This window comes from Corythoichthys intestinalis, chromosome 7, assembly GCF_030265065.1.
Source record: "Corythoichthys intestinalis isolate RoL2023-P3 chromosome 7, ASM3026506v1, whole genome shotgun sequence".
Taxonomy (NCBI): Eukaryota; Metazoa; Chordata; class Actinopteri; order Syngnathiformes; family Syngnathidae; genus Corythoichthys; species Corythoichthys intestinalis.
In genome coordinates, this window is record NC_080401.1 from 39,167,094 (window position 1) to 39,293,281 (window position 126,188).

The following is a 126,188-nucleotide window of genomic DNA, read 5'->3' on the forward strand; positions in this document are numbered from 1 at the left end:
TGGAAACAAAGGTTTGAATCGAACGGTATATCACCTGACCAATACACGTGAAAGATAGAATAAGTCAATACAGATTTATTTAGCATTGATCATTTAGCCTATCAATCAATTAGGTTCATTTTCTTGAGAAATGTAGTCCTGATCCCCGTTCACCCAATCTGTTGTTCGTCCCCAGCAAAAGGTTTACATGCTGTCATACCATCCCTACCAATGTTGAGACCAAACCTACGCCCTTGATTTTGGTTACTTACAATTTATTACTTTAAAATGCATTGTGTTTAATTAAAAAAAACATTTTTTCCAGATTTTTGCTTTCCAATCTTGTAAATTTTATCTCCCCAAAAGGAGGTCACTTGACACCCGTAGAGCTTCTCCCATTATCATCGCCACAACTAATCCCGTCAGCGTGTTAGCCATCTGTGGCTAATGAGTGGCCAGCCGCAAAGTAACGAGGGAGAAACAGACACAAATAAAATGCAAATTTTTGTCGTCTACTAAGTGGCTCCCCTCCCGCCGGCTTGAGGGGCCTCCCGGTTCCCACACCGCTTCCCTGCGTCTCTCCCAGAGTGCCGCTGGGTTTCTGGGGCAAGGGGGGATGCGGCCCCGTCATTGGCTCGCCTTTGTCTGGCCTTATTCCTGGCCTTTCAACGCCTGATTTGAATATATGCAAATGTTGCCATGGTGCCCCCAAACCCCATCCCTTCATTTTGCAGCATCTTTTTTTACACCTTGTGGAACTGCTGCTAGAGGAGCCGTGGGAACCGCTCATGAAGAGCTTTCACTGTCACACTAAGTTTATTTAAATGACTTTGAATTAACACACATATACGTGATTAGATGAAAGCCTGTGAAAATATCATAGAGCATAAAAGGGAGGGAGATCACGAGCAAATGTGTCAAAGATGGAAGCAATGTTTTTTTTCTTTCTAAATTTATAACCAATTTTTTCTCTTCACGTAAATGGGTTAAAATTTCTTAGTCTCAGAGTCATTTACATGTGATTATTGGTAAATACGGTTTAGCACACAGTTACTGTAATTAGGAGTTTCCTACTGCCTTAGTGTACGTTACTGAGTAAATACACTATTGATGTACTATTCAAAAAGCAGCTCACCAGTTTAATGCATCAATTTGTTGAAATTCTAAAAGAATAGCACCATTTACTCATTCACTTGTTCTATTTTTTTGTTGTTGCTACCTTTTTAAATCAAACTTTCATTGAAAGAAATTTGGATATGGCAATATTTGCACAAAAAAACAAAATATGAACTAGTGCAGTTTAAAGGTCACTGTTGTGGCACATCACTAAACCCTACAGTTTGTGGTGCCCCTTGACCCCTGAATGATTCCCAGGGGGAAAATGTTTTTGAAACCTACAACAGTGGACACTCCAGTCTCGATGGAGTTTCTTTGAAATTCCTGCAAAAAAGCAGAACATGTGAACAAGATTTGCTTTTAAAGCATAATAAAATTTTAAATTCATGATTTTTGTACGACTTTGTATGGCTTGTCGAGACTGCTCAGTCTCTCCCATTAAGCCAAATACCGAATTGGCCCGAATATAAAACGGTGTTTTTTGCATTGAAATAAGATTGAAAAACAGGGGGTTGTCTTATATTTGCGGTCTAGACGTTATACCCATTCACAACGCTAGATGGCGCCAGATATCATTGAAGCGATGTTCTGTCATGACAGATCTCAGCTACTCTCCCCATTCACGACGCTAGATGGCGCCAGAAATCATTGAAGCAATGTTCTGTCATGACTCATGACAGATCTCAGCTACTCTAAAGTTTAACCAGTTGCATTATTTTATAGCCATATTTTTCCATATCCAGATTTGTTTCAAGACTACAGTTACAGTTAGACTTCAATTTGATGGTTAATACAGTTATTGCAATTTTGTTGTTTTATCACAGTAGATTGATTTATTTACATTTCAAAAACCAGAAGCCATTCATTTACGAATGTGATTGCACTTTAGTTTACATATTTAAATGTTCAGATATTAAGATTTGAATGAGGCAAAATAACATGCTTTTTCTCTCAAATATATTGTTATAATCATTTGTTTCGGATGGACTGTAATTATTTTCTGTATAAACATTAATTTGGTGTTCAAAAAGTCTCTTTTCAAACTTGAGTCTTGAAAAAGAGGGGTCGTCTTACAATCAGGGCCGTCTTATATTCGGGCCAATACGGTAACACCTAAATTCTATGTAGGATTAATCCCTTTAACAGTTGTTGTTGTGTCAATACTTAAATCTCATGAGTTTTTACAGGCCTGTCAAGTTGCCACTCAGGTTGTTGTTCTTGTGTTCTTGGACACCAACTTTAAAGTCCTACTTATCCGTCATTCATGAACCGATTGTCTTGAAACTTTGTAGCAATGTAGCATGGGCGATTATCTAGCACTCCTATGAGCATGATTTTTGTTTTGTGTTTTGTGTCAGGGTTGATTGATTAATTGCGGTAATATAATTATGAGTTAGCCATTAAAGGGAAGCAGGGTCATTACCGGGGGGGAATTGCCCACCCACGGACACGCTCTGCCCACCCAAAGAAAACTGGATGTAGTACGAACGGCAGTCTGGGCACCACGTATGGTATCCCATCCATATAGTACTGATCTGTTCTAAGTTTTAACCTTTGTGTTGTTACCCCCTCTTTCAATTAAAAAAAAAAAAAGAAATGTTGGTTTTGTTTATTGGGGGCGCTACATACATTTACGCATATTTTGATTTTTTTTATTTTGATTTTTTTTTTTATCAAAGTTTTCACCACTGTTCACCTAGCTGTTGAGTTTGGTGAGTTTTGAAGCATTCTGAATGGGTCAAAGTAGGGCCCAAAGTGTCGGCGGGACAAAGAATGACTGCTAGGGGGCACTATGTAGTGTATTTGGAATTTGTCTTTACACGGTATCAAAGATTGCACCTGTCCTGACCTGCCTGCCGATTTTGGTAAATGGTGTTATACTTGTATAGCGGTTTTCCCCCTTTCACGGCCCTCAAAGCGCTTTACACTATCTCGTCATCCATCTACTGGTGACGCAGCACCAGGAGCAATGTGGGGTTCAGTATCTTGCTCAAGAACACTTACATGAGTTCATCAGGGCGCCCAATTGAACCCACAACGTCTGGGTTGGGGGACAACGACTCTACCACTGAGCCACGCCACCCCATGCATTTTGGTGAATTTTGAAGCATTCTAATGGGGTCAAATTGAGCTCAAAGGGGCTGCGGAACAAATAATAACTATAATAATAATAATAAAACCGAGGAACCTTAATAGGTTACCTAAAAAAACATTGTCGCCTGCATGTCCATACTGTTCAGTTATGGATGTGTTCTAAGGCAAATAAAATCAAATCAACTTTTATTTGTTTTGACCAAATCACAACAACAGTCATCTCAAGGAGAAAACAAAACATGTTTTAAGGTGCAGTAGCCCTACGCTGGATTTTGACCTACTTGAGCATTGTAGCTTAAGACTAATGCCCACCCATACCCGGCATCCTGATATCACCACTGGAGGGAAGCCTTCTCAAGGTTAGGAATTTGCCAAAAGAGGGCACAGCACATGGACTTATTGGTGCCTTTGTTGCTTGTAGGTTATGGTTTAGCCAGTAGAGGGCAGTCTTCAGCATGTAGTAGCAGATAAATGTTTGTTTTTGTTATTGCTCTTGAATGTCATAAGGATGGTATAAACCAAATGAGTTCATCTTTGATGTTTTCAAACTCGTTGAAGTCATGCAAGTGTTGAGTCGTAATTTTGAACTCCAAACATTTTGCTGCCCTCCAACTCTTTTTTTTCTTTGACCTTCAGTATAGGACTGCTCCTTCTATTATTCCAAGAAAAAAGGTAAAAGAAATCATACGTTGATGTGAGTTGAACCAAGCTATATTGTGATTAGTCAAATAATGTGATTTTTGCTAAAGTCTAATGGCAGGCATAGAAGCTAATTTTGTGTGTGTTTTTTTTAGTTTTATGCAGCAATTTGGAGGGACTTTCATGTTTTATAGAACCACATTTTCCTTTTTAATTCTTAATTTCATGAAGATTAGGCATTACCATTGACAACGATGATCGTCCAGTCCATTTGAAATGGAAGGGACTGGCAGCGGAAAATGAGCCATGAACATTGACATCCAGCTCATATAAAGATAATGTTGGCAATCCAGAAGTAAAGAAGCTATAAAAGACCAAATATGAAATCATTTCACAAAACAATGTGCCCACTTGTGTACCACAACAACCCATCTACCATCACCAATGCAAGGTAAGGTAGCAATGTTAGCTATTATAAACCCGACCACCGCTGGTTAGAATGTATTTTAATGCCTCATCAGCGTTCACATATTAACACAGCCACCGGTTCACTTCAATAACTGTATAGTTGTTTTAAAATGTAAATCAGTTAATCAGTGATTCTAAAACTTTTCCCACCATGATGTGGCAGGGGAAGATTTAAGAGGCCTCAATTCTTGTAAGAAAAACCTAAGGAGAAAATGGAATCATTGGGCTATAATTGTCAAGTTTGCATGCGCAGACACCCGCTATCCCTCTCCTCCTCTGCGTAGACAACCCACCTTCCCCCAATCAATCTGCCGTGTGCATTCAAGGCTGTCTCAATGCGCTTGAACTTGACCGAGGGAACTGCCTGGGAAAAGAGGCAAGACTTTGGCCCTTTTGCTCCCCTCCTTTTCACCCAGCCCAAGGCCATCCAGACTGATGCCGGTGCTCATTTGCATAAAATTCAGCCCCCTCGTCGCCAATTAAACCAGGAAAGTGTTGAGGAAAGAGTAGTCTGGTTTGCACGTGGCCAGGGATGAGCAGACATCGCCTCTCGTCCATCATAAAGTGTAAGTTGGCTGATTATCGCTACTAAACGCTAACCTCGCTGGTGTTCGAATGTGTTTTTGTGTGGTTCTTGTGTAAACAGTTGTGTAAGTGAACCAGTTTTTATGATAGTAGTAGGAGAATTTGAGGTTGCTTGTTTTTGTGTAGTCTTCGTGTCCATTTATCTGAGGTTGAATTTGTTTTTGCAATTCCAGGGCTGGCTGGATAAAAACAGTAAGAGTGGTAATCATGGTTATTTATTTATTTTCATTTTGTGGAAAAGCAACATATATTGGAAAGGGGGAAAAAAAGAGGGTTTCTGTGAAAACCTTTTTCTACTTATAGATGCAATTCATGTATTTTGCATTTCCTGTCATGTTTTTATTTCATTTATTCCTGTATGTATCATTTAGATTATTTCATTTATTCTACATTAAGCGCCATCCTGAAACAGGACAATGGGCAACAAATCCAACTCGATATATCAGATGACCACCAAAAACCATACATCACGAGATCTCTATAAAGTGGGGACGGTAACACTTGTAGAAAAGCTATTCTATTCTATTCTATTCTATTCTATTCTATTCTATTCTATTCTATTCTATTCTATTCTATTCTATTCTATTCTGAAATACAGTATAGAAACTCAGATATCAAGCTAATAAATCTAATTGTCGTTTCAGGAGCAAGTCAAGTGGTAAAAACACAAACATTAATGGCAGACATTTGAAAAATGTATTATTGTAATGTTTCATAATACTGCAGCGGTCTTAAAAAACATGTTTTTATTGGATATGTAATGTCATCAGTGCATATGTAGAATACAGTGATTCACATAATTTAATATTTGGTTCAGATTTGTCTGAAAGTATTTGTACATTAAAAAGCTATGATAAAGTCATCGTGCTTAAATATCTACAATAAATTGTTTTCTTTTACATAACACTGTTTACATAATAGGTCATAATTAGCTTTATACTTTCAACTAAATGTTTTTGTATTTAATGAGGTGGTTATTTGGCACAGTTTGCACTTTTTTTTTTCCAGCTGCGACCTCCAATGTGTCTCATATCAGTGGAGGTTTCTCTTGAACTTTCTTTTGTCTAAATGTTTTAATCACTCAAATGAAATTAATCTTAACTTTTTCTTTTTTTTTTTTTTTTTTTTTTTTTTTTAGCTTAATACCAATATAGGGGACTCGGGATTTGTAAAATACACTAAAATATATAAACTACTCAGATTTTTTTTTCCAGCAACCCAAACTTTTAAAAATATGTCAGACTTTACGATGAAATCAGCATGTAAAAAACGGTCAATTTACCTTTTGGACCCTTAATAATCTTTTCAATATTTTCATTCACTTACCTCACCTTTGTGACTCATCCAATAAACCACTCATATTCATTTTGAGTGTAAATATTTTGAACTTCCCATGCAAGGCCCTTCATGTCAGGTCAAGCCCCTCTTCTGAAGGGCAGTCATTACAACTCCCAGAGGTATCCACTTGAATGGGTCACTTATGATTGCTACTAATCAATTGAGCTCAACGTGACTCGGCCTGTTCAAGCATGCTGACTCACTAGCTGATCAATTTATTGCTCATTTGTAGGAACTGTGTGTGTATTTGTGATAGTTGTATGCATACATCTTCCACCAGCTCACAAAAAATAGAATAAGATAAAGTATAGAAATACATATAATGCTAAAGATAATGTAAAATGATAAATTATAATACAGCATAAATATGAATGCTATTTCTTTTTAGATGCAATATATTAGAGAAGGTATTACACTTAGGTTTAAGAGACATTATTTGATTTATGGGAGACAGAAAGACAATGCATTTTTAAACAAATAAAGACAGTGTCTAAATCATTTTTTTTGGGGGGGGGGGGGGTAAAATTTAATTCAATAAGTGATTAATAAAGGAAATAATTTGTTCATTGCCATTTTCTAAAATTATTATTCAGTTTTTTTTCTTTTGTGGTTAAAATGAAACAAAAATAATTATAAAATATAATGAACACACATTACTTCTATACCGTGTATTGACAAGGCTTAACTGGGTTAAGTATATTCTTATAGTGTATTCTTGGATTTGTATTTGAATGTAAAATAATGTTACTCATATTTATCAACATGATACATTAATCTGATTAGCCTATTGTTAAATGTAGATACACAGTTTAAACATTTGGACGAAATCAATTTCAAATTCTTATATCAATAAAACAATATTTGAAGCACATAAAACGTGTATTTCGTTAATTGGTTTATTTTTTTAATGCTTCAATTATACAAATATTTGTCTATAATAGTGAGTGCGTCATAATCATTTGTAGTGCTTATGCAAATGAATGGATCATGCACATAGCGCCTGCGCCTATTTGAATTGGCTTCAAAGAGAAATGTGAAGCACATTTATTCTATCAGGAAAATCGATGCAATTACACATGCTATAGTTCTGATTTTCTAAGAGCAATAATGTTTTTGGGGAATTAATAAATAGACAAAAGTTCGTTCTTTTGGAGCAAAGGCGGTGCTAAAAAAGGCCTCAATTAAACAGCTCGGTTCGTGTTGAATACGTTCGATAGAATCATGCAAAAAATACCCGATATTTTTTTTAATCCAAATTAAACGTGTTCATGCATTTGGAATTCGTTGGATTGGCTGAAAGTGGGCGTGGCTGCCGCGGAATGAAGGCCTTGGTGCATGCAGATCTTTTCTTTCCGGGCCTTTTTGCCCTTGCAGTGCCGTTTGTTATCGATAGATGTCACCATTGATCACGTTGATTACAGTTTGTTGCGGCTGGAAAAAAATTGAAGGTCACTAAACCCGCCAAAACAAAACGTACAGCGTTAAAAAAAAAATGTGTTTACTTTATTATTGACTCGTTGTTTATCTTGGTCGCAGTACTATTAGATTCCTATTTGTCGCATCTGTATACACATATGAATAAAGATCAGTTCATTAACAAAAGCTACGTGAGAGTCATTCATTTAACAAAAATCCATATGACAATATTATATGTATTGTATTAGACATTATATATATACTAGACAAATATATTTACAGAGGTGTTTATAATATTGTCTTTTGTACAGTGATACGATAAAAGTAGAGCATGAACACCATGTGTGATGTTTACATTCATTCTGCATCATCCACAAGCGCTAAGCCAATTCTTTACATATTGAATACTTCATTATTGTATTATTTTGTATAATGATGAGTGATTAATATATACATACATGCTTGAAATATTTATTTTCATGTTAATATTAGTTTCAGACAATTTTCTATTAATATATTAAAGACAGTATTATCCAAACGTCATGCGATTTGATTTCCCTAAAGTTGTTACCAATTGCCTGTGGGCAGCATTGACCTATTTAACTCAATGGCTGCCATTGACGGTGACAGACGTCTAATCCTAGGGCATAGTTTTGGTCTCAACATTAGTGGGGACCATATAACAGCATGACCTGCATGTACACTTTTTGCTGGAGATGGGACATTAATAAGACCAAAGAAACGGGCTACATTTCTCACAAATATGAACCTAATTAACTGATAGGCTAAATGATCAATGCAAAATAAATCTGTATTGATTTACATACTACATAAGTACTCTACTAACTTTCTTATGCATTGGTTCAGGTGATACACCGTTTGATTCAAACATTCCCCCCCCAAAACTACTAAGAAACATTTTGAAAACTTCCAGGATAAATGTCTGGATTTTAATAGCCAATTCAAATTTTCAATATTTGTACATAACTTAAATTACATTACAATACACATTAAAAACAAACTTGTTAATAATCTCTAACTATCTAGGAATGAAAAAAAAAGACATTTTTGTCTTAAGACCACTCAGCATTGTCTGTCTAAATAAAGACAAATTAAATATAACTGAACAAACTTCTTATTTAAAAAAAAAAAAAAAAAAAAGGAAAATGGAGCCTTCTTTCAGGTAAAACACTACTGCTTTTGTCCACAAGCACAGCCAAACTCAACAACAACAACAACAAAAATCAAAGCTCCTTTGGGCTGCTTTAAGATCACATAAATAAAACAAAAATAAAAATTGGGGAGGAAGGGGTTTACCTCAAATCACTACATTTCTCGCAATTTAATTAACGTTAACATAGAAAACACATACACGAGGGCACTTATCTCTAAGCAGCTTCCTACTCGATTTTTGCGCGTTAGCAAATACACACAGTTTAGTGTTATGCTAACTCTGGTGCAGGTCAGATTTTCAGTAGCAAAATTTGTGGTGTGTTCCCCACCTTCACAACATTGACATCTTTTTACATTACTGTATTTGTTGTATTTATTGTATTGCATTGTATTTCTGTCAGGGCTGTGAGTGCGTGTGTGTGTGTGAGGGGTTGGAGGGTTCAAGTCATCAGCCAATCAAATGTGCGTTTGAGGAACAAAAATGGACTTGCACATTCAGCAAGGGACAAGGGGTAAATGTAAGTCTGAACATAATGAAAATAATTCACTTAATAAAGGTAGGTTCAATTCTATCCGTACGACATATGGGAAGATAATCTAAATTAGCTATATAACTGAAGTCATTATATAATGCAACTAAGGTTGCTTAAAAGTTGGTGGGGACAATTTGAGCATCCTGAAAAGTTAGTAGTGTTATGTCCCTACCGTCACTATGCAAACCTATACACCCTTGTTCTAATCCATTTGAACTGCAAGGGATGCCATTGAAAGATCATGTATTGTGCGGAAACGTCCAATGAATCTGAAGAGGGAAGGCCTGGCTGACTCCAGTTCAAATAAACTGGACGTCTATCGCCGTCAATGTCAACCATTGCCGTATATATAATAAAAATATGACAAATGAAACATGTTCCTTGTATCTTAAATTGAGGTACAATTTGTAAAATACTAAATTAATATTTAGAACGCAAAACTTGTTTTTTTTTGTGTTAAAAATACAGTATCTCCTTATATATTTCACCCCCGTATAGATGAAGAATGGCCACGTCTCATTGGACCTCTCGTTTGGACGAGCCTATCATTGCGTGTGACGTCATCACACTATGCGTCCATCTCTCCCTTTCGCTCTTTCTTTCCTTCTAATTTTGGGTCACTACCAGCAAACCTTCGAGTTGTCTCTTAATAACTTCAGCCTTCGTGGAACATGCCGGTTCTAGAATGTTCTCTTGTTCTTTACAAACCGGTATGAACAGTCGCTTTACGTCAGAGGTAGTGAGAGAGCGAGAGAGAGAGAGAGGAAGGTGGGGAGGACCAACGAGAAGCAGGGTCCACGCCACGCACATTCTCATCCGAGGACGTGGATGAGGTGCTGCGTGGATGCTAGCTTAAGCAATAGCGCCTTCTTCAGTACAAAGTCAAGTTATTGGAACGTTCAGGAAGCCTTGACTAATTCTGGACCCTTTCTTAGAACTACAACAACTTGAAAAGAAAATGATATGGATTTACCTTTCTGCGTGTAAGTCGTGTGCATGCTTCTTTAAAAAATGTATGCTTTTATAATTAGGAGTCAGCGCTATTAAGCGCTAATTTAGGTATTGTGATTAGCTATGGAATGATGTTACCTTATGTGTGGATGTGTGTGTTCGCGCGTGCACGTGTGTGGGTGTTCAGTGTGTATGAGTGCGCGCGCGAACCAGACAGCATTGTGATGCTAATATGAGCCTGCACGCTGTTGAACTTGATGTTGACACTGATTTTTGTTGTATTTTTGCGTGGATTTTATATATATTTAGATGTACATGCAATACAGATTTAACTTTATGAATTTAGGTAATATAATGCATTTTTTTGTAATCATTTTTTGCCCGTGAAGAATAGAAACATTTCTTTTTTATTTATTTAAAATCAAATACATCTCAATAAGTTACGGCGTGTAAACAGATTACATCTATAATACATGAAATTAGTTTTAAATACAAAATAGTCACATTTTGCATTTTGCTACAGCTGTTGGTATTTTTTTGTTGGTCTCTATTTCAAATATTTGATTAATTTCTAAACCTTATTGTGGTTATGAGAGTATTTTTCCTCACTATATGTAGGAAAACGTGTTTCGTTTCCTTGTATCTTTTTGAAAGATATACAGTATATCAATATACAATATTGTAAAATTTAGGTTAACTATGTGACTGTCGTTATACAATCATATATGATACTGTCGCCTTTTTGTTTTTTACAGACTGTCAAATAACTTTATTTGTTAGGAGGAATTGCTTGTAACGAATGTAGTCAGGTAGGAAGAATGTATTTAAAAAAAAAAGTCACATTTGCGTGGGTGACTCTTAATCCAGCTTTTGCTGTATACAGAGTCCCAACCACCATTTTTTAATACTCAATGATAGTTAAAATTTAAATTAAAAGACAACTGCAATTATATTTTAACGTTTTACGCCTCCACACCCAAAATGTATTATAGCTGCAAGTGAAATTCATTTTTTCCCTTTTGATTCTTACCAAAGTTAAAGACATAGGAAAGCGTTTCCAGTGTGTGTGTGTTTCCCAAATATAATTCAGCACCATGGACAGTGGTCGTAAAGCTCCCTCGTAGCTGCAACCTCGTTTTTGCATGTATTAGTCGCGTTGCACGTTCTAGCAACAACGTATTAGAATAATTTTACGGTACCAAACCCATTGGACACTTAAAAAAAGGCGAAGGCGTGCATGTTACGTACACACGCGCTACCCTACCGCTATTTGACGGGATGTGACGTAATTTGTAGGCCAGTGTCACGTTGATCTGCAAATACATGCAATGTTAGACAACTGCAAACGGCAGTAATTGATAATGATTACAAATATATATGCAAAATATCTCAATATGATTATATGAATAATAATGAATATAGACAAAGAACATGTTTAGAGGAATTCTTGTTTACCATATGTTAAACACACACAAAAATTTCACACACACTGCACACATTAAAAAATTATTAATAAACAGTTTATGTGGTAGCATTATTTCAAAGCAAGCATTTAAGTTACAGTGTGTGGTTATTTTACACAAGCCCTGATATTAAATATATTTCAAAAGTCACATCACTCAATTCTAAATGCAGAGCTGCCCACACACTATTCCTTTTAGCTCCCTGTTGGTTACACAACAATAAAAATATAAAACAAAATGAATATTTTTCAAAAAGGACATAAGTATGCACATGCAGGAGTTTAATAGTCCCAATAAAATTAGCTCCAAAGCTGTTGCTGTCTTCGATTTAATTTACATAAAGATAACTTGTAATATAAATATAATGGGATGTTATGTTTCCAGACGTTCATGTTTTAAAGCCCATTGTCTCGCCTTTATGATCATTATGCAGTCATTTGTCCATTCATTGAATATTAGTTTGCAGCCTCAGGCTGATTTTACTCTTTCTTTCTTCTGAAGTCAGCGTGACTGCATTGATGGTCTGTGGTTGTGGTAAGGATGTGGTAAGGATATATTAATCTAAAATGGGCTGTTTTAGATTGCAAGTGTTTTCATACAAGCTTCTTTAGAACTCGACAGCTGCACCACCACCACCAAGTACCCGGCCACCACGGCTAGGGAGGCCGGGAAGTGAGGCTTCGAGCTCGGGTTGCATGTTATGGTTGACCCGCTGTTAGCCTGGTGGATCTCAAACATAATAATAATAATTTAAAAAAAAAAAAAAACATAATTGTGATTATTACTCTATAGTATAATTTAAGGAAGGTATTACACATAAATGCTATTATTCATTCTATACCAGATTGCAATGCACGTTTCATATTGCATTTTTCTCCATGACTGTAGTATATGTGTGTCTGTGTTTTTAAGTGCAAGTACACGTTTTATAACCATTTTATAGTTCCTTCACAATTTATGGATTAATTCATTGAGAAAATTGTGTGTATGTGTGTGTGTGTTTCTAAAATGGGGTCGATGGATGTTGGCATTTAACGCAACAAGACGTGATCATGCTTCTTGTTTGTTGCGATGATTTCAAGGCAACACGAGCCACACGTGAGTGTCCTCGTCAGCTTTTAATATCAACTCGCATTTGTGTGTGACTTCGTACGGCAGGTGGTTGTGACGTCATCCACGTTACGATGTCATCCTCCATGACCGCATTGGTCGTCAGTGTCCGTTTACGCGGGGTTGCAAGGGTGTTGTATTGCCGATTACAACGGTCATTGAACGCGTCTGTCTGATTAAAAAAATAGGAAGGTGAGAGAGGGGAAGGGAGGGGCGGAGGAGGGTTCTCTCCACGTGACCACAACACGTTGCAGCGTCGACGCCGGCGGCGGCTCCTTTAAGAGAGACGTGGGTTAGTTTTTCTCTTTGGTTATCTAGCTGTATGAGTTTATGCAATATCATAAAGCTAGAGAACCGAATGTAGAAACTAATCCGGCGGACGTCACGTCACGGATGGCTGCGAGGATGGATGAAGCGATGGTGAGGATGATGGTGGGGATGGAGGACCGAAGAATCACGCAAATGTCGCCCCCGTGGTTCGCGTGGGAAAAGAGACCCCTTCATCCCTCCCGCTACCCGTTTTTGGATGTATTTTTATGTTCCTGGGCAGACCGGAGCACCAAATATATTAATTTTAAAAGGGCAAGTCATGGCATTATGCATTTATGGAGTGACTGCCATGCCGTGGGGGAGGTTCCTCTCATGGAGGAGGTGCTGCTTCACTTGTACACGCATGCCTTCGTTTCTATATCAATTCTAAGAATTATTGTATGCCTGCCATAACATGATCATTGATAGTGATGGTCGTGATCGGTCCATACCTGCAGCTCACTTCCCCAAACCCATTATATAGCATGATAAGGACCTATAATGCACTTTTCCCACTCATGTTTGAGTGAATTTCATCAGAATTTTGCAATGAGTGTTATCTATTTGCATGAGTTGTGTGCTCATAGTGCTATTCTATTCAAGGGGTGTCACTGGTGTGCAGTATAAGTCCGTGGTCTATAGATGGATATAAATTGAAAAGACCCAAAATGCTTACACGAGACAATGTTTGACTATTGCTGAGTTCTGACAATTAACTCATTGGCTGCCATTGAGAGCGATGGACGTCCAATCCAGAGTTGATGATGATGAAGAACAATTATGATAATTTATTGTCTGATCGTGGGCGTTTACCACTGTCTTAACGAATTTGCCTCATATAAATCCCATTCATCCATTTTCCAGGGTGCGTGTTCTCATTTGGGTCATGTGAGCTGGAGCCTATCACAGCTCATGACTGGCCACCAGCCAATCAAAGTGCACATCTGTTAACGCTCGTATTCACACCTATACCTATTTTCCTTTTTTTATTTAAATTCAAGAGATCATGATCATATTGAGGCTCACATTTAACCTAACTCATTTATGGTAGGAACCATATGCGGAGTTTAACTCATTCATTCCCAGCCATTTTCACCGGTGCAACCCCCTTCGCGCCTGGCCGTTTTACTGGATTTTGACTGATTTTGCAAGGCCCACAGAAAATTCTGTTCTATTGCTATATAAACATGGAACCCACCAAAAGAAAGATTAGACTCTCTTCTTTCAGCAGGAAAAAAAAGTTAGTTCAAATCTTTTTCCATTCTTTGGAAATCAGCATTAGAAAATAGCTTAGTTTGAGCAATTTTCCAATTTCTGATGAAAAAACAGAAATTGAGCTTTTTGTAAACGCATACATTTCAAACATTGACTTTAACACAGCTATTTTTTGCTTTAGTTACATCTCAAACATCTGAATGTTTTCCTTTTACAAAATAACATAAACTACAAGGCAAATAGAGCTTTTGATAGGAAAGTAACAATTTACACATAACTAACTGAGATATGACGCTGTTGTGGCCGCGACGGCCGGGGTAAACTTTTCCCTCATCGCTGCCTGTCTCATAAAGATGGATTTTTTTTTTAGTTTCCAGCACGGACTCAACGGCATCGTCCGCTGCACTGGTGGTCGCGGTCGTTCTGCTTGGTTGTCCAGCGCCTGGCATCCCGGGCATCCTCCCGGTTGGTCTGCTCGGTCGTCCGTCACCTGGCATCCTGGACGTCCATTCGGTCGTCTTCCAACGGCGCCATGCGGCCGGCCGTTCCGTTGAATCGGGTTGGGGGTCTTACCAAATGCGCTACTGCCCTCCAGTGTCCAGTTTTATTGCTTTAAAATGGATTTTCAGCTCTGTGCTTTGGAGCTAAGTTTAATCAGAACCTAGACATGTCTCTTGTTAAAAAAAAAAAAAAAAACGTAAACGATGTATAAATACGTCTTTGAGACACTCAAACAATTAAAAATAGAACGTACTTATATGTTTTTGGGAGCAAATGAGTTAAAGGGGCCGGTGGGGCGTGGGTCCCCTGGTGGCCAAAAAGTTTCATTGCATGTAATTGACTTTTCTATATATGATTTTAAGAGTTTTCCGGTAAAATATTGCCTATAAAAGTTGTAAAGCAATAACACAAACAACATAAATGAAAGAAATCAACAACAGCAACAACAAAAAATAATGGGTCAAAATTATTTTTCGAACAGATCTAGCACCTTAGATGGTTATTTTTGCTTTGTTTAGCCAAAACCACCTGAGGACCAAAGAGGCAAGATGGTTATACGTTATTTTTTCTAATGTAAGCTTTCAAAAGTGACAACTACTGAGCAAGAACCAATGATTTAAAATGTGGACTATGAAACGCCAGAAAGCACCGCCAAAATAGTGAGCGGAGTTTCAATTTGCCCCACTAAATATGTTAATTGTACAACAGAGCCACCACCGGCGGGCGTACCATATTCAATGGATGACGATCTTGGTGAAAATGATAGCTGTCCTATGCAGCCTTATTTAGAATTCCCCTAAAAATGATGGAAAACAAAGAAACGCTAATTTTCAACTTATTATGATAAATATTCTTGTAAGTCAATTTTACCGCTGACACTGCGTTCCGGGGTCATCAACATGTTGTGCCCCCCTGCCCCAAAAGTCAAACTCGGCCTATGGTAGGAAAGTATAATTTCCGAGGAAATCGAACCCTCACCCCCTATAGTTTACAGCCACATTCTTAACCACTCCCAAGCATGCTATTTTGCAGTATTTCAATATGTGGCAGCCATATACACAAATATCTCTTGTCTGTATGATTTGAGAGGTAAGATTAGAGAGACACCAGGGTCAGTCTACTTTTTTATGATGCTGCCCATCATCCACCCCCCTTTCATGCGTGGAGGAAAAAAACGCCTCTCCTGGTTCCGCTCTGGATGTATTGTTGGAAGGGCCTGTTGAATTTTAAACAAGCTACAGTGCAGTGCTGGGGCTGCTACACAGTTGCAGCTATAGCTTCTATGAAGTGTCATGTCACTATAGTAGCGGATGAATTAGCATTAGCTGTGCTAGTACTCTTATGTGCTCTGTGTGCCATGTGATCAGACCAGGATGCCTTTGATCAAATGTCATTTTATACTGTGCAAAATGTACTGTCTAAATCTCTGGGCTGTTGCTATTACCTACCAAATATGTTATAAATGGGGATGTGATTGAAGAATGGGTATTTATGATTTCTGTAAAGAAAATTTATGAAAAAACAGGGATTGACCCTATAATATTAACTGCCAAAATGATGTGGGAATTTTGAAGGATGAGTATTTGCACTGCGATTATCCTTTATAAAGAGTTCTTTATGTAATATTTTAATGTTTTTATTGAAGTATTCTTTCTACATGGTATCAGTATGTGGTTCGATGCTAAATGTTATTTTGTTTCAAGCACAAAAACTTCATGTAGGGCTGAATAGAGGCACTTTAAAATTGTCAGGCAGGTGTGCACACTTAATTTTTAAAGTTGTGCACATTATAGGACAATTGTTTTGCAATTTGATTTTGATATCACACACGGCATTTTAACAGTGGCATTTTTCTAATCCACTTTTAAGTGAGAAGATAATTCTCACGTTAAAAATTAAATCTTGTTTGATGCATTTTGTGCATACTATATGGTCACTCTGGTAAATACAAGATACATTCCCAGTATTATTGGGATAAGTCAGAAAATACTACATCAAACATTTAAACTAACCTATTTGCATATTTTCTGGGCATTGCCGTGATTTGTCTAGCAGTGTCACCGAATTCCCACAAAATTTGTGAGATGAAATTTCAATACCTACAGAATACTGTATTTTGTAATTTGTGAAGTGCAAAAGACATGTTAATGCCAACGCTTGTTGTGTGTCCTTTAATGAGATTATTGCAATACCCGGCTAACGCATTTATAGCGCCATTTAATTTGACAATATACTATTCATGCTCTGACTCCTGATACAGTGTTTGCCCAGTTGTGGTAGAAATGAATGCATTGCTGTGGGGTAATAAATAGAGAGGGGGGTGGATAAAGGGAGTTGGGGGATGGCTTTGAGATTGAAATTCAGTCTGGCGAGTGACGGAGAGGCAGGCTAGACGTCGGCGTTCCCACATTAATATATGTGTCTGTCTGGGCCCTCTTCAGGCCCTCGGCACCAGATGGAGTCTGGTCTGGTCCACCAACACCTGCTATGCTGCATTGTCTCCATCACTGATTACTCTACTTCCCATGTCGGCTTTTTAGCATTTTTATTGCTACGCCTTCACATTTATTCCAAATCATGTGCTTTCATTGGGAATATTTTCCTCTACATTGTCCGTCAGGATTTTGCAACGAGTGATCGTAGTGTTGATTATAATTTATAATATGCAAACCTGACGTGATGAAATACTTTCCGTGTTGAAAAAGCTGTTTGACTGTCGTTTAGGGTACTACGGAGGAAACTATGCAATGAAACATCTTAGTGTAGATACCAAACTATTTAATAACCAGCTAATTGCCTGCTTGCTTGCAAGTTGTGAATATTCGGAACACACAATTGGGAGGAAGCCTTGTTAGTAGATGATGATTCTTTGAAGATAAGAGTAGAGAACAGATACATGTGAAACAATATTTGCTTGATAGTATTGTATCATGATAGAGCTATATCATTATCCCAGTATTTTCATCACTATGATAGAAAACAAGGTCGCTATGTTCACTAATAGGAATTAAAAAGCCTTTCATACTTTTATTTTTCATTCTAAACAAGAAAAAAGTAATGTATGTTCAGTTTTTTTTTTTTTTTTTTAATAGGACAGTTTTACAAAATTAGGGTATAGGCAAAGTTGGCGCAGATCAAATTTATTATGCATTATAGGACGAACGATACATGACAAATGTTGACTATATATTATGAGCATTTTTGGATTTAATGTTTGGGCCTTTTTCCCAACAGTTTGCAGTTATATTTATTTTTATTTGTATTTCACAGCAGGCTGGATCAAATGCTCTCATGGGCCTAATATCGCCCGCGAACTTCAGGTTTCTTAGCAGTTCTATAAACTGTAGTAATCTCATCTTTGTGAGAGTGTCTGCAAATGTGGCGTTATTTGTACATTTCTGCTGCTCGAGCCCACTTTTGCAATGCAGCACACAATAAAGCCAGAACTATGCCGCTGTATAGAAGCTTCATTGCTTTAGTTGTGTGCATAGCAATGATTTCCCCTGAAGTAGGAACTTTCGGACTGCATTTGTGCATCTTTTTGATTGAGAACCTGCCTTTTGCTTCATAATACATTGAAAAATTTGATTTTTAGTTAGTATTTACGCTCATTCCACCCATCAAAACCTAGCTACCAAAGTTATCATTTTGTACTTTGAATTGCAACACTCTATCTCTCTGTATATATCTATAAACCCTTTTCCCTGAACTTATGAATTCCGGGGTTGGTAGCCTAGCAACAGGCTCTGACCCATGTGAGGGAACCAAGGGAAAGAATTTGAAAGGCTGACAAGCCAGCTTTAAATCCGCAAAGGACGTCAGATATTCGGTGGATGTAATCTCGCACTACTTTGTGTAATCGCTTGTGAAGTGCGCTGCTTGTATGCCTCCCTGTGTGTGGGGCAGATTCCAATTGTCATCCATTTAGTATTGGCAGCTGAAATTATCACGAGAAACATTATAAACAACAAAGAAAGATGTTTTACCATAAATACACTCAATGGCCACATCATTACGTAAAATTTTGGCATTGATTTTTGTGTTTTGTTTGTTTGTTGAAAGAAGGACTGTTTTTGTAAGCTGATACAGGATGTCTAAAGCAACAGTCAGTTGCAAATAGAAAGCACTGAATGACTTTTATGACTAAATACAAAATAAATCAACTATTATAACTACTGTTTTATCCAACATGAACTCAATGACTGCCATTGACATTGATAGACGTATAGCCCATTTTGACCTCCCAGTTCAAATAGAACAGATGTCCATCAAGGGTAGCGAATGATGTACATATGTACATTATGATATACTACAAATATGCATATGGCGGAAAATACTCAGGTGACTTGAAGTTCCGCTCTGAGACCCCCAATTTAGCCAACTTTCAAAATTGTCCGATATGCATGTGTGATACATCATTGGAAAGTTCAATTTTTTTGGCTGAAGAAAAATTTTTAACATGAGGGCATTTAAAAAAAAAAGAAGAAGTTTTTTTAAGCATCAAAATCCTATCTGGAGGAGAGAGCACGCGAGAGCAGAATTACAGACGCTATGACTTTAAGGAGATATTATCACGTACTTACCTTGTTTCGATCCAAAAACTCCATGTAGCATGTATCACTGAGTGTCAAGACACAGCTGTGAATCGCCACAGCTGGATTTTTGGGGGATTTTATGCGTGAAACATGGTAATATAACAAGGGTCGCAATGCAGGAATCGCAGACATCAAGGAGTGGTCGAGATTTTTTTTTTCATGTATTTACCCTTTTAAACGTTTTTTTTTTTTCCCTATAATTTTTTGTTTGTATCGATTATTTATCATCTATAATATCGGAGAAAATGCGACAGTAACAAAAAAAATAACAATTAAGCGATAGTTATGAGGTAGATATCCGTGACTCTTTTACAGACCCCATTTTTTTCATTATGACATAATTTGTTTAAAAGTTTAAAATATGGGAAGGAATAATTTAATTTAATTTAAAGTCTTTTTTTCCCCAAAAACAAAATATGAGACATCAAATAATGATTCTAAGCTAAAAACAACAAACATTTTGAAAAATAAGTATAATTACTTACCTTCGTTATATGGCTGGGTTGGAACAAAAGAATATGCTATGGCAGCATATAGACATGTTGTTCTATCGAACACAGCAGTTCTTTTGGCGTAAAATACAGCAGTTTATTTTAAAGAGGGTTGCAAGAGCAGAAACTGCTTTTCCAGTCTTATCTATGTTTTCTGCCATATACATGATTCATATGAACAAATAGAAGTTTTTATTTATGAATGCAATGTTTGTTTCCAGGTATTAGTGAGACACACCACATCCTCAATCAGCGCACAAGCATGCGAACCTGCAACTCCAACAGCAAAACAAGCGGACAGTCGTCCACACAGCAGCTTCGTCATACTGTGCAGGTGAGACAAGGTGCATATCTATGCCGTTGGTACGAAGCAGTGCATCATGGGTTGAACTGGGACAATTTTTTGTGTGGGTCTTGTAAAAGGTGTTAGTGTTGCTGGAAATCCAAAGAAAAAACAAAAACTGTGAAGTATGTGGCACACGTTATCATTTTAACCCTACACTGGAAATTTTTTTTTTTTTGGTGGTAATTTAGAAATGATTAACCTTGTAAAAGACAAAGGCCACAATACATTTGGTATAAGTGTGGCATACATGATTCAAAATGTGATGTACACATATGTGGACGCCAGGCCTCAATTATGAATATATTTTTCACCATAGACATAATGATATTGACGGGTCATATTTGACTTTCACTACGCCACGCCTTCAAGTAGGGGGCCATCCTACAATCCGCTTCAGTTATTCGCAGTCGGTCGTAGCAATCCAATGCCAGAATTAGGTTGAAAAAGTACAAAAGATGTACCGCATACAAACAGGAAGGATTGTCTCAGGAGTTATTTGTTCGAGGATTCAAGGTAATTATTATATTTTTTGTTTTTTTCACAAGAATTTCCAACGTAAAAAGCTCTTTGTTGTAAGGCTGCCGCCACAATGTCTAACAGACTAGCATCATTCTTTGACATATTTATGTAAAATAAATGTCAATTGCACATTCTTTTTGCTTTTAACAAAGAATTGAGACTGTTTTACGTCCATATCTCAAAAGAATTCAGGGATTTAAACATTTATTCACAAGAATTTTCACTGGAAAAGCTCTGTTTACATATGGCGGCCGCAAGGGCGTAGTTTTGGTCTCAACATTGGTGGGGACCATATAACAGCATGACCTGCATGTACATTTTGCTGGGGATGGGACATTAATAAGACCAAACAGATTGGGTTAACAGGTGTCAGGGCTACATTTCTCACAATAAGAATCTACTTATTGATAGGCTAAATGATCAATGCAAAATAAATCTGTATTGATTTACATACTACATACAGCAGCTTCCTACTCAATTTTTGCACGTTAGCAAATTCACACAGTTTAATGTTATGCAAACTCTGATGCAGGTCAGATTTTCAGTAGCAAAATTTGTGGTGTGTTCCCCACCTCCACAACATTGACATCTTTTTACATTATTGTATTTGTTGTATTTATTGTATTGCATTGTATTTCTGTCAGGGCTGTGAGTGCGTGCGTGTGTGAGGGGTTCGGGGGGTCGAGTCATCAGCCAATCATACGTGCGTTTGAGGAACAAAAATGGACTTGCACATTCAGCAAGTGAAAAGGGGTTAATGTAAGTCTGAACATAATGAAAATAATTCACTTAATAAGGGTAGGTTCAATTCTGTCCGTACAACATATGGGAAGATGATCTAAATTAGCTTTATTTCTGAACTCATTATATAATGCAAATAAGGTTTAAAGTTGGTGGGGCCAATTTGAGCATCCTGAAAAGTTGGTAGTGTTATGTCCCTACTTTCCCTATGCAAACCTTGGGCAGCCGGCACATTGACTAACAGACTAGCATCGTACTTCGACATATTTACGTGAAATAAATGCTAACGGCACGTTTTTTTTTTTTTTTGCTTTTAACCAAGAATCGAGACTGTTTTGCGTCCATATCTATAATGAATTCAGGGATTTAAGCATTTATTCACAAGAATCTGTGTCGTCTGTGATTCCACTCGATAAGTTTTGACAGCCACGGCAACAATGCAGGCCCCCTATTAATCGGCTCCACGCCCCGTGTCCGGTCAATATCATCATGAAGTCATGATTTTCATATTTTTATCTCTAATCTTGTGTATTCTTTATTTTAAAAAATCTATATTATACTCCTGGGGGTCCCAATCTAAATGGATTGGATGTCCGGCACCTTCAATGGCAGCCGGTGAGTTAAATGAGTGCCCTATAAAGGGTTAAGGCATTATTTCTGTGACTTTTTTCTCGCCAAATTCACAATTCAGCAAGCGTTTTGAGACAAAACACTTTAGAGGTCGCACTATGAAATATGTGGCAAGGTCATATTTTAAAAGCGCTGCACTTGCTTTTGTGATCAACAGCTTTAAACACTTCATTGATGTCACATGAAGACACAAGGTGAATCCTTTTTAGTCATCTAAGCATTTGAATCCCTTTCAGGAGATGAGACGCACCCTTAATTCTTTCACTGCCATTGACAGCGATAGACGTCTGATCATGTGGCTCTTTGTATCCTTCTGCTGTGAATTTAAATGAGTTTATCACTAATAGACATCCAATCCCTTTGAACTGGGAGGGTGGCAGCGAATGAACAAATGTTCATTCGCTGCCACCCTCCCAGTTCAAATGGATTGGACGTTTAACGGTGTCAATTGCAGCTAATGAGTGAATGCAGGGCTGGTTGACGCACATACAGGCTACTCTGTTCTTCCACACGAGATTAATCATGTAATGTTATTGCCATTTAGTTTGCAAATTTCCACCCAAAATTTAATTTGATTGAATTCTTTTACAAAACATAGATAAATAATTGGTTATTATAAATAATGGAATACAATTGTAGCAAACGAAAATATTTTAGATACAGAAAAAAATGAATATTTGATGTATTAGTTATAATGAAATAATTGTTAATAATCTAAAAATGAGCCTGGACAGTTATTGTAACACACACAGGAGTTTTTAGTATGCACCTCCATGCTTTTATCGCTTCCACTCCACTGTATACTGTCCACTGCAAGGCGCTTTGGGAAAAATAAAGTATTTCCTTCCCTTTCTGTCACGTTTCCTTTCTCCTCTGCTGTGAATAGAAACTTCATAACGGTTTCATACCAAGGCCCCTCAGCCCAGCTACTGCTGGCTACCACAGCCTCTTGAGATGGATGAAAGGATGAAACCATGAGGAGAAGAGACAGTTGTTAAAAAAATAAAAAGCTTGCTCGTAACTCAAATTTGCTCACAGCACAGCGCAAAGCATGTATAAGCGAAAGCTTAAAGGGATCCACGGATAGAGAGACTTGTAGTTCTTAAAATAGTTAAAATATAATGATATTGAAACCCCTCTTGATGTTTTCGTTTTCATACTATTTGTAAAATTATTTTAACTAGTAGGTCGCCATTGTTGTTGAGGTCGCAGGGCGGTGACATCACATGGTTACGCTGCTGGGCTTCCAGAGTATGACTCCAGTGACATAACAACGTCATCTATTCAACCCTTTAAATCTGAATCCAAGAGGAACAATAATGACCATGACAGCACTGTCGAAATTTCACAAAAACGAGCAGCAAAAGCCAAATCAACAGGAAAGACGGGATGAAACGTGACGAGAGTAGAAAAAAAACGGTATTCTACCAAAATGTGATACACCGGCTAAACGTCTACAAGAGCCGAATTTGATGCCTAAAGTACTAACCTGCGTGTTCAGCTTCTTTTGTTTAGATGCATACAGACAGAACATACTAAAAATGCCTTAAGAAAGTACTTAAACTTAGTAAAATCAAATAAGGGTGGTTTAAATATGCTACGTGACTGATGTGGTCAACAGATCAACAATCTGCTTTCAAGCTACCACAAGAAATCCCTATGCTTAAAAGTGTGAGAGGGAAACACATGCAAAAAGTATTTTGAGGCAATGAAAAGGTAATAAAAGACTAAATAAAAACACAAAAGTACTCGCCGCTTTTAACCGATGAGCGGAAGTTTTGGACGTCTCGCCGCGTGGAAGGAATTGCAGTAACCCGGTCGTATTCGTCGAGTGACAGTGAAAATCTACGTCATCACCTCGAGCTTCCATAAAACATGCCACCCTCCGTAGGTCAAAACATGCAATAAATATTATAGATTTTTAAATCAATAGCAATAATGTATGTGCTTCTCATAACATATTTTAGTAAAGGAGAACAATTCTGCCTTATTTATTAGGCTTATTATTAAATTGGGGCACTCGTCAAGGCCGAGTTATGCTTCTGTGGCAGACCTACACCGCCAAGGCAGACCCGATTTACGACCCGTCGCCGTAGCCTGATTTGCATCTCCACAATTTTCTGACTTCGGAGACGTGACGCAAATGGACTGTGATTGGTCCGCTCAGACTGTTGTTTCCGGTTTAGCGTGAAATCACCGCCATCTTCAAACATTGTTGTGCTACATGCAAAAATGGACCAAGCCGACTAGAGTATTGTCAAAGACGTCCGCAAGTACGACAACTTCTGCAATGTCTCGTCAGGACATTATTAAGCTTGCTAAATGGCAAACAAAAAAACTCTGTTGTGTCATTGTTGTGTATGCGGAGGAAAACTGGAGGAAGTTGACAAGAGTAACCCCAAAATCGTACTAAGACAACACCACACCCCTCTAGTGGCTTGGCAGTGAATTACAGAGCAACTCGTTCCCTTGCTGCAGAACTATTGAATGTCGTTACGCCGTCACAGCAACGCAGAAACATTTCTCAAGCTTCAGTGTGGAAAGTCACAGTGAACATTCGTCAGCAGAATGAAGACAGTGATTCCTCGTTTTTCGTGGTTAATGGGTACCAGAACCAGCCGCGATGAGTGAAAAATCATTGTGTGTGTTCAATGTATTTAGGATTGGAAAGAGATACACATAAGACAGGGGTCCCCAAACTAGGTAGCAAGTTTTTTTTTTTTTTTTTTTTAAACACTGACACCTTTCGAAAACGATATCTCGATTCTTGGCAGGAACATATCGATAACCTTTTGGGATACAAAGTATCATGATATATCACCATTTCGATACATATTGGAATCAAAATTTACAACATTTTCGCAAACCAGAGTTACCAGTAAACAACCAGGTATCAATCCCTCGATTGCTATATACCAGGGGTCATGAATTAAAAATCCTCTGGGTTCGAAATTTAAAAATTACAACAATCTCGGGTCTGGAAATATTTTTAATTCTTCTTTTTTTTCCCAAAAATACAAACGTATCTTTACGTGGCCATGCTTATAATTACAACATTCAAAATTGTAAGTAATATATAAAAGGTGCATAAAACTAAAAAGTGCTTGAATTGAATCATTAAATAGCAACATAAGAGCATGTTCACTGAAAGACTTTTTGTTTTGACCCAATATCCACGCTATTCTGAGGGAGCATTCATTTGCGCGTTGCTGTGCAGTGAATGAATGAACCATGAGCATTGAGGTGCGATCCTATTGAGCCCTTAATTCCGCTATTTTTTGAGAACGGATGGCAGAGGTCATAGGGAAACTTTGCGAAAAAGCTGCATGCTTCATCTCATAGTGCCTTTTCAAATTGCTGCTCTTTACAAGCGCTACCGTCTCTGAACAGATGAGCCATAGCGGTCTTGTGCTGCCGCCACGTAAAATGAACAAAAATGTGTTGGTCCTCCTCCTTAAACACTGTTTTCTGCATCAATCTTGCGTAGCTTTGAGCATGCCATTTGCCGTACCTTTTTCGGATCTTCCTCCAACTTCATTCGGCTCAGTATTTGGCTGTCACTCCGCGGAGTCTGGAAAGCTAGTGTGAGGGGCCGTTTACATGGTGACTCTCCGAGAATATGAAAAATTTCAAATTTGCTTTTGCGTCTCCATTTGAACAACGTCGCAATTCCGCATGAAATCGATGTAGTATTCCTGCCAGGCCCTAGGGGGCAATGCAGATTTACAGGGTGACAGAGAATGATGCACTTTGACCACTCCGAGCTCCCTCAGCCCGGAATAAAATATGCCCGCCCACTCGAAGAAATGGCATTTTTCTTTTGTTCAAAAAGGCACAAAAATTGAAACATTCAACATATTTAATTTAAAAATATTATTAAAACAGTAAATTAAAGCCGACATTCCGCCATATTTGCTGTTTTTAATGTTTAGTAGCACCACTGCACACGCCCAATGTGACGTGTGGGAGTGCTGACGTTAACGTCGTGGTCTCGCGCCGCGGGAGCCTTTAATATGCATGCCGAGGAAGACCCCCTCAATTCCCGGCAATCGGATTCTTCCACTTTGGAGGCAGGATTCAGAATTTTTCGTTTTCGCCTACCGTCTTCGCCGACACCATATGCACGCGAGGCAAGTCCGCTACTCAGTCATTGCGGATTTGTGTCGCATAGTCGCCATGTAAACTGCCCCTGAGACACGCTGTTCTAAAAATAACTTTCAAATGCTTCACTCCCATTGGCTGGTTCACGCGCATCACCGCTAAAGTTTTTGTTTGTTGCGCACCTCTGTTTTGCAAACCCGCAGACAAAAATGATTTTTGTTGTTGCAACGTGTATTGGTCGCGACAGCTTGAGATCCGGTCCAGATGGCTTGGGGGTCCGGAACCGGACCGAGGTCCGCGGTTCCGTGACCTCTGCTATATACGATAAGTCACAATACCAGTGCAGATTTCACTAAGAATGTATTTATACTTATACTTCACACCCCTAGGACAAAGTTGTCTCCTTACCACTTTTTAACTTCTCCCTTTTCCTTAAGCTATAAAATTATACTTGCTATGCTAAAAGACACATTTGTGTTCCCCAAAACTAAACGGAAGGATGGAGTAGAAGAGAGTGAGGTTCATCATCTGGGGAAAAAGTGAAACGATTTGATTTCCCTCCAGGCATAGACGATGATCAGTGACGTCGGCCTAGCTCTTGCCGAGCACCCTCTTCTTCCTTCTCAGGAGGGAACAGACACGCGAAGATCAGAGGAGATTCCGCCGCCCGTGGCTATCCTTAGCGTCGGAGCACACATCTTATGAACGTGATACTCAGTCGATAGTGCATCCTGCAAACGCTTCAATCGATGCAAACGAGCGGCGGATGAGATGCCGTGAACAGGCCTCCACATCGCTAAGACCTGTGGAGTGGCCTTTATGTGTGTGTTGTGTCACTTCACACAGTTGAGTTTTCTTGTAAATGGACATTTTTGAAGAGTGGGCAGCGTTAATCTCCCATGTTAAATGGCAACTAAATCCATTTGTTTTCTTTTCTTGGCTGTCATCTGCTTACTTCCTATCACAGACACACATGAACCAATACTTAGGTGTTGCTTATGTTTCTTTCCTTGGGTGCGTCTTTCATTCATTTAAAAAACATTATCCTTGTAACTTTTATCCTTCTACCTTTGTATACCGCCTTTCCTCTTTCTTCTTATCATTGTGTTCTTCTTTCCATGTGTTATTTGCCGTTTTCTTCCTTCTTTACTCTTTTCTTCTATGCTTGTATACTAATGTTTTCCTGTCTTTCTATACTTTTTATCCGACTATCCTGCTTGACTTGTATTCTATTTTTAATTCCTTCTATCCCACTATCCTTCTATCCTTCTTCTCTTAACCTTTTTCTTTCTGCCCCCATGCCCTTTTTCTGACTGCTATCATTCTACGCTAGTGTAATAAGGTTCTTCCATCCTTTTGTCTCTTTTATTCTTGAATAAATCTGACATTGTGCTCTTCTCTCCTATTCATAGTTGCTTGTCTGTCTATTCTTCTTTATTTCTATTCTTCTGTCACTCTTTCCCTGACTCTTACTATTCTTGCATCCTTGTGTACCTGTCCCCTATCCTTAAATTTTCCCATTTATATTTGCTCATCCTCTTATCATCCCATCCTTTGCCCTCCATCATTTCTTTTGTCACCCCATTTTTTTTTCTTTTTATTCCTGCATCCCTTTCCCCTTCCAACTTCCCATTCGCCAAATTCCCCTGGCAACCTCTCATCCTTGCTTTCCAAAATCCACTCATTTTTCCATCCTCCCATCCTCTCTCTCATGATCCCATCCTCTACCGTGGTTCAAAATCAGCTTTCCGTCGCCCCAGAGAAACCAATTCGGAGTGCTCTGCTCCAAACCGTCATGGCGTGTTGGCCAAGGGAGATGGAGTCCTTTCAGGTTTTCGGCTACACAACACGCACACGGCGCCGAGCTCCAGCCCCCCACCCACCCACACACCCCTTTGCTTCCCGACATGCCTACAGTATTGGCAGGGCAACGTGACACAACTCCTCCTGAGGTTCTCTTGGAGTTATTCTGCACATAATGTGACCTTTTAAGGGTTTTTACGCTTAAAAATGTGCACATGGGCGTGTGCGAGGTTGACCGTTGCACTCTGAGTCTCACGTGTGTGCGGGCTTACAGTACACTTGTCAGATTTAAATGCACAGCAAATCAAGCACTGCTTCATACATTTCAACACGGCAGTTGTGAGCATTGTCACAGCGTCCTAAATCTGCTTTTAAATGCCCGCAGAGATTTCTCACCATTTTCTTTTTTTTTTGTATGCATCACCCCAGCTCACTGGGCTGTTCTTAAAAGTTGATTTAAATTACACCCTCTGCTTTATGCTTCTTGGTAGGATATAAATCTCTTGAAATGAATGCACTTTGTGGGTGTGCGTGCAGAGTAGTGGCAGCGTATGTTAACATAAATTAAAGTCTGTTTGCTGCAGAGCCGATTGGAGGAAGGATTTTATCATGAAGAGTACTTACAATTAAATTCCATTTTGGTTACATGAAATGAAATAATACCGTATCGACCCGAATATAAGATGGTGTTTTTTGCATTGAAATAAGATTGAAAAAGAGGGGGTCGTCTTATATTCGCGGTCTAGACATTATACCCATTCACGACGCTCGATGACGCCAAATATCATTGAAGCGATGTTCTATTATGACAGATCTCAGCTACTCTCCCCATTCACAACGCTAGATGGCGCCAGATATCATTGAAGCGATGTTCTGTCATGACAGATCTCAGCTACTCTCAAGTTTAACCAGTTTGCATTATTTTATTGCAATGTTTTTCCTTATTCAGATTTGTTTTAAGGCTACAGTTACAGTTAGACTTCACTTTGATGGTTAATGCAGTTATTGCAATTTTGTTGTTTTATCACAATAGATTGGTTTATTTACATTTCAAAAACCAGAAGCCATTCATTTACAAATGTGATTACACTTTAGTTTACATATTTAAATGTTCAGATATTAAGGTTTGAATTAGGCAAAGTAACATGCTTTTTCTCTCATATATATTGTTAGAATCATTTGTTTCAGATGTACTGTAATTATTTTCTGTATAAAAATTAATATGGTGTTCAAAAAGTCTTTTTTCAAACTTCAGTCTTGAACAAGAGGGGGTCGACTTATAATCAGGGTCGTCTTATATTCGGGCCAATATGGTATTTGTTCTTAAATTGCAACAAAAATTGGGTTACAAGGCAGCAAACGTGACAAAAATCTGATTACAACCACTCTTAGTTAAAGTTTAAACGTACAATGTAAAACAAAATGAGTTTCATCACATTTTTCTCATTGAAGGTTGCTAGCTTAATGCTAACTCACAATTGGGAACACCATGTATGTGTTATAAAAAGTAGCATTACCCACATCAATTCAAAGAACTTTATTAGTGTGTTAGGAACTGCACTTGTGCATAGTATCAGTGCATACTCTTGACATCACAGATGTCAAGACTTCCACTATTACAGTATTCTTTATCCTCTGTCATTCTGTATCCTACTGTAGCTTTGTTGTGACAGTCTTCTAATCTACTTGCTTTATGTTTGCATTATGTACTGCCTCCCAGTGGACAAGGCAGGCACACCACAAGGAACCTCACAATGTCCAATTAATTAACTAATTTGCATCCATTGACGGCAAAAAATGTGCAATCCATTCGAACTAGAAAAGATCACTGTTAGCCTGTCAATGCCGTAATGGGCCCCCAGTATTATTATTACTATTAAGTATGCTTGTTTTTAAATAAAAAAAAACAATACAGTGGGTAGTAGGAGTGGGAACCTCTTGTTACTTCACAATACGATACGATTCGCGATACAAAGCTCACGATAATGGTGATCTGACGATATGGCGATTTCTACAAACAACTAATAAACAGAAAAACAAGCTTCTGCTGTGAATTGGAATGAGTTTAGCACTAGTAGACGTCCAATCCATTTGAACTGGGAGGGAATGCACGAATGTTCATTTGCTGCCATCCCTCCCACTTCAAACAGATTGAACGTCTATGGCCGTCGTTGGCAGCCAATGTAGGCAATGAGGTAATTTTGGCCCATTTTAGGTCATTTACCTGTTGATTTTCAGTTACTTCCTGTTGATTTGGGGGTATTTTATGGGTCACTTCCTGTTTATTTTGAGTTACAGAACAGGAAGTGACCTGGGAATCACCCAAATGATTAGGTAGTGACTCAAACTCCACAGGATATGACCTGTAAATGAACAGCAAGTGACCTTTAAATGCCCCGAAAAATCGGACAAAATGACTGCGAATGCTCCGGTGTCAAATTAGTGCTGCAACGATTAATTGATTAAGTCGAGTACTCGATTAGAAAAAAAAGATTCAAATTAAATTATGCTGCTTCGAGTATTCGTTTAATTAAAGTGGCGTTGTAATGGTTTGTTTTGAAAGTGTTTGCATTTATTTTAATTGATTTGGGTGGATAGACGGCCCTCTAATCTACTTCATTTCACATGGATGAATCCATCTGTTAAAAACAACATAAGATAAGAGGATTTTTTTGAATGCATTCGTAATTTAGATTAATTTGTTAAGAGCATTGTAAAAAAGCGTTAGCATTTTATAGAGTTTAAGCTAGCGGACTTTTGCTATGTAAGTTAGCCAATTGTTCTTTTGTTGTACATAGATCCTTTATATATATATATATATATATATATATATATATATATATATATATATATATATATATATATATATATATATATATATATATATATATATATATATATATATATATATATATATATATACAAGTATTTTATACACAGTGGCAGTGTATCAATATATATCAGTGTATCAATGTATATATATATATTAGGGCTGTCAAACGATTAAAATTTTTAATCGAGTTAATTACAGCTTAAAAATGAATTAATCGTAATTAATCGCAATTAATCGCAATTCAAACCAACTATAAAATATGCCATTTTTTCTGTAAATTATTGTTGGAATGGAAAGATAAGACCCAAGATGGATATATACATTCAAAATACAGTACATAAAGGACTATTTGTTTGTTATAACAATAAATCAACAAGATGGCATTAACATTATTAACATTCTGTTAAAGCGATCCATGGATAGAAAGACTTGTAGTTTTTAAAAGAAAAATGTTAGTACAAGTTCTAGAAATGTTATATTAAAACCCCTCTTAACGTTTTCGTTTTAATAAAATTTGTAAAATTTTCAATCAAAAAATAAACTAGTAGCCCGCCATTGTTGATGTCAATAATTACTTACACAATGCTCATGGGTGCTGAAGCCTATAAAATCAGTCGCACCCAAGCGCCAGCAGAGAGCGGCAAAACTCCATAAAACACAATTAACAAGCAGTTCACTGTACTGTCATTTAAATCTGTCTGAGCGGGGGTGTGCTAATTGTTAATTGCGTTAATTAACGCCCGTTAACGCGATAATTTTGACAGCCCTAATATATATATATTTATATATATATATTATATATAATATATAATATATATATATATATATATATATATATATATATATATATATATATATATGTGTGAGGCTGAGCTCAGGTATTTTAATTTTTTATGTCCCTTTATCCGATTACTCGATTATTCGAAATAAATAGTTCATCGATTAATCGGCTACTAAAATAATCGGTAGCTGCAGTCCTATTTCGAATGAACGAACGTTCCCAGTCTAAATGAATTGGGCGTCGAGCACCGTCAATGGCAGCCTTAGAGTTACCTGAGAAAGTATTATGGTGGAAGATTTTGGTAGCAACTTGTTGGTCCCTTTTTTTGTTTTTTTTTTAAACACTGACACCTTTTAAAATGATATCTCGATTCTTGGCAGGAGCATATCGATACCCTTTTGGGACACAAAGTATCACGATATATCACCATTTCGATATTTTGTCACTCCCCTAGTAGTGTTTTACTTTCAAGAATCGCTTTGCTTGTGGTTTTTTTTGTGCAACTGGAAAAATGAATGTTTTTCCATTTATTTCAACTAGGGATAAATGTTGAGATGTTTGATTTATGAGTGTCGTCAAATCATGCACCGCTGTAGCTCATAATTTCTATGGCTTTTGACTTTGATACTTTTTGACCAAACTTGGGAAAAAAAATTACAACAAATGTACCTGTGCTTGGCAGATTTAACACTCTGCCCTTCAAATTGGTCTGAAGCAGTGAATGTATAAGGCAAAATGGAGCAAGAATGTATGTTTTTCTTTTTTCCGAACAGTAAGAAAAAATAATTTTGATCTCACAGCAAGACGTCGTGGCGATCTGATGAGTAAAAAAAAAAAAAAAGAAAACAAGTTATTTTATTGTAATGGCACGGTGCAGCGGGATGATGGATGGATGTTGAGGGTTGCGCAGGAGGGGAGGCACAGGGTGTGTTGAAAGGCAGCAGGCTGGAGATTGAATGGGAGCAGAAAGGAGGGAGGCTGGCATTAGCGGCGGAGGCAGTTTGGGGGTGTTTAGAGGGGACGTGTGGGGGGGGTCCCCTCTATTGGTTCAATGCAACGGCCGTAGCTGCTGTGAAAGGAGGTCTCCCCTTTTTCCCACGCCCGGCGAGACGCACGAACGCCGCTTTAGCCTGCCAGGGTCAAGTCACATGGCTAATATATACACAACACACACGCATTGATTGTGTGTATGCACACAGGCACATTATTACATGAGCCTTAACAGACACATAAGCCTTCTCAGCTGGTTGCTTGTGGGATGTCAGTTTCTTATGAATAATGTGCCTTGAAGTGCACTTCGCACATGTAAGTGTTTGTACTTAAAATATACATAAAACCTTCAAAAAAAAATAAATATGTGACTTATTGATTGCCTAGCAGGCAGAGGAAAATGTATAAACTATGAGAAACCAAGTCACCTTAGTGTCCCAAAGTGATGCGCCGTACTTGATGTTGCACTTCACCTATAATCAAATTCCAAGAAAAGGCATGGGAAGATATAAGAGTGAGTTAGGGGGGGGTTCTAAAGGCTTTGTCCTAACCAGGGCCCCACCACCATCCAGTGCCAGATGCCCTGCTGCATTGTGTAGGTGCCCCCCCTGCGCCCCCTTCCCCACCAACCTCTCTGTCTCCTTCCACCATGATGTCACCCTCCTTGTCTGCCTGTCAGCGCCTCCACGAGAACTTGAGTGTGGGAAGGCAAAGGGGCGTCGGGGGGGGTGAGCAGTCGGCGTCACGAAGGAGTCCGGTCCGAGAGGTCAGCGCGTGGACTTGAACGGCAAACTCGCCTAGCAACTGGAATGTAGATGAATGCGTCTATTGCTCTAATTCAGTCTGAGCAAACTCCTTCGTTGGCTTTACAAAAAGAAAAAGTGGAAGGGGGAAAGAAGGGAGGGAGAGGGGCTGTCGACAACCATCTGTTTACACTTCGTTATTTCACAAATGATGTTGGTAAGGCTTAAAGGCACTTTGTAAATAACAGAAGTGTCCTCATAGACTTGCTCGAGAAGAGCTAATTGCAGGATTTTGCCCTCAAAATTGCTTGACTGTCGGACACCCAACCAACAAACTGTCGTGAGAAAATTGTGAACGTTTAACCCTTTTTGGACATGTGCTAATTTTTTTGTCATTATCATTATTATTTTTAAACCCCATATAACGACCTGGTATCCATGTATGTGGACCTTACATTTTGGGGTGTCTAGGCCACAATATTAACATTTGGTTTACAAGTGTGGCCTACATGACCCAAAACGTAATGTCCACAAATGTGGACTTCAGGCCTCGATTATAATGAAATATATATTGTAGAGGTGTGACAAAATATCGAAATGGTGATATATCGTGATACTTTTTATTCCTAAAGGTTATCGATAAGCTCCTGCCGAAATATCGTTTCAAAAAGGTGTCAATGTTTAAAAAAAAACAACAAAAAAACAAAAAGGGACCAAGAAGTTGCTACCAAAATCTTCTACCATAATAGTGTCTCAGGTAACTCTAAAGTGCATGTGACACGAAAAAGCAAGTTTATTTCATAATACACGCGATATTTTATGCTCCTGAATGAAATGGACCGCTTGGATGTGTGTGGAAGCGATCGCTATATTTATTTAGTTTTTTGAATCCCGTGCCATGAAAATGAGTGACTTCCGGCTTCGGTCTTGCATTGAGGAGGAGGGCGCTGTGACGTGTACGGGTGAAGGCGTCCTCTTCACTAAACAGCGGTACTGTTGTGTATGAGGACTAAGGATTCAGCTGATTTTGCGGGTTCCTATTTTCCTAAAATGAAAGATGTGTAAATTTGATTCAGTTTGTTCATTGCAATAATCTTTCAGATAAATTTGATTCCTTTTTTAAAAAAAATTGTTTAAATCATTTGAAAGAAAGAAAATAATTTAATTGGATGAAATAAATCATTTGAATTTCATGAATATTTCTTTTTAGTCACATAAAATGAAACAAACCACAAAAAAATGTATTAATTTTTCCCATGGCGGATTTGCTAAATCAAATATTTCAAACAAAATAGACACAATACAATTGATGTTGTCAAATAAAATGTATTGTTTTTTTAAATCAAATAATATTAAGCCAACCAATTTCTTTTTCATTGTATTATTCTCTAATTGAAAAGTACATGAAAATGACTCATCAATAAAATAAATGAATAAATTATTATTATTATTAATATTTTTAGTTGAATAACTTACATATGTAAAATGTATTTTTTTAAAATTACAATTAAAAAGTAATTATCTGTATGTTAAAATTTCATATCAATAAAATGAATGATGTCCAAGTTGTTCCTTTTCTTTCATTGTCAGCTTTAAATCTCCGCTTCCCTTTCTTGCCTCGTGTGCCTCGCTCGCTGTCCCACGGTGCGGAGTGGCGATTGTGCAGCAGGAGACAATGACTCACAAAACACAATTAGCCACGAGAAGATGCATTGTGGCAATTAGACCGCACAAAGGCAGGGGAAGGTGTGGCTTTGTAGCACACTGCTTTGTGGATTTGCCTTCACTGGTGTTAAGAGGGCCTTTGCAAAGTGGAGTGGTCGCAGAGACAATGGTGCACAGGATGCACAACACGTGTTCGGCCGTTTTTAGCTCTTTTTATGAACAGAACACAATGACGAGGACGCTCTCTATTAAATGTGCTTTCTTTGTGCACAAATGAACGAGCTACAAGTTAACAGTCCCTGTGGCATTGTGTGGGATTCGAGTGAACTTCAGTTTGTGGCCGTGGTGTCCGTCCTTTCGTCACGCTAATAAGAAGAGAGCACTTGAGAGAGAAAGCAGATCTCAACCAAGGCCAAATTGGAAAAGTTGTGCAGGAAAATACAGTATCTAGTGGATACACAACTTCGTCTTGATATTAAGCTTTTATAGGGCACTCGTTTAATTCATTGGCTGCCACTGACGTAGCTAGACGTCCAATCCCTTTTGACTGTCAGCCCTCTTGTCAAAAGGGATTGGACATCTAGGTCGATGGCACTGGCAGTTTAAATGAATTGGCTGTGTATTGTTGTCAATAGCATGCAATGAGCAATCAGAAAAGAAAAAAAAGATGGGGGGTCTGATTGTTATCTGGGGCCATGACCTAAGTGTATATTTTGTTTTTATTATATTAATTTTATTTCCATTCAGGTATGACAAATAAGCTATATTTATATTATGTCATTTGTCTTCATCTCATGTAAAATGATGACAAAAAATGTACATGTACCTACAACGGCTGGGTGATTTAAAGCTCGAAAGTTTGAAAAAAAAAAAAAAAAAAAGGGGTAATTTTGGTAAAATTTTGGTAATTTTGGCCTCGATTTTGGTAATCAGCAGTGTCATATTTAATCGACTTTTTGCATACATTGATGCAAACTGACTAGTTTGGCAGATTTTGAACAGCCCCTCAAAAACAGTCTAATGTTGTTGGTTTTCAAATGCTTTATTCCACTCCAAGTGAGACAAACTGCTAAGCTAATCACACAAAATTAAACACTGAAACACAAAAATACCAAATATCATTTTTTTATGCGTCCACTAATATACAATGGTATTGTAGAAAAACTTGTAGTAAAAAAACAACAACATAAAAGCCAATACAAAACAATTGTAAAAAGAATCAACATCAGACGATTTATTTTAAAAAAAAGAAAAATATTAACAAAATACATCATGATCCTTTTTTTTTAGCAGATCACACAGCCCTAACATAGGCCTTTATAGTATTTTTAAGATAAAGCAAACAAACAAACAAACAAACAAACAAACAAACAAACAAAATTTTAGACTCATACTTTCAGTCGGATTGTTACCTGTTGAGATATTTGAAATCATGATGTTTTTTTCACCCTAACAGATAAATGGACTACATAACCAAAATAACGTCTGAATCGAATGCTTCATATATCCTTGAACTTGTCTACTGTCAACTAGCTTGTAGATCTTATTTACAATAGGCTGTATATGTGACTTCTTTAACCTTGATAAATGAAGTTATAGGGTGGGAGGAGAAAAAGTTGCATGGAGGCAAAATAGAGAGAAAGAGAGTAAGAGATACAGAGAGAGTGTCACCAACTCCCCCCTGCTGGCTCGCTCTCAGGATCAATAACATTCGGGGAGCTGCTGAGCACTCCTGTCTAGAGAGAGGATGTAGAGGGGGAGGACCTGAGGGGGAGGTAAAGCAAAAGCCTCCCCGCTGCCACGTTGTCATGTTATTTTCGCAAAAGTATTCAAACGCTGGATGTAAAATCACCAAACTTCCCACCAGGAGCAAATCTAGGACGTGAACTTTAGAGGTGTTTCAGGTAGTAGGCTTTGGAAGCGTAAAGTAAAGCAAATCTAAAATGAATTTGAGAATTTAACTATTCCTTCTGTCTGTGTGTATCTTACTTGCCAATGGAGCCTACAGTTGCTTGTTTACTTTCAAATTTATCCTGTTAGCAGACCATCTAATTCTAATTCTTGAACGAATATAAGAGATTAAGCGTGGTTGGAATTGGTCATGTGTGTAGTATGGCGTGAATGAGGTAATACAAAGGCAGTCTTGGGTGCCAAATAAGCGTTGCCATACCTCACTTATGAATTTTATGTTGAAATGACACATGACAAGCTATACTATGATTTAATCTGTCAAGTACAGGATCAGAATTCAGGTGTGGTAAAGGAGGGAGACATGGAAAACAAGCTGGATAGGGGCTCTCTAGGGACGGATTTGGGCACCCCTGATCTCATCCAAGGGCGTAGGTTTGGTCTCAATATTCGTAGGGACGATATACAGTAACAGCATAACCTGCATAACCACTTTTTGCTGGAGACAGGACATTTATAAAACCAAACAGATTGGGTCAACGGGGGTCAGGGTTACATTTCTCACAAATATGAATTTAATTAATTGATAGGCTGAATGATCAATGCAAAATAAATCTGAATTGACTTATGCTAACTTTCGCCACTGCAAATTTATAACGTCTTAATCTGATATTTTTTCTTGAATCTAGTCGAATAATTTTCTCCATCTTGTTTTGAGTTTTAAAGAAAAGATAGTCATTTTTCACCTAAATCCAGAAGAATTGGCTTTCAAATAATGTTTTGAACAATATCTATTCTTGAATTAAGAACATTTCTGACAAACAAGCTTTTTGGTAACACTTTATAATAACTATCTATTATAACTATTTAATAGATCATTAGTTAAGTGTTAATAAATGATTTATTGTTGATTTGTGAGGTGTTTGTTACGCAATTATAATGATAAACTGATGGTTAATGAGTATAGACTTGTATGCCGTATGTCAATGATTTATACCTAAACCTTATAAATTAGTAATATACCACTAACAAGTGTTTAGCAGCTTACTAACTGATGACTTATTAAGTATCAGTTCATAGTTTATTTATGTTATTGGGACGTTATTTTTAAGTTGTAACTCCTCCTTATTTCTCAATTGTTAATGAATGAAGAATAAGTCCTAGTTTATAATAACATCCCAATAACACACATAAGCTTATAAGTATACTTAACATATTAACTCACACTTTACAGATTAGTTGTTAATAGTTTGCTAACCATCTACTAGAACAGCAAATAGGTTAAACAAGTTCAAGGTAAAGAAATTTCATATAATATGTAAAATATCAAATTTTTGTACCTCAAGATTGTTCCACCCATAGGCCTTTCTGTGTGCTGTACTTACCAAACACCAAAGATGAAATGTTGAACATTTTATATAATGCATAGAAACACACACACTGAGCCATCACGTGGCAGAACAACAAAATACTAGTACAAACCTATGAGTTTGTGACACTTTTTGTGCTAAACACAGTATAAACTTATGAGGGGCATTTAACATCCATACATCACAGCAAATTGTTAACAAACACTTAACAAGTCAAATATGAATCATTTATTAACAGTTTAGTAATGATGCATTAACTAGTTGTAACAGATAGTTATTATGAAGTGTTACCGCTTTAAAAAAAAATTTTTTTTAAGATGAAATATACCAACTTTTTGCTTAAAATAAGTCTGTTAAACTCATTTTCAGCTAGCTATTTTTCTTATTTCAAGAAATTCTAAGTGGGTAAAATTTGCTTCAAGCACTGGCAGATCATTTCACTTAATTCTAGTAGATTTACACCGAAACCAACGGAATGTAACTAGTTTCAAGGAGGTGTGTTTGGGCTTCTTCTTTGGGCTGCTTTAACACCACATAAATAAAATAAAAATGAAAATTGAGGAAAACCAGGTTCACCACACATATTTCTCACAATTTAATTAACGCTAACAGTAGAAAACAATACACAACAATACAAGGAGGATATTTTTCTCAAAGCAGCTTCCTACTCAAGTTCGGGAAATTCACACAGATTAACTCATTCACTCCCAGCCATTTTTACCGGCGCAAGGCCCTTCGCTCCTGGCCGTTTTACTGGATTTTGACTGATTTTGCATGGCCCACAGAAAATTCTGTTCTATTACTATATAAACCCACCAAAACAAAGACTCTCTTCTTTCAGCAGAAAAGAAGTTAGTTCATATCCTTTTCCATTCTTTAGAAATCAGCATTAGAAAATAGCTTAGTTTGAGCAGTTTTCCAATTTCTGATGAAAAAATTGAGAAATTGAGCTTTTTGTGAAAGCATACATTTCAAACATAACTTTGACTTTAACACAGCTATTTTTTGCTTTAGTTACATCCCAAACATCTGAATAATGTTTTCCTATTACAAAATAAGAAACAACAAGACAAATAGAGCTTTTGATAGCAAAGTAGAAATTTATTTACACATAACTGACTGGCCGCGACAGCCAGTTAAACTTTTCCCTCATTTTTTTGAGTCTCTGCGGGCTCTCTGCTCGCGACCAGCACGGACTCAAAGGCATTGTCCGCTGCACTAGTGGTCCCGGTCGTTCTGCTCGGTCGTCCAATGCCTGGCATCCCGGGCGTCCTACCGGTTTTTCTGCTCCGTCGTCAGCATCCAGACCTGGCATCCATTTGGTCATCTTCTGCCGGCGCCCCAGCCGTGTGGCTTGGCCGTTCGTTGCCGTTGAATCGGGTTGCGGGTCTTACCAAATGCGCTACTGCCCTCCAGTGGCCAGTTTTATTGCTTTAAAATGGATTTTCAGCTTTGTGCTTTGGAGCTAAATTGAGTCAGAACCCAGAGATGTCTTTTTTGAAATAAATAAATAAATAAATAAATAAATAAAAAGACGTATAAATACGTCTTTGGGACACTGAAACAATTAAAAATAGAACGTATTTATACGTTTTTGGGAGCAAATGGGCTAATGTCATGCTAACTCCGATGCAGGTCGAACTTTCGTAGCAAAATTTGTGGTGTTTTCCCCACCTCCACAATATTGACATGTTTTTGCATTACTTACAGTGGCTGCTGCTAGCGGGAAAAAATTCTGATATTCCTCGTCTTCGAAAGGGGCGGAGAATGCGGCATGTTTTATTTGTGTCAGGACTTTGACTGTGTGTGTGTCTGTGGGGAGGGGGGGGGGGGGGTCAAGTCACCAGCCAATCAAACTCGTGTTTGAGGAAAAAAATGGACTGGCACATTCAGCAAGTGAAAAGGGGTGAATATAAGTCTAAACATAATAGGAGTACTGTAATTCACTTAATTATGATAGGGTCAATTCTTTCTTTACAACACATGGGAAGACAATCTAAATACACTATATAACGCAACTCATTACATAATGCAAACAAGGTTGCTTAAAAGTTGGTGGGGACAATTTAAGCATCCTTAAAAGTTGCTAGTTTTTGTCCCTACCATCCCTATGCAAACCAACACCCTTGGTCTAATCTATCACGTCATTGCTTTCACGTTTAAATATGAATGTTCTTCGTCATATTTCTCTTACCTTAGCTGTAGTCGATCTACCATCACAAACATTTGGTGTGCTTATACCTATCTTTTAGCCATCAAATTTACAGCACCTCACCATTTTCTCTTCATCCTATCCCCCTAGTTCCGATGAAGCTCGATTTAAAAATGTATAAAAGAGATTCATTGCTGCCATCTGTCTATAGTTCATCATTTCAGAATTTCACAGTTTATTTCTTGTGGTTGTACTGGCCAAGACGCTCCACCCCCATCCTGATAAAACAGTAGTTAACAGAGAATCGTCTCATTGGCTCGCCACTTGGCACTTTTGTTTGACGGCATTATCCTTTTCCAAACAAAGAGAAATAGATTAGCTGAAAAACAAAAGATTCCCATCTCTATCTGCGAATGACTGGTGACTATTTCATGCGCAGGTACACTTTTGCTCGAGTCACTTCGGATAGAATCTATCTCACTCATGACCAATACAAGAACAAGTAGTACACATCTGCTTGTGTGTTTACACCCCAGCAAAGAGTCTCGATATGTCCAACTAGGCACTCTCACCTGCCTGCTGGGACATTGTCCTTTCACTGAGATTATGCTCTGTCAATACAAACACACACACCCCTCGTACAAATGGGATTTGGTGTGCTGAATCTGTGCCGCTGCCAAATCCCTCTTGTGAAGTGTTGCAGAATCATCTCTGTTATAGCGCTAACTGTCCCCTAAATATCCTCAGTAAAAGTCCAGTCTAATAGGATTATCTGATGCATTCTGTCATTGGATTTGTATAGTTTTGCAGTGTATTATTAGGGACCAAAAGGGAGTTTTGTACTCAGGACACCTGAGATTTTGAGCTCCCTCTGGCTGACTCTAATCCATCACCCCCTCCTCAGGGTCCCATGCATCCATTCCTCACCCTCTTTCTACTTTCTCCTGTCCTTAATTGAGTTAGTCATCAGTTGACTGCCTCAATCACTGTTTGAGAGAAGGTCGGCACTCCCTTCCCAGGAGGGGAGATCATTGTCTACCCTGGTTGACTAGTGTAATCCCTGCTATCCCACCTCACCAGGGAAAAGGGGCAATACCCTCACTGGTTTGAGACATCTATGCAGGGCAAGCCCCGGAGGAAGTCCATGCCTTTAAAGTACAAGGTTTTTGTGGGAGTAGACTTGTTGTGGTGCAATCGGCTTGTTGGGCATACCAGAATTGTTTGTACTTAAAGGGATCGACAGATAAAAAGATTTGTAGTTCTTAAAAGATAAACATTATGACTTAAAATAATTTGATATTGAAACCCCTCTTGATGATTTAATATTTATACAATTTGTAAAAATAGTTTAACTTGTAGGTAGCCATTGTCGTTGACGTCACGGGGCTTTCAGAGTAGAGGTGTGACAAATGATCGAAATGGTTATACATTCACTGCTTCAGACCTATTTGAAGGGCAGAGTGTTAAATCTGACAAGCACAGGTTCATTTTTTGTCATGTTTTTCCGAGTTTGGTCAAAAAGTATCATAGTCAAAAGCCATAGAAATTATGAGCTACAGCGGTGCATGACTTGACTACACTCGTAAATCAAACATCTCAACATCTATCCCTAGTTGAAATACATGGAAAAACATTCATTTTTTTCCAGTTGCGCAAAAAAAAAAAAAAAAACCACAAGCAAAGCGTTTCTTGAAAGTAAAACACTAGCCACTAGTAGTGTGACAAAATATCTAAATGGTACACGGCATGTGCTTTGGTCAGATGAGACCAAGATTGAGCTTTTTGGCAACAAACACTCTAAGTGGGTCTGGCGTGCCACGAAAGATGCGCATGCCGAAAAGCACCTCATACCCACTGTGAAGTATGGGGGGTGGGTCAGTGATGCTGTGGGGCTGTTTCGCTTCCAAAGGGGAACTTTGTTAGGGTGCATGGCATCATGAATGCTTTGAAATACCAGGACATTTTAAATCAAAATCTGTTGCCCTCTGCCCAAAAGCTGAAGATGGGTCGTCACTGGGTCTTTCAGCAAGACAATGACCCTAAACATATGGCCAAATCTACACAGAAATGATTCACCAGACACAAAATCAAGCTCCTCCCATGGCCATCTCAGTCCCCAGACCTTGTTTTGTTGGCGAAAGGGGGTTGTACAAAGTATTAACACCAGGGGTGCTAATAATTGTGACACACATTATTTGATGTCAAATAATTTTTTCTTTGTGGGATTTTTTCCCCACTGAATGAATGCACTTGTATTGAAGGCTGGATTTTTCTCTTTTTTACCATTAAGGTATTATTTGAATTTAAAGAAAAATTATTAGAAGCTAAAAACCACATTTTAACCAGGGGTGCCACTAATTATGGAGGGCACTGTATTGAAAGAGCATTTTGTGTGCTCCAGCTTTTATTTAGTTACTTCCGGTCTCCAGTCATGTGAATTTGCATATTAAGCTAAATATTTAGTTCCAACCGTTTCCAGATTTAGCATTTAGGATATAGGATATAAATTTAAGATTTAAATTAAATATTTAGTTCTGGATTTAAAAATTCAGGTACAAAACTTCTTATTTAAAAATGAATATTTAAGTTGCTAAATATTGTTGTAAATGTGCAAAAAAAAAGTCACTCAAAAAATTTACACCACGTTTTAAACACTGTGTGGCGCTAAATGTGAGAAAATGTTGTTGTAATTTTCAGCATGTGCTGCTTTACAAACGGCGCCCATTACCCATAGTATTACTCATGAAGTGAGTTATTGGGCTCGTCCAGGACTTATCACAACCGAAGTGAAAATCATACAATTAGACCTAAAAGACAAACTTTTGGGTCCTGTCCGTAAGAAGAAACTGCTATCACATCTAAACTTGGCTGGTGATAAGATTCTAGATAAGCCTCTCGCGATATGCAATAAGTCAAATTATCGCACGGTAAATAAAAATGAGGGCGGTAACTTTCCAGGCTACGATTTATCCGTGCGTGCTTGCATACATTTCTGCGTGCGCGTGTTTGCGTGTGCTGCGTGCACTCGGCAAACGTGCGTGTTGATTGCATATGAGACTCCAGTAGCTCTCACAGATGTTGATTGGCCATCAACACACCGTAGAATTCGACTTCAGACAATTAAAATAAGGAAACACATCTATGTTAAACATGGTAAAACGTTAGCATTGCTATGTTGAGGCTAATGGAAAAAAGACAATGTTCTTATCACTTTAGCCCACGATAAAACATTGGCAGTCTTCTCCACAATGCAAAATTGCAGTTAAAAGGTGACACTTTAAACATGAAAACTCGCTGAATTACAGCATTTGCAAATGATACGAACAAAAGAAAAACATCTATTACTGACACCACATGCATGACGAAAAGTGAAGTGCACCTCTTTTTTGTTCTTTTCTTACTGAGTATAAAGCTTACCGTTAGTGGCTTAGCAAGTGTACTTCCGGTGAACATTTCAAAACAAAAGCACATCATGTTCAGATTTCTGGAGGCAATCCCACATACTTCAGATTCTGCACTAAGAATAGATTTTAAAATGACACCCATTATGAAAAATCTGATTGGCAATGACAACATGAGATGATAAATTATAATAATTTGGCTTCAAATTTGCTAAAATGCAAACTTTGCAGGACAAAATGAGAGTCATTTTGGATCAAATTAACACTTTTAATGGGCTCAAACATACATAATGGCTCATTATGCATTTTGTGTGTGTGTGTTTTAAAAAAAAAATATTTATCATTTTTAATATGGATTCTTTTATCTAATAATGACAATTTATTGCATTTGGATAGGTGATTCATTAGGATGTATTGTCACTATACTGGTCCTTCTCAAAAAAGTTGGATAGATATAGTTAAGAAAGATAAAGGTAGAAAGATGAAGTTCATTATTTTCTTTAATGTACTGATAAACATTAGACTTTCATATATTTTAGATTCATTACACACATCTGAAGAAGTTCAAGCCTTTTATTGTTTTAATATTGATGATTTCGGCAAAAGAGTCAAGAAAAACCAAATATCCCTATCTCAAAAAATTAGCATATCATGAAAAGGTACTCTAAAGAAGCTACTATCCTAATCATCTGACTCAACGAATTAACTCAAAACCCCTGTGAAAGATTCCTGAGGCTTTTAAAAACTCCCAGCCTGGTTCATTACTCAAATCCGCAATCATGGGCAAGACTGCTGACCTTACTGCTGTCCAGAATGCCGTCATTGACACCCTCAAGCAAGAGGCTAAGACACAGAAAGAAATTTCTGAGCGAATAGGCTGTTCCCAGAGTGCTGTGTCAAGACTTAAAAAAAAAAAAATCAACAAAAAAAAATCAACACTTTTTTTGTATTGGAAGGATGAAATATGCTATTTTTTGAGATAGGGATTTTTAATTTTTCTTGACTTTTTTGCCAAACTCATCAATATTAAAACAATAAAAGGCTTGAACTACTTCAGTTGTGTGTAATGAATCTAAAATATATGAAAGTCTAATGTTTATCAGTACATTACAGAAAATATTGAACTATACCACGATATGCACATTTTTTGAGAAGGACGAGTATTTGGGGCTGATTTTTTTTTTTTTTTTTTTTTTAATGGCAATAATATTGCATATACATTTATGAGACAATATGTCGCCAACTAAAATTTGTTATTATATCAGGCCTAATTCTAGGTTCAAGATTGTGAGTAACTGGACCAACAATCCAACACCACAGGTATTGTTCCTCCTTGAAGATTCTTGTGTCATCCCCTTGTAATGTCCAACCGTGTACAGTATAAGCTGCCGTCTATCCACCTTCGTCCTTCAGGCTCATTGGTTTTGTGGAATGATTTTCGCCGTAGTTACGAGAGGTCCGATTTGAAGAACAGCCCACATTAAAAAAGGCTGTAGTAGTGGTCTAGGCTTATGGCTCTTGAAGTGTAGTGTTGGGTCTGGAGAATTGTCTGATTCAATTATTCAACCTGAACAAGAAACTTTGATTGTCAATTGGATTATTGGAGGTATGATTCTCTCTTTGGGTGTGAAATAGGACTATGGACAGATTTATGGATGATCCCTTAAATTGTAAGGAGTCTGCAGTGGCAGACTTGGGGAAATTTATGTGAACTAAAAAACAAACAAACAAACAAACAAACAAACAAACAAACAAACAAACAAAAAAACACAACCATGAGTGGTTTTACCAAATATTTTTTCTGTTCTAAATGCTTCACTTTTGGCCAAAAATCCAACTAAGTTCTCATATAAACAGATTTCCAAGTTGTACATGTCCAACTACTAACAAACACAAATTCGCCATTTGCCTTTCACCTCTCAAACCTCCATCCATCCATCCATCCTGCCGCACAGCCACAATGCGTCGACTGTGTCCCGCGGCGGCCACAATGCAGCCCTGAACTAACAATATCACCAAGGCCTGCCTGGAAGCCGCCCAGCTTCATTGTGCTCGGTCAGAGGGGAGTTAACACCCATGTCTGAGCCCAATGAATAGAATTATTGTGTCTGAGACACGCAGCGCACCCCCTCGTCCCACATCCGTGCCCCCTCGAACCTCGCCGCTAAGACCCCTTACCTTTAGACTTGCCTCTCGTACTTGGCCAATCTTGTAACTTCCACCACAAACCTTTACTTCTGTGACCCAATGGAAGCTTGTTTATTTTTCTGTTTTGTTTAAAAGTAGAGAAAGCGCTCAAAAAAACGTTCGGTTGCTGTGGCGTGCTAAGGTAAGGAGGGGGGTGAATTTGGCCATGGCTCTTTCTCACACAATGGAAGCATGAATCCTTTAAGAAATACGCCCCCCTCGCCACCACCGCCGCCAAACTGCTATTATCATAAGAAGAGAGTTTGCCGGAGCCGTTTGAAGGATTCGAGATGACACAAAAGCTGCGATGTGATTCTCTGACAATGTTTCTTTGGAGCGGCACTGGTGCAGCCATAACATTTCCATTCCTTCACACGCTCTTTGGCGTCAACATTTAGAATGGGTCGCTCCATTTGATCCTTTGGCAACTTTACGAATGCTCTCATAGATTTCCAATTATGAAGCGATTCAGGATTGATCAGTTTTTAGAACCGTATTTTTCGGACTATAAGTCGCACCTGAGTATAAGTCGCACCAGCCATAAAATGGCTAACGAAGGGGGAAAAAAACATATATAAGTCGCACTGGAGTATAAGTCGCATTTCAGGGGGAAATTTACTTGATAAAATCCAACACATAGAACAGATATGTCATCTTGAAAGGAAATTTAAAATAAAAATACAATAGAGAACAACACGCTGAATAAGTGTACAGTATGATAATGTTTGCCTGGTACACCAGACTCACCGCTGTTCCAGCTATTGAGTCTGGCCACCATTCACGCGGATACAATTTCCAGGGCGGAGCAAGCCACAGCAAACAGACAGCGGAGTGGACCAATCAGCGACGGGCAGATGTGATGTTAGTAAAATGGCGAGGGCAGGACGAGGGACTTGCGCGCAAAAGTAAACATACGAAGAGCGCGGAGTTTATTCGACATGGCTAGCGCGAGACAGACTGTTGTCAATGACTCGTGTCGATGTGTTTTTGGTAATTTAAAACTTATTTTACCGTGGATTGGAACATATTCTCGGCTCTCCCGTTCACCATCTGTGTTGTTGAAGAGACGACTTTCGACGCGCAAAAGTGACGTTACTCGTGAAGAACACGTCACGCAAATAAACGAATCTGATTTGTCGATTGATTTTGTACCTGCTCGAAAGGCCGTTAATGGGATGGTTCCCAGACTATTTCTCTCAGTGTTTGAAAAATACAGGGAGAATAGTCTGGCAGAGCCAGGCATTGATAATGTGACATGATGTATAAACAACGAAATGCAAACGTGGCTGGTATGTTAACGTAACATACCTATTAAGAGTTATTCGGATAACTATAGCATAAAGAACATGCTAACAAGTTTACCAAACCATCAGTGTCACTCCAAAACACCAAAATAACATGTGAAATGTGTTAAAAATTTCACACATAAGTCGCTCCAGAGTATAAGTCACACCCCCAGCCAAACTATAAAAAAAACTGCGACTTATCGTCGGCAAAATACAGTAATATGATGAAAACATTTTGGAAAATTGAAGTACTGAACAAAAGATTCTGACAACTTGGCCTGCTATGACCAACAAATCAGTAAATTGAAAAATGTTGACAATGTTACAAGCCCTGAGAGGTAATTCAAAATTAATAATATGAAAGAAACATACAGTAGTATCATGAAAATAGTAGTAATGATTCCGAATAACTTTGACAGAATAGATCAGCATGTATACTAAAATCATATTGGACAGACTGGGAGTTGGTCGGGGGGTTGTAATCAACGTACATGTATTGGAAGCGGTGCGAGCAAGCAAAATAGCACAAACTAAAAGGGATACACTTGTAAGGTAAAACCAAACAGACAAAAAACAATACTGGCAGTTGTGATTGCTTGTATATTATGATTAAAAACTCGAAAAACCTTAATTTTCTAATTATTTTATACTGTGATGGAATCAGTCTTAATAGTGGAGATGTCACTGCTGTTTTTTTCTTGTCCTTCTCCTCCTCAATCATTTAGTCATATCAGCAGTTGAGCTGACTTTGGAGTTATTGAAAAACCAATCAGAATAAAGGTGCTATGAAATACCATGGGAAGTGACTTTAAAATCATTGCAGACCATGGTTTGGACACAAATCCGGCCCAAAAAAGTGACAGAAAAAACTTAAATGAAATTATATCGTTATTAGTCTTCGTGACTCTTCGTTTCTCAGCTGCACTGGGCCTGCCCGATTAAAAAATATCCAAACAGAAGATGATGTCACACCCAGAATGACCTGCAGATTTTTGCAGTCTGCTAGCATGCTATCCATAGGCTTTCTAATTCCTTGTTGCCATGTTCCGCCATTCTGTCAACATTAGAGTTGCCAACAGTCCAGGATTGTGCGAGACATCCTGGAATAAAGGAAGTTCTGGTTGGTACCAATGACAACATGTGCTAGCTAGAGGAAGCGTTACAAAGCTAGGCATGAGCATCAATTCTGGTTGTGACATCACAACCACAAATGCTAGTGCATTGTTTTGGGGGGAATAACGATGAAATGGTTAAAAATAGCCATATTTGAGTGCCAAATTCGTTTCATACATGTAAACTTACATCAGTGCAGTCATTTTCATTTTTTGATATGGTTAAAATAAAAAAAATAGCAACTTTAAGTGCTCTGCGTATAGAAAGTTAGGAAAACCTTACTCCCTTCTATTCTGCATGAGCGCAGTGGCAGTTTAAGCAAGACCGGGCTAATGGCTTTGCAGGCAGTGCATTGTAAAAGAAAAAAAAATTCAGTGATCCCTTGTTTTTTGCAGTTAATGGGGACCAGAGCCCGCTGTAATAAGTGAAAAACCGCGAAGTAGTGCTCCCCCTCGCAATTTTCTATTTTTTTGGTGTTCAATTTATTTATTCATATTTAGCATTGGAAAGAGATGAGACATGCTTTTTCTCCCTCCCCAAAGTATAATAAAAACAAACTTTTGTCATATCATATCATATGTATTTTAATAAATGGTTTTCAAGCACTTCAAATGTAATGATTATGATGAGTTTTAAACATGTTACTGTCCCCAACAAATTATTTTTAAATAATAATAAAGTAGAAAAATGTTTGTCTTGATCAGAGGTTGCGCTAGACTTTTTCGTTGTCTGTCATTTTGACTGACAGGGTCATAAAAATGCGGTCATAATCTATTTTTACCCGTCACTTAAATTTTTAAAATGATGATAATGACATTGTGGTGACCCTTTGTTTGGCATAATTCACCTTCCGTACTTGTGTGTCCATCTGGCCGAGCGCGTTACCGGTGTAGGTTCAAGCGCCTACACCGGCTACGACAGTCACGTGACAGAGACACTTAAGAGCTGCGCGCGGTCCCCTCACTATCCACTCGCTCTCGCTATATGATTGGCCGAAGAGTCGAAATGCTCTCCCGTGAAATGCCTGTTTAAAAATGTTCCCGTTGTTACTTCTTGCGTTCGCTTATAAGTGCCCATTTAAAAAGGAAAAGCGATGGATGATACTACACACAGAGCGTATTATTAACAAATGTTAAAGTTGTATAATTATATAGCGAGAATAAGAAACGTCACTGAGGCCCCAGTAGGTAGGTAGCCTACCATATGTAGCATATGGAACAATGAAATTAACAGTTCACCTGCTGTGGCCTGAATGTAGTCTCACACTTTCCTCCTGGTGCGCATGGACTTGAATTGCGTGCCCACTTGTGCAGTCCCTGTTTTTTCACCTCTTTTATCAACACCATCGTCGTTTTGGGGCTTTTTGAAGAAACTTAGGACACTCAGTTGCCTTGACATTTTTTCAGAGTAAGGCCAACGACGTCATGCATCAAGAGAGACAATAGCTAATTAATATGCTCACTCGCCACCCTGTGGTCTGGGGTGTGAATTGCAACCGGTCAAAATGACGGATGGACTTCAGTTTTTTCCGTCACCGTTTTAAAAAATCGGTCAACGACGGAAAATATTCGGTTAACGCGACCCCTGGTCTTGATTAAATGCTTCATTGAGTGAGTCCACTCAAATCCGCTCAAACTGCTCACTTACGCACAATGAGTTGCCACAGCAACTGTTTAACAACTAAAACATTGCTTGACACATGCGGCGCTTTGAAACTTCTGCTTCTAAGCGTCTCTGGCAAAATCAAACCTTAACGTCCATCAATCATCGTTAACTTTAAAAAGCACCGGAAATACGACGATAGCACCAACATATTCATAGTTAGTGTAGGCGTTCAATTTATTTCTTTCTTGTTGTTGTTTGTGTTTCTTCTATTTGTCTTTCATTTTCTTCTGTTCCCCCATAACCCCTTCCTGTTCGGTGGTTTTTCTTAATAAACGAGGTATGATCACAATGGGAGTATGTCATACTCCAATGTGAAACATTAAAACTGTTCAGACAAAACAGGACACTTAGAGTTCCATTCTCCATGTCAAACAGCTGAACAGAACAGGTTTTTATTTATTTATTTTTATTATTGGAAAAAGAAATCCACGATGGACTGAGGGCACGAAGTTTGAAGCGCGAAGTAGCGAGGGATCACTGTATTCTTCAGAATTTTTCTGTGAAAAAAACAGTCAACTGTAAAACAATGTAAAAACGGGAGCTATTGTACATCTGAAACTGTAAATTTTAGTGTCAAATGTTTTGACCAAGGGTTTAGATTTTTGACAATGTGTGAGCATTTTGTTTTTTACAAGTAGAGGTTCAAGAACCTTTTAAACACTAGAACCATATAACATATGATCGAGGTCTAACAGATATGTTGTAATATCTATTTTAACGCAAATTTAACATTTATTTATTTATTTATCTTTAAGCATTTAGTTTTTTTGTAGGTCACTGCTTGTGTTCATGTTTTGGCCCTTCTAGCAGGCCTTATTGGCCCTGATGACTCACCACTGGTATCTAAAAATTGAGAGCATGTTAAATGTCAGACCTCCAATCCCGGTGGTCTTTGCCCGATAAGGTGAACCGGTTCACGCCGACAGCCGGGAGACAATGCCAGAATATTCACCCCTGAACTCATGCTCAACTCCAGCAAAACTTACTATTAACCGTTTTTTTTTTCCTGTGTTTGTGTGCTGCAGAGAGATGAGGCAGAAGATGAAAAAGAAGAAGAGGAGGATCAGGAGAGTGGGTGGAAGGATAGATGGATGGAAGGATTTGCAGGAAGCGGCTGAACCCAGAGCAGGTGAACACAGCTGTGGATCTCCGTGACGAGCCTGGCTCGCTGCTTTCCTCGCGCGGCCCCCCCGGCGCTTGCGTTCAGGGGTCCCGTCGAGCCGACAGGGGCCAGGCAGAGTGGGCAGGCGAGGGCCGGCCCGATGCAGGTGAGGCGGGCAAGCCGAGGCGCCCGTCGCCGCCGGCTAGGAGCCTCCACGCGGTCGAATCAATACTAAGGCTAGCAGAGGTTGGCCAGAACTGCCTGCGGGCCCTTAAGAGCCTTGGGACCCTCCACCAGTACCCACCTCCATCTTTATTTTCCAGCTTCCTCCACCAGTCCCAGACCACGGCCCTTACCCTTGCACCCACCCCACACACGGAGTTTTTGCAGCTTGACAAACATCTTGCCACTGAGATGCTGGGCGCAAGGGCGGTAAAAGAAAAAGCAAAGACGTGGGAAAAATCTGAGTTTCTTCTCGGTTCCATAGGGATTCCTGGAGTTGGGGGAGGGGAGGATGAACAGGACGCTCCATCCAAGCCCAATATACCTTCATCTCATGGGCTCGGATGAAAGGACAACTTCTTCTCCAATCTGATATATTTTTTTATTGCTTTATATTTCCTGAGCCGCACTAAGAGCAGCAGCCTTCAGAGGATATGGAAGTGCAGTATTGATCTAGAAGGTGGGACGGAGGAAAGATGAGGGCTTTCACGGCTTCCTCTCTCTGTGGAAGCAGAAGTCAACTACTCCCTACTTATGAATGGCTGCTAATGAGTAATAAGACCTACACCTTTTTTTTTTTTTTTTTTAACCTGCAAGAAAATGCGAGGAGAGGTTAAAGCATCAGTCCTGAAGAGAGCTCAAACCTGAGACTACTTTTTGGTGAGTGCCTTAAAAGTTTGGCTACCACTGACGGCAATAGACGTCCAATCTATTTTGACAGGGAGTACCAGTCAAAATGAAGTGGACGTCTATTGCAGTTAATGAATGTTTTTAATATACATTGTAGGGGTGTGCCATCTTAGGCACCCCATAATTCGATTCAATTACGATTCATGGTGCTACAGTTCGATTATTGAACGATGATCGCGGTATTGACGACAATCACGATTATCACGATTATCTATACATCATACATTTATTAATAAATCAGCCAAAGTAATTTATCTCCATTATATATTTAAATGTCCTAATGATTCAACAGGAACAATGGAAACATCTCCATACAACAAAAAGATGCCCTTAAGCTGCTTTTTTTAAATTTATTTTTTATATTTTTACAAGAAAGTGCAAAAACATGAACCATTTTAATGGCAGTACTTATTTCTCAAAATGCCTATACAACACAAAGCTGACCTTGAGATGCTCTTTTCACAAGAAGGTGAAAAAGCATTAGCTGTTTCAAAGGCAGTACTTATTTCTCTCAACAATACAATAACATTTACACAGGTGGAATGCATTACACATTTTCCGGAAACAAACAAGGTGTCTTTAGAAATCAGACTTCTTTTAACCATATACTTTTTTCCCCACAGATTTCTGTACTATTTCGCATGTTTGTAGTGTTACCGCTATACTTAATCATGGTTTTACACATTCTGCATATGGAGTAACTTTTGTACACCAACAAACAACTCACAAATGGACGTGAAAATACACGTTAGCGAATTCGCTAAGTAGCTTAGTGCTCGGCACTAACTGTTAACATTTCAAAAACAACAACAATAAAGGCTAAACAGTACAAGAGGGTTCGTGTACTCACCTCTTATAGACGCACACCGGACTTAGCTACTCATAACACAACACATGACTTGAAACTACTGCTGGACAACTGAAAGACATGGAGTAACGAAATATCTCTTTTCCCCTCTTGCTCTAAAAAATAACTTGCGCACAGAAGAGGGCCCCAAGCGCGACCGCCGGGTACTTGCCTATCTCATACACAAATTTACTTTTGGATTTTTTGAACAGGAGTAAGTCTCTCGCCCAGTAACTTCGCTGCATCCATCATAACATTGTGCGTGTGTCCGTTAAAGGTGTCCGGGCGGCAGACGTGTCTTAAATTTCGTTCCGCTACTAGCGGCTGTCATAAAGTTTTTAAACATTTATGAATTGTAATCGAATCGTCTCGTGTCGAATCTCGATGCATCTAATAATAGATTTTTTGGCACAACGCTAATACATTGTCTCTTACTAACTACTACAACACATACTCTGTGAATCCTATACATACTCCTGAGCTGGCAGTGAATGAGTTAACATCACATTTAAATTATTACATGACGAGTAGCTCTTGCGTCATTTTGCTGACACTGATGCAAGGTTATTTTAAGCTATAATTAAAAAAAAAAAAAAAAAAAGTCTGTTTACTATGATAAATAAAAACAATATAATTGTCACTGATAACATCAAGTTTTTTATAAATTATCTTTTTAACTGCTTAGCTTTAGGCATGTGCCGGTATGGTATTCTGACGGTAACTTTTTGCAATTGCAGCTCTACAATGTGTTACTTTGAGATATCTGGGTTAAAAAAAAACAAACAAAAAAAAACCTTTTCCATTTAACAGGATTTTTTTTTCAAAACATATTAGAAAATCGGAACATAAGTATAATGTTAAGTTAAAATGAATTTTAAAAATATGTATGTATTCTAAATAAAATTAAAATAAATGCAGTCCTTGAGGTGAGCCTAAACCCACCACTACAGCTCAATATTATCACCACCAGAACAAAAATAATTGAATTATTTTCCATAAAAAGCACATGTGTATGACTCGTATCATGTTTACATTATACACACACTCTCTTTCTCAACACAGACAGTTGCCAGAGAGAAGAAAACACCACATTTTACCACCGTTAGACACACTAAACACGCTGGAGTTAACTCTCATAGCTGGTGGGAAACATTCATGACAGTGTTTACTAACCTTTAATTTTGAATAAAAGCGAAATCATATTGGAGGTATTGCCTCCTCGGCAGCCACCCTCTGCAAAAATGTTTTACATGTCGTTTGGCCCTCCTCTAAACTGTGGCCATCTGTAACTTTTCTATAGCCGAAGTATTCCCATAGCAGCGAATTCGTTTTCTTCGAGTTTCACCTCCTCCAGCCATCGGGTAGCACAGCCGACTCACTTACACTGAGCAACAACCTGTGGGGGGAGGGTTAAGCCTTACAGCTGCAACCGAGGGATTTCTCCATGCATTTTTGGGACATAAAACATAGTTAATACCTTAGGGACGGTTATATGAGGGAAAATTTTCGCCGTTTTGAAACCTTGACGTTTTCATTTCACGGAATACCTTGAAACTAGTAATCGGCAGATATATACTTAGGACATACAGTAGTATAACGGATTTTTTGTTATGTTGGGTCTTTGCAAACAAAAGGTTATATTCCACACCCTTTCTCCAATCCAAAGTTTTTTCCATCCCTACCTCAGATTGTTGACTCATGGATTTGCTAGTTGACAAAAGTTTTAACCTTGGCGCCAGTCTGCACATTTAGACTGTTGTTACTGTGTGATAAATTCATAATGAGCATCTAAATGCAAGAGTCGCTCCTCTCAAAGAATCCCTGTAATCACACTGTCATTTTTGCTGTTATTGCATGTGCTAGGAAATGTATTATAGTGCCTGCCAATCTCCTGGCATAGGCTAAGACTGGCGCCTTCTTTTTCTTTTCTTACCACCTCCTCCTGGCAGCGGCGGCGCTTACAAAATGGCCGATCGCTATCTGCCAGCTGCCTCGCTCGGCCAAGATGGCGCTTGGGCGCTCTCCGCGAGTGCCCGCTGTTTACCATCTGCCCTACCATCGTTAACGGCTATGCAAATACGCTATAATTGCATTTGCATGTTCTCCACCCGTGCACCTTCACCCCCACTTTTATTGTCTGTAAATAAAAGCGTTTAAATAAAAGCCGAATAAGCTGATTGAATAAGCGGCGGGGGCAATTAGCGAGTGAATGTCGCCCGCGTGGCTAGCGTCTTTGCATTTTAAGCTCACCTCATTACCTATGCTAATGCCCTTTTTTTTCTGCCTCCGGATCGGAGCGTCCGTTTGCGTCCGCCATTTTTTGGAGACGCCGCCGTTGTTGCCGCATTGTGCCATATGTGACATCTGTGCCGGGCTTCATGCCTCCGCTGACAGGCACACTGTAAAGGAAAGAAGCGGCTAATACATAATGACCTCATTAGCATGCTTGCCACTCCCTGCTATAGGCCCTTGTGCGCCGCTGTGCCGTGGGACCCGGCGGTGTACGCCCTTCTCACAGCACTCAGCATGCAACATTGTGTTAACACCCCCCCCACCCCCAAAAGCACCCTCATACACACACTCATACACGCACAATGCGGTGCTTTATTACGCCTTGTCAAAGCGCGGGGGGATCAGGGCTATCCATGCACAAGCAGCGGGTTGCATGCTGCTGCGTCGCCGCCAAAGAGTCCCAAAAACGCGCCGGTTCACCCCCTCGTTCGGTGCTTTTTGTGCCCGTGTTCATGTTTGTCTACATCATTGGCGAACTCAGTTATTTGTGGCCGTTTTCACGTCAAGGCTAATTAGTAGATGTAGGGGTCGGCAGCTAAGTTTGGCTCAAGGCCAAAATACCTTCCTCGCTATTCAATCGTGGGTGAAAATGATATTTTAATCAAGCAAACCTTGTTTTTCTGACTTTTTTATTTACCTGATCGTGTATAAAAACGTTAAAGGGCTTTGTAATTTTATGTAAATGAATTTGCTACAGGCTATTACTGTTTTACTGCTGCGACTCCTCACGGTGTCGTGAAACAGTAACCTGGTGATAATGAGGCTGCTGTCCTTAATCACTAACTCACTGTCTTTTAATAAATCTAATAATTGCCATTTAAAATCATAATTTCTCTGAGCCTAATTCCTGTATACGTTATATTCTTATCCATTTAGTCATCAGGCGGGCCAGATACAGTATAATTAGCAGCTAGTTGCCTACTATTGTTAAAGGGACACTCTCTCATTTTAGTCTTGTCAAATGTATTTGTATACAATTTTACTAAACCTGCAGAGTTAAAGATATAAATCTATAACCAATCTTAACCCTTGTTGTTAATTCTGCTTTAAAAAAAGGAATTACCGTATTTTTCGGACTATAAGTTGCACTTGAGTATAAGTTGCACCAGCCATAAAATGCCCAACGAAGAGGAAAAAACATATATAAGTCACACTGGAGTATAAGTCACATTTTTGGGGGAAAATTTACTTGATAAAATCCAACACATAGAACAGATATGTCATCTTGAAAGGCAATTAAAAATAATACAATAGAGAACAATATGCTGAATAAGTGTACAGTATGATAATGTTACATGATGCATGAACAATGAATTGCAAACGTGGCCGGTTTCTTATCGTAACATAGGTACTGTATTAAGAGTAAGTAAAGCTTAAAGAAGATGCTAACAAGTTTACCAAACCATCAGTGTCACTCCAAAACACCAAAATAACATGTGAAATGATATAATAATGTGTTAATAATTTCACACATAAGTTGCTCCTGAGTATAAGTCGCACCAAATTATGAAAAAAACTGCGACTAAAAGTAATTGAGTTAGTAACGCAGTTAACTCATTGCAAGAATATTTTGTTACTCAGAAAAATAACTGATGTTACTTTTCCTGCTCTACATGTAATTACATGTTACATTTTTTAACATCTTTCTTATCAACATTCGATAACATTTTTCACATCAAATATGTTTATGGCGGAAAACACTCCGGTGACTTGAAGTTCCGCTCTGAGATCCCCAATTTAGCCAACTTTCAAAATTGTCCGATATGCATGTGTGATACATCACTGGAAAGCCTAAAATCTCAATTTTCTGGGGGAAGAAAAAAATTTGAATTTTGGAGGGCATTTTCTTTTTTTTTTTTTTTTTGTAAAAAAGAATGGTTTTTAAACAGCAAAACCCTAACTAAAGGCGAGAGCACGCGAGAGCAGAATTGAAGACACCAGAATTTTAACGAGATATTATGGCGTACCTACCTCTTTTCGATCCAAAACCCGAGTGTGAAGACACAGCTGTGAATGGCCACAGCCGGATTTTTCCGGAATTTTAAGGGTGAAACATGGTAATATAACAAGGGTTGCGATGCAGAAATCGCAGACATCAAGGAGTGGTCAAGATCTTCATTTTCATATATTTACCCTTTTAAACGTCTTTTTCTATTTTTCTTTGTTTGGATCGATTATTTATCATCTAAAATATTGGAGGAAATGCGACAGTAACGAAAAAAATACAATTAAGCGATAGTTATGAGGTAGATATCCGTGACTTTTTTACAGACACCAATTTATTCATTGTGACGTCATTTGTTTAAAAGTTTAAAATATGTGAGTGGATAATTTTTTAGTCTTTATTTGTTAAGCTAAATAGTAGACATCAATTAATGATTCTAAGCTAAAAATGACAGACATTCTGAATAATAAATACCGGTATAATTATTTACCTTAGTTTTATGGCTGGGTTGAAACAAAAGCGGTTGCGCGACGTCTGTAAACAGGGGTTTCCAGGGTAAAACGGACAAATTAAAAATAGCTCGGGGGCTTCATGTGCCATGAATCTGCTATGGCAGCATATAGACATATTGTTCTATCAAACACAACATTTGTTTTGGCTTAAAATACAGCAGTTTCTTTTATAGAGGAGTGCAAGAGCAGAAACTACTTTTTCATTCTTATCTGTGTTTTCCGCCTTATATTAACTGACTGAATTACATTTTTCATACCCCCCAAAAAACAACAGGTGTAACGTCACTTTTAACATTTTTAAATTCTAGCTGTATAAGACTTTCAAGCAACTTTCAAATGCCGTGAGAAAAACCCTTTTAGTTTTTTGCACTTGTGTGTATCGTCACTCAAAATCCTGCCTTTGCTCTAGTTGTTTTGATAAAAAAAACTTCACTCAAGGTTCATCGATACGTCATTCAAGAAAAGTTTAGGGCATATTTGTTCTATTATACTGTAGCATCTACAACGACAACACCAACTTGGTAATGCATGCTCAACAGGAAAACAATACATTTTTTTCAATTAATTGTACCCACCTGGACGCCACGAACTGTATGCGAAAAAAAGAGTTGCCCGAGAGTTTAGGATGACGCTCTCCATGCTAAATGCTAATGGGACCGCGAATGCTATGATGGCATCGTGTTTCCTTCCCGCTCTGCTACCTCAAAGGCAGCTGTGACTAAATCAGACAACAAGGGGTTAATTCAACCAAATCGTAGTAACGTGCGTCTTTACATCCTCAGTCACGGTAACGGCGTTGCAAAGAATGGAAAAGTAATTAATTAGATTATTCACTACTGAAAAAAAATAACGCTGTTAGTAACGCTGTTATACTCTAATACCGTTATTAACAACGCTGATCTTAACCCGAGTGAAAAAAAAATCTTTTAAAGACCTATTAAATTTACACTCAAATTTTGACTGTAGTTGTTGCCAGAAACCTTAAAATGTGTATAGTCAAATTAATAACAAACTACCATAAATAAATTTCAACTGCTGTTTTACAGTAAATGACTGTAAAAAGTATGAATGTGTAACCTGTCTGATGGGGATATCACTGTGCTCCATTTATCATTGCCCTCACCGCAAGTTTGAATCCGGATTGTCACTGTGGCAGTTGAGCGTGCTGACTACTGAGCCAATAGTCCAGTATAGTGTCAGCTTCTTGCACACGCTTTTAAATTATTATGGAGTAAACTTTTCCTAATCTCTATTTAAAGCCATTGCTTTAACCTCTCTTCATTAGCTCGGTAGTCAGCATGCTTGACTGCCATGATGACAGTTTGGGTTTCAAAATGAAATAAGAAGTTCACTAATGTGAACTTTAAGACTGGTTACATATGAATCACAATATACTGTAAAATTCTACCATTTAAATTTACTGTAGCACGAGACTGTTTTTACGTGTACTTTACGATTTTCACGTTTAATCTGGCAATCACAGCTGCCAGTACTTTACCATAAATTTAACTTTTTTTTATGCAATGTATATAATATATGAGTTAATACTGAGCCTCATACAAAGTATGAGACTGTAATATTCGTTATATCACCCTTCAGAATTGGAATTTAACATTATTTTCCTGCTATTTCTGATAAACTACATTCTTTAATGTAATAGTTTGGGGTCACGAGCAGCAGGTTAAAACTTGGATCGTAACAAGACGACATCAGCTTTGCATGCCTCTTATCTGTCATTAGCATATTAACAATGAAAGTGCCATATGTTTTTTATACAGCAGCAGAGTGAACATAACACGCCACCAGGTTTACTTGCTGGCTGCTTTAACCATACACGCACACACACTGTACGAAGACAAATTGTAATCCATTGACTGTTTGCATTCACGCTTACTTAAAGGAAATAAAGAGAACCCTCGGTGACCGCCATCTCTCGCAGAAAGCTTTTATGCTAATGAACTCTCGTGCCGCTGTACATTTTGGTATCAGAGTGTCTGCAGAGCTTTCTTCAGGTGGTCGGTTTAGGAGTGTGGTGTGATTTCATATGGAAAGTCGTTCATATTAAAAGCAGTTTTTCCCGTAGGAAATAATAGAAATAGAAATAGTCCGGCATCAGTTTGTCACCATCCTTTATGAACTGAACAGGCAATGTTTTCAGTAACATGTTAACATTCTTGACTGCCATACGCACATAAATAAAAACAGCTTCATAATAATGAAATGTTTAAGAATAAACGAAAATGATGCCACATGCCATAACATATGAACAAATGAGTGACTCAAGTAGCATCTTGGACAAGCTGAGAGTAGCAATAAGAATTCTTATACTTAAGTAAAGTGGAAAGGAAAAACAAATTTAAATAAGACCCCAAGATATCAATCAATCAAATCCTGAACTCTTTTTAAAAAATCATTCTGTCAACTTTGACAAGGCTTCAACACTTCCCAAAGATTTATTTAATTACGGTTATGCATCCTTTTACGAATGACAATTTTGAGAGTGGGTTTAGTTGTGCCTTATTCAGATTGCTTGCAGCTTTTTATTTGCTTAGCTATTGATTTTGTTCATGTGTGTGCTTGTGTCGCATTGATGTAATACTTGCTGAAAGCATTTATAGCCATCGCTCAATTCTTTGCGGACCCGTTCCACTTGTCTTGCCCTCCTTCTTGTGACCAAGCAAAGGCAAAGGAGCGGCGGTTGCTTCCTACTCAAAGACTTCATGTCACTAGAGTTCAGCCTCCACCATTTTCATTCAACTTCAAATTCAAACTAGTATGTGAACAAGTGAGGCTTATGAAACAAAATTAACAGTCACAGTAAAACATGAATGCTAACTAAGCCAGTCGCGATATGCAATAAGTCAATTATCACACGGTAAATACAAATGAAGTCGGTAATCTTCCCGGCTGAGATTTATTGACGCGTACAAGCATGCATACATTTGTACATGGATGTGTTTCCGTGTGTGCTAGGCACACGTGCGTGTTGATTGTATATGAGACTCCAGTTCCTTTCACAGATGTTTATTGGTCAGTTCAGACATACAAAATAGGGAAACACATCTGCATTAAACATTGTAAAACGTTAGCATAGCTACATTGAGGCTGATGAAAAAAAACACTCACTTTAGCCTGCTAGAAAACATTGGCAGTCTACTCGAAAACACAAACTTGCGGTTAAAAGGTGACATTGTTTGTGTTAAAAGGTGACATTTCAAACATGAAAACTCACTGGTTTACAGCATTTGCAAATGATGCAAAAAGAAGAAAATTTTTTTACTGACACCACATGCATGACGAAAATTGAAGACAAGTGTTTTTTTTTTTTTTTTTAACTAAGTGTAAAGCTTACTCTTAGCAGCTTCGCGAACATACTTCCGGTGAACATTTCAAAATAAAGGCATGTCATGTTCATGTAAGTAAAGATTTCTGGAGTTAATCTCACATACTCCAGATTCTACGCTAAGAATAACTTTGAAAAGACACCCATTATGAAAAATCTGATTGGCAACGAATAATTTGGCTTCAAATTTGCTAGCATGCGCACTTTGCAGGACAAGATGACAGTCATTTTGGGTCAAATAAACACTTTTGATGGTCTCTAATTAGCAGAGAACAAAAATGGTGGTGGGTTTCTCAACTATTTCACATTTCACATACTGCGCTAGTGTGTGTTTTTAAATATTTATTATCTTTAATATAGTTTGTTTTATTTAAGAATAAAAATTTATTGCACTTGAATGAGTGATTTATTAGGATGTATTGTATTGTATTGTATGTATTGTATCACTACATTGGTTGTTGAATTGGTGACATAAAAATGACAATAATTGCATACAGGCAATAATTTATGAGACAATATATCGCCTACTAAAATTTGTTATCGCGACAGGCCCAATGCTAACAAACAGATATTAATGTATGTAGCATGTAGAGAGTAGCTACGAACAATATGTCCATCTGAGCTGTGACGTAACTGTATACTGTATATGACAGATAGATCATGAAATTCTTGCAATTATATGTTGGGAAACATGTTTTAATTGCAGCATTTTTTTGTCACACAGTTCTTCACAAAATGGTGTACCTCATCCTTTTTGGGATGCTCCTTTTATAGCCAATCATCACTTGTTTCTCTGTAAACCTGTTCTCCTTTCCAATATTCCAAATGAAGTTACAGTGTGAAAAAAAATAAAACTTCTATTAAGTTACTATAACTGTAGTAGGGCTTACCCAAACGACTAATTTTCTCCCGATTAGTCAGCCGACTATTTTTACAATTAGTCGACTATTGTTTTTTTTTTTTTTTAAACTAATTTAGCAATGAACTTTTAGTTGACATTTATTAATTCAACAGAAACATTGTGGAACACTTAAATTCTATATTAAAGTACAAAAAACACGTAAATAACAATAATAATTCAAAAACAAACAATGAGGTCAAATGCTGATAGCATTAACTAGTGCAAAAGAATGGAATGTAAACTGATTCAGAACACTGATTTCGCCTTTTCAACATGATTCAAAATAATTCTTAAAAGAAAAAAAAAATCTAGCATTAATATTATAGTATACTGCTATATATAATAGTATTATAGTAATTATAATAATGAAATCATTATTTAGATGACAAACATGACGTGCTTTTATTTTGAAATGTTCACCGGAAGTACATTCGCTAAACTGCTAACTGTAAGCTTTACACTTTGCGAAAAAAAGCACTTTTCGTCATTGCATTTGGTGTCAGTAACAGATTTTTTTCTTCATTTTTTCACTTGCAAATGCTTTTACCAGCAATTTTTTATGTTTGAAGTGTCACCTTTCAACCGCAAGTATGCGTTTTAGAGAAGACAACAAATGTTTTATAGCAGGCTAAAATAGGTTGTCTTTTTTCCCCCCATTAGCCTCAATGTAGCAATGCTAACATTTACAGTGTTTCATATAGATGTGTTCTCTTGAACTTTAATGTTACGGCGTGCTGATGACCAATAAACATCTGTGAAAGGAACTGGAGTCTCATATGCCATCAACACGCAAGCACAAATGTATGCACGCACGCGGCGATAAAATGCATCTGTGAAAATTACGGCTCTCATTTTTATTTACCGTGCGATAAATGGACTCATTGCATATCGAGACAGGCTTAGCAACTTCAATAAAACGTCGTTCGTCAGTTAGATAGACTTACGATCTGCCAACGTGTTGTCTCCTGTCGTTTCCAAAATTACAACTGGGTGACGGCGCTTAAGGTGTTCATTCACAGCCCACGTGCAGCCTGGTATGCAAGCTTGGTATAGGAGAGACAGGACACAACAGTGTACCCTCCTTTGTTTCGTTGAAATAAGTCAATGTTTTGGCTACTCTGGTGCGCTTTTTGGCTTTGTGCCGGTTTCCCCGCTTGCATACCGAGCCTCCGACATTCTCAACTTTCCATGCAAATATTGTTTTAACCCTGCATTAACCAGCAACTGGATGTTGTGGTCGTCGATGCATATACGTCATCGACTACGTCGACTAATCGGGACAGCTCTAAACTGAAAATTTTAAAAAGACTCAAATTTTCAAATTCAAAGTTTTCTTCAGTAACTTAATATAATAAGTATTCATAACCCATTAAATCTAATTAACACGGTTAAACAAACCTTTTTTTTCACCATAGACTGATTTCATTTAAAGACGTATTACCAATCTTTAAATGATAAATAAAATAAATATTGAGCAACTTAAAAATGTGCAAGTTCACCTATTTAATAAGATACAAAAGGTTTGTAATTTTGAAAAATGACCTAGGAAATGAGCTTTTATGATTTTTAAACAATCTATTTGTGAAAATGTATGGCGAATCAGTATTGAGCAGCCAGCAAAGTTACTTTTAATACCTAGTAATGTAACCTTGGTTGGCAATGGCATAGGTCAAACAGCCGGTGTACTCACATTTTAGTTGGTATTTTGCCCCACATCTATGCACAGATCTTCTCTAGAGCTGTGATGTTTGAGGGCTGTCACTTGGCAACACGGTAAAATGGATCTATAATTGTTTTTCCTTTTAAATGGTAATTTATAATTAATTAAAAAAAAAAAGTTCTATATTTTAAATGGGATGACATGCTATTTTATCCATTATATCAACGAGAAAACAATGTCTTTTAACTATTCATTCATTCATTTTCCATGCCGCTTATTCCTCACGAGGGTCGCGGAGGTGCTGGAGCCTATCCCAGCTAACAATGGGCAGTAGGCAGGGGACACCCTGAACTGGTTGCCAGCCAATCGCAGGGCACAAGGAGACACACAACCATTCACGCACACACTCATACCTACAGACAATTTAGAGTGTTCAATCAGCCTACCATGCATGTTTTTGGGATGTGGGAGGAAACCGGAGTTTCCGGAGGAAACCCACGCAGGCACGGGGAGAACATGCAAACTCCACACAGGAAGGCCGAAGCCTGGGATTGAACCCTTGATCTCAGAACTGTGAGGCAGATGTGCTAACCACTCAGCCACCGTGCCGCCGTCTTTTAACTAGGGCTGTCAAAATTATCGCGTTAAGGGTCGGTAATTATTTTTTAAAATTAATCACGTTAAAATGTTTGACGCAATTAACGCACATGCCACGCTCAAACAGATTAAAATGAGAGTGTCATGTCCATTTGTTACTTGTGTTTTTTTGTGTTTTGTCACCCTCTGCTGGCGCTTGGGTGTGACGGATTTTTTGGGTTTCAGCACCATCCATGAGCATTGTGTAATTATTGACATCAACAATGGCGAGCTACTAGTTTATTTTTTGTTTGAAAATTTTACAAATTTTATTAAAACGAAAACATTTGGAGGGATTTTAATATAAAATTTCTATAATTTGTACTAACGTTTATCTTTTAAGAACTACAAGTATTTTTATCCATGGATCGCCATAACAGAATGTTAATAATGTAAATGCCATCTTGTTGATTTATTGTTATAATAAAAAAAAAAAGTACTTATGTATGTATGTTGAATGTATATATCCGTCTTGTGCCTTATCTTTCCATTCCAACAATAATTTACAGAAAAATATGGAATATTTTAAAGATGGTTTGAATTGCGATGAATTTCGATTAACTAATTTTTAAGCTGCGATTAACTTGATTAAAAATTTTTATCGTTTGACACCCCTACTTTTAACTCATTTGTTGCTATTGAGAATAGGGAGTTAAATTACACGTCTATCGTCTTTATTGAAAGAAAATTGGTTAATTAGACAAAAAATTCTGAAAGCATCTAGCCTCAGTCACTACATAGGTTCTGGTCATCTCTGTAATACAGTATTCAAACAGAACTAAATGTTAAAAATGTAATTTCCCAAAAACGTAACTAGATTCAAAGACATTCTTATATAGGAATCTGTTCCTATTGCTCCAAAGGGAGTCAACATAAAGTCTGATTACAGACTGTAGGAAAGAAGTAAGGGATTTTGGGGGTACATTGCTCCAAGTCAGTGATTATGTCATTGCAACAGGCTGCAAACGCTGCGCCTGGCCAGACAGGCACTGAGGGGCCGAATTAGGAAGCCCTAGTGGATTGGAAGCTGCATGAAGAGGAGAGGGAAAAAAGGAAATGAAAATGGAGTAGTGCTGCATGTGTGATTAAACTGCCTGCTCACACTCAAGTGAAAGGCCACGCTTCTCGACACAGACATGGCCCTAATGAAAATGTGACCCCCCCACACCCCCATGTATGATGAATGATGTGCATGAGCGCATAGAACCTGCGAAACTTGGATTTTATACTGTAATGCTTTGGTTTTATTCTTTTATTAGGTAGAAGCGTATGCTGTAGCCCCTTTTGTGAGTGCAAGGAACCATTTTTGGTAACTTTTATGGTGATTTATTAGAAGTGTGAAGGTCGATATATTCATGATCATTGAGCAATTTTATGAGGAATTTATACTTAACCTTTTATAGAACACTCATTTAAAATACTATGAAATTAAAGAAAACGAAAATCAACTCTCGAGTGTTATTGGGGGCCTTAAGAAGATTGTATTCAGTTTCAGTTTAATTAATATTGCAATCATTCATAGTAATGCATTGGATTTATGTAGCACTTTTTGGACACTGAAAGACGCTTCACATTGCATTATTCTTTTAATCCACACTTGATGGTGGTAAGCCACTAATGTAGCTACAGCAGCTCCAACAGAAGCAAGGCAGCCAATCTGCACCATAGGCCCTTCTGAACACTATCAACCATTCATTCTTACTTTGGTTTAGTTTCGCACAGGCAAGTATGGTAAGGTAACTTGCCCAAGGACACCATGACAATCGAACCCAAAATCCTTCAATCAGTGGAGGACCCGCTCAACCACCTGTGCCACCGTCTCCCCTGAAAAATATAAGTGGGTCAATATTTAATGATAATATGTAGAGATATGTTCCAAAATATAAAATCGTAGTACAGTGGTACCTCTACATACGAAGTTAATTCAGGACCTTGTTTGTAAGTCGAAATGGTCGCATGTCGAGCAGGATTTTCACATAGGAATACATTATAATTCCATTAATTCGTTCTACAGCCCAAAAACCTAAACTAAAACTGCTGGTACTATTACAAATGGCAATTACACATAGCAAAACAAATAAATGATAAATAAAAATCGGAATAATATTATAATAATAATAATTATTAATTATTCCTGTAATAATGTAAGGAATCGGGTTTTAATGTGGCGGACGTTTTTTGCTGTACCTGAACGCACCTCACCCGACACCGGTGAGTTTGAGAGTTTCAGTTTCACTTTCAATGTTTTCTTGAGAACACCGTCAACTTTGGCGGTCAGGAGGCGTTTTGTGTTGAATAAGTTGTGAAATATATGATAAAAACGTGCAAGGCTGGCGATTTCTTTGGAGGTGTTACTACAATAATAATTGTCAGCTTAATTTATGAAGACTGGTGAAAGGTGGTCGGAGGAGGAGGACCGTGGAGATGTATTGTTTAGCCAGTTCAGTGGGATGCGCACCCCACGCTCATATTTTTCTATAATTTGCATCTTTATTTGAAAGGTAAGCGTCACCTTTTTCCTTGTTTCACCAGCTGTACGAACCTTTTGAAACCTGTGTTGATTTTTCACACAGGAAAATCCGCACTGCGTTTGTCTGCGGTGCGGTCATGTTGTCGTATTTCGAGCATGTCGTCGGATGTAGAAACAAATAACGAGTCAAATTTTACGTCGGATGTCGAAAAGATCTTGTGTCGAGGTACCACTGTAGTTGTGATGAGAGTCTTTCAAAATTGTGATAATAGTAACTTATGTAGTAGATCATGTGATTTCTAGTGACCAGTCAGCAATCAAAATTATACAAGGTGATAAAACAGTTGATTGAATATTATGAAAGTGAAGTACAGTGGTACCTCGACATAAAGATCGCTTTGACATCCGACGTAAAATTTGACTCGCCTTTTGTTTCTACATCCGACAACATGCTTGAAATACGATGATTTATGACAGTGTCGCAATTTTTTTGTTTTGCCGCAAGACAGACGCATCACGGATTTTCTTGTGAGAGAAATCAACATGGGCTCCAAGCAGGTTAATGCGATGGTAAAAAAAGGTGACGCTTACCATTGAAATGAAGATGGAAATGTGGGCGTCCCTGAACTGTCTCGACAACACGGTTGTAGAACGTCTCCTGTCTTGACGGTCCTCCTCTGGCCTCCGATCGCCAGTATTATAAGTTAAGGTGACAAGTATTATTGTGGTAACATCGGCAATGAAGTCGCCAGCTTCCTCAGGTTTTTAATAATTTTAGTTCAGAACTGCAGCACAACACGCTTTCTGTCCCCCGCAGTATACGCCAAAAACAACAAAACATTAAAAGTAAAACCAAAATCTGTAGTGCACGCTGCTATCTCACTGTGAGGTAAGCCACGCGGTGCGTTCAGGTACAGTACGCAAAATACATTCGCCACATTAGAATCCGATTTGTTCCATTATTACAGAAATTATTATTAGTATTATTATTCCGATTTGTATTTATTATTTATTTGTTTTGCTGTGTGTAAATGGTATTTGTAATAGTATTAGCAGTATTTATTAAGGATTTAGTGTAGGTTTGCGGGTTGTGGAACCAATTAAGGGAATTATAATGTATTCTTATGGGAAAATCCTGCTTGACATATGACCATTTTGACTTACAGTCAAGGTCCTGGAACGATACAACTATGTAGAGGTACCACTGTATGTTGTTGGTTTCTTGTTTTGAAAAATATAAAGATAATTATGACTGGAAAAAAGTGTCATACAAGGGTAAACATTTCAAAAGGTTTCTTTTTTAAAGCTATAAAAATATTTTGGGGGAGAGTATGAAATAAAATCGAATACTGAGTTTAATTTTAATCATTCCGTCCATTTTCTGCACCACTTATGCTTGTCAAAGTTGCGGAGTGCTGGAGCCTATATCAGTTGACTTCGGGCAAAAGACAGATGAAACCCTAAATTGATCGCTGGTCAGTCATAAGGCACACATATAGACAAACAACCATTTGCACTCACAATCACATCTTTACTAGGGGTGTAACGGTACACAAAAATCTCGGTTCGGTACGTACCTCAGTTTTATGGTCACGGTTCGGTTCATTTTCGGTACAGTAAGAAAACAAAATGCAAAACACAAATGTGCTAGTTGTTTATTACACACCTTTGTGTTTTCAACATAGGAACATTAGCCTATACAAAGCTAGAATTCTGCTGAAAAAGTAGCGGGTATTTAAAGATAATCCAACAACAATTTGCCTTTCAGACCCCGCGTATTGGTCAGCTTTCTTTCTGAAAGAAAGAAGAAAAAAGAAGTCCTGTGCTAAAGAGAAAAGCAATCCCAATGACAAAGATTTTAACATGTATTTTACTAATGAAATCTTTTTTTTTTTCCCTTATGAACGGTTTTCAAAAGCTTTATTGTTGGATTTTCTCAAGTTAAAGCACCACACAGAAATTAATAAATTTAATTGTGTAAGCAGGATCTGTGTATTATTCTTATTATTTAATTACAGGTGTTTTAGCTCATTTCAATTTATTTCATTTTAATGGGCTATTATTTATTTTATTATGTGTTTATATTTTACAATTGTGATGTAGTATTCATTTATATTGTATATTTTATGTTGTATAACTTTAGTTCCTATGTGAATATTAGTTCCTACTTGTTTTGTTGTGGTAGGAGGGTTTTGTATTGAACACGGGGCCGTGTTGGTTATTATTATAGCAGAGAAGACAGCAGTAAATCAACAAAGACAAGTCAATTGTGCCCCAATTTACCACTCAAGAGATCTGACGGACTCAAAAAGTGGGTTACGATTGCATATTAGTTTGAAAATCGACCGGATCCATCGTATTTTTACACGAGTGACTTCCGGTCTGCCCAATCCTAGCTACCAGTAGTAGTATTGACACAGGAGGGTCGCGCCTTGCGTCAACTAATAAACTCCGCCGTTCTTTTCGCGTGCGTCATGTTGAGCCGCTTCTGGGACGCGTCTAACACGCGGCCGCACTGCGACTGGTGTGCATTGGCTGATTGACTGCTTTCTCGCGGCGGCCACGTTGTCGCGCCGTTGACGTTTCTGGGTTACACTGTCCTACCGTGTTGGTCCTCATTATAGTAGAGAAGACGGAGTAAATATAATCTACACAAAGAAACTGTAACCCGATCGACTCACAGCCTCGAAAAGTAAGGGTTAGCATACATTACATCAGAAACTCGTTCGGTACGCCTCCGTTCCGAACCGAGCATCAGGTACCGAAATGGTTCAATACAAATACTTGTATCGTTACACCCTTAATCTCTATTAAGGTGGACTCAATCCCACGCTGCCTGTGTCAAAGTCAGGTGAATGTACCACTTCACCATCAGCAAATCTAATTGTAATCTTATTGTTTAATGATTCCAAATTCATCCTTTCATTCACCCATCACCCTATCCCAACATAGAGCAGGGGGAAGGTACACCCTGAACTTGTCGACAGCCGATCGCAGGCCAAACAGACAGACAGTGTTCAGTTAGCCTACCGTGAATATTTTGGGATGTTAAGGAAGAACCCGGAGACAGGCAGAACATAGGAGGGTCGGCACCTCGATCTCAGAACTGTGAGACGGACGTGTTAACCACTCATCTACCATAATGCCCAAACATTGAAATAAAAGGTAAAAAAAAAAAAAATCACATTCTTTTTCGGTTGGGATAGCAAAATGAAAAACAACAATTATATTACATTTTAATAACAACTAATAAAATTAATTCATTGATTACAAACTTGAATATATAAAAAAAACTTATAAATTAAATTCTGAATTAATTGCTAATTATTTGCTATTATTAAGTCTCATTGTTAGGTACATGTCCATATTATACAGTATTTAGATTAAATAAAAATTCGACTTTTAGAAGGACAAATTTTTCAGTTTTAAAATGACCCATTTATCAATATATTTAACAATAAAACATTTTGCCGTTTGTCATGGCTTGAATGTGCACTGAACCAACTGAGACCAATTTTTAATATTTTATTGACCTAATTTCACAAAATATTGGAGGCACAATACTTTTCATTTCGCCACATTGGGCAGGTTTTCGGGTCCAGATGCTGAGACTTCCTATCAGTCATCCAGCGAGCGTGGGAACGGGCTCCGTGATGATGATGATGAAGGAGGTGTGCGTGCGCTGAAGGAAGTTGCACTTATTATGTGGCTAGACAGCCCAGCTGCACTGACGTCCATTCAGAAAAAGGTTAGGAATGACCGGAGGGGTCAAGGTCAGGGGTGCGGAGGTACGCCAGAGGGGGGTGTGCGTCTATGCATCCGTGTGTGCATGCATCCCCCCAGCTGGCCGACTGTCTGTAAGCTGCCTTCGTGTTTGCTTATTTTATAAGCTGCTTCTTATTGCTTTGCTCCACGGACAACTTGACGCAAAAGGGGGGAGTGGAAGAGGAGGGCACGCCACCCACCCTCTGGCCCGTCTCTAGAAGCCCAAATGGAGCCAGGAATCAGTCCTGCATCTCGGTAGCCCACCCTCCTGGTCAAATAAACCCCCCTTCCAGCCCCATGGAGTGAAACCCAGTCAGACACTTTGACAGCCCCCCCAGCAGTCCCAGCACCCCCTGTCTGTCTCAGTCTGCTGCCTGCTGTAATTTAACATGTCAGCTCAGGGTTCATCTGGTGTGCACCCAAAGAAGGTAGCCGCGCACCTTGTAGCTGCTGCCGTGAGCCTTATGTGCAGTATTTTGTAGGTATGTGTGTTACCTTACCATTTGCATTGTTGTTAGACCATTTGAATGAATAAAGGGGTACTCCAAATTGTATTCAATAGGTGTGAATTCAAGGTATACCTCACCTCATGGCCAGAAATCAGAAAGAATAGTCTTTATCTTTCATGTAAGTATAAAAAAGCAGATTTGTGATTATTACACTGTTATTTTGTTCATATTTAAATATATACAGTATAGCATCATTGCAGATATACAACCTGCGTGGTTCCTGGTTCCCTACTAGTATTGTTATTGGAAGCCCTTTTAATTTTCGTCTAAGTCAGGGGTGTTGCAAAGGGGGCCAGATTTGGTGTGGTAAAAATGTGGGGGGCCGACCTTGGCTGACAACCTTTACATAGAACAATATATTTAAGCTAATTTTAGCAAGCCATTCTGTGTGTCACATTTGCCTCATTATCTTTTTTAATTACCGTATTGGCCCTGATATAAGACGGTGTTTTTTGCGTTGAAATAAGACTGAAAAAGTGGGGGTTGTCTTATATTCGCGGTCTAGACGTTATACCCATTCACGACGCTAGATGGCGCCAGATATTATCGAAGCGATGTTCTGTCATGACAGATCTCAGCTACTCTCAAGTTTAACCAGTTTGCATTATTTTATTGCATTGTTTTTCCTTTCGGATTTTTTTCAAGACTACAGTTACAGTTAGACTTCACTTTGATGGTTAATGCAGTTATTGCAATTTTGTTGTTTTATCACAATAGATTGGTTTATTTACATTTCAAAAACCAGAAGCCATTCATTTACCAATGTGATTGCACTTTAGTTTACATATTTAAATGTTCAGATATTAAGATTTGAATGACGAAAAATAACATGCCTTTTCTCTCAAATATATTGTTATAATCATTTGTTTCAGATGTACTGGAATTATTTTCTGTATAAAAAATAATTTGGTGTTCAAAAAGTTTTTATTCAAACTTGAGTCTTGAAAAAGAGGGGGTCGTCATATAATCAGGGCCGTCATATATTCGGGCCAATACAGTAATAATTTCAACAATCTCGCAACTAGCCTTGTGGCGTTCTCTTTCGAATCTCGGGCTCTTGCGAAATACTGCTGCTGTGAAATTAAACTAGCTTCAAGTTGCTTCAATTTCTCGCTGCCTGTAATCTTGTCGTACAGGTCAGAGTGTCTTGTTTGGTAATATCGCCTTACATTGAACTATTTAAAAACAGCGACTGTCTCTTTGCAAATGAGGCAGACACGGTTGTAGCGTATTTTAGTAAAGAAATAGTCCAATTTTCAACTATTCTTCAAGCGTCGGCCGTCGTAATCAACTTTTTTTGTTGATTGTTGATTGTCGCCATTTTAAAAAATTGGGAGTAAAGGGTCACAATGTTGCTTAGAGTGCTGCTGCCGTTTAGTGGGTAAATGAGGAGCAGCATTTAGTGTGTAAGCTACTTCATATGCTGGTGGCAGTACTGCTGACCAATTTATTACGTCTGTGTGCGGGGTGCGGGATGTGTACAGGATGTTATTGATTTTATGACAGAGGCTGGGGGCTAGGGTTGTTCCGATCATGTTTTTTTGCTCCCGATCCGATCCCGATTGTTTTAGTTTGAGTATCTGCCGATCCCGATATTTCCCGTTCCGATTGCTTTTTTTTTTTTGCTTCCGATTCAATTCCAATCATTCCCGATAATTTTCCCGATCATATACATTTTGGCAATGCATTAAGAAAAAAATGAATAAAACTCGGACGAATATGTACAGTACTGTGCAAAAGTTTTAGGCAGGACACCTGCCTAAAACTTTTGCACAGTACTGTATATATATTTTTTTAATTATAAAATTTATTAGGATCATGGAAGCTTCCACTTGGAGAAAATATATACATACAGTATATCCTGTATATACATAATATAATAAAAATATACAGTACTGTGCAACAGTTTTAGGCAGGTGTCCTGCCTAAAACTGTTGCACAGTACTGTACATTCAACATACAGTACATAAGTACTGTATTTGTTTATTATGACAATAAATCCTCAAGATGGGATTTACTTTATTAACATTCTTTCTGTGAGAAGGATCCACGGATAAAAAGACTTCTAATTCTTAAAGGATAAATGTGACTTTGTATATTGTGGCTAAATATTGCCATCTAGTGTATTTGTTGCGCTTTCAGTAAATGATGCTGTAGCCATTTAACTGTTGTGCCCAAATGCATGATGGGAAGTGCACCCATGACTCTGCGTAGTGGTACCAATTGATATATCTTCTCTGCGTTGGGAAATAACATAGTGTGTTAAGAAAAATAATTACTGCCTTTCTTCCCCACATTGCTTCCCACGATATTTCTAATCGTAGGCAGAGGGATTGTAAGGCTTTAGCCAATTGAAAAAGTGCTCCAAAGGCTGCCAAAATCTACTAATTTTACGCTGCCTTTTAGCTCTCTATATAGGTAAAACGGCGCCATTACAGATTGAGCGCAACAATGCGTGAGTGGATCGTGCAGCGCATGCGTTAATTGCGTTAAATATTTTAACGTGATACATTTTTTAAAAAATTAATTACCGCCGTTAACGGGATAAATTTGATAACCCTACCTTAAGCCTAAACTAAAGACTCTGGATGAGTGTAACATATTTGTCTGTAATGTTAAATACAATTAGAAAAACAATTTAATAAAAAAAAGAATATATATATATTAAAAAAAGGCATGTCCGATACTTTTTTGCCGATTCCGATACTTTGAAAATGACGTGATCGGACCCGATCGATCGGACCACGGGCTGCATTTGGCCCCCGGGCCGGACTTTAGACATGTCTGGTCTAAGTCTTTTGGACGAAAATACTTAATAGTCTTCGTCATATTTTAGTCATTTCAAAATTTGTTTGTCTACGTCTAGTTTTCGTTGACAAAAAGTAATTTTGTCTGGTTTTAGTCGCCGTTTACTCAAAATGTTTTCGTCTCTACAAATTCAAAATTGTTAATCCAAAAATGAAGATATCCATTTTTTTTCCAACAATTTCCAATGAACATTGACAGACGAGCACATATTGTAGCGCCTACAAGGACAACACCAACTTCCTGGTGATAATACACTCCAAGCAGCAAAACATTACTTTCAATAATTATACCCACCTGGACCTCACGTACTATGTGTAAAAAAAAGAAAAGTTGTCCGATAGTTTAGGAGGATGCTCGCCGTTAGCACTAGCCGAATACTAATAATACTAACCGAATGCAATGCTATTGCTATGAGTTACATTTAGTGTGTGATGATCACTCAGCAAACGTCTTTAAAGGCTAAAGCAAGATTGCATATTCTCTCTTGCCAAGATAAGAAAACAAATCTTACTGTGTTTTGTGAAACAAGCAAGCCTGGAGATGAGAGGACACCATGAGTTGGGGGTGGGGAGTGCGGCACGTCACATGTCACACAACCAGATGCTGCTACGATTCAGACTAACTACATGTGGTGGATACCACTACCACCACAATTTAGTTTTTCAAGATTTAGCTAATTATTTATGTGATATTTTTTGGACAAGTATTTTCTAATGGGTGCACACTTTAGTTAATATTTGTCTGAATGCTTATTAGATTTTATTTGCCAATTTGAGGTAACGACCACAGCTGTGTAAGAGCTGGCACCTACCATTCTGAAGGGGGGTTATTTAAGTTGATTTAATTATGATTGTTTGGTGTAATGTTTTCAATGTTTGTTTAAATGCACATTACTTAATTATTGTTTGAATAAATGTATTTTTCCATCTGTTGTTGTTTTATTAAGTTGACAATGTTTGGTTAATTTGTCATTCCTCCTTCAGATGGTCGTTAGTTGAGTCCGCCCTGATTTAAACGGCCACAGAGATGTGTCTGGAGGTCAGTTTGGTTGAAGCCTTTTGTTATGTTGGCCTCTTTTATGTTGGGACCAAGATATTTTGTGAAACTGTTTCTTTTGTGAGTTTTATTAAATTGAATTTTCACCTAAGTTGAAACACCAGTGTCCACGTGTATGTTGGTCCACGACACTACACATAAAAATGTCACACATTGTGAACTTGTGACGGAAACTATGGAACATTTTCGGCTACTTCTCGTCTCGTCAGACGACAACTGGCATTCGTTTCATTATGTTTTTGTCTCCCAAGACACATTTATATCTTATCGTTTCATCATCGCCATGAAAAAAATTGTTCATCGACGAAATATTTTCATTGTAGTCATCGTAGACAAAAACAACACTGCCCCCTAAACTGTAAAAACATAATACTATCATAAAGGAAAAAAAATGTTAAATTTATTGTAAAATCAGCTTTGAGTTGCTAGAATTTTGCTGTTAAAAACAAAAAACGGCGAAGGCGTGAAACACTCGTAAAAACTGTGTATAATGCTTCTGTGACTATAAATTTCATAGTAGTTAGTTTTTTAACTGAAAATCATGCTGGTAAAATATTGAAATTGTAATTTTATGGACTCTGATTGTAATTGTTCTTGATGGTGGTGATATCAAATCAAAACCTGTTCGAATTCTCCCCCCTATCCATCCTACACCGCTATCTTTGCTGTCAAACGTGCTAACTAGCTGGAGGCTAGACTGTGCTATTTGCTCAGTAGTCAGCACATCTGACTGCCACAGAGACAGTATGGGTTCAAATCGCATTGGAGTGTGGCGAGAACAAGAATAGGGGCCATAAGGCCGAGTTATACTTCCGCGTCAGACCTGCGCCGTCAAGGAAGACCCGATTTACGACCCTGCGCCGTTGCCTGACGCGCTCTTATTGATTTTTCAAACCCTAGCGTCAGCCTAGCGTCACGTCAACGCATATGACGTGGGGGAAATGGACTGTGATTGGTTCGCTCAGACTGTTGTTTCCGGTACGGTGCGAAATCCCCGCCATTGTGAACATTATTTTTCTACACGCAAAAATGGACCAAGCCGACGGGAGTATCATCGAAGAGCAAGTCCGGTCAAGACATTATTATGATTGCCAAATGGCAAGGTCGGCAATTGAAAAAAAAAAAAAAAAATGGAAGAACCACCGAGACGTGTGTGTTCGGAATCGAGTGGCCACACGAAGCATTGACCCAGTCGGTCAAAAACTGCCAACTTTTTGTCACTTTATGTCGTATGTTTGGTTGGTGCACTTCATCATTTATTGTGTACATATGTTTGCTGTGAGTCTGTGACTTATTTACGTGTCACACTACAAGTATATGAAGAATAAAGCACAGGTTTGGTGTCAAAAGAGTTGTTTTGATCTTTAATTTTCAATAACAGACAGTTAACACACAATACAACATCAAATCAAGGCTCCCATCACAGTTTGGGAAGTTCTATAGACGCCAGAAATCTGCTATGGCTTCCCACTGTCTAGTTGTAGGACACCACAAACAAATCGGGCTGGAGGGCTTTGCAGACCTTGGACGCAGTGCTCGACGCCATTTTGAAGCTAGCCGCCACAGCTAGCTGTCTCCACCCGAGTCTAGAACTCTGTGCAGCATCAAAAGTCGGCCAGTCCGCTTCCAAACCGTCTTCTGCGTCGCTTGCCCCTCAACATTTATATGATCAACATTTATTCAATGTTGATGAGCAGAAGATTTACATTCAAGCGTTCCATTTGGTATTGTTTATTTTTTTCTCCGTTAAACTAGACTAGCGGAAGTCAACAAGTATGCCCAAAACCATACAAACATAACGCCACAACCCTCTAGTGGCTTGGCGGTGAATTACAGAGCAACGCGTTCCCTCAACGCAGAACTATCGAATGCTCATTGACGCCGTAATCACTTCGCTGTCACCGCAACGCAGGAGTATAACTCAGGCTTTATGGTGTCACCACTGTCAGATCGGTTCCCATATGTACTGTTTAGAGTCATTAATTTAACAGTAAAACTTTTACGTTATTTTCCATTGGCAATTTCTGATTAACAGATCTAAGAAGGCTTTCACATGCACAAATGAAATTTAATTTACTGTAGTATGATGCACATCCCTCAAATGCACAAGAGAACTTTATTTGTATATAGTATATAAACTAGTGCTGCAACGATTAATCGATTAACTAGAGTAATTTGACAAGAAAACAGCTTCGAATTGAATTTTGCTGCTTCGAGTATTCGTTTAGAGTGGCATTGTAATGGTTTGCTTGCATTTAGTTTTATTGATTTTGATGGATACACTGTCCTTTAGTGGCAACAGTGAATATGACATAACTCATTTAACATGGCTGAATCTAGCTGATCCCTGTTAAGACCAACATAAGGTAAATTTTTGTTTGAGTTAATATGTTTTTTTTTATGCATTCGTAATTTAGTTTATAGGTATGTTTAGCCGTTTTTTTGTGGGAATATGCGTTCGAACGATTTGTTAAGATCATTGTACAAATATATATAAAAAAAAAGTTAGCATTTAATAACATTTAAGCTTACAGACTTTTTGCTTTGCAAGTTAGTCAATTCTTTTGTTGTAATTAGATCCTCATTTATTTTATTTACACCATTTGAGCTGAAGCGCAAGTATTTTAGTTTATTTTTATATGAAAGTGCAATTCTGCATAGTGTGAAGAAACACTCGGGAATTTTATTTTGTATTCGCAGTTAATGCTCTTTTGAAAGCGCAATCTTTGTTTTACATCTTCTAAAATTTATTCTGCAAGGCATAAAATGTTCCTGATTCGATTATTCAAACTAATGAGTTGATAGAATAATCGACAACTAAAATATTCGAGAGCTGCAGCCCTAATATAAGCCACCGCGTCCACATCGCATTCTGAGAGATTTACATCAAAACACACGCAGATGATTGCAAAAATCCATAAATTAGCCACACTGGACGACATATAAGCCTCAGGGTTGAAAGCAAGATGGAAATGAAGCAATTTAAGATCTGAAAATTTTTTTGGGGGGTGGTGCAAAATGTATTTCTATTATTTCTATATTAACACTTGACTGCCATTGATAGTGTGCAATCCATTTCAGTTGGGAAATGTCTTATTTTATTTCCCAGTTGAGATGGATTGGACGTCTATAACCCTCAATGGCAGGTGGTTATTTAATTCTATTGGTAATCTTAATCTACTGTAATTTGCTGCATTCACCTCTTGGACATTTTAAAAGGGAAAGCAGAAAACAATATGGCGGGATCCGGACCGTTCTCATTCCCCATTATGGGGGGACTTCCACTTCATTAGAAAGAAAGAAAGGTCTTTCGCTCGTCACCTCAACACGCAATGCCTCCTTTTCTCCTCGCCATCGCCTGGAGGGAGTGGGCGTGTGGAGCGATCGTCCACCCGCACAAAACCAGCCTCACCCCCTCCCAGCTTCCTCATCGTCTCAGCTCTCGCGTTGAAATCAAGCTTCACCTTGTGCACCCACCCACTGCTTAAATCCCTATCAGCATGTCAACTTAAATGTCTGCCCAGCTGGGGTTGACACACATGCACACACACACATTGACACAGCACCATCTTTTGCTCACTCCCGGGCTTTAGCCTTCCTCCCCGCTGACCCCTTTCACCTCATCTTTTGCTCCCTTCCCCTTCCCACCGCTTCTCCTCCAACCTACTATAGACTATCGGCACCCGCTTTATCACTTTATTATGATGTTATTATTTATTTCATTGGATTTTTTTTTTTCAAGCGGCTTCCTTCAAACGCTGCTCTGCACCCTCGGGCCGCGCCTCTCCCGCTCACCTTTACATCTCTCTGATTAAAAAGTTGCAGGAACGCTCTATCCTCTAAATTTGTCACGGCAACAACTGCGGGGTCACTTTATCTGCTAATAAAATCAGCAGCTGAAATATCTGCAGTATGAAATAAGGTCCCGTATTTTTCTTAGTTTATTTTTTGATGTACTGCCACCATAAAATATAGTGGGAAAAAACTGCTGTATTTAATCACTTTAAAGCTGAAGTAAGCAATAATTGGCTTCTTTCTTCCCTCAAGAGCTCCACCCAAAGTTATGATATGTAATTTACACACAGCAGAACTTAGGAAGTACTTGTATAGGCAAGGGCGTAGGTTTGCATAGGGACGGTAGGGACATAACACGACCAACTTTTCAGGATGCTCAAATTGTCCCCACCAACTTTAAGTAACCTTATTTGCATGAGATTGCATTGGAATGAGTTTATCACTAGTAGACGTCCAATCCGTTTGAAGTGGGAGGGATGGCCTGGGAGGATGCAGAAATCGCAGACATCAAGGAGTGGTTGAGATTTTCTTTTTCATGTATTTACCCTTTTAAACGTTTTTTTTTTGTCAATTTTTCATTTCGGAGAAAATGCGACAGCAACAAAAAAATACAATTAAGCGATAGTTACGAGGTAGATATCCGTGACTTTTTTACAGACGCCATTTTTTTCATTGTGACATAATTTGTTTAAAAGTTTAAATTATGGGAGTGAATAATTTTTTTAAGTCGTTTTTTTTTTTTTTTTTTTTTTTTTTTTTTAACGAAACATCAGACATCAATTAACGATTCTAAGCTAAAAACGACAAACATTTTGAAAAATAAATATAATTGACTACCTTTGTTTTATGGCTGGGTTGAAACAAAAGGGGATGCGCGACGTCTGTAAACGGGGGTTTTCAGGGTAAAACGGACAAATTAAAAATAGTTCGGGGGCTTAATGCGTCATGAATCTGCTATGGCAGCATATAGACATGTTGTTTTATCAAACACAACAGTTGTTTTGGCTTAAAATACAGCAGTTTCTTTTAAAGAGGATTGCAAGAGCAGAAACTGCTTTTTCAGTCCTGTCTGTGTTTTCCGCCATATAGTATATTTTTTATTTTTAAGGGAGGCTGGAATGGCTCTAATTAGGGTTGTTCCGATCATGTTTTTTTGCTCCTGATCCGATCCCGATCGTTTTAGTTTGAGTATCTACCGATCCCGATATTTCCCGATCCGATTGCTTTTTTTTTGCTCCAGATTCAATTCCAATCATTCCCGATAATTTTTCCCGATCATATACATTTTGGCAACGCATTAAGAAAAAAATGAATAAAACTCGGACGAATATGTACATTCAACATACAGTACATAAGTACTGTATTTGTTTAATATGACAATAAATCTTAAAGATGGCATTTGTATTATTAACATTCTTTCTGTGAGAGGGATCCATGGATAGAAAGACTTGTGACTTTGTATATTGTGACTAAATATTGCCATCTAGTGTATTTGTTGAGCTTTCAGTAAATGATACTGTAGCCATGCCCAAATGCATGATGGGAAGTGGAACCATGACTGCGCGTAGTGCTAAGAATTGATATATCTTCTCTGCGTTTGGAAATAACATAAGGTGTTAAGAAAAAGATCAATTGCTACCTTGCTTCCCCACATTGCTTCCCATGATAATTCTAATCGTAGGGAGAGGGATTGTAAGGCTTTAGCCAATTAAAAACAGGCTCCAAAGGTTGCCAAATTTCACTCTACTCATTTTACGCTGCCTTTTATCTCTATATAGGTAAAACGGTGCCATTACAGAATGAGCGTGACAGTGCGTGAGTGGATCGTGCAGCGCATGCATTAACTGCATTAAATATTTTAACGTGATACATTTAAAAAAAATTAATTACCACCGTTATCGGGATAAATTTGATAACCCTAATTTAAGCCTAAACTAAAGACTCTTGATGAGTGTAACATATTATGTCTGTAACGTTAAATACAATTAGAAAACCATTTAATTAAAAAAAAAAAAAAATTTTTAAAAAGGCATGGCCAATATTTTTTTGCCGATTCCGATACTTTGAAAATGACGTGATCGGACCCGATCAATCCCGATCGATTGGGACATCTCTAGCTCTAATGCCATTTCAATTCATTTAAATATGGAACGATGCTTCAGATTCCCCATTCAAGGGTTGCTAAATATCTGTGCTGACAGCTCATTATGCAGGTCAATTCAACTCATTTAATAACGTTCACAACATTAATTTGATAAAATGAGTTAGGAATACTTAGAATAACAAGTTACTCAGGAGAACCTAAGATTGTGAATCAGGTCTGCTTAATGTAAAGTAACAAGTGTGGTCACGAAACGAATTCAATGGAATTTCAAGGCAACTCTGTTTATCTTTTTTTTACCTTTTTTGCAAGGCGCACATGTTAAGCTGAAATTGTTTTTCAGTTTGGTGTATTTGTATTCAGCTCATCCCCACTTACCATTAACAGCATGCCAGCAGGCAAACTAGCAGTACACCTGGTTAAGAAAGACTCGTGCTTGTGAATAAACCCAATATATATTGTGCGTGTGTTGGGGGGGGGTCTTTGATTTTCAAATGGGCCACGCAGACCCTTTATTTTGTTCTTTTGTTCCTATCAGGCATGCCACGGACAGCACATGAAAGACTATAATGGGGTCCTCGCTGCATGCACGTGGCGAGACAGCAAGGGATGATGGACCATGTGGAGGTGTGTGTGCGATCCTTTTCCCCTCATTGGTGTTCTTCTCTGATCATGTGATCGCCTTGACACCATTATGCAAACACACAGTCAGACACACGCGCACACACACGCAGATTTTAGTTCATTTGTGCTTTTGTGAGTTTGTCTCTCAATGTGCAAGTTCATTGTTATTCATTCGACCCCCATCCTATGATATTTGCCCAGCCCAGGACACATATACATGCTGGCAAGTGCACAGTGCAGTATACAGAAAAATTATCCGAAATCCTTATATTTAATTTTTCATTTATCGTATCACCCTTTGATTACGATGAATTTAGCACGTCCTTCCATTGTGGCCTCCATATCTTAGGTTTGTATTAGGTTCTGATTTGCAGTTAATCAATGGGTGCTTTGAAACTCATAAGGACCTCTTAACGAATAGACACTTGGGTCAGTATGACTCGAAAGTGCCTTTGGTGTCCTCATTAAAGTCACTCATCAGCAGCGTAATGAAACTCTGAGGTTTCAATATAAATGGCCAAATGTTTGCTCAAATACCAATAAAGTATTAAGTAGGGGTGTGAGAAAATATCGAAATGGTGATATATCGTGATACTTTGTATCCCAAAAGGTTATCGATATGCACCTGCCAAAAATAGAGATATCGTTTTAAAATGGTGTGTGTTTAAAAAAAAAAAAAAAAAAAAGGACCAAGAAGTTGCTACCAAAATCTTCCACCATAATAGTGTCTCAGGTAACTCTAGGGCTGCCATTGACAGCGCTCGACGCCCAATCCATTTAGACTGGGAACGCTCGTTCATTCGAAATAGGGCTGCAGCTATCGATTATTTTAGTAGCCGATTAATTGATGAACTATTTATTTCGAATAATCGAATAATCAGATAAGGAACATAAAAAAATTAAATACCTAAGCTGAGCCTCACATGGTATATATAAAAAAAGAGGCTCTATGTACAACAAAAGAACAATTGGCTAACTGACATAGCAAAAATCCGCTAGCTTAAATTCTATAAAATGCTAACACTTTTTCAGTGTTGGGCACGTTACTTTAAAAAGGTAATTAGTTATAGTTACTCACTACTTCTTCCAAAAAGTAACTGAGTTAGTAACAGAATTACTCTACAGAAAAAGTAACTAGTTACCAGGGAAAATAATTATTTCCGTTACTTTAAAAAGAAGTTGTTGTATGTCAAAGAATTTGAAATTTTCCGAGCAGTATTCGAGTCAGTTGAATAGAGAAGAACAGACAGGTAGTTGTGTTATAGAACCTTGTAATATTTATTGCACTTCACCAGCAACAGATTTATCCTTCACTTGAAGTGCAACAAAAATAAACAGATTTGAATTGCTTACCACAGATGTCGACAAAAGCTTTGCCCCGGGACATAAATTACACTTTACATGCACGTTTTTTCCTTTACTTTCAACCAACTTGAAATAGTGTTTATATCTCCACCTCGTATAGGAAAAATTTTCCTCTGAATGCTCTGCCATCATATCCCTCTGCATCTGTTTTGCGTGTGTGTGTTTGCCACACGCGCTGTTCCGGTTTGTGTGTGAAAACACCGGCTCTGACGTTTGTTAAAAAAAAACAAAAAAAACTTTATTAACAATACACGTACGGTATTAGGCTCGAGCGTTGGGGGATCACATGAGATTTGACAAGAATGCAGCCATATTGGAAGCAGGTCTGGCTCGCAGGACATTAAACTTTAACTTGCCACTTCGATAAAGAGACAAATTTGTTACCAAGGCGAAGAACGGATATGTGATCAAACTTCAGGATGTGAACAATGTTGACCCTTACGAGCAAGCCGAAGACAAATGGAGTAAAGATGCCGACGGGCTTCCACAATTACGCGAAATGGACATTCTGCTGTATTTATTGTTTGATGTATGTTACTAAACTCATCAGTGATTCCGAAATTACAATTCGCTACGAACAGTTTTGCTGGTTCTATGTGATCGCCAGTTTGTTTACATTTAGTTCCCTGCTTACTCTCAGTCTTGGTTGGTTCATTGTTGCTTTTGATATCCATCTTACCAAAATCATAGTTTTTATTAGCTTATTTTGTATTTTTTGTTATATTAACGCAATGGCAACAATGAGTTGATGTGTGAATCTGACATTCAGAGAAAAATCTGAATTTTTTGGGGATAAATGGGGAACTCTCAAATGCAACTAATGATACTGACTCACATTTTTTTGTCTCTTGTTTTCTTGATTCGTGGGAAGGTTTTTTCAAGTGTCCCTCAAAAGTAAAAAAAAAAAAAATCGCCTATACATGTCTTTCATTCAGAGCTTTAAGAAGCCGTGTTAAGGGTGCAAGCCAGCTTTAAATCCTTCAAACATGAAGGGGTGGGACTCATAGTGGGAAACACCATTGGGGGGCCTCTAACGTTCAAGTCACGCTCACTTATGCTAAGGGGGGATAACAGAGAGTACAATAGATCCTGAATGTGAGCTAATGATGTATGTCTTTGATTCTGAGCTTGCCTGTGAGAAACCTTTTATTCATAAAGCCAAAGTTGGCATCGTACCTTCTGAATCATTTAAGAAATCAACTAATCGAATGTATTTTCACCACTATTATAGTTAATTTTTTATACAGAAAATCTCTTTCCATACCAGCCAACCACAGCGACAATGATCATTCGTTGTTACTTTTCCACACAGAGATGTCACCATCTTTAAAGGAAATGAGAGGAACTGCAGTGGTTGGTGGCGAATTAACTGTGACAGCGTACCATTAAGTTCAAAGTATAATGACAAACGCGTTTGGGATGGTAATTTGGTAAAAATCTAGGAGCCGTTTACATGGTGGCTCTCCGAGAAGACGAAAAATTTCATGTTTGCATTTATATGGGCCCGTCTCCATTCGAACAATGTTGAAATTCCGCATGAAAAGATGTAGTATTCTCGCCAGGCCCTAGGGGGCAGTGCAGATTTACAAGGTGATAGCGAATGATGCACTTTAGCCCCACCAAAGTTCCTCAGCCCGGAAAAAAATATGCCCGCCCACTCGAAGCGATGGCATTTTTCTTTTGTTCAAAAAGGCACAAAAATGGAAACATTCAACATATTTAATTTAAAAATATTATTAAAACAGTAAATTAAAGCCGATATTCTGCCATATTTGCTGTTTTTAATGTTTAATAGCACTGCTGCACACGCCCAATGTGACGTGTATGAGTGCTGACGTTATCGGCGCGGTGTCGCGCCGCGGGAGCCTTTGATATGCATGCGGAGATAGCCCCCCTCAATTCCTCGCAATCGAATCCTTCATCTTTGGAGGCAGGATTCAGAATTTTTCGTCTTCGCCGACACCATATGCACGCGAGGCAACTCCAAAACACAGTCATTGCATCTTTGTGTCGCAGAGTCGCCATGTAAACAGCCCCCTAGTTCGTAACGCAATTCAAATATCATAATATGCACATAAGCTCGTTACTTTGTATTACTTGAAAATCAAATAAGCTTAGAAAATAGCTAAAATTTGTTGAATTGTGTGTTTTAGTGTTATATCAAGTTAAAATGGGTATTTCAAGGGTTTTCGTCCGAAGACCTTACAGTATATGTTGTGTTTTACTCTCCGCAATTTTTCTTTCTTGGAAGACAATACTTTTATACAATGGTAAAATATAGAAAAATATCCCCACAATAAAATATCGGTTTTGTTATACGGCCCAATGCAATTGTCACGTAACGGTCGATTAAAACAGTCCCTTATCCTCTCACTGTTTTCCTACATCTTAGCCCACAACACTGACGTTTAACTTGTTATATCAAGCCGCTACACTTTCCTTTACGTTGTTGACAGTGGCGTTATTTTTCACTTTCACGTGTCACACTGGGGTCACGCCTTTCATTTTCAACCTCCTCGTGTGGTTTTCACACCACGTCGCACCTTAAATCGCACACGGTATGTGTCGCATACGCTGTTTGTGTACGTGTGCGTATGTCTGCATGCTCACTTGATGTGTACCGTTAAAGCTATTAAACTGTCTGATTTCATCAAACGCATTCAACCATATATGTACAGAGAATAAATGTTTCATGGCAGGCCAAACATTGGGCGCAATGGTTGAAGTAAAAGTAGGCAAAATTTGTACTGTTACTTTAGAAATGGGCTGTTCAAAAAATTCATAATGTCCAGTTTGAGAAAATGTCTTGAAACAAAGGTCTAAATTGTCCTGACAGAAAATTGAGACGTAAACATAAACTGCCAAAAATTTAAGCTCGAATTTGTCCGTCTAGAAAACTGGACTCTAACTTGTCGTGCTACAAAGTTGAGCTGCAAGTTTTCCTGTCAAAAAAGTTAAACTCTATCTTGACTTGTCAGTCTACTGAGCTGTAATTTTCTCCTGCCAGACAATTAATCTCTAAATTGCCTTTCTAGAAAACTGAACTCAAACTTGTCCTACCAGAAATTTGAACTCCATCTTGTCCGTCTTATATAAGTGAGCTCTAACGCATCGTGTCTCAAAATTGAACACTAATTCCTCCTCCTACAAAATATAACTACATTTCCTGCCAAAAAAATTTAACTTTAGTTTACTCTTCTAGAAAACTGACAGAGGTGGGTAGTATAGCCAAAGATTTTACCCGAGTAAGAGTAGCACTTCAAAATTTGACTCAAGTAAAAATAAAAGTAGTTATCCAGTATGCTAGCTTAAATGCTATGAATGCTAATGTATTTACAATTCTCATAGCAAATCGCTCACACATAACTCCAAAAACTGTAGCTCCAAACTAAATTACAAATGCATACACGAACATATATTAGCCGAAACAACTTACAGCCTGATGTGGAGCAAACCAGAGCGCAGCTGTCCTTTATCCATGTCAGACGCTACTCAGTCATACAACACGACAGTCCAGCAAAACCCAACGCTGCTACCAGAGGGAAGTGTATCCTCCATCATTAAACAAAATACTTTTAGACTTTTTTGGATGGTTATTTCCAGATTTATGATTACTTAAAGGGTTAATTCTGATTTATGTGGGAATTCGTATTAGGTCGCCAGCGTAGGAACGGAACTCATTCGTAACCTGGGGACTATCCGTATATAACCTATTACATGACCATATTAGGCTAAAGCAATGCACAAAAATCAACAAATTCCGACTGTGAAAATATATAGAAATGAAACATCATCTGTTCCAAGAACATGAGTGCCCTCTAGCGGATAAAATATATTTTCCAACATGCAATTAAAACGATCAGATCTCCGGTTTTCCGTGTTCTATGTAAATGTAGCGCGTTATTAATAGAGGTCGACCGATATGGGATTTTTAAATACCGATGCCGAGATGGATATATAAAAATTTTTTAAGCTGATTGCCGATATCCGAAGCCGATTTTGAAAGCCGATATTTGAGGCATATTTTAAAATTTCATGATTTGATACACTTCAAAACTGTTCAGATGATGTACAAGGCCCACTCAAATTGTCTCCCGTCTAACTTACAAATTCGGTTCCAAGTGAGGGAATCCAATTAGGACTTGAGAGGGAGCAGGTTGTTTACTTATCGCAAAGTTAGAACTACCTTAAAATGATTTTCGGTTACTAACATTGGCGTTCGCCTCTGGAATGCTATTGACCAAGCACTGACCAGCATAGGGTCACTGAGTGCCTTTAAAAGGATATACAAGGATAGCATTCTGAGTCGCTACCATGATTGACCATAATACTATAAAACTACTGCCACACACACAGACACAACATAGTGTTCCCACACCAAATAAATGATAGGAATGTCAGGGGCGAAGATAAAGTAGTCACAACATAGCATGCCCTAAAAATAAGCCCCGTAGTAAATGCAGAAAATTAACTGCTGACTTGCATACTGTCTACTTGATGTGAACTGTAACAATTGTGTACAATGGAGTTGCTGAACTGGTCGCTGAGTTCTCTGGACAGAATTTAACAATGCGATCTACATCGAGCCAACGCCAATGTCCGGCCAACACTTTCACGTCTGGACTCACAAATCTGACAATCACGCTAATCGATGAACTCACAAAGGATCGACAACTTTACCAAAGTGTTACATCCAATCAGTGACTTTTGGGTAGAAAATTCATGTGAAGCCAAAAAAAAAAAAAAATGCTCATGTATCACAATGTATAATGCTACCATGTATTGACTGTGAATCCTTGGTTGGTTGAAGGAGACAGGACTTGATAAGCATATGCTTCTCCCGTCAGCCCTTGTCTTTTTTCTTCGGTTTTGTTTCTCCGGGTTAATCCTACAGTATCACAAAGCTTGTAACTGCATTGATGACCTGAGACATAAACGATTAATTTTGTGGAGTGGTACCAAACCAACTATCGCAGCACTACGTTTTATGATTATACACACTCAGAAAGAACAGTACATTATTCTCAAAGAACTAAACAGATTAGGACGTCATGTGAGATGTAAAAGAGAATGAGAGTTTAAGAGGATGCTCGCCATGCTAATACAAATTCTACGCTAACGCTACGAGTTACATTTAGAGTGTAAGGATCACTAAGTAAATGCCTAAAAGGCTAAAGCAACATTGTTTATTCTCTCATGCAAGATAAAAAAAAAAATCTTACAATATTTACAAAACAGGCAAGCCTGATGCTTCCTGTAGCAGCCTGTCTTAAGCTGTTGCAGAGTGGTTCCGGGGTCCTACCATCAGTCTGCCGTGGCCACAGTTTCCCACACAAATGCCTGATCAAAATCCTTTTTAATTGGCTTTTTTGTTGTTAATCAGCCAATTGCTGATGATGGGAAGAGGCCCATATATCAGCCGGCCGATATATCGGTCGACCTCTAGTTATTATATACCCACCTCTGAATACTGAACACTAATTTGTCCTGCCTATAAATTTAGCTGTAACTTTTCTCCAGCCAGAAAATTGAGCCCTAAATTATCCTGCCAGAATTTTTTCGTCATCTTCAGATTTTGAGGGACTATTCTTCATGAAAACCTTTTTGTCTCATACTCGATTGGCTGAGTGATGTCAAGTAGAATTGCTTGACTCGCATATCTTTAGTCTATACCAGGGGTGTCCAAACTTTTTGCGAAGGGGGCCAGATTTGGTGTGGTAAAAATGTGGGGCGCCGACCTTGGCTGACGTCCTTTACGCAGAACAATATATTTAAGCAAATCTTAGCAAGCCATTCTGTGTGTCACATTTGTTTTATTATATTTTTTAAATTAATAATTTCAACAATCTCACAACTAGCGTTCTCTTTCGACTCTTGGGCTCTTGCGAAATACTGCTGCTGTGAAATTAAACTAGCTTCAAAAGTTGCTTTAATTTCTCGCTGCATATCTTCCCTGTAATCTTGTCATACATGTTAGCGTGTCTTGTTTGGTAATATCGCCTCACATTGAATTCTTTAAAAACAGCGACTGTGTCTTTGCAAATGAGGCAGACACAGTTGTTGCATATTCTATTGAAGAAATAGTCCAATTTCCATCTATTCTTGAAGCGTCAGCCGTCGCAGTCAACTTTTTTTTTTGTTGGTTGTCGCCATTTTAGAAAATTGGAAGTCAAGGATCACACGGGGTAATGTTGCTTAGAGTGCTGCTGCCTTTTAGTGGGTAATTGAGGAGCAGTATTTAGTGTGTAGGCTACTTCATATGCTGGTAGCAGTACTGCTGACCAATTTATTAAGTCTGTGTGCGGGCCAGACAATATTGATCTTATGACAGAGGCTGGGGGCCGGATGAAATTTGACCACGGGCCGCATTTGGCCCCCGGGCCGCACTTTGGACATGTCTGGTCCATACAGTATGTTTTGTAACTACTTTAAAGGCTTTGTTTCATCTTCTGGTAGGCTTTGAATCTGAAGCTCACAGATAGTCCTACTGATCGACTTAGCAAAGACATTAGACAATAATGTTTTTTTTTAATCAATTATATTATGGAGTGGGCCATCCCAAAACCAAACGTCACTTGGACGTGAGGTGGAAAGTGTAGCCTAAATGGCTAGTTGAGACCCCTCCCAGGTACCTCTGCTCCACACTGCTCTCACTTCCCCCCAAAAATCTGTACCCCTCACTTCTCAGGCCCATTGATGGGGTCCCACCAGACACCCTTCACTCATCAGCCTCACTCTGCATAAATAACAGCCAGCAACCCAACCTCCCATGTGTTTCGTCCCATCTCCCAATCTGCTGCCCCTAAGCCCCCTCCAGGTCTCACAGCCACCCCCCAAAGGATCCCCTCTCTTCAAATCCAGCACGTTACGCCCATTTCCTCTCTGGCGGCTCCTCACTTTTTAGCTCTAAATCTCCAGCTCCCTCCCCGCTTTGGCTCTCCATCGCCGCTCGTCCCGCTCGTCTCCTACTCCTATTCAGCAAGGATTTTGTTTACATCTGTCTTACTAATCACCACCAGAGCCTCACTAGACCTCACAGATGTTGTAATAATGCAGGGGGATTAACAGGTTTAACACTCGGGCTTATTTAGGGGAGTTTCTCCCCTTCTGTGGTCGGCTCCTCCGCTGTTTGACCTCTTATTTCTGAGCTGGGATTCAGCAGCCTCACACTACTTGGATTTGACTTTCTGTCCAAAGAGTCTCGCTTGCTGTAAATTGATCACAGATTGGATTAGAGTGAACCCTGTTTTATCGCAGGGGATAGTTTTCAGACCACATTTAACAATTTATAGGGCACTCATTGAACTCATTGGTTGACGGCACTAGCTATCCAATCCATTCTGACTGTCAAAATGGATTGGATGTCTAGCGCCACCACTGGCAATGAAAGATGAGCATTCTGTCACAGTGTTTGTTTTGTTGACTATAATTTGTTTGTGCTTCCTTGTGTCTCATTCTGTCTTGTTTCCTTTGTGTCTGTTTTGATTGAACCAATCATGTCACCTGTTACTTGGCGTTTGGCCAATCAACTTCCTCTCTACTTTTGGTACTCACTATCTCGTTTCGTTACCCCTGTTTTTAAGCTCCCAGTTTTTGTCCAGTCTTTGTTGGTTGTCATGTTTGTGTTTTTGTTTATAATTTGTTTTTCGATACTTTGGTTGACCACCTGAGTTTTTGTTTGTACTTTGTTTTTTGTCTGAATGTTTTGGGGAAAAAAAAAAGTTTCATAACCCTGCCTTGCTTCCCTGATTATGTTCACTTAGGTCCACGCCTTCTTAAGGCTGATTTATGCTTCCGCGTAGCTGTGATGGCGGACCTTCGCCGTTAACACAGACCAGATTTACAACCCTACAACGTAGCCTGACGTGCACCTCCAAAAAATCCTGACTACACGTCACACCAACGCACGTGGCTTCAACGTCGAAGGACTGTGATTAGTCCGCTCAGAACGTTGTTTCCGGTTCAGCACAACAACACCGCCGTTTTCAAACATTCGCAAACGTGTTCTGTCTCACCTACGCTTCAACATTTGTATAAGGCGGAAAACATTCAGTTGACTTGAACTTCTGCTCTGAGACCCCCAATTTGGCCAAATTACAAAATTGTCCGACATGCATGAGTGATACATCATTGGAAAGCTTAAAATCTCAATTTTCTGGGGGAAGAAAAATTTTGAACAGGAGGGCATTTTAAAAAAAATCTATCTGGAGGTGAGAGGACATGAGAGCAGAATTACAGATGACAAGACTTTAAAGAGATATTATCGCGTACTTACCTCTTTTTGATCCAAAAACTCCATGTAGCATGTATCACTGAGTGTCAAGACACAGCTGTGAATGGCCACAGCTGGATTTTGGGGGGATTTTATGGGTGAAACATGGCAATATAACAAGGGTCACGATGCAGAAATCGCAGACATAAAGGAGTGGTTGACATTTTATTTTTCATTTATTTATACTTTTAATCATTCTTTGGACTTGCTTCCTTAGCTCTACGAACCAGTAGCAATTTAATTTCGTGATGTTTTCAGTTTAATTTAGCTATTTCCAGCTTGCTATGTTGATAATTGCCATGTTTGTTTACCGCTTTTTGTCTTACTTTGAAGAAAAAGGAAGTGACGATCGGCCCGCCATAATATTTACGTCATCAGCCATCATGCTGTGACCCGTGAACTTAACGCAAACAGCTTCCCAGGAAAGTCCTGGACGTTATACTATGACCCTTGAAATGTTCGGGTAATCTCTGTGTCAGTAGACCCGGGAAATTGCTTTCACATACAAGGCCTGCCCGGTTAAATCCTGGGATTTAAACTGTGTTCAGGTGTATGTGAAAAGGTCTATACTTATAGCTCTCCCATTGGTTATTGTCCAGCATCTTCCTGGCATCCAATTGGCTAAGAGGGGCCTTTACTGTACTGGCAGGCAATGAGTCAAATATAGGGATGGGAATTGATAGGATTTTTACGATTCCGATTCCATTATCGATATTGCTTAACGATTCGATTCTTTATCGATTCTCTTATTGATTCTAATTTCGGGAAAAGGAAGAACAAACATTTTGATTGGCATCGAGTTTGTTTAATTAGAAGTCACAACCTTACAAACTCACAACGAGGTCAAAAGAGGCCCAAAGCCTCAATGTTACCTGTGGCAATAAGTGGCAAATGCACAAGAATGTGTAACATTTTACTGAAACATTTTTCTAAAAGAAATAAAAAATATTGGTATATATTGGCATATAGGTCGTTGTTCTGCCTTTGGCAATATGTGTTAAAGCAGGGGTCCCCAAACATTTTGCTGTGAGGGCCACATAACTTTTCCCTTCTCTGATGAGAGGCCGGGGTCAGTTTGTAACAGAAAAATTGTGACGATTGCAGGAGTGCGTAAATGTAAAAGAATTATTGTTTTTCAGAAAGCCACAATCAAATAACCCTCTGTGGATTCTTCACGGAACAAAAGTAAATAAAATAAAAATAATAATATGATAATAATAAATAATAATAGCACTGTTAATTAAATAGATAATAACCAAATAACCCTCTCGGATTTATTCACTGAAAAAGGCCAGGAAATAAATAACACTACTGAGGGAGAAAAAAAACAAAAACAATTCAAAATGCTCTCTGGAATTGTTCAGGGGGCCGGACCCAATATGGAGCCGCGGGCCGTAGTTTGGGGACCCCTGTTTTCACTTACCAGGTTATTGAAATGCGGACCTTTGAGTTTTTATGGCGCTTTCACGCTCAAGTGGTGGTGCCCTTGCGCTTCCTCACGCGAAGAAGAACGCGCTCACGTGAAGAAGAGCATGCTTACACGCGCAGAAGAAGAAATGCTGCATCCAAGCGAGTGAGCGAGTTAGTGAGAAAGGGAAACACTGCCACGAGCCTACGTTCTTTGTTAATGTTTGTAAAATATCTACAGAGGCAACGCCTGTATGTATCGTCTTCTGTGTTGTTGTTGTGTGTTTCCACTCACGATCGGACGCTTAAATCCAGTTGTGTAGTGGTTTAAACGATGTGTTAATGCTAGCGAACGCATGCTAACTGTTTGTTATGACTGTGTTAACAACTAATCATCGCTGATTTACGTTGATGCAAACCTGTTTGTTATTGGGGACAAAATTGTTGTTGTTTCATTTCTATTTTTAGTTTCAAGTGATGGTTGAATAAAGTCAGCAAATTATACCAACGTCTTCTGCATCGTCATTTGGGAGTTTAGCTAGCTGTATAGCCAGGACTGAGCCTTTGCGTCTCGGTGAGGACAGTGCGGTCTATTCCCTCCCGATGCAGTTATCTCCACCTTGCAATGACTGCGAGTCGCTTTGTTTTAATTTTTCCTCGTGAAGTGAAGACACACTTTCGAGCGTTCGAACCTACGTTTTGTTTACGGCGGCAATGCTCGTGCTGAACTATCGTAACCTTTCATTTTCACCCTTTTTCCTGGTGAAGTGTAGCCAAACTTTGGAGTGAGTGGCTCTTGGCGCCATGCTAGTTTGATGCGTCTGGACAACAAGACACGTCACGACGCAATATGAGTTTTTAGGGATCGTTAAAGGGATCGTTAAGGCTTTTTCATTGTGATGTCGAGGCCTCGAAACACTCGGAACCGGTTCGGAACTGGAATCGGATTTCGATTCCCATCCCTAGTCAAATACTAAGAAATTAAACAAAAAAAAAGAACCCATAAACTTTAGAGTGTTACTGACAGCCTTAGGCAGAGTGTATTTCTGTTTTCGTTCATTTTATAATTGTCATAATATTATAATTGTCAAGAGTTAAAAGTTTTGGTACCAAGTCCAACTTTGTTTGCTAGTTGGCGAAATTCTTCCAAATTCTGCATTGAAGGCCCACTGCAGTCTTGACTGTGTTCAAGCATATTCCAAGATGCAATGTGACTTGGATATTTTGACATTTTGACTGGGAGGTTGGCAGCGATGGATTGGACGTCTAGCACTGTCAGCGGCACTGAAACATGAGCATTCACAGCCAGTCATCAAAAATAATATTTGGTCCTGGCTTGTAATAGATTTATTTGTGTTGATTTTGTCTAAACTAAATGAAAAAGTGCAAATAAAAAGGTAAAAGTTTCTTTTTGCTAAAATTGGAGGCTAGATTCAACATTTCCGATTTTATGTCCTAATTATGCAGCAAATATTTATGTTAAATGTCATTTGTCCGTGTTTCAGGTCAAAGTAAGTCTATAAAATAAGGAGGAAAATGTACAAATATACTGTATGTATATGGCGGAAAACACTTAGGTGACTTGAAGTTCTGCTCTGAGACCCCCAGTTTGGCCAAATTTCAAAATTGTCCTATATGCATGTGTGATACATCATTGTAAACCTTAAAATCTGTATTTTCTGGAGGGAGAAAAATTTTGAACACCTTAAAAGTAAGCCGGATCAGGTGAGTGAAAAATACACATTTTCGAGACCTCTGAAATTTTCTTTAAGTGTCTCATTTAAAAAAAAGGTTTTGGACACCCATCCTGGTACATAATAAATAACAAAACTTCAAGATGACCCCCCTTTGTCTGCCCAAGTCTTGGATAATCAATATGCATGCATTACGACATGTAGGTGGATGTACAATAATAAAGGAAATTGGTGTGTGACAAAATGTAGATTTAATTTAGCCCTGTGTTTTAAATAAACATGGCTAAACGAGGAGTCAGCTGTATATTTAATGATAACTTTACTGTATACATTTTTTTATTTGGCTTGATTTTAATCTGTGCTAAGAAAAAACATTTCCAGGGGAATACAATTTTTTTTGCGATAGTTATTTGGTAGATATCCGTGACCTATTTACAGACACTATTTTTTCATTGTGAAGTAATTTGTTTAAAAGTTTAAAAAATGCGAGTGAATAAATTTTTAGTCGTTTTTTTTTTTTTTTTTTTAACTAAAAATTAGACATAAATTTGTGATTCTAAGCTAAAAATCAATATATACCGGTATATAACATAATAATAATAATATAATATAAATGAATATTTTGAATGATAAATATAATTAATTACTTCTTTTTATGGCTGGGATGAAACAAAAGCGGTTGCGCAGTGTCTGTAAACAGGTGTCTCCAGGGTAAAACGAACAAATTAAAAATAGTCCGAGACATAACGCACCATGAAACTCCTATGGCAGCATATATATAGACGTATTGTTCTATCAAACAACAGTTCTTTTGGCCTAAAATAAAGCAGTTCATTTCAAAGAGGGGCGCAAGAGCAGAAAAGGCTTTTTCAGCCTTGGGAGTGTTTTCCGCTATATACGTATAAAATTCCAAAGTTATGACCACCAACCTAAACTTTTTGGGAAACAAAAGTGGTTTTAATCTGCCAATGCGACAAAACAAACTAGGAAATCCCACTTAGAACATGTGTACAAAATCTATGTTACATGGTGAATTGGACATCTACATCATTGGCAGGCAATGGGTTGCAGTGAATAACATTTCTGAACCTGAAAAGAGAAATGTATGATATATCAAATATTCTCTTTTAATATTGTCAAAATAAAAGGTTATTTCAACAAGAATTGCCCAAATTATTGCAAATTTTTCGTTTACATAAGTGAGCAGAAAAAAAACTGTTATGTGTATGAGTACAGTGTACAGTGCGGATAATCCTGCATTTGTTGTGTATTTTGTGTAGCTTCCTGTCCCCCCATGACGATGCCCCTCTGCTCCCCTTAAATCTAATGAGACGCTTCTCAAAGACTCAGCATCACGCCATGTGGTTTTATGACCAAGCACATCTAGTCTGTGTGTGTGTGTGTGTGTGTGTGTTTATATTTGGTGTTTGTGTGGTGGGGGTCAATGTATTTCTGTCTGGAAGCTAATCCCAAAGGTGATATTAGTTTGGTAAGGGGTGCAAACACTGGTGCAAACACCCCCTCACCTCCTTACGTGTCTATGTGTGTGCGTGTGTGCATGCTGCAGGCGTTAGGGTCAGCCAGTAAACCCAGACAGACTCTGTCTTGACCCCTGACCCGTCACTGTCTACCAGCGCCGGTTGGGAGGGCGGAGGGGTGCGTGTCACACACACGCCATTGATGCAGACAGCTGATAGACGCACAAGCAAATACACAAGCACGCACTTACAGCGACATATGTCAAAGATGGCCTCAGCCTGTTTGTTTATTGGAAACGGCATTTCCTTTTTTATTGCCATTATGGTGACGACACCATGATTTAACTCAAGTTTTTGTTTTCTCCACAGATGAAGTGACAATTCATCGCCAATGATGATGCAACGCTGCAATCAAGAGCAGGAACAAAATGCAAGATAAAACTGCAGAAAATGATATGATTTTCATTACTATAATAGGATTATGGTGGCAAGGTAAATGAGTGTTAGCATGTGTGCCTCACAGTTCTGAGATTAAGGGTTCAATCCAGGGCCTTCGTATTTGGGGTTGGCATTTTCTTCCTGTGCCTACGTGGGGTTTCTCCGGGTACTCCGCCTTCCTCCCAAATCCCAAAAACATGCAGGGTAGGCTGATTGACCACAAGAAAATTGTCCCTAGGTATGAGTGTATGTTCGCGATTGCTTGTCTATCTCGGGGTTCAGCAACCCATGGCTCTTTAGTACTGCCCTAGTAGCTCCCTGAAGCATTTCAAAAGTTAGTTCAATTTTTCTTTAATCACAGACAATTGTTTTAGGTTGTTTTATTTACCTGACATGTTTCGCCAACTACTTTCGCCTTCATCAGAGTGTCACTGGTGTTGGTGTGACGCATCTTTATCATCTGATGGATGAAGACGTGACTCACCTGTAAAATTTGACAGGCAAACCACGCCCTCTGCTGACCTTTTACTCTTCCAGGATGCTGGTCCAGGTAGTAGAGAGCATGTAAGTCCCCTCGTCCCTGTTGATGGTCCTCGGGCCCTGCTTGCGGATTTAAATGGCCTCCCTGATCCAGCGCTGATGTTTGTTTTTTTCGGTGCGGATGACTCAGGCCTTTGCCCAGTTCATAATGTGGTTTTACCTTTTGCAGTGGTCAGTAATGGCTGACTTGTGGTGTTCCTGTTGTGCTTGTTCTTTTATTGCTCTTGTTTGTTTTGTTGCACTTGTTCTTGTTGCCGTCTCCTTCTCACACTCCTTGTTGTGTTCTTTTTTGTTGTAATAAAGCTCCTCCCTGTCTCCCCGATGTATGATTTATTGCATGATTTGCATTAAATTTCATGCGCGGAGTTGCAGTTGTTTTCTGGGTGGATTTTGTCCTTTGGATTGACCAATAGCTGGCAGATTGTTGTTTATTGTTTTTACTGGTGTGTTTATGTTGTATTTCCTCATTGTTCTTTGGATACGTTGCGTAACTCCTCTCACGTACGGCAACATCATCATATCTGTGTGTTCGTTTTGTTTGATTTTAGTTCGCACCAACACCGGTGACACTCTGATAAAGGCTGAAGTAGTCGCCGAAACATGCCAGGTAATTAACAAAACCTAAAACAATTGTCAGTGATAAAAGAAAAAAAATCAACTAATCTATAAGTGTAGACAAAATGAACTCAATACGTTTTCAAAAATGTTTGAAAATGTAAAAAGATGGGGGAGTGAAATATATTTTTTGTTTTACTACGGTTTCTTTAGGAGGACAAACATGACTCAAATATTGTTCTAATTCACTAATATTATAATGAAGTTAAACTTGAGGCGGCATTATACAACAGAGTAGTCACGTGGTTTGTCATTCTCTATAGGATGCACTGCAGGGAAAATAAACATTTACCCATAGACTTCACTATCAGTTGACGGGACACGGGGCTCGGGCCGATCCATTGGGAGCTTATTTTCAAAGACTTAAAATTCTAATATTTTCAAAACCAAAGCCGCTAGCGACCTAAAACCAAAACAGGCACCTCCCTTAGGCATATATGAGTCCCAATGAGCCGCGACGTAAAAAAATTCAAAGTCATTCCTTAATGAAATCCCGATTAATTTTTTAAAATACAAGTATAACTAAACTTAAAATGGCTATGAAATTCACAAATTTTACACGAGACGCACAAAAATCATCAAGTGCATAGATAAATTGTTATTGATCCTGAAAATATAGGTGATTAACATATACGTTTTTGCCCAAAATAGCAACTTTTTTTTTTTTTTTTTTAATTTAACAGCAAATCTTACTTGAAAATACTTGAGGAATGCATGCAGAATCATCTGAATTTTACTCAACAAAAGCATAATTTGCATTTTTCTATATACAATCACAACTTATTTACTGTAGGTTGAATTCCGCTATTATGTAGAAATACATGTCGGCCGTCACAAAACAAAGAGCTTTTTAAGTTAAAAATTCTTGTCAGCAAATGTTGAAATTGCCGAATTTGTATAGATATGAACGTAAAACAGTCAAGATTCTTGGTTATTAGCAAAAAAACGGCAGTTTTGGTTCATTTTACGCAAATATTTCAAGCAAAAGTTACAGTATTGTGTAACCCAACATGGCGGCCGTCACGAAAGAGCTTTTTAAGTTGAAAATTCTCGTAAATAAATGCTGAAATCGCGTAATTTATATCATTATGAACGTAAAACAGTCTAGATTCTTGGTTAAAAGCAAAAAAAAAAAAACGGCGGTTATCATTCATTTTATGTAAATATTTTAAGCCAAAGTTAAACAAATTTTATCCATTGAATTTTTTCACAAGGTTTCAAAGTGCATGCTTGGTACTATTTAATATAATAATTACTGTATTTTTCGGAATACAAGTTGCACCTGAGTATAAGTCGCACCAGCCATAAAATGCCCAACGAAGAGAAAAAAAAAATACATACAAGTCGCACCGGAGTATAAGTCGCATTTTTGGGGGAAATTTACTTGGGGGAAATTTATTTGATAAAATCCAATACATAGAAGAGACATGTCGTGTTGAAAGGCAATAGAATATACTGTCCTCACCAGGACGCTACGGCTCGGTCCGGGCTAAACTCCCAAGTGACGATGCTGGACGTCCGTATAATTTGCTGAATCAATTTCGTCCTCGATACCAAACAGGTTTGCATCGATGTAAATAAATGATACTTAGGTGCTTTTACAGCAATGACATGACACAAACGGTTAGCATGCGTTCGCTAGCATTAGCGCATCGTTCAAGCAACCACATAACTGGCTTTAAGTGTCTGATCGCGGGTGGAAAACACACAACAACAACAACAGAAAAGATTATACACACAGGCGTTGCCTCTGTAGAGATATTTTACAAGCATAAACAATGAACGTAGGTTCGCAGCCGTGTTTCTCTCTCGCTAACTCGCCCACTCAGTCAGAGCTATGTAGCTGTCGGTCTTCTTCTGGCCTGTGAGCGCTCTTCTTCACGTAAACAAGTGCAAGTGCGCCCCCATGTGGGTATTAAGGCGCCACAAACTAAAAGCATGCATTTCAATATAAAAAAGTCAATAATACAATTGAGCACACATTGCCAAAGGCAGAACGCGAACGTGGCCATAGCTATTAAGTTATTCAGATAACTATAGCATAAAGAACATGCTAACAAGTTTACCAAATCTTCAGTGTCACTCCAAAACACCAAAATAACATGTGAAATGAAATCATAATGTGTTAATAATTTCACATATAAGTCGCCACCCCAGTCAAACTATGAAAAAAAACTGCGACTTATCGTCCGAAAAATATGGTACCTTGAATCCTCGACCAAATCACTCTTGACACACTCCTGCCTGCTTGTATGCAGTAAAACCTTTGTCCTATTTCCACCTAAATCCGACATTAGAACGCAGCGTGTGTTTGAGTTTATCACAGTGAAAGCCAACTCAACGTTCTGCCAGAGTCGGCCCCCTACGGGAAGGCGTGGCGAAGTGTCTGCGGGAGCTGTCTTGTCAACTGATGGTGGAGTCTATGATTTAGCGTATTTTTCGCAATAAGAAGTGCATCAGTGTATAAGGCGCACATTCAATAAATGGCTTATTTTAAAACCGTTTTCATGTATAGGGCGCACTACATTAGAAGGTGCAGTAGTAGTAGTAGTAGTATTGGTTGACGTTGCGTTATGCATCCACAAGGTGGAGCAGAGCTACATGGAATGTCATGCCATGATTAACCAATACTGATCCTTATGTAAGGCACATCGGATTATACGGCACACTGTCGGCTTTTGAGAAAATTGAAGGCTTTCAGGTGTGCCTTATAGTGCGGAAAATAATCATGAAGGCTCATGATGTATTTGTAGCTAACTTAGTCATTTTGGTAGTAGGGTAATATAACTACTATAGATACATAGAACATGTGGTGCCTTCATTATAAGGCTTATATAAGGCTTTCTATTTTTTGCTTTCTGTTTTTTTTTTTTTTTCTCCAATATGGCACTTTTAACAATTTGGGTTGCCGACCCTTGGTCTATTTTTCCACTGCGATTCGCTGGCAACTAGTTTCGTGTGTACCTCGCCTCTGGCTTATAGTTGGCTGGGATTGACTCCAGCACCGCCACGACCCTGGATAAGCAGTACAGAAGATATATCATCAAATTTATCATCAAATTCTGTTTTATTCCAAAAACAGTCAGGATGTAATTTAATTGGAATTCATTTGATTGGACAAAACATGTCAAATGTGAGCAAAAAATATATTGTCTAATCAAATTTGTATTTAAGAAATTGACACACAGTACATGTTGAGTGTTTTTATTGTATCCAATTGATTTTAAGTCCAACAAAGATGTTTTTTTCTGGATAAAAATGAAAAGGAAAATACTTTTTCATTCATTTCATACTTCTTTTCATTAACTAAAAAAAAAAAACAAAGACATTTGTTTTTTAAATTGGATCAAATGTTGTATTTTTGTGTAAACAGAAAAAAGAACATTACTATTATGTTGGATTATTTTTATAATAATAAACCTATAAATTTCATGTATTTCATTACCCCACACTTTTCAAAACATTTAAATTAGATACACACACTTTGGCACTAATACATTTTCAATATGATTACTTCCTTGCCTATTAGCTGAGTAATATTACAGCATTATACATTACAGCATTCCATTATAGTGAGACATACATGGTATACTATTAACACCTACTGATACCCAATAAAGTTGTAATCATAAAATAAATGTTTCTTTTTCATTTTTTTTTTATCTTCATATGTTTAATCTTTCTCTCAAGCCTTTGCATTGATTTCCATAATTGCAAAACGCCTCCAATATTGCCCTCATGTGATTTCCAATAAATATGTGAGTCCAAACTCTACCTTTGTTGTTGTTGCATATCTTTTTATTTACAAATGTGCCTGCAGCACGACCATAATAGATGGATGTTTTGCATTTTTTCCACCTACCTTTTTATAACGTTTATAAAAACACCCAAACGGCCAATAAACGGCTCCCGTTTGAGTCGTTCAGAGCGGCGTACTGTTTACGCGTGCGAGCATCAACTCCGGCCTGCATACAAATAAGCCCCGGCTGCCTGTTGTGAACGTTGACTGAAGGATTGGAAGGGGAACAGTTCAAGGCGCTGGCCCAAATCCGCGGTGTCAATTAGACGTCTTTGTGGCCGAGCAGCGGGAGCGCTCAAGCGAGTTGCCGCTGCTGAATTAAGCCCTTTATTCAAAACCACACGCATGCACACACACGTTGGGGGTGCTGACACATCCTTCTGCTCGTCCCTACAGCTAAATTCATGAAAAACTAGGCCGTTGCGATCAAATGAATGTTTATTTTTTTCACACAATGTGCATTGTGAGAGCACATTCATCTTGAATGTGTTAGATCTGCCTCTCAAACTAATGTAAGTCGATGGAGAAAACTTTATAAAGAAACAGATACAGTCGTATGAAAACGTGTCTGAACCTGTTGGTTTTTCTCCCATTTCTGCATAAAATCACCATCAAATGTGAGCTGATCTTTGTCAAAATCACACAGATGAAAAAACGGTGTTTGCTTTAACTAAAACCACCCAAACATTTATAGGTTTTCATATTTTAATGAGGATAGTATGCAAACAATGACAGAAGGGGAAAAAATAATAGTGTACCGCACGCATGCTATTTTTAGACCGTGACGTCGCATCGTAACGTGAAAGTAAAGCTGAAGTGGGACATTATAGACCCGCCCTCGCATAGAAACAACGTAATTTGTGCTACTTTTCGCCGGTAATCTTTCAAAAACGAACATGCCGATCACGCATTGCTTTTTTGGAACTTGAAGAAACACTCTAGACATTACGACACATGAAGAATATTTTCTTCATACGTTTCCGGAAACCAAAAACTCGGGAGGAAAAAATGTGAAGACCGAATCAACTTGCGCAGACTTTAACACCAGCTCGGTGAATCCATTCACATTTCATATGTAGTAAACGTTTTGTTGGGTTGGCATGGTCTTTCAGAGGACAAAGAGGTAAGCCAATTTTATATTTTTACCTTATTTTTTTTAGCGTAACGTTGTGCCGTACTGCTTCTGTCTGACAATGAATGACCTGACAAGAATTACAATGGTATCTGACTGGCACTGTTACCGTCTCTGTTGTTTTGTATATATATGTATATATATACAGTACTGTGCAAAAGTTTTAGGCAGGACACCTGCCTAAAACTTTTGCACAGTACTGTATATTTTTATTATATTATGTATATACAGGATATACTGTATGTATATATTTTCCCCAAGTGGAAGCTTCCATGATCCTAATAAATTTAATAATAAAAAAAAAAAAAATATATATATATATATATATATATATATATATATATATATATATAATATATATATAAACAACTTTAGTAAGGGGGCAGTGTAAATGAATTATAGGATTAAGATGTGTTATCAATGAAAAAATTAAAAGTGTTCGTTGGCTGTCACTGAGTAGCATTTGCGACCGCTACACAAAGCTAACTAAATTACCCCCAAGAACGGTCAGACCTAGGACAACCAGAGGATATATAAGAAAGACAGGGCTGATGGTAAAGGATAGCTAGTTGAAACAGGAGAATGTCATTGTCAGTCGCGTCGATAAAAAAGCTAAGGCTATGCTTAGGTCGGCTCGTTTTTTTTGTCTTTTTCAGCCTTCGACACTCAAGCCATCTCTTTAACTGAACATTTTTATGTTCTTCCACATCTTTGCCAGTGAATTTGGCACCAGGCACGTCATTTTCAGAGAGAATTGGTAGGTTTAGCTCTGTAAACATCTCCTTCGTACACAGTTTCCATTCATTTCCTATTAGGGACAAACAGTGGCTTGTCCCTACTTAGCAACAGTAGCTAATGTCATGAATATTAATGAACGGAAGTGACGTGTTGCTTGCGGTACACCATTATGTGAACCATCACATTTAATATTTTGTGGCGCCCCCTTTGGCAACACTAACTCAAACCAGACGCTTCCTGTAGCTGCAGATAGTCTGGCACATCGATCAGGACTAATCTTGGCCCATTCTTCTCTACATAACTGCTGTAGTTCAGTCAGATTCCTGGAATGTCTGGCATGAATCGCTGTCTTTAGGTCATGCCACAGCATCTCAATGGGGTTCAAGTCAGGACTTTGACTTGGCTACTCCAGAATGTACCGTATTGGCTAGAATATAAGACGACTCTAATTATAAGAAGATCCCCTCTTTTTCAAGACTCAAGTTTCAAAAAAGAGTTTTTGAACACCAAATTAATTTTTATACAGAAAATAATTACAGTACATCCGAAACAAATGAGTATAACAATATATTTGAGAGAAAATTTGCCTCATTCAAATCTTAATATCTGAACATTCAAATATGTAAACTAAAGTGCACTCACATTCGTAAATGAATGGCTTCTGGTTTTTAAAATGTAAATAAACTAATCTTTTGTGCTAAAACAACAAAATTGCAATAACTGCATTCACCATCAAAGTGAAGTCTAACTGTAACTGTAGTCTTGAAACAAATCTGAATAAGGACAAACTTTGCAATAAAATAATACAAACTGGTTAAACTCGACAGTAGCTGAGATTTGTCATGACAGAACATCGCTTTAATGATATCTGGCGCCATCTAGCGTCGTGAATGGGGAGCGTAGCTGAAATCTGTCATGACAGAACATCGCTTCAATGAAATCTGGCGCCATCTAGCGTCGTGAATGGGTATGATGTCTACACCGCGAATATAAGACGACCCCCTCTTTTTCATTCTTATTTCAATGCAAAAAACACAGTCTTATATTCGGGCCAATACGGTATATTTTGTTCTTCTGAAACCATTCTGAAGTTGGTTTACTTCTGTGTTTTGGATCATTGTCTTGTTGCAGCATCCATCCTCTTTTTAGCTTCAACTGTTTGACGGACGGCCTCAGGTTTTCCTGCAAAACATCCTGCTAAACTTTTGAATTCATTCTTCCATTAATGATTGCAAGTTATCCAGGTCCTGCAGTAACAAACAGCCCCAAATCAGGATGGTCCCTCCACCATGTTACACGGTGGGGATGAGGTGTTGATGTTGGTGGTTTTCCTCCACACATGACGTTGTGTGTTTGTTGGGTCTAAAACACCTTCTTCAATTTAGCTGTTGACCCAGAGCGAAGTGACAAAGGCAGGACACAAGGAGGCAGTTTTGGGGAGAGTCGGAGAGCGCAACGTGCCAAATCGGAATCTCACCGAGGTCTCTCTCCGGACTCCCCGCGCTGCTGACTTTTATTGAGGGCTTGTTGCTGGGCGTAATATAGTTACAACACTGTTGTCCAACGTGGCAGTTTTGATCGGGCAAAGTTCCTTATTCTAGTCATTGATTTAACAGTCACACTCTTGATCAAATTAACAGTCACACTCTTGAGCGAGCAAGATTGTTTTGAACACACATTTGCACTCGAAGTTGTTTGGTGGAAAAGTACTGAGACGTTGTGTGATGAATCAACATATGTGTGTGTATCTATTTATCAGCAGAATGTGAGCAATTGCCGGTAATAAAAATGTAAGCACATGATAATGGGCTAAAACTGTATTCTTAGAGCAAACTTGTATAACCCGCAGAGTATAATGGTCATACAATCAAGCATATCTTAGTGTTATTCCCAAACAATTCAACTTTGGTTTCATCAATCCACAAAATATTTTGCCGAAACTTCTGTGGAGTGTCCAAGTGCGTTTTTGCCTTTTTTAAACGAGCAACAATGTTTTTTAGACAGCAATGGCTTCCTCCGTGGAGTCCTCCCATGAACACATTTTTGGCCATAGTTTTAAACATAGATGATGTGTGCACAGAAATATTGGACTGTGCCATTGATTTCGTTACTTTAGGGTTCTTTTTTTACCTGTCTGAGTATTCTGCGCTGAACTCTTGGCGTCATCTTTGGTGGACGGCCAATCCTTGGGAGAGAAGCAACGGTGATGAACATCCAGACTACTAGAGATGGTTTTGTATCCTTTCCCAGCTTTACACAAATCAACAATCCTTAATCGCAGGTCTTCAGACAGCTCTTTTGACCGAGCCATGATGCACATCAGACAATGTTTCTCATCATGACATTTCATACAAGGTGTGTGTTTTATAGTGGGCAGGGTAGCTTTAAACCACTCATTAGCAAAATTGGTTTCAATTGCTCTTTAGGTCTACTTCGGCAGGGGGTTCACTTACTTATTTTTCCCCCTTCTGCCATTGTTTGCATACTATTCTCATTACAATACGAAAACCTATAAATGTTTGGGTAGTTTTAGTTAAAGCAGACACTGTATTTTCATCTGTGTGGTTTTGACAAAATCAGATCACATTTGATGGTGATTTTGTGCAGAAATGTGAGAATTTCCTAAAGGTTCAGATTCTTTTTCATACCACTGTGGACACCATGATGAAACTTGGTGGATCTATAGAAATACTTAGTCTGCCCTCAACTAGCCCTCGGTGGGCAAGCCAGTATAATGGCGTGCGTTCGTGTGTGTGTTGACGGCCCGAAAGAAAGTGGGAGATTATCCCATTCTGTGTGTCCAGCCACCAGTGCAGCATCGACCACGGCGGGCCACCCGGGGTGCCTCCAGCCAGCCGTGAGATGGCCTTGATATACATGCTCACTGGCCATGCTGGATTCCCTCACACTCTTTTTCTAGCTGGAAAACACTGGAATGAAACACAGAAGCACGCACTCGGAGTACAGTGGGCAGCGGGTCATTTTGGGTGTCTGGCGAGGCGAAACGGAGGTCGTGAGGGAGGTGGGAAAGCTCTTTAAATGGTGGGAATGATAGCGTAACACCTATAGATGGAGTTACGGATCATGTCACATGAAGTTTGTGTACAATGTATGAATGAGTGACTTGCTAAAGCAACCTGGACTACCAGATGGGACTGTTCTATCCGGCCTACTATGAGATCAGAAAAACAAATTGCAACTCAGAAGAACTGTTATGAAAAGCATTCGACAGAGAAATTCCACACAAGTTTTTCTTTCCCTTCTGTTATTTCTTCCTTCTCTTCCCTGCAGTTTCCTCCATCTTCTGTCCTTTCTTCCTCACGCCCTTTCCTCATGGCTTTTATTGCTTGCTAACTAACTCTAGTTCTTAGCTTCTTTCCTGTCTCTCAACTTTGTGACTTATGTCTTTCTCCCATCTTTCTTCCTTCCTTTCATACAGGGGTGAAAGTGGCTAGAATTTCTTGCCGGAACTCCCTGACATGAAGGACGCCACGGAGCCAGAAATTTTGTGTGTTTGTGTGTGTGTGTGTGGGGGGGGGGGTCAAACCTCCTAAAACTACAGAAATGCAAAGAAAACGGTTTTGGTACAGTTATTTCTATAACACATAGAAAAACTGATTTTCCTTCAGTTGCCAAATAAAAGTTAACAAAAACAGCAATAACCCCAACCTCCATCTAATTTTTATTTTCCCTCATTTCCTCACATACTAAATGCCCCTCTTAATGTTTTCGTTTTAATAAAATTTGTAAAATTTTCAATCAAAAAACAAACTAGTATCCCGCATTGTTGATGTCAATAATTATACAATGCTCATGGGTGCTGAAGTCCATAAAATCAGTCGCACCCAAGCGCCAGCAGAGGGCGACAAAACTCCAAAAAACACAAAGTAACAAGTGGCACTCTGCTGTCATTTTAATCTATTTGAGCGGGGCATGTGAGGTAATTGCGTCAAATATTTTAACGTGATTAATTTAAAAAATTAATTACCGCCCGTTAACGCGATAATTTTGACAGTCCTAGCCCAAACGCAAAACAACATTACTTCGATAAAAAAAGTTGCTTTAACAAAAATAATTGACTTCAATCAAAAAAATAAAAATCCAAACAAAAATAGCTTTCAAATGCATTTTTTTGAGTTTGAAATCTATTTTTACATTCAAACACATTATTTTTGATTGAAATGACTTTTTTTAATTGAAAATATATGTTTTGATTAAACTTTTTTTTTTTTTTTTTGATTGAATAATGAAGACACAAATCTACCTCCATATGGCTCCGCCCAGGTGATACAATTTTTGACTGGGGTAACTACACTGGCATGACAATGACGGGCATACCATATTCAGTGGATGACGATCTTATATACTGTAGCTGTCCTAACCAGCCTGATTTAAAATTCCCCTCAAGAATGATGGGGAACAAAAAACGCTCATTTTCAACTTATTATTATAAATATTCTTGTAAGCTAATTTTATTGCTGACACTGCGTTTTGGGGTCATCAACATGTTGTGCCCCCCCCCGCCTCAAAAGTCAAACTTCGCCTATGAATCATCTCATGAGGTGCCTAAACACAACTGAAAATTTGCCAATTTTTGTAAGCACGTGAATCATGATAAACATGTTTGAAATTTAGGAGTCCCTCAAAAACTGATGTATTTATGCCACCCTAGGGTGAAGGTTTGGTCTCAACATTGGTAGGGACGATATTACCGTAATGCACATAACGCAAACAATAATCCAAATAATGGATGGCTAGATTGACTCTGTTGTTCCTTGTGGAGACTGGTCTGACCGCAGTAGTTTTGCAGGTCAGCAAGTTTAATGTTATGCTAACTCTGATGCAGGTCGGACATTCAGTAGCAAAATTAGTGGTGTTTCCCCCAATTCCACATCATTGACATCTTTTTACATGACTTACATTGGCTGCTGCTGGCCGAAAAAACCCCCCAAAAAACTAATTTCTCTTCTCTGAAGGGGGTAGAGGAGGTGGCATGTTGTCAACATGAGTCTGTCGGGGCTGTGTGAGTATGTGTGTGTGTGTCTTTGTGGCGGGACGGAGGATTCAAGTCATCAGCCAACCAAACGTTAATTTGGTGGGGGTGGGGGGGTGGGGGGGGGGGTACCGGCACATTCAGCAAATAAAAAAGGGATAAATGTAAGTCTGAACATAATGGAAATAATTCACTCAATAATGGTAGGGTCTATTCTATCATTACAACATACAGAATGGGAAGACAATCTAAATTACCAATTTAACTGAACTCTTTATATAATGCAAATAGGGTTGCTTAAAAGTTTGTGGGGACAATTTGAGCATATTGAAAAGTTGGTAGTGTTATGTCCCTACAGTCCCTATGCAAAGCTACGCCTTTGATGCCACCTACAGGTTTTTAAATCTAATTTGCAGCCCTCAGATTTTACGCATACAAGACATCACACTAAAGCAGAAACTTGTTCAGCAAATGAGTTTATAAACTCTTCCTGCGGAAGAAATTAAGGCCCTTTGTCATTTAATTGCCCTTACACTCTGTTTGTGTTGTTAACGTGGGGGGCAGTTGCCAGTACAAAGGCCTTTAATGACAAGACACAAATCCGTAAAACACACAAACAGGAGGTGGCAGTACAAAAGCTGAAATGTGGATTTTTTTTTTTTTTTTTTTTTATGTGTTGCAAAGATATTTCAACAAGTCCTTCCTTCACGTGTGTTTCATTAATTGTAGCATTAATGACATGAAATCACACAAAGGCAGTTAATGTCATAATGTGGAATATTTTTACATGAACCCTTCCATGCACGATTTATGACTTTTTTTTTTTTCTTTTTCATCTAACTCTTTGTCTGTCATTGACAGCACCGGGTGGGGTGACATCCTAGTCAAAATCGATTGTCCTTCAATGGCAGCGATAGATGAACATTCTTTCCACTTTATATAAATTGAGCATCTCTCACCGTCAATGGCAGGCATCTAACAATGAGTTAGATACTGTGAGTGGGGGAAAAAACTAGAGTATTACAGTATATGTGGCCGTAACCAAAGTTTATTTCTGTTTTTATTAATTTGGCTTTTATTAATATTGTTTTATTTTTTGAATGTATTCATAATTATGTGAAAAAATATTTAAAAATACAAGTGATTAATTTTTTTTTTTTTTAAATGTAATAAAAAATGCTATATTTATTTTTTCATTTATCACTTGCCCTGTAAAGGGTTAAGGATTTTAAGAGTCAAAATTAAAATATGAAAAAAAAAAAAAAAAAAAGACTTGCACGTTAAAGTGTTAAATCGCAGATGAAGAGTTTGTCAGATTTTGGTGTAATTTGACAAATTTAAACTATAGATGAGTTCGTCGAAACAACTATGAGATTTCTAATGACTGCGATAAGAATTTGCGTTTTTTTTTTTTTTTTTTCGTTTTTAAGGACTCAGACAACACTGCCTTCCCAAACCCGGAAGTGTGACATCATTTACAGAAGGCAACAGAAGACGTGGCGGACTTTTGCCATAGTAGCACCAACGATAATGACATTTCCAGTGGAAGTAACCGTTCAGGACCGCCTTTTTATGACGTTAGCGATGACGAGTGCTCCTAGGAAAGATGATCTAAAATTAGTCCTTACATGTTTGAACCTGAGGCGTTAGAACGCCGATTTACTTGGCACAGCAGATGGTGGTGATGACGCCAAGTAGCGACCCCTTCATGAAAGGAAGAGTGGCAAGCCTATGTCTAGCATTGTGATTTCTCCCAGAACCTTTTTTTTGTGATTGTAAAAACAGACGAGTACCTACAATGGGGCAAATAAGTATTTGTTCAACCACCAATTGTGCAAGTTCTCCTACTTGAAAAGATTAGAGAGGCCTGTAATTGCCAACATGGGTAAACCTCAACCATGAAAGACAGAATGTGGGAAAAAAAAAACAGAAAATCACATTGTTTGATTTTTAAAGAATTTATTTGCAAATCATGGTGGGAAATAAGTATTTGGTCAATACCAAAAGTTCATCTCAATACTTTGTTATGTACCCTTTGTTAGCAATAACGGAGGCCAAAGGTTTTCTGTAACTCTTCACAAGCTTTTCACACACTGTTGCTGGTATTTTGGCCCATTCCTCCATGCAGATCTCCTCTAGAGCAGTGATGTTTTGGGGCTGTAGTTGGGCAACACGGACTTTCAACTTCCTCCACAGATTTTCTATGGGGTTGAGATCTGGAGACTGGCTAGGCCACTCCAGGATCTTGAAATGCTTCATACAAAGCCACTCCTTTGTTGCCCTGGCTGTGTGTTTGGGATCATTGTCATGCTGAAAGACCCAGCCACGTCTCATCGTCAATGCCCATGCCGATTGAAGGAGATTTTCACTCAAAATCTCTCGATACATGGCCCCATTCATTCTTTCCTTTACACAGATCAGTCGTCCTGGTCCCTTTGCAGAAAAACAGCCCCAAAGCATGATGTTTCCACCCCCATGCTTCACAGTGGGTATGATGTTCTTCGGATGCAATTCGATATTCTTTCTCCTCCAAACACGAGAACCTGTGTTTCTACCAAAAAGTTCTATTTTGGTTTCATCTGACCAAAACACATTCTCCCAGTCCTCTTCTGGATCATCCAAATGCTCTCTAGTGTGTACTGGCTTCAGCAGGGGGACACGTCTGGCAGTGCAGGATTTAAGTCCCTGGCGGTGCATTGTGTTACTGATAGTAGCCTTTGTTACTGTGGTCCCAGTTCTCTGTAGGTCATTCACTAGGTGGTTCTGGGATTTTTACTCACCGTTCTTGTTATCATTTTGAAGCCACGGAGTGAGATCTTGCATGGAGCTCCAGATCGAGGGAGATTATCAGTGGTCTTGTATGTCTCCCATTTTCTAATAATTGCTCCCACAGTTGATTTCTTTACACCAAGCGTTTTACTTATTGCAGATTCAGTCTTCCCAGCCTGGTGCAGGTCTACAATTTCGTCTCTGGTGTCCTTCGACAGCTCTTTGGTCTTGGCCATAGTGGAGTTTGGAGTGTGACTGACTGAGGTTGTGGACAGCCAGAAATGTTGCTTGTTTGAAGGTGACCAAATACTTATTTTCCATTCTAATTTGGAAATAAATTATTTAAAAATCAAACAATGTTATTTTCTGTTTTCTTTTCACATTCTGTCTCTCATGGTTGATGTTTACCCATGTTGACAATTACAGGCCTCTCTAACCTTTTCAAGTAGGAGAACTTGCACAATTGGTGGTGGAACAAATACTTATTTGCCCCACTGTACATTTACACATTTTCATATGCTGAATGTGCCAGTCCATTTTTTTTTCTTCCCTCAAACGTATATTTGATTGCTTTGTCAAACGCATATTTGATGACTCCCCACATACGCACTCACAGCCCCGACAGAAATACAACATGTCGGCAACATGCTGCCTCCTCTGCCCCAAAGAGGAGGGATATTAGATTTTTCTCTTTTTTTTCGGCCAGCAGCAGCTACTGTAACTAATGTAAAAAGACGTCAATATTGTGGGAGTGGGGAACACACCACTAATTTTTCTACTGAATGTCTGGCCTGGATCAGAGTGAGCATAAAATTAGACCGAGTAAATTTGCTAATCTGCAAAATTCAAGTAGGAAGCTGCTTGGACAGAGCGAGGGTTCAATTAGTCGGTGGAATTTTTAGTTTTAGTTATTTGATATTTACAGGGCTCTGGAGTGGCTAAGCTAGCACGAGTCAGTTGGGCCATCTTAACATGCCACTAAAAAACAACATATGTGCACATGAAAATCACTGATGACCCATGCAATCAATAGTATAGGCTATGTTTTCTGGATAAAGTTATCAATACTTACCACTGTAAGTAACCAGTTTATATTGTTCCTCGTTCTTCATTGGGAATTCGTAGAAACTTTCCTTTGCCCATTTCTTCTGTCTGTTTCCACAGCCTCTAAATAAACATTTGGCCCTGTTGCCCGCCGTCAATTAACTCAGCAGACTAATGCTACTTTCGAGGAAGATGGGAAGTCAGAGTTTCCAACCTCCGAGCTGGAAAAATTATAATTGGAACGCCTCCGCTATTTGACCGCTTACAAGAGGGCAGGTTTGCTGGAGGTCAAAATGTCTTTTGATGGCCAAACTAAACAAAACAATCAGCACCAATGACTCGTGCTAGCCCTGAAACTAACAAATAACTTTCAAACTGCACGGAATTTGTTAAAATCAACTCAACCAACTAATTAAAACCCTGCTCACACGAAGATTAAGCCTAATGTAAAAAATTCTGAACCTCTGAAAATTCTGAAATAATCAGCTTTTTCATAGCTATCCACTGTAATGATTACTGTCCCTGAAAGGGTTGTAAATAGAGATCGGGATGCCGATCGATCGGGTCCGATCACGTCATTTTCAAAGTATCGGAATCGGCAAAAAAATATTGGCCATGCCTTTTTTTAATATATATATATTTTTTAATTAAATCGTTTTCTAATTGTGTTTAACGTTACGGACATAATATGTTACACTCATCCAGAGTCTTTAGTTTAGGCTTAAGGTAGGGTTATCAATTTTATCCCGATAGCAATCAATGCATGCGCTGCACAACCCACTCACGCATTGTCGCGCTTAATCTGTAATGGCGCCGTTTTACCTATACAGAGAGATAAAAGGCAGTGTAAAATGTGTAGAGTGAATTTTGGCAGCCTTTGGAGCCTTTTTTTAAATGGCTAAAGCCTTACAATCCCTCTCGCTATGATAAAAAATATCATGGGAAGCAATGTGGGGAAGCAAGGTAGCAATTGATCTTTTTCTTTTGGGTATGGCTACAGTATCATTTACTGAAAGCTCAACAAATACACTAGATGGCAATATTTAGTCACAATATACGAAGTCACAAGTATTTCTATCCGTGGATCCCTCTCACAGAAAGAATGTTAATAATATAAATGCCATCTTGAGGATTTATTGTCATAATAAACAAATTCAGTACTTATGTACTGTATGTTGAATGTATATATTCGTCCGAGTTTTATTCATTTTTTTCTTAATGCATTGCCAAAATGTATATGGTCGGGAAAAATTATCGGGAATGATTGGAATTGAATCGGGAGCAAAAAAAAAAAGCAATCGGATCGGGAAATATCGGGATCGGCAGATACTCAAACTAAAACGATCGGGATCGGGAGCAAAAAAACATGATCGGAACAACCCTAGTTGTAAAGCAAATTCTGGTCAATTGTGTTGAACTTCAACCACTCCACCGCCTCCCGGTTAAAATGGATTGGACATCTATCCCAGTCAATGGCAGCCAGTGTTAATCAGAGCAAGTGTTGTAGAAAATGGATGAATGGTTTTGGAAGAAAAATCCTAGCAACAACAAACAAAGCCTATTGTCAAATCCTCGCTGGTGAACCCTCGCTCAGTCATCCCCTGAACTTGGCCGCTCGCCCCAGACTTCTCATAAAAGCTGTCGGTTCAGCCCACAACGTGCTAGGCCGTGGCGGGTGGGGTCGACGGCGGGTGGCGGGTGTACGTCCAGACAACCCGGGGCCCACTTTGTCACTCTGACCGCGATGGCGCCATTGAATGCGCGCGCAGGGAGCAGAAGGTTCACAGGACCCCAAGCTATTCTCATGCAAAGTGCGCCACTGCTTTCCATCCATCCACACCTCCGCATTTTTTTTTTTTTTTTTTTGGGCAGGAAATGCACATGCATGTTTATTAATGACCACCATGATTCAACCAATCTTTTCTGTGAGTCATGTTGTCATAGATACCATCAAAAAGCTCTAAACACTGGCAGGAGAGGTTTTCCAATAAAAGATCCACATCCCAACTTCCTGTGAACCTTGACAGTGAAAAACATTTTTCAACTACAAGTTTCCACCAATTTCAGATTCTGTCCTTCCCTTCATGGTGAATTAGTTGCGCTATTTTCTTTATTCTTCTTCTTGTAGGTGCTGCTCTGCTCGTTCTCATTGGGTTCCAACACGCACATGACAAGAAGTCTTGTTCAAGTGCCGAAACGGTAGAATTAACCTACAGTGGAACCTCAGTTTACAAATGACCATGTCTACAAACTATTTCTGTAACATGAAAAACTGCTATTACATTATTAGCACTAGAGTTAGAGATAATGACTTTTTAACTGATAACCAAGGGTGAAAGTGTCTAGAATTTCTTGCCGGAACTGCCCGACGTGAAGGTCGCCACAGAGCCAGAAATTGTATTTATTTATTTATTTATTTATTTATTTATTTATTTATTTATTTATTTATCTATCTTCATTTTTGGCGGGGCGGTTCAAACCTCCTAAAACTACCGAAATGCAAAGAAAACTGTTTTGGCAGAGTTATTTCTATACAAAAACGGATTTTCATTCAAAATTGTATTTTTTCAATGATTTGCAAACTAAACTTAACAAAAACAGCAGCAACCCCAACCTTCATCTCCTAATTTTTATTTTCCCTCATTTCCTCACATACTAAATGCCAAATCTCAGTTTTAACTACTTAAGAACATAGGATGTATATTAAAATCGAAGATAATGTAAACATTTACTTTTTGGTGTGTTTTTTTAATAATGAAGATACAAGTAACATACATTCAGAAAAATAAGTACAAACTTATATCATGCAGAGTGAAATGGAATATATTTTGAAGATCGCACAAACATTGACTTTTTTAAATCATAAGGAAATAAATAAATACCCTAACATAAATGAACAAATAAAAGTCCAAAGTGCACATTGACAGCTAAGATGTTTAGAACCTCCCCATCAGAGCAAATAAAACTAATTATGATAAGCCTCCTCAACTCTTTCCTTGCGCTTAGAGATTTGATCTATTTTCTGTTGCCTTGCCCATTTTTTGTCGCATCAATTTAATTTTTTTTTTTTTTTTTTTTTTTGCTGTTCCAGAAAACATGCACATTTGAACCAGTCAGAGCTAACTATCTCTGCTGATTACATATCAGTATGTCAGCCAATTGAACGGATAAATGAGTCCAGGCGTTTGCTGTGTGCATTGGCATATTGACGTGACTCATCATCCTCTGACTCTGATAACTGAAGCAGCTGTGGAAACCTCCATGCCGTCCGTGGAATAAAGTAAATAATAAATATCGGTGGAAACGGATTACGCTACACAAGCACTTTATTATGCTTGTTGTTAACACTTTTGTATGTAAATCTGATGTTAGTAGGTAGATGAAATGCATGTCTGGCAGCTTAGCTTTTTTTTTTACATAGCGTTTTGATTGTTGTCGTCATTTTTTTGGAATCAAAGCACCGCATTCAGGCCCTGAATCTTATACCGGAACTGCATTCCTGCCCTTAATCTTATACTGGAACTGCATTCCTGACTGTTCTGGCCCACTTTCACCCCTGCTGATAACCGATATCCCGATATTGTCCAAATCCGATACTTATATCAAACCAATACATGCGGTCTTGGACTTAACATATTATGGCTAATTGTATTGTGAGAACCCACTGGATGCTTTGATAATAATGAATGTAACAACTTCAAGGTTTTCCAAATAATCATTCGGTAAAAAATAAGAACATCTTCAACTGAAGTTATGGAAAAAGTGCCTATTTTCCACCCTTATATTTATTGTTCAAATCAAAATGCTGCAAACATCAGTTTCTTCAAGTGGAAGTTCAAAGTGCGAATAAGGCACTTATTCTTTCCTTAAGTGGCTGTGACACGAAAAAGCATGTTTATTTCATAATACACACAGTATTTTATGCTCCTGAATGAAATGGACCACACTTGTTCAATTTTTTTAATCCCGTGCTATGAAAATGACAGACTTCCAGCTTCGGACTTGCATTGAGGAAGAGAGCGCTGTGACGTGTACGGGAGAAGGAGTCCTCTTCACTATAGACTCCAATCACCAACATCACACAATCACGTGATCGCTGTGTTGTGCCGCCATATTGTCCGTCATTGTGTGTCCGTATTGTCATTGACCGTAGTTTCTAAAGGTGGATTCACTTGCAAATTATGGAAGCCCCGGTGCTTTCAGACGCTGTAAACTCATTGGATGAGTTGCATAAAAGCCGTTATTTGGAAAAGCTTTGGTCGATCCAGTCGCCAGATCCATATTTGATGCCCAAACCGATGTTTCCTCCTGTCCGGTCCCGTCCTGTGCGTCAGAGCTCGTCCTGAGACCACAAAATTTCCAATCATACTCCAGTTTATGTCACGATCAGGAGTCGGGTACCCAAAATCGGCACCAGCCCGAATATAAACCGACATTTGGTCAGCTGAGCGTCACCGTTGTCAAGATTGTAAAATGAAACTTGATCGACAACGGGCCGGTGTGTGCCGAAAAATAGCTTCCCTGCGTGAAATGTCCCCCCTGACGGGAGCGCTTATTTATAACGCTTTATTGACGTGAAAACATCAAATGTTTTCATGGACGCATTACAGTAATGGATTTACGACTGTAAAATCGGTTTTAAATAATCAAATTACACAACATATTAGTACTGTATTTTAGTAACATCGTGGACTGGGCCACATAACCATCTTTGAACAGAAATGTATTAGTCTACAGGTTTTCACGACCATATCCCAATGACAATCACACAGGTATGACATTCATTAGTTCAAGCAGAGTAAAATAATACATATTCACGGTATAAGAAAGTTGTTTCCGTGTGGGCGCTCCCGTCAGGGGGAATCTATCTTGGCATCATATTGATGTTTTCGCCGCTGTCTAACGGCTGTCGACACAAACGCACCATGGACCGAGATAAACAAACCGTGCTGCTTTCGAGATTTGCCCTTTTAACAATGGGCACACAGCAACTACTAAAATGAATGTTTATCTTCTCTGTTACTGCAACAAACCGCCACACATGCCTTCACCATTTTGATTGATCAATGTTAACGATTGTCAGGAAGGTTTTTGGGTTCGTTTACTAGGCGGTGATTCCTTAGACAAGCAGAAAAACACGCAGTAATAGGAGGAATGTACGTAGCGGTAATATGTAAACACGATGAGCTGACGGACAATATGGCGGCACCAGTCAGGGGGGGCGGAGTTGTGACGTCACGTGATTGGGGTCTATACAGCCGTACTGTTTTAGAAGGACTAAGGATTCAGCTGATTTTGCGGATTAATTCGTTTATTTTTCGCATCACGACAGCCATACGGCTGCAAAAAAAAATCTTGCTGTAGGACTGAGAGGCGTGTGCGCCTTTTTGGGGTTTCAAAAGGTTCCCATTCACCGGTTGGTATTGGCCAAAACAAGCCCTACAACTGTTGGATCATGGGACTTACGAGGAAGTGAGTAAACATCGTGTTTTGTATTATGTCAAATACTGGGTTCATTTTAACATCTAGGTGGCTTGCATTTTGTGGCTGACATGCTCCTTGTCCCCTCGGCCGACGACTGGCGGCTTGTCGCACATCCCCCGCCGGGAGAGCACTATACTCGGCTTATTGCCCTCTTCGTGTGCCCGGTGTTCTGTCAAATTTTCCAACCGTTCAGACATTGCAACTTTGTGTCAAAAACAGCCTCGAATACAGCGATTACAAAGTCAACACTACAAACTTTCTTTAAATAAAGGACTACTTACACTCACCGGCCGCTTTATCGGGTACACCATGCTAGTAACGGGTTGGACCCCCTTTTGCCTTCAGAACTGCCTCAATTCTTCGTGGCATAGATTCAACAAGGTGCTGGAAGCATTCCTCAGAGAGTTTGGTCCATATTGACATGATGGCATCACACAGTTGGTGCAGATTTGTCGGCTGCACATCCATGATGCGAATCTCCCGTTCCACCACATCCCAAAGATGCTCTATTGGATTGAGATCTGGTGACTGTGGAGGCCATTTGAGTACAGTGAAGTCATTGACATGTTCAAGGAACCAGTCTGAGATGATTCCAGCTTTATGACGTGGCGCATTATCCTGCTGAAAGTAGCCATCAGAAGTTGGGTACATTGTGGTCATAAAGGGATTGACATGGTCAGCAGCAATACTCGGGTAGGCTGTGGCGTTCCAACGATGCTCAATTGGTACCAAGGGGCCCAAAGAGTGCCAAGAAAATATTCCCCACATCAATACACCACCACCACCAGCCTGAACCATTGATACAAGGCAGGATGGATCCATGCTTTCATGTTGTTGACGCCAAATTCTGACCCTACCATCCGAATGTCGCACCAGAAATCGAGACTCATGAGACCAAGCAACGTTTTTACAATCTTCTATTGTCCAATTTCGATGAGCTTGTGCAAACTGTAGCCTCAGTTCCTGTTCTTAGCTGAAAGGAGTGGCACCCGGCGTGGTCTTCTGCTGCTGTAGCCCATCTGCCTCAAAGTTCGACGTACTGTGCGTTCAGAGATGCTCTTCTGCCTACCTTGGTTGTAACGGGTGGTTATTTGAGTCACTGTTGCCTTTCTATCAGCTCGAACCAATCTGGCCATTCTCCTCTGACCTCTGTCATCAGCAAGGCATTTCCGCCCACAGAACTGCCACTCACTGGATATATTTTCTTTTTCGGACCATTCTCTGTAAACTCGAGAGATGGTTGTGCGTGAAAATTCCAGTAGATCAGCAGTTTCAGAAATACTCAGACCAGCCCTTCTGGCACCAACAACCATGCCACGTTCAAAGTCACTCAAATCACCTTTCTTCCCCATACTGATGCTCGGTTTGAACTGCAGGAGATTGTCTTAAACCATGTCTACATGCCTAAATGCACTGAGTTGCCGCCATGTGATTTGCTGATTAGAAATTAAGTGTTAACGAGCAGTTAGACAGGTGTACCAAATAAAGTGGCCGGTGAGTGTACGTTTGATCATGAATTGGCATGTAAAAAGCTCTCCTCATACACATATTGTCATGTTAGCTGCATTACAACTGCAGCCGCCCTCCTCCACTGAGTCTCTCACTGTTTACGACTTCGCCGTGTAGTAAAGCATTATTTTGCCATATTCGTGTTAACCATTCGGCAGCTACACACTCCTCCGATGTCGATTTGTCTGGCGGTCATTGTCCAGCTGCTTCCTCGCAAACGAACCCTCTGACCTCAGCAGGGGAAAGATGAGCTCTCAGTTGTTCGCCACCAGGCGGGTTGCCGATCGGCAAAGACGATCGAAAATCCAGTCGTCATATGAAATGATCCAGGTTAGTTATGTGTTATTTTCCGCTTCGAAGACTTTGAAAAATCACTCGGTTCGGGTTAGCATGTCGGCTAGCTATCGCGCCTCTTGGTTTGTTTACATTCTCCGAAGCCGGGGAAGGGAAATGACATAAGCCCGATTTACGTGGCATAAAATATCGTTTAGGAGGTGCGACAGTAAAGGTGAAGTCGACAGTTTTGACCATTATTGAGTAATTTTGCCATGTCGTCCTGAATAAATGCATTTTTATTATTTCATATTCCATTTAGCACAAGACTGTTATTTGTCATGACCATGACATTTATTTAGCTATTGGGGAAAAATACTTGGATAAAAAGAATATCCTGTAAAAATATTGGAGTAGAGAGACTGAAACAATGACATTTTGCGGCTCTCTTCGTCGCTTTTTCCTCGTTCTGAATAATTCCCCCTCAATGGGCTGAAGAGTAAAACCGATGAGCCCATTCTCCCGCTGACGTCATCCACCTGTTGGGGACGCTAGAGCCCTATAATGGTAGGCGTGGCTAACCGGCAGATTAAAAAACTAATTTCTCGTCATCTGCGCTTTGCTAAACTGTTGTATATAGTCGAATCGTCTCAAAATATGATTCTAATTCACATACACATACAAAATAGGATTAACTTCAAACTTGATTAGTAATTACTTGGCAGTACGTATTTTGTGTCCGCTTAACTTTGACTATGCTCAGTTAATATGTGTTTTAATAAACACTGATGGGCCTAGATGGGATTCTCAGCTACGTTATAAGTGGTAAATCACTGGGATTTTCTATCCGAACAGTCATTACAAAGCGTTGTTTTTAGGTAAGCCCATTAATACGGGAACAGCAAACTGGAACAAAGATGGCGACCACCGATCTCTAAGAAGAGACCATACAAACTCCACATTATCCACCCCAACCTCACAACTATAGGTCACAGTGTCACACTAGCTAAATATTCATCCCAAATTCTAAACATGCCAATTTGAGTTAGACTCAAGTCACGTGATTGGAGTCCCCCACCTCTTTAAAGCAATGCCAACGCCATTGCAGTGTGTTTGATTGAGTGCGGTCCACACTCCCTCTAATGGAAGTGGCTCAGTAATGCACTGACCCCGCAGCTTTTTACAACGCTGCCAACCGATAAGTGGCCATATGTGCTGGGCCTTGTAAAATTAACAAGACTGAGCCATAACGCAGAAAAGGGAATGTCCCCGCAGCACTTTAGCATGCATACATTCAACCGCTGCACTTCTCTTTTAAAGCCCCAATTTCATATTTTTACACCCATAAAGGTGGGCTTTACAGGGGAGGCCTTTACAGGACAGTTTATGTTGGATAAAATGCCTCTCAAGGTGTTTTAATGCCCGCTGGATTTATGGAGGCTGTCAAGTCGAGAGTGGCTCTCGTCCTGACAGAGTCGCCCATCAAAGTGACTGCGACTGGACGCCATCCAGAGCTGGTTGGCACGCACGACATGAGCGCACACGCTCATACTTTAATATTTACACTCACATGCAATACATCAGCACCGTCGTCGTTAGATGCCGTCCCAAGTGCGTTAATCATGTTTATTACGCAGACTGTGGTGTGTATGGGTCCCGAACTCGACTGTGTTATCACAGAGATCGTATTCGCATATGTTTGGGATAATTCATATGCTTGAAAACCGAGGAGATATACAGTAATTTTCGCACTATAGGGCGCACCTGACTATAAGCCGCCACCCACCAAATTATACACATAAACGGCATTTGTTCATAGATAAGCCGCACTTGACTTTAACGCCGCAGCTGCCCTCGCTGTATTATTGGATATTCACACCAAAAGATATCAACCGGTAACACTTTATTTGACAGCAGCATCATAACACTGTCATGATAACAAACGAACCACCATGAAGCTTTGAACCAATTAGCTGCAAAGCTACATTCTTTCAAGAAACCTTCATTTGGCCATCACTGTTCTCTTGGGGAAGACAGTCAACCTCTGTTGCCACCTGCTGTCAACACTGTTGTCGTCCAACATGCCTCCTAGCATGCATTGTAGCGTAAAAGTCAATCAAAATTCATGTTTTGCGCTAATTATTTCTTCAGTTACTGTTCCAGTTTTTTCATTAGTTGCCAGTTAAGCTATCTGGTAACACTTTATTTGACAGCGGTGCCATAAGACTGTCATAAGACCATCATAACTATGACATGACACTGCCATGAGCATTAATGACCCTCATTTTGTGTTATGTCATGTGCCAGCATATTGCCAGCATATTGCATCACACTCATGAATCACAATGCTTCCATCACAAATACTTTGTGCTCTTTAAGAACAACTGAGAACAGTATATAAGGCATGAACACATAGCATTCAGTGTCAGGTCGTCAGCGATTCAGCATACTCTTGCATGTCAACTGTCCGTTACCGCTTGACCTGATTGTTTTCTTTGCCTGTCAACATCAATAAAATCCTGTGTCTGTGATACGCAACTGGTTCCTCCGTCGCGTACTTGACATGTCATCCGGAAAGTTATCTCCATTTTGAATGGATTTAAAAGATACGAGCTGGACATAAATGGAGTTAGTGACATAATCTGCCAGATGACACTTAATTATATCTGTAATAAGCATTCATTAATGCCCATGAAAATGTCATGCCATAATTATGATGGTCTTCAGGCAGTCTTATGACGCTGCTGTCAAATAAAGTATTATCTATTAACCCAAATAAATCAACAAATAAGCCACACTGGACTATAAACCGCATGATTCAAAATTCAAAATATGGGAAAAAAGTAACGGCTTATAGTCCGAAAATTACGGTAATGCAGTGGTATCCTGAGTTACGAACTGTACAGATTTAATTTGACTTGTGGGCAAAAAATATTTTACTGAAGCTTCCTGAAAACTTTAGACCAGACATGTCCAAAGTCCGGCCCGGGGGCCAAATGCGGCCCATGGTCAAATTTCATCCGGCCCCCAGCCTCTGTCATAAAATCAATAATGTCTGGCCCGCACACAGACCTAAAAACTCGGTCAGCAGTACTGCCACCAGCATATGAAATAGCTTACACATTAAATGCTGCTCCTCATTTTACCCACCAAAAGGCAGCAGCACTCTAAGCAACATTACCCCGTGTGACGCTTTACTCCCAATTAGCTAAAACGGCATCAATCAACAACAACAAAAGTTGACTGTGACGGCCGATGCTTCAAGGATAGGTGGAAATTGGACTATTTCTTCACTAAAATACGCAAAAACTGCGTCTGCCTCAATTGCAAAGAGACAGTCGCTGTTTTTAAACAGTACAATGTGAGGCGATATTACCAAACAAGACACGCTGACATGTACGACAAGATTACAAGGAAAATACGCAGCTGAAATTGAAGCAACTTAAAACCAGTTTAATTTTACAGTGGCAGTATTTCGCAAGAGCCTAAGAGATGAAAGAGAATGCTACAAAGGAGTTGCAAAATTTTGTGGAAATTATTAATTAAAAAAAATAATAAAGCAAATGTGACACACAGAATGGCTTGCTAAAATTTGCTTAAATATATTGTTCCACGTAAAGGACGTCAGCCAAGGTCGGCCCCCAACATTTTTACCACACCAAATCTGGCCCCCTTTGCAAAAAGTTTGGACACCCCTGCTTTAGATGGTCTATTTGTATAGTTATCGGTATTATACTACCCCAGGTGGCCAACGCAAGCAAACTAGAAGGCTCAATACAATGTCCATTAAATTGAAGTAAAAAATTATAGTGGCTTTCCCTCAACTTGAGTATGGCAAGTTATTTTTTTTATTTTTTATTTTTTTACAGGTTACCACTTATTTTTTGAGGTAGGTTCCTTTCTTTTTAAGCTTGTGAATGTTCAAAAAAGAGCATGCGCCTTTTATATTTTGGTATTGATCATAACATTGGTTGCCAAACCTGCAAAATAGTTGTCAAAAGAATTTGAAAATGATTTTTTCTTTAAAGAACACATTCTATTTTTTATATACAGCGCCTTGCAAAAGTATTCGGCCCCCTTGAATCTTGCAACCTTTCGCCACATTTCAGGCTTCAAACATAAAGATATGAAATTTAATTTTTTTGTCAAGAATCAACAACAAGTGGGACACAATCGTGAAGTGGAACAACATTTATTGGATAATTTAAACTTTTTTAACAAATAAAAAACTGAAAAGTGGGGCGTGCAATATTATTCGGCCCCTTTACTTTCAGTGCAGCAAACTCACTCCAGAAGTTCAGTGAGGATCTCTGAATGATCCAGTGTTGTCCTAAATGAACGATGATGATAAATAGAATCCATATGTGTGTAATCAAGTCTCCGTATAAATGCACCTGCTCTGTGATAGTCTCAGGGTTCTGTTTAAAGTGTAGAGAGCATAATGAAAACCAAGGAACACACCAGGCAGGTCCGAGATACTGTTGTGGAGAAGTTTAAAGCCGGATTTGGATATTTCCCAAGCTTTAAACATCTCAAGGAGCACTGTGCAAGCCATCATATTGAAATGGACGGAACATCAGACCACTGCAAATCTACCAAGACCCGGCCGTCCTTCCAAACTTTCTTCTCAAACAAGGAGAAAACTGATCAGAGATGCAGCCAAGAGGCCCATGATCACTCTGGATGAACTGCAGAGATCTACAGCTGAGGTGGGAGAGTCTGCCCATAGGACAACAATCAGTCATACACTGCACAAATCTGGCCTTCATGGAAGAGTGGCAAGAAGAAAGCCATTTCTCAAAGATATCCATAAAAAGTCTCGTTTAAAGTTTGCCACAAGCCACCTGGGAGACACACCAAACATGTGGAAGAAGGTGCTCTGGTCAGATGAAACCAAAATTGGACTTTTTGGCCACAATGCAAAACGATATGTTTGGCGTAAAAGCAACACAGCTCATCACCCTGAACACACCATCCCCACTGTCAAACATGGTGGTGGCAGCATCATGGTTTGGGCCTGCTTTTCTTCAGCAGGGACAGGGAAGATGGTTAAAATTGACGGGAAGATGGATGCAGCCAAATACAGGAACATTCTGGAAGAAAACCTGTTGGTATCTGCACAAGACCTGAGACTGGGACGGAGATTTATCTTCCAACAGGACAATGATCCAAAACATAAAGCCAAATCTACAATGGAATGGTTCAAAAATAAACGTATCCAGGTGTTAGAATGGCCAAGTCAAAGTCCAGACCTGAATCCAATCGAGAATCTGTGGAAAGAGCTGAAGACTGCTGTTCACAAACACTCTCCATCCAACCTCACTGAGCTCGAGCTGTTTTGCAAGGAAGAATGGGCAAGAATGTCAGTCTTTCGATGTGCAAAACTAATAGAAACATACCCCAAGCGACTTGCAGCTGTAATTGGAGCAAAAGGTGGCGCTACAAAGTATTAACGCAAGGGGGCCGAATAATATTGCACGCCCCACTTTTCAGTTTTTTATTTGTTAAAAAAGTTTAAGTTATCCAATAAATTTTGTTCCACTTCACGATTGTGTCCCACTTGTTGTTGATTCTTGACAAAAAAATTAAAATTTTATATCTTTATGTTTGAAGCCTGAAATGTGGCGAAAGGTTGCAAGGTTCAAGGGGGCCGAATACTTTTGCAAGGCACTGTATCTCCATTTTGAATGGATTTAAAAGATCCGAGCTGGACATAAATGGAGTTAGTGACATAATCTGCCAGATGACACTTAATTATATCTGTAATAAGCATTCATTAATGCCCATGAAAATGTCATGCCATAATTATGATGGTCTTCAGGCAGTCTTATGACGCTGCTGTCAAATAAAGTATTATCTATGAACCCAAATAAATCAACAAATAAGCCGCACTGGACTATAAACCGCATGATTCAAAATTCAAAATGAGGGAAAAAAGTAACGGCTTATAGTCCGAAAATTACGGTAATACAGTGGTATCCTGAGTTACGAACTGTACAGATTTAATTTGGCTTGTGAGCAAAAAATATTTTACTGAAGCTTCCTGAAAACTTTAGACGGTCTATGTGTATAGTTATCTGTATTATACTCCCCCAGGTGGCCAGCGCAAGCAAACTAGAAGGCTCAATACAATGTCCATTAAATTGAAGTAAAAAATTACAGTGGATTTCCCTCAACGTGAGTATGGCAAGTTATTTTATTTATTTATTTATTTATTTTTACAGGTTACCACTTATTTTTTGAGGTAGGTTCCTTTCTTTTTAAACTTGTGAATGTTCAAAAAAGAGCACACACCTTTTATATTTTGGTATTGATCATAACATTGGTTGCCAAACCTACAAAATAGTTGTTAATGGAATTTGAAAATGAATTCATAACTTATGAATTCAAAATATTTTTTTCTTTAAAGAACACATTGTATTTTTTATATATATATCCTTCGGGGAATAAATCACTAATAAATCAACCTATCAATAAAAGAGAAGTCACTATTTCCCAGTTTTGATCCTTTCTTTTTTTGTGGGGGCAGTATTGCTTTTTTAGGTTGGTCCCTCCAGGAATCAGCAGCGAAAAACTGTTGCATTGACAAATCTGATTCTGCGGAGGGCAACTCTTTAATCTGCGGCTTGAAATTGTTTTCCAATGAGCGATAAAAAAAACAACATAAAATGACCAGTTATAAAGCAAATTAATCTAATAATGATGTTCAAATTCTTTCATGAAAGTATTTGCAATACCAAAACGCTGTGCAACTTAGTGGTTATAAATTAATTATCATCAGTATTGTCTTTGTTGCTCTTGGACAGATTTATTTGTATTACTCGTAAAGAGCAAAATATTTAATCAAACAATGGGTTTTGAGAAGTTATATTAAATGAAGATTTAAACAAAGTGCAAACTACCCAGCTTACCTGGATATTGTAAAAATTGGCCCGGAGCAAGAAAAAAAATACCTTAAAAAGTGCAAGACATTTCATTAAATGGAACAATTAAGGTTAAGTATAAATTATCCACTTGTTTTCGAAGCATTACTGCTGACTTCTAGAAATAATGTAAACATTCAGCCAAGCAATGTAATGCAGTTTCTTTTCTGTGTGTGGTGGGTGCTATTTAAGTCACATCTAGCTCCTGTGAAGAAACCAACAGGTAA

At 38.7% G+C, this 126,188-nt stretch overlaps 1 long non-coding RNA gene across 2 annotated transcripts; it reads left to right on the forward strand.

Annotated features, from left to right (window-relative positions):
• The first annotated feature begins 4,750 nt into the window (after positions 1-4,750).
• LOC130918850 (uncharacterized) lies at positions 4,751-101,035 on the forward strand. Of its 2 annotated transcripts, none has more exons than XR_009063845.1 (5): positions 4,751-4,862; positions 20,198-20,310; positions 51,236-52,194; positions 81,403-81,491; positions 96,074-101,035. It is a non-coding gene; the product is annotated as an uncharacterized LOC130918850 (long non-coding RNA). The 2 variants fall into 2 exon arrangements; XR_009063844.1 differs by lacking the exon at positions 4,751-4,862 and adding an exon at positions 10,015-10,324.
• Positions 101,036-126,188: the final 25,153 nt, after the last annotated feature.